Source organism: Microtus oregoni, unplaced genomic scaffold (genome assembly GCF_018167655.1).
Source record: "Microtus oregoni isolate MIOR12 unplaced genomic scaffold, Mior012 000031F_ref0000149, whole genome shotgun sequence".
Classification (NCBI taxonomy): Eukaryota; Metazoa; Chordata; class Mammalia; order Rodentia; family Cricetidae; genus Microtus; species Microtus oregoni.
Genome location: NW_024543090.1, coordinates 2,930,750 through 3,058,567, shown reverse-complemented (window position 1 = coordinate 3,058,567; position 127,818 = coordinate 2,930,750). Strand labels below are relative to the sequence as shown.

Here is a 127,818-nt window from a genome sequence, read left to right as displayed (position 1 = left end):
TTAGGAGCATTCTTCTCTCTCCCGTGTTAAATCACATTTCTAGAAACCGGAAGTACAAGAACGTAACCAGGTGTTTGTTTTCCTCAACGATTGCCATCTGGAATTTTATTCCTCATTTGAGAATATTGTTCCCGGTTAGATGTTCTAGTTTTGTTTGCTTGGTTCACAAAGGTCTCTCTCCCAAGCCTAGAGCAAGCCTCTGGATAAACACTGAGTGAATTGGGTTACAAACGTGAAGTGAGCCCTTAAAAATACAGCCATTGAGACTGTCTTCTTAAAATGCTGGGCCTCCACTGCACATCCGGGCAGAGCCCTGCCAGGGAAAGCTAGGGCCACTGCCAAGAAAAGCAGAGAGAGAAACCACAATTTGCCACCAAACCACTCCCAAATGTTCTCCTCTCTTCAACAGTGCAGAAAATATCAATTTCCTCAAGTCCAAGGGATCCAAAGACAGTGAATCCGCTGGGAGAGACGGGGCCGGCTGTGCCCTCTCACCTGTCGTGGCTGTCGGCTTTCCCCTTTAAATCATCTCTCGTGGGGCTGGAGAGATGGCTCAGTGGTTAAGAGCATCGCCTGCTCTTCCAAAGGTCCTGAGTTCAATTCCCAGCAACCACATGGTGGCTCACAACCATCTGTAATGAGGTCTGGTGCCCTCTTCTGGCCTGGAGACATACATGCAAACAGAATATTGTATACATAATAAATAAATATTTAAAAAAAAAAAAAAAAAAAAAATCATCTCTCGTGTACAAGAATTCTGTGTTAGAACAGTGCAGGGTCGTGTCAATGCTTAGTCTTAGGTTTTCATTCACACCCAGGCTTAAAAGCTAAAAAATCCCAAGTCACAGCCAAGGGATATGCCTGCTTTAAGGCCTCTTGACGAACTAGAGCATGTGATAGGAGACCGTGGGTGCAGTGTGGCCCAGGAGCGCACTCTGACCTGATCCTCCGAGCTTCCGGCACCGCCCCGCGTCATGTGACTTTGTTTCCAGCCTTATGCCTACCATTCTTCTTGCCGTTTTTTCTTCAGAAGGCTTGCTGGTTTTTTGCTCTACAAATATGCCAGGAGCCCACCTAGAGACTCTGCACATGTTTTCCCCTCCTGAGTGTTCTTCCTCGCCTCCCACCCTCATTCCAGCACTTTTATCAGCAACTCAGCTTCTGGAAGGTGAAACCATTTCCCCAGCCCTTCTAGATTAAATAAGGACCCAACCCCAAACTAGATATCCTTAAAGCATACTGCCTTTTCCTCCCCAGTTCTCTCTCTCTCTCTCTCTCTCTCTCTCTCTCTCTCTCTCATTTATTGGCTTAAATTTTTTCATCCAATACGTTTGGATCCTGTTCTTTCTCCTCTCCCAACTCCTAAGATCATTCTCACTTCCCTATCTAACCGACTTCATGTTTTTTCTCTTTCAAAATAAAAAATCAAAACAAACAAACAAAAAAGATAAACAAAACCATCAAATCAAAAGAAACAACCAAAAAGTAAAGAAAAATAGGGAGTCCATTTTCTGCTGGCCAAAAACATACAGGCGTTCGGCCTGCCCTGGAGGGTGGTTGAGATACCCAGTGTCACTACATTGGAAAAAACTGATTTCCCTTCTCCCAACAGGCATAAATTACAAATAGCTTCTTGATTAGGGCTTGGACTTTATGCCACCTTCCCTTCTCTGTGCTTGTGTTTCTGTCTGACTTGAACATGTGTAGGCCTTGTGAATATTGTCACAGTCTTTGTGAGTTCATATCTGACCATGCTTTCTATTTCTACATGTATGTCTCAGTTGATAGGCCTATTTTTCCACCATCAGTGTTGCCCTAGTCCAGGCCATATAGGAATCATGCATTAGATTTTGGTTGAGGAATGAATGAAAGATAGGTAGAAAATTGATTGACTCATAATCTTTGGTGGAATTCAAGATGGAAGAGATTTTATAGAGTAATATCCTGATATAGACAGTAAATGCAGACAGTCCATTTAATTTTTAGTAGGTGATTTGACAGTTCAAGACCCATTGTTATTTCTACAGAGGATGGTGGGTATTGAACTGTAAAGAAGAGGGTTGGTGACAGCAAACTCTGACTGGGCAGCTGTGCCTAGTCCCCTTCAATAAGCCCAGTGTGTACCACTAGCCTCACCTCCATCTGCACAGAGAGAAACCCACTTTAAAAGTCCCTTCCAGCCCCGGCTCCTTGTCTCAGAAATGTGTCTAGATGACTCTTACCTTCTCGGGTCTTTTGACCCTTGACCTCACAGGTTCCCACTCATCCTTTCTCATGGTTGACCCTGCTCCACTTACTTCCACATGCGCAGACCCCAGTCACATTCAACACTTCCTGGTCTCTGTGGCCCCCGCCACTCTTCTTCAATCCTCATAAATTGTGCCTTGAACTCTAGTCTTTCCCTCCTGGGGAACAGAAGCTCAACAGCCACTGCTCTAATAAGAAAGAATCCTTTCAGAATGCAATAAGCCAGGTACTGTTCACATCCCTAGCCTTTAGACACATCATCTCTCTGACTTACAACCATGTTGCTCACATTTATGGGGGAGATCCTACTGCACTAGCTAGCTACGACACCACGCTCAAGGTCACATCGTGCCAGTGACAGAGGCAGGACTGTCTCTGGCTGGGTGTTCTAACCTCCATCTACTAACGCCTTTGCAGAGCATTGCCTCTATCCGTTTGCTCTCCTGACAATAGGAAGCCACTGCACACTAGGAATATGAAGCACATTATTGGGGGAGATGGGTCAATGAGTATAGTGTCCGCCTTGGAAGTAGAGTGACCGAGTTCACTTCATCCCAGAGCCCACCTCAAAAGCCCAACAGCAGGTGGGGGCAGGAGAATGTCTGGAGCTTACTGGCCAGTCAGTCTTTCTTCACTGTGAGCTCCAGATGAAGTCAGAAACCTTGTATGCATCAAAACACAAGATAGAGAAGCTGGAAAGGGTGGCCCATGGCTTTAATCCCAGCACTCCAGAGACAGAGGTAGGTGGACCTCTATGAGTTTGAGACCAACCTATTCTGTCTCCCCAAGATATCCTCAGTTGAGAATTACTTTCTCAGTTTCAGATCTGTTGAAGAAGAAGAGAAGGAGAAAGGGGAAAAAGAAGGAGGAGAGGTGAGAAGAAGAAAAAGGAGAAGGAGGGGAAAAGAGGAAGAGGAGGAGGAGGAGGAGGAGGAGGAGGAGGAAGAAGAAGAAGAGCTGACATGATTGAAGACACCTAGTGTCAACATCTGCTCTTACATGAGATGTAGACTGTTATTGCTTGTATCCTGATGCACCACAGTCACAGAAAGATCGTCATATTAATGTCATTCTTCAACATGATTTGTCTTTAAAAGAATAACACCACAGCTTTGCCAGTAATGCCCAATCAACCCCTATAAGCAGAAGCTCCATCAATACTGAATATTAGGGGTTACAAATGTATATAAGGACCAAAACCAATACATGAAGGCACTTGCTGCTAAGCCTGACAACCTGAATTCACGTGCTGGACCCACATGATGGAGATAACTGACTCCTGAAAGTTGTCCTCTGACCTTCACATGCACGTCATGGCATGTGTGCATATGTGCAGCGTGTGTGCACACATGTACACACCCAATAATAAAAAAATAAAAGTTTTACAAGACAAGTTTTAAAAAACAGAAGCAACTACTGCAAAAGAAATGAGGACCAAACTATTGTAGATAAATGGAGGTCGTGTTGGCCCCTCCCCAAGCTATCCCCAGTTGAGAGGACGTCTCAGGATTTACACTGTGTCAACATCAGAAAAGTGGAACTCTGCTGCAGAGCTCCTTGCCTTGTATGGGGCTGGGTTAGAGTGGGCTTAAGTAAAACATGAGCTTTGGAAAGAAGAGAGTGAAAGCTAACTTCACACTCTGAAAGCTGATACAGTCCATGAGACACCGCAGTGGCAGTTCACACCTGTTGTCTCCTTAAGTTCACTTCACACTCTGAAAGCTGGTACAGTCCATGAGACACCACAGTGGCAGTTCACACCCACTGTCTCCTTAAGTTCACCTTGCAGCCAGCTGTCGGAAAGTACTCAGGCCCCAGGTCCTCTGGAACCTATTGTAAACCTTCTTCTGGCTTCTGTGACTTTTGGACCATGGGAGAAGACCTGAATTCTCCAGCAGGCCATTTACCTTAGAGGCTAGGTCTCCATAAAACCCAGTATGTCTCTATTCTGCCAGCTTCTTCCCAAGAGACATAGCTGGCACCTCAAAGAGGACAGGAGATAGTTTCTTCTTAAGTCAAATATAAGTAACTATGGCTGCATACATGGATTAAGGTCACCCCAAAGACATATTCCTTTGTGGAAATTATTATGAGATATTTCATTATTTATAGAACAAGAAAGTTATAAGGCACTTGCCAACTATGCAGATGGGTTCACCAAGAGGTGGGTCATAGAAAAGCAGGGAACCTCTGTTGTGAGTTTCATAATGACATACTTAGTGTTTGAATTGGTGGGACACAGTTGTTTGCTAAAAATACATTGTAAAGGTTACGCCAGTCACAGGGATGTCAGGTCAAACACAGAGGTGAGAGTAAATGGCTTTTGAAGGGACTAAAAATAGCCCAAGATCATTGGCTTTGGCCTGTAACAGTTCAAATCTATGATTGGGTTTTTCACTCATCTGGCCTTGTAGAATATTGAATTCATATTTTTCCTTTTCTTTCTGGAAACTTCAGTTTACAATGTGAATGAGGACTTAAGCCTCCAAGAGCAGTGCCAGGTAGAGAGGTCTGTGGGTGGGCACTGCAGGAGAAGCCGATGTTCGTGAAGCTAGGAATCAAGCACCTCAGTGGAGTTTTGTGACTTCCAGGAAGATATGAGCTGGTGTCCATTCCCCTCAGAAAGGGCACTGATAGCAAACAAAAGAAACTATTCCCCAAAGTGTAGCCTAGTCAAGCAGTGAGTTTCCTGAGCTACTTATCAGAGCACGGGTATGGGGTTGCTAACATGAACATAGGTGACTCGTGGAAAGCCACGTGAACAGACAGCTCACCCCAACACTGGTGGTGATTCCAGAACTCACAGAACAACTTTTAGGAGGCTCCGTGGGTCACAGACTTCCCCTTTCCAGCAATTGTTGCTGTTTTTCCAACCTGGGGTAGCATGAGAGAAGGATGCATTCCAGATCTTTTAAATTTCAGGAGCTTTCTGGGCCTTGTAAGCTTCACTTACCTCCTAAACCTTGCAAATGACACCATGGGTAATGGGGATAAAGAGAACATGCAGAAAACGTTGGTCTAGGTTGGTGGGGGTTGGGGTCAGGTCAGGAATCAAAACAGACAGGTAACAGACATTTTAGAATGGGTAGTGTGGAATGCCCACAGAGGCAGACGTGGAGACCTTGTGAAGCTGTGCCCACAAGAACTCCTCCAACACTGCCCAGTATAATGGGCACCAAATAATATGGCATCTCTTCAGTCAGCTTTCCTGAGCCGTGACAAAATTCCTGAGATGAACAACTTAAAGAAATTACTTATTTTAGCTCATGGTGCCAGAGGGTTCAATCCATGGTCATTTGGTCCTGTTGCTTTGAGCCTAGAATGGTACAGTGTATCATGGAAGGAGCACACACGGGGGATAAGTGGCTCCTCATGATAGAAGCTGGAGAGAGAAGAGGCAGAGAGAGAGAGAAAGAGGGAGTGTTCACATAGTTCGTTCAGGGTAAAGCCCCTAATAATCTAAGTTGTACTAGATTCTGAGCTATGGTTCTACAACCATTAGCACCAGAGGCTAGCTAACAAGTGTTTAACACTTAGTCCAGAGGGAGAACATTTAATAACCATGTGTGATTTCGTTGCTTTATCCCTCGCAATTGTCACAGATCATAAAGCTACCGCGTGATCTTCTTATGACCATTTAACACACGTCAAGCTGATATAGAAAAGTTAAATGACTTGCTCGGCACCAAAAATAAGGAAATGGAAAGACAAGACCTGAGTCCAGATCTCCCTGACCTAACTCACACCAAACCTTTTGTGGTCCTAGCTTTCTTAAAACACAGTTTTTGAATCACCTCATAACTATCTGAAGAATCAATCCTCCATGAGAATAAATGGGTCTTCTTTTAAATCACCACATGCTAGGTAGCCTGCAGTAATTAATCCATTGCCCCTTGATTAAGCCACGAGGACAAGGAGAAAGTTTATGTGACAGGAGGAAATGACTCATGGAAAGCCCCAGGAATGTCTGATAAAAGAGAAAGTTGATGCCATTCTCTTCTGACTCAAAGAAATGTGTAAAGGACCGAAGGTGAGAAAGCAAGCTGGTTTACAAGCACACCTTCACCTCCTGTCTCAGGATTAAAGTCACCAAGGTTAAAGGTCTCTGACTCAGGTAGCAGGAGAAGAAAGTTCCTGTTTGCATGCATAGGAAGCTAAGGTCTTCCAGGATGGTCTATAACAGGCATGGGTTCTCCTTTCTTGTAAGGGACAGAAAAGACTTAGGAGTCCCCACAAGCTTCCAAAGTAAGAAGAAGGTATGTAGCTGGGAAGTCTAGAGAAGCTGTCGCTGTGGACACTGGGTTGACTGATCCAGACCAGGGTCAAATAATAATCAACACCAGATGCCAGTCCCCACAAGAGCTGAGGAGAAGCCTGGTCAACAGGAAGGGCCACATGGAAACCAGACAGACGTTACACTAAAGATTAGGAAAACACCAAGGAATTGGAAAGACCCATCACACACACCCAACAAACAGCATGAACTCAGGAGTTCCCCACTATTGTCTCAGTGCTCATAAGGCACTATCTTGTGGGCAGCAAAATTCTCAATGAGAAAAGAGGGGAGATATTAGAAGTGTTTGTCAAACCCCAAGAGAGAAGGTACTGGAAAGATCATAGAATTTATCAGACTGAATTTGCTTTTTCTTCCATTCTAATGGGAAGTGAGAAGGGGCTTCCAAGGACACTCACACACACTGTAAGAAACCACCAAGCCTTGGGTTCTTGGCAGATCAAATTTGGTGTAAACAAACATGTGATTCTTTTTCAACTGCTTTGGAAACATAGACCTGTGGAGGAGCAGACTGGTTCCATGGCTCACCATGTAACCATATTTGCCACCGTGCCTGATGATTCGAGTTTGAATCCTGGGCCCACATGGTGGCAGGAGAGAACTAACCCTAAAATCTGTCCTCTGGCCTCCACACTTGCATGATGGCAAGCACTCAGCTCTCTCTGTCTCTCTGCCTCTCTCTGTCTCTCTGCCTCTCTCTGTCTCTCTGTCTCTCTCTCTCTCTCTCTCTCTCTCTCTCTCTCTCACACACACACACACACACACACACTAAATGCATAACTGTAATATTTTTTAAAAAGATTTGTGGGGGCTCATGGCAGTTTTATAACTGAGCCTAAAACATAAAATCAGGGAGACACTTAGAATCAGTACACTACATTAAACTTTCTTGCTGCTGTGACCCGAAAGGACTAGTTGAAGAAAATAAAAAGATTGCTTTGCTCATGGTCTCAGAGGGGTCACTTCATCATAATGGGAAGGGTATGAAAAAAGGAACTTTCATGATGGCAGTCAGCAGAGAGAAAATGCCTGCACTGGCTGGCTTCCTCCCTTTTCCCCTTTGTTACACCTGAGCCCCCAGCTAACAGGATGGAATGTGGGAAGCTTCCCACATTCAGGGTAAGTCATCTCTTCTTGACTAATCCTCCCTGGAAACAGCCTCACTGACACCCAGCCATACTTTACTAACCTAGGCAGTCCTCCATGAAAGAGATCAACCAGCAGCATTACTCATGCTGTCTTCTCTGTCTTGTCGGGCTTAGCCTCTGACAGACATATTGGGAAATTATATCCCTTGGCTCTATGTTAAAGAACCCTCACCAAACTATCAGCCCAAATCCATGTAACTCAAAAATGAAGTCAACCCTCATTTTATTGAAATGTGTACAGTAGACTGGGAGGGACGGGATCAGAAAATCTTGTGATAATGTGCACAGGAGCAAATGTCACATCCAAACTCCTTCGCCAAGGGCTGTCATGCAGGCTGTTCTTTGGAATGTTGTCTGAAGCCTGGTACAGCCCAGAGTCTCCCCACCCCACCCCAGGTCAACCCTTTCATCCAGAACTGACTATGCTGTTCACATCACTGTGAGGTGGACAAGGTCTGGGAGATTTTTTTTTCTATTTACGTGGTTTTCTTTGATGAAATTCAGTTCTTGCAAGCCCGGACATCTTTTAGATGGTTTCCAAGCAGTCAGGAAGACAGTTCCCTGCCAGAAAGCAAAACACTACTCACCCTCTACTGAGGTATATCCATGAAATCAGAGACCTTTCTGAAGCCAAGGTCATGGGCAAAATTATAGTTCAGGTCCTCACTGAGCCATATACTATCTATACAGGAAAAGCTTCTCAGTGGCCTTGCAGCTGGTTCATTTCATGTTCCTATCAATCCAGTCTTTGAATGGCAGCACCTTGGTGAAGGCTGTGGCTAGGCCATTGCTACACGTCTTGTCATAGCTCCAGCTGACCAGCCCCACCAGATGCCAGCGTGGCTCAGGGGATGCTCGGCCTGGGAAGGACAAAGCAGCGATGCCCCCTGTCTCTGCAGTGCAGATGTTGGAAGGAGTGCTGGGGTCTTGGCTGGCACAGAACATGTTGTCAGTGACACTAACTGGAATGTCATGCTCTTCATGTTGTTCTTCACAGAGCAGTGAATCGACCACCCTGACCATTCCAGAATGCAATGTATCATTCTTAAAGCCAGGGCTCCTCACATCTGCCAGGATGTTCCACCCAGCCACAGTGATGTGAGACTCCTGAAAGGAGGCACTGAGGTCCCGAGTGCTAGCCAAGCAGATAGGCTGGACACGGGTGCTGATGCGGGCCTTGTCCAGGAGCTTCAGAATGGCGATGTCAGCGTCCAGCAGGATAGGGTCATAGTTGGGATGTAGAATGATGGCAGAAATCTATGAAAACAAGGAAGAGAGAGCGGGGGTAAACAGCCTGCTCCAGTGTGGATAAGAAGAGGGCCAGTTAGGAGCCAAATTATTGAAACTGTCTGAGTGGCAGCTACAAGATTTGAAGACACATTGCTCAATGAATCATAAAAAATAACTGTTGTATTTTCAGAGTTGTCAACTCAAATGCCTACTGGAGCCTGGAATGTGGTATTAAATAAGTGGAGTCTACACGTAAGGCCATAGAAGTGGGTGTTCATGGCCCATCTAACGTGGACAGATGATGTTTTGTTACAGGTGATCACAGCTGTACAAAGATGTGTTAAGCGTTCTGATTTTTACCAGAGAATGGACTCCAAGTCTTTGTTTGAAACACCTCAGTCATCTAATGTTCAATGAGCTGATTAAGAGAACATATGTTAGAACTACCCATGTATAAGCCCTACATGTTAGCACCATTCATGTATAAACCCTACATGTTAGCACTACCCATGTATAAGCCCTACATGTTAGCTTTATCTATGTATAAATCTATATGTTAGCACTATCCTTGTATAAGCCCTACATGTTAGCATTATCTATGTATAAATCTATATGTTAGCACTATCCTTGTAGAAGCCCTACATGTTAATGCTTTGCAATCTCTAGCCTACTGTTAGCATTTCATGTACCTTCGAGCCAGTAAGATAGAGCTATGTTTCCTAACAGCAGTCCCTAAGACTTTTCCACAAGAATGTTCTCAGAATACACCATAAGATTTTCCACAGGATAGTTACTAAATATTTTATGCATTCCTAGTCAATCTTTGTGCAGGAGCTTCTAAAAACCCATATTCAATCTTTCAATTTTTAAATGTATAGTTCTATTACTTGATCCTATTTCCTTGGGGGCTTATCTTACAAAATACTGTTCATGACATACTGGTCTGTCCCTTTCCTCAAACTAGAGAAAATAGCCATTTTATTCTTCTCTCTATATTTTCCATGGATAACGTGTTGTAGGGGCTCAGTAATAGATAGATAGATGGATGAACTGAGGCAGAGACAGAAGGATGGGTAGAAGAAGGGATAGACAGGTGAAAAAAGTATAGGCTAGGATAGATGGACAGATGGATGAATGGAAGGAGGGAGGGTACAGGACAATTGAGAAGTATGGCAGTTAGGAGTATCCTGGATAAAACCTGTGTCCTCAAAGCCTGCTTGTGATAATTCCCAAACCCAAGTATGAGAGGCAATTAGATCTCTCTTTTTTTTTTTATTCAAGAAACACCCATGAATTTACCTTGATCTGGGTAGACAGGGCATAGTAATAAGTCACACCATCCCCAGAACAAATCATTTCCAACAGAGATATCCATGAAACAAATAGCTTCATCAATGTTTGATGAACTATAATTTGCAGTATGTGCTAATAAAGTCTATGTATATTCTACCGCAATGTGTATGACTTTCAAGGACTACAGTAGTAGGTAATACCTGACTCTCCCTTGTTTTCAAAACAAGCGAAGGTATGCAGGACAGCTGCACGGTTTGCTAACTTTCCTGTCCGGAGTCTGTCAGTCTGAAACTCTGAGCCCCTCCTGCATGCTAGGCTTTGGATCGGATACTGACATGCCGAAGTGACAGGGCAGATACAGGCCCTGCTCCCCTGTGCTCATAGCTGGTTAAGTCAAAGCTCCAGTTTCCCAGAAAGCCCTCTCTCACCCGTAAGTTCTGGATGGTCTTTTCATCCCGCTCATCGTCCCTGTAGAATTTTCCCAAGACAACCTTGAGGTCTGCTGTCTTGATGGTGGTGACCTTTCCCAGGTCAGTCACACAGTGGGCAGCCACAACCACCGTGCGCTCATTCACCAGGGCACCGCTGCAGACCAAGAACCATGCGCCTTTGTGTAGCCCACCATCGTGCACGCCGCTGGTCCTCCGGTAGATGGCTGCCTGCCACGGCCAGCGGCTCCCTTCGGTCTTTGGAGAAGCAGCACTCTCGATTTTTCCACAGACTGTAGGGAAAGCATTAGTTTAATCGGATCAATCCAGACCATTCCCATCTGACAGCAAACGGGTCACTCAACCATGACAGCTCAAATCTGAAAGAGAGGAACTGATGGAGATGAAAAGCACTGAGTGAACCGACCTGGTTATCTCTTCTTTTCATTTACCTTTATGCACTTATATGCTTGTACATATGTGCTTATGTGTGTATATGCATGTGTTAGCACACAGACACACATGTGCACATATGTGTGAAGATTAATAGTGACTGTCAGGTATTAAACCTTCTTCATTTCTCTCCACATTATTCTTTGAGACACGGTCTCTCCCTGAACCTGGACCTCAGCAATTTGGCCCAGCTGGCTAGCCAGCAAACCCCAGGGATCTTTCTGTCTCTGCCGCTCAGAACTGGGATCATAGGTGCATGCTACTGTCCCCAGACAAACTCATGTTCGTAAATGCTTGCACAGCAATTACTTGCCTGCCATGCTGTTGCTCTAGCCCCCTTCCCTTTGGTATTAACCACTGTCTGACATATAGTTGGCCTTAAAGGCTAGAGTTAAAAGTGGAGACTTTATGGTTCAATGAAACAATGGGACTTTGGACAAATTGTTAGACCCTTAGATCCTTGGTTTCTTTGCCTAAAGAAAATATACAGAGAACTAACTATGACTTTAGGGGCTCTGTGATAAGACCAAATGGGATGATATGACAGACAGATGATGTTACTGTCTCCATAAGTGTGACCACGACCAACTCAGCCATGCTACTCTTTCACAAAGAGGATGACAGTGGCGGGTAAGAATGTGCAAGGTCTACTCTGGAACTTCTGCATTTTATCTCACATTATCTACTATTACCTCATCATTTCATTAATGGCAATTCCTGAAAATCATTGGATAATAAGTACGAAGATGGAGTCTTAGGTGGTCCAGATGACCAAGGCAGAGGTCTACTCACAGCTATACCTGTCCCCATTGGTATTTAATTGTGACTCTTTCCTTTTTCTAGACATGATAATATCTAGATAATATTTTCTCTACAAGAAAATATTTCTCTAAGAGTCAATGTGTCAATTTATCCTGAATAGTAGTTTAAGGCAAAAGGAGGGTGCTCTTCTTGTGGAATTCCAGAGGTCACCAAACTTAGGAAAGCAATGCAAGACCATCCCTTGCTCAGTTCAACTTTCCATAAAAGTCTTTAGCAATATCAAGAATTTTTCACGAATGACTCAAACTCAAAGATGAGCCTTGACTCACTTGGGATACAGGATGGAGCACGCCCACTCCACTTGCCAGTTCTCAGGCATGTCCTCCTGCTGCTTCCCAGGCGGCGGTAGAAGGGCGAGATACACTCATACTGGAGCTGGGTATGCAGATGCTGATACCCAGGCGGCAGCTCTCCAAATGGAAGAACTGGCTTCTTGGTAGAGGCATCCTGCAGTTTCTGCTTGCTGAAGGCTGTGGAATAAAGCTGGTGTAATGGTGTCTCCCTGGATCAAGGCACACAGGATCAGAGAAAGAAGAAGAGCAAGACTTTAGTATCCAACTCCCTTGCTATTGGTTACAGAAGAAAACATCTCCCATTTCCCATTTTCTGTCTTTGTCCTTTTCTTTGTCTACCCACTTCCTCTTCTGCTTCTTCTTGCTCTCTTTCTCTCCCTCCCTCCTTTTCTCCCTCCTTCGGTCCCTTCTTCGCTCTCTCTCCTTTTGCTACTGAATACATCCTCTTCTGTCACTCAATATTGTATTTCTTTGTTCATGAAATTCTTCCAAGTACTTCGGGTTTCAATCAAACAGAATAAAGTCTGTCGTAATATTGCTATCCAAAAGTATACTCTGTGTGTGTGTGTGTGTGTGTGTGTGTGTGTGTGTGTGTGTGAGAGAGAGAGAGAGAGAGAGAGAGAGAGAGAGAGAGAGGAGGGAGGGAGGGAGGGAGAGGAGGGAGAGAACACACATTTAATTGCAAAATTAGATAGGAAAAAGAGTTAATTTCAATGAGAGAAAGGCAGGCACATTTTTTTTCTCTAACCATTATCATAATGGGACAATATTAGGAACTGACTTGAACTAAACTGTGTTGATACAGTAACTTGATTTGGCAATTAGCAAATGTAATTAGTTCACCTCAGAGACTTGAACTTTCTCTGAGGCAACACTGCTTGGGAGAAATACAAAAACTTGCATGTAAATGTGAAAAAGGGCATTAAATGAGCCCTGAAGTTGAGGCCCCTAGAGACACTCTCCGGGGAGAGATGCTCGTATCCTGCAGCTTATGATGGCTTTACATTGGGGTAAAATGGCTGTCAGTCTGCAAAGGGAACTGTTGTCTTCAGGAACTATTGTCTTCATTTCTGTGTTCTTCATTCTGCTGTCTTCAGAGCTACTGTGGGGGTGGGGTACTCGGTGAAAGTAGATGACACCCAAGATACCATTTAGCAGTCACCATTTCCTCCCTAGAGTCTCCACCATATCAATCTGATATTGTTTAAAATGAAATCTATTTCTTGTGTCTCTATCGTGCTGGGCTCAGGAAACATTCAGTCCACACTGCCTTCATTCAACAAATATCGTTCTATGTTTATAACCAGGTCTGGGAGCTTCTGAATGTACAGTCTTTCTCTTTTGGTCACCGAAGCTACTATTTGTTTCAGGAGGCTGCAGAAAGTAAGAATACCCGCTACTTCAGTAGCTCGCCTCCCAGAGACATTTAACTAAACTTTACACTTGCTTTCTCAATTGCAGGAGTCGCCTAGCATTTTCTCCCCAGTCTACCATTAAAATTGCTGTAACAGTGGGAAGCCCTGTTGTCTGTTGTGCTCAGGATCCCTATGCAGGCATCATCACCGAAGCAAGGTGTCTTCATGGGAGCCAAGGATTGCACTCAGCAGAGTGCCGCCCCCGGGGAACCAGGGAAAGAACAGAAATGAGGCCTTCTGCATTCTACAGTCTTTGTTCCCAAGGGAACGCCTTGCTTGGAGAAAGACAAACATGGATGAGAGCCTGACAGGGCGACCTTCACCCTGGAAAATGCCAAGTGGTTCTGTTTTAAAGGGACATCTTGTTTGCACCTTTGAGGAAGTTACTTAACATCTCTGAACCTCAGTTTCCACACATGCAAGGAAAAGTTAATAAGATAAGATGCAAGTAATAATAAAAAATGCCCAGCTTCACAGGTTACCAGGAGAACTACACAAATTAGCCTATGTAAAGTGACAGGAGCAACCGCTGGCACACAGCAAGCATGAGGTCAATGTCATCTGTCAGATCTGTCAGTATGTTTTCGGTTTTTTTTTTTTTTTTTTTTGGTTTTTCTGGAATTCTCTTTGTTGTTATTGTTGAAGTGGTGGTGACATAGTTCTTTTTTTTCTTTTTAAAAAAGATTTAAATTTCTTTTGCTTCCCAACCACAATTCCTCTCCCTCCTCTCCTCCCATTTCCTCCCACACCTCTTTTCTAACCCCTCCCCATCCACTCCTCAGAAAGGGAAAGGCCTCCCTTGGGAGTCAACAAAGCCTGGCATATCAAGTTGAGGCAGAACCAAGTTCCCTTAATGTATAGCACTGTTTCAGCTATCCTGGATTTTTTTTGTTTTTGTTTTTGTTTTCCCATATGGAGCTGAATATTGTTCTTTCAAGATCTGTGAAGAATTTTGCTGGGATTTTGATGAGAATTGCATTGACTCTGTAGATTGTTTTTGGTAAGACTGCCATTTTTACTACGTTAAATTGTACTTATCCAAGAACATGGGAAATATCTCAAAATTTTCTGGTATCTTCTTCAAATTCTTTCCTAAATTTCTTGTCATATAGGTCTTTCACTTGTTTTGTTAGAGCTACCCCAAAGTATTTTATATTATTTGTGGTTATTGTAAAGGGTGTTGTTTCTCTGATTTCTTTCTCAGCCCATTTATTTTTTTGTATATAGGAGGGCTAATGATTTTTTTTTTTTAGTTCATCTTGTATCCCACCATTTTACTAAAGATGACTATTAGCTATAGGAGTTCCATGGTAGAATTTCTAGGGTCACTTATGCATACTACCAAATCATTTGCAAATAGCAAAAGTTTGACATCTTCCTTTCCAATTCATATGCCCTTGATCTCCTTTTGTTGTCTTATTGCTTTAGCTGGAACATTGAGTACTATATTGAATAGGTATGGAGAGACTAGATAGCCTAGTTTTGCTCCTGATTTTGGTGGAATCACTTCGAGTTTCTCTCTATTTAATTTGCTGTTGACTGTTGGCTTGCTGTATATTGTCTTTATTGTGTTTAGGTATGTTCCTTATATCCCAGATCTCCCCAACACTTTTATCGTGAATGGGGGTTGAATTTTGTCAAAGGCTTTTTCAGCATCTAATGAAATGATCGTGTGGTTTTTTTTCTTTCAGATTGTTTAAATGGTGGATTACATTGACAGATTTTCATACATTGAATCATCCCCACATCTCTGGGATGAGATCATGGTGGATGATTTTTTTAAATATGCTCTTGAATTCGGTTTGCCATTGTGGTTTTTATCCTTACAACAATCTCCCAGGATTATTATTAATTACCTCTGGTTTTAAAAAGAGAAAAAGAAGGCCCAGTAACTTCAGGAAGTTGCTTAAACATAACTAGGATTAAAGAGAGGCAGAAGCATATTTTGAACCTGTGACTGTCAATCAAATTTATTCATTCAAGAACTATGAACTGAATGACTTCTATGTGGCAGAGGTGATATTAAACAAGAAAACTTCAGCATAAAAGAAGGAAACAGTATTCTTTTACTTGTAAGTTGTATATTTGAAATGAAAGGAGGGAAGGGGGAAGGGAGGGAGGGAAGGGGGAAGGGAGGGAGGGAAGGAGAGAGAGCGAGAGAAGAGACAGGGATTCTAAAATGAAATAAGAATCATGGTGAAGGACAGAGAACACAGGCGGCAATGGAAGCAGCCTGATGTGGCATCAGGGCATGTGTGTTGCTGCTAGTTTCACTGAGACGACAGCTTGGGGCTAGGGATGTGGTAGTAAAGTATTTACCTAGCATGTTTTAAGCTCTGGGTGCATCCCTCAAAACCATAAAATATTTTTAAAATAATCATAAAAGGACAGTTAGAGTTGATCTCTCTCCTCGGTGAAACAAGCAGAGAACTGAAAGATAGGGTGGGGGTGGGGGGCGTGCTAAGCTTCTATATACGCAGAAGGAGCAGTTTCCAGACTGAACAAGCAACAAGTTTAGTATTTCTGGTGCAGAATTATGCTTGGACTGGTAGAAGAAAACCAAAAATGTTTGTGCAACGTCAGCAAAGAGAATAAAGAAGAGGACAAAGCAAGAAATGGTCTTTTTAGCCACCTCCTCTGTCTTCTCGAGAGAAGCATCGGGTATACACAAAAGTTCATATCCCTCATTTAGACTGGTCATTTATCTTTAGCTCCTGGGCTCTACCAATTTGCCTCATCTGGTTGGTCACCATCAAGCTTGTGTCCCTAACCCCTAGCTGGCTGCAGTATTTAGCAGGATTTGCCAGCTCGTAGAAGCTGCCGTAATAAAGAAGCAGTGGTTTCAGGAAGACGAAAGTACTAAACTCCAACTCCTCAAAGATCATCAGGGAAGCTCGCTGCTTCCCATCAGCCATCTGCTTTCCCACGATCCAGTAAAACTTGTACCTCTTCCAGTAGTAGCTACCTCTTGGCCAAGAGCAGCTGGCTAACAAGCCTCCATCTAACAAGCCCCATTCTTTCATGACCCGTTAGTACTAAATGTCCCTAAGAAATGCCAGGCTGCCTTTGGCCGAACACAAATGGAGAAGGGAAGATAGTCATTAGCCTTGAAAGTGGAGTTCAGGGGCTTGGTCTCACCTTGACTGAACCTGCATCGGGAGGACTCTCCTTCTCACCAAGTCTGAGGTCTTCGGTTCCCGGCAGGCTAGAAACAGATAAGCTATGCTGGGTGATCCTTTATCATCTTCACTGTTCACCCCATAGCATCCAGAATAATACCTGACTCCCACCTTTCTAGACACCATGCATCCATTCCCCGGTCTCAGAGGCTGGATGCATTAGAAAATTGTCAACAGTGCACTTAGCACGATTTTAGCTGCTTTTCACAATAGTGGCAGCTGCCTCTGGAGAATCCAGGAGTCCCCTCTGGAAAAAAAAAAAAAAAAAAACTGTTCTGCCAAAGTGACTTGGGACAGTGGCACTTCATAGATTAGGGCCATCTGTTCATGGGAATGGTGTTAGCAAGCTAGATGATAATGGGATCAAACTCAAAGTGAAGGTGCCAAAATACAGCCCACAGGGGGAATTAAGAAGTCCTTGTTTAAAACCAGACCGCAGGGCCAATTATAAATAAGTCCTGAGTAACCAACCATTCCTTGTCCTGTCTCGGCAATGAAGGTCCCTCGCAGTCACCAGAGGACAACTCGGAGCCCAGTTTCAATTCACTGAAATCTTTCTCTTTTTTTTTCTTCCAGGGAAAAAGGAATCCTTCCCACCTCACTTTCCCAATCCAGCAGCCAACATTTGTCTAATTAGCAACTTAGAGTACTTTGGTTGTATTAATTTGTAAGAGAAAAGTTGACAAAAACCTCCAAGGACATATGCAACACCGTTCCCATACTTAATGAAACAAAACATCAGGCCCTGCGCCGGGAGGGGGAGAGTCACTCCTGGCGAAAGTCTAAAGTGATTTATCCCTTTCACATTTATCCCCTCTTCTCTTTCATCCCTTTCCCCATGATCCGGGTTGTTGACAAACACCCAGCAGAGAGAGTGGAGAATGGGGGGCAATGGTTTTGACAATCTAGGACATGAACCCAATTTTCTTCTCAGTTAAGGCAGCGTCAGCCCAGAACAACTAATGGGTAAAGTCGGGGAGAAACTGCATCTCGACTGTGATTGGGGGGGTGGGGGCTCCGACATCCCTACACAACGGTCCAGGGTTTTCTGTTCCCAGCCTATATTTTAAATGTTACTTCCTAGACCGGCTTGCTTTGAGCATGCCATAAGACAGACGCTTTCACTTCCATCTACGCCCACTTCTTCTTCCGTCTTTCATCCGGAGTGCTATCCCAGCTCCTCCTAGTGTCCTTAAATCCCTCTTGACTGCTACGGATCCTACCTCGCCATCTCTCAATTTCAGGACGACTGATCTCTCTCTCTCTCTCTCTCTCTCTCTCTCTCTCTCTCCTCTTCATTTGTTCTTCTAACTGCCCGCTAGATGTTTCAAGGTCTGCTGTCTTTGTTTTTAGCCATCTACATCTGCAGCCTCCCCAGCAACACGTGCTTGTTGACTCTTTTATTAGAGACACAACAAAAGCAGCCAGGCAAAGGTTTACAAATTCCATCTTTGGATTTACGTATCTACAACTCAGCCTGGCCATCTTTCCCAACCCACTCTTCTCCTTCATCTTAGAAAAGATGAGAGCGGGGTCTTCTTGGGTCCCAGAAAAAAAAAGAGGCAAAAATTTGAAAGGATACTCTCCAAGATGAGAGTTGCAAATGATTTGCAGGTAAGCCTGCAAGAAGATATTATTCCAGGGACTTAAAAGCGGGCATAGGAGCTGCCAAAGAATTACACCTACTCTATGCACATCTACAGAATCCAGAAACATCCCTGAGTTACCTTTTATGCAAATGGGCTGCTTCCCCGACCATTCTCCATCCTGCTGGCAGGTTCTTTTCTCGTTGCCACTGAGAACATAGGAGCCATTACAAAAGAATGACACGACCGTGCCGATTTTCACGTGGTGCGCATCGAGGAGCCCAGGCCCTCCTGTGATCTTCTCGTACCCATTGACTGGGCCTCTGAGGTCTGAGCAGTTTTTTTCTTCAAGGACTAGAAGTGAAGAAGAAGAAGAAGAAGAAGAAGAAGAAGAAGAAGAAGAAGAAGAAGAAGAAGAAGAAGAAGAAGAAGAAAGAACTGTTGAAAGTCTGAGTCATCCGGGTTTAGAATAGACTCCTCTCACATTTCATTGAATTAAAAAGACAGCAGCCGAGAGCCTGCTAACAACACTGCTCAGTAGGAGCTCGGAGAGGAACTTCAGCCTAGGGAAGCATGTGGAAAGCATGTTTTCAGCTTGCTTTATGGCTTATTCCTAAATCAAGAAATCACTTGTTCTAAATATAAATCAGTTAGACACTAAATCTTGGCCTTACATGATATTGTTCCCTTTGTTCTCAAGCTGTGGAAGCTAGGAAAGCCTGGACGATGTAAATATGTCACCTAGACTTTTCAATCAATATATCATGGTCATTGTTTTTGAATGAATTGCCTTATATCTTTCACTTTCTAACACCTAGGCAACTAAACTGGACTTCACCAGTTTCCTACTTATGCTGTGTAGTCAGAAAGTAGAACTGACCTGAAACAAGAGTGCTTATCTAAAATGGATGTAGGCTTCAGTTTTCATCTCCAGGAAGAAAATAGTATGCTGAAACTTTCTGTTTTGTTTTCTTTAACAAAACAAAACAAAACAGGGTTTTGGGGGAGTGCTAGAAAGATGGCTCAGCAATTGAGAGCACCAATTGCTCTTCCAAAAGACCAGGGTCGATTCCCAGCATCTACAGAGTAGCTCACAACTGTCTATAACTCCAGTTCCAGGAGGTCTGTCTTCTAGCCTTCAGGCATCCAGGAGTGTAAGTTGTTCACTGACACAGATGCAGGCAAAACATCCATACACACCAAATAATGCTATATAATATAATTGCGGATCCAGCAGACTTCCCTCATCTCCAAATGGAACTTTCCATCTGCACAGTGAGCATTCATTATGAAGAAATCTCTCTTCTTTCATTCCTGTCGGACAGAGACTTAAAGTCACAATGACATCAGCAGCTATTCTGGGCCTTTCCAGCCATAGCCTAGACATGCTCTATTGGGTATGGAGCAGAACTGACTGAAACAGACTAGGACATGGTAATGAATATGACCAGCCTAGGGAAAAACAGCGAGTCTCCTGAAGAATGCAACCTGTAACTATTGAATTTGGGACCAATGGCTATATCAGCTTCCCTTGTTTCTTTTTTCAATATTTATTGTATTTTATGTGTATGAGTGTTTGCATATATTTGTGAGCTACATTGTGCTGGGTGTCCGCAGAGGTCAGTAGAGGGGAATCCCATACCTTGACTGTTGTGACCCACCGGGTGGGTGCTGGGGATGTAACCCGGGTTCTCTGCAAGAGCAACACATGAGCCCTGTCTCCAGTGCCTATCTCTGACTTCTCTTCAGTCATTTTTTTTTTCCTAGGCGCAGACTCATTCCCCTGAAACAGTCCCCAAGTAATGAGATTGTACCTTCCTTAGGCCTTTCTCCCTATAACTCACTGCCCCAATTGCCTTCCCAGGAATTAATTTACTTGCCCCCAGGCAAGAAAAGAATTTCCATTCAGATAATACCTCTAAAATATTCAAAACTTAAAAAGAAATAAATATCTTTCCTATGTATCACTTGGGAAAATTGCTAGAACCAGCCAAATGAGTAGCTTGTCTCTACTCGGAGACTGTTGAGGCCATATGGCAATAGATCAATCATAATCTGTGTGCCTTGCGGTTATGTAATATAAGCAGCTCCTCTGGTGAGTGAATCCTAAGCTCCTATTTTAAGTGTAAGAAAAGGGGCCTCATGGAGCAAGCTGCTCAAAAATACTGAGATGGCATAGCAAGGCACATCACTTCAGATGGACTCAGAAAACCTCAGTGTTAACATTTTCAGGAATGCCTCTCATATGGGAGAAATGGACAGAGGAAACGCCCAGTGCTGCTCCCTTCACCCAGTACAGACACATTCAGTTCTGAGCACACAGCCAAAAGACAACTGCTGGAACCATGGTGTATCCTGCCTGCATGTTAAAAAAACTGTGCAACTACACAACACAGTAACTGGGAAGCTTAAATCAAGTTGCTGACCCTTCACGGGATTCAGGACTGAAATACCTGGATCCGTGCTCCCAAAAAAGTAACCATCAACTGAAGTTTGGAGTCAATAAGCAGCCCTTTGCTGAGGCAGAATTATTCACTTGGGCCACGACCCCCAACTAGATTGCCTAACTCGGGCTTTTACTTAAAGCTATGGCAAATTAGTCCATCTAAGAGCTGAAGTTTGTATAATACAAGCGTTGTTCTTCCTTTGCTCATGGCCAAGAGAGGCTGGGTGGCATTTAAGGCCAGTCCTAAAACAGTGAAAACCGAAGAACTGAACGGTAGCCATGGCAGCTTCAGAAGAAGATAAGAAATCCTTTCTGTTGATGTTTGGGACAGGGAAGCCTGAGAGCTGGCTTTCTCTTTCCTTGGAAGGTGTCACTTTCAGAATTTGATAGACTTGATGATTTAGCATGGGCTAGACCCTCAGGAATCGTACATATGCTACATTTACTGTGGGTTTGAACACTGAAAAGTTCTTGAACCTTCAAGTCATTCATTTCTTTCACTGGGAAGGCTTTAAAAATAAAAATGAAAGAGATGTTAATTTGGAATCTATCGCCATCTCTACCCAAGCTGTGAGGATATGACTTTGCACAATGCTTCAGTGTGTACAATTTACAACACAACATTTGTCAAATCAGGTCATATGTATACTTTTCATATAGTGCATCTTACTTCTGAGCTAAGAAAAGCCACAGCTAAATCAACAGAGAATTCTGAGAACACTTACTGGTTTAAGTTATTGCATATATATAATGTCACCAGGATAGATCCAAGCATACTTTTAAGTGAGGATCCAATGGACTATTCAGTGGAGTGAATACTCGTGTCTCCCTCAAAAGCCTTGTGTTGAAATCCTGACTACTCCCGATAGTGTGGCATTCACAGGGAAAGTGTTTAGGAGGTAATTAAGCCATGAAGATAGCGCCCTCATGAATGGTATCATTGTCTTTATAAAATGGAATCCAGACAGTTCTCTCTCCTGCCTTCCTTACACCTATGAACTGGGAAGCAGGTCTTCTAGTGTCTTCATGCTGGACTTCCTAGCCTCTGTAACTAAGAGAAATAAAATGTTAAACCACTTGATCGGTACCATTTGGTTGTAGTAACCAAAACTGACCAAGAAGGAAGACAAGACCACATTACTGAGTATCAAGAGAAAAAGACCATAGGAGTTTCATTAAAGACCCAGAAAATGAAGTTTTGTGGTAGCACTTTAAAAAGTAACTATGCTGAATATGCTCAAGGAAATCAAAGACAAGACTGGTAGCTTTATCAGGAAAATATAACCCTTGAAATACAACCACAGGAAAAATCTAAAATAGAAAAGTACAATGACAAAATAAAAAATTCAGTGGGTAATTTAAAAGGAAATCTAATGGGGCTGAAGAGTATTAGAAAGAACACTTTCAAGAAAAGAATCATAACTCAGCCTAAATGGCCAAGAGGTGAAAATGTATAGGAAAATAAATACGTATAGAAAATGAATAAATATGTATGTAAATTGATGTTCATGGATGTGAGGTGAGGGAGGAACAGAAGCAATGTGCTAAGAGAGAGTAGCTGAAAAACATCCACAGAGTCATAGTCTCAAATCCTCCAAAACATGAAGAAACTCACATATAGAATGGACATATATTTACAAAGCAGTGTGGGGGGGGGAATGAGGGAAATAATTTTTAAACTAGTCATTATCTATGGCTTATAACTCTGAGAATAGCTTTTGCTTCTTTATATTTTGTTTTCAAAATTTGCAGTGCTAAATATCAGCAGACAAGTTTCTTGTTTATTATTGTTAATGCTATTTCTATTGTTAGACTCTCGAGGATAAGGCAAGACAGACTGGCCCCTCTCTGTTAAGTATCTAAAGTCAACATTTGCTGTCCTGTGCCTCTTGTCAAATGTCCCATAGGCTCTCCATCTCAAGAAAAATCTCCTTAATATTTTGCATGATCATTGACAAAGTTTTTCTTTGAAATCTCTTCAGCCACTAGGCACTGGTAGAAAACAGTGCCTTCTAGCATAGGAGTTCAAATAATCACAATTAACCAAAGAGGTAGAATTGATTCATTCATCCTTCTACTGAATGAACAATGATTGGAAATTAATGTCTCAAAACGTTATTTTTCTTGTGCGTAAAGCAGGTCTATAACATGTGTGTGTTTAGAATGAAAACGTAAAAAAAAAAGTTTATTTTTCTATATTTGCAACTGTTTGCAAAGTAGTCAACTATTTTTAAAAGCCATCTTTTCAAATTGAAAACATAATACAGAACATCCCAAAGAGAAGCCTTGAGTGGCCATTAATGGAACTATTAGAACAGCGGTTCTCAACCTATGGGTCATAACTGCTTGGCAAACCTCAGTCTCCAAACTTATTTGCATTACTATTAATAACAGTAGCAAAATCACAGTTATTAAATAGGAAGAAAAGTAATTTTATGGTTGGGAGTCACCACAACATGAGGAACGGCATTAAAGGGTCACAGCATTAAGAAGGTTGAGAACCACTGCTCTAGAGCACAATGCAGTATTCCTCTCCATTTTCTGAACTTTAGTAGCTTACCAAGGGACAAGCTTCCAAATTCAAATTCAAGTCTGCCCACTCAGACGTCTGGGCACCAAGTGCGGTGTCTTACTTTCACATCTTAAATCCCACATTCTAAAACCCTAAAACCTTACTCCTATAGCAAACAGCCCCTGGACAGAACTGTCTCTTCTCTGCATTCTCTGGATCTTCCCGAGCTGCACACCCACTTACCATGCTTTTGAAGGGAAGTCTAAAACTTGGTCTACCCGCCGTTGTTCCTCCTCGTTAGATAGCTCCCTGGGGGTATACAGACCATCCACATCTCATCAGAGATCCTTCCCAAAGACTTCAAAGCAACCCCCAATCCTCCATGTGTTCTCTTTTTGGAAACCTTTGTATCTCAACATTGGACAGATTCATGATTCTTTTCTCTTTGATTTTTTTCAAGGTCTTTATGTCTCATTTCACCTCAGTGGAAAGGATATTTCAGACACAGCCAATAGAGAATTTAAAATATCTCTATGTCTGGCTTAAAGGAACTAGAGTCCCAACTTTGTTAAGTAGAACATCCCATGATGGATAATAAATAGCACATTGCCTTTTGATACTCAGCCTGGGTACACAAACACATCAAATTCAATATGCCCTTATATGCTAGTGTATGAACAAAATAGTCACCAGGGGGGCATTTTTGTAAAAGATTGCTTCAGATGAACAGTTAAAGGCCATCCATATCCTTAGTCCCTCCCCCACTGAAGGGCACTGTATGAGGTAGTTCATTATGACTCCATTTTACAGACACACATGGAAAAACTTTAAACTGTTCTTGTCTTGGATTCTCCAGGAGCCTCCACCAGGTTCCTGATATCCCTATACCAACCCAAGAGAGCTGCCTTCTACTTTTCAAACCGTGTCTCGTTGCTGAGAGTTGGCACCTGCATCCTACAGATGACTGTCTTTGGGTATGGAAACTAGCTTGTCCAACTTAAGAGAGTGGGAAATTGCCATGATTTTGTCTCACCCTTTATCCAACCAAGAGTTACCAATGGGATGGGCACGTTTTGTGAGCTTTACTTCACACTTTCAAGAAGCCTATGGAATCAGGCTGCATTTGGGAATTCAGTAGAAAACACTCTTGACTGATTTCCTCTCCTTTCTTGTCTCCTCCAGTTCTTGTACTGTCTGATCCTAGGAGTGCTTGCTTTAGCAAAAGCCTAGTGCCAAATGCTTGATCCAGGAGACAGTAGCCTGAGATAGCTCTGCTGTTCCTTACCAGAGGCACCAGAATCCTCACGCCTTCCCTTCTTGACTCTGTAGACAGTGATGGGAACCTAGTGAGGCAATTGTTCCAGAGCCCATGAACATGACTGGGTAATGAGTTCTTGAAGGAAGGTGAACAGGAATTTTGAAGATATCCTTAGAGAAGGACTTCCAGCTTCCATAAGCACGCTCATGCTCCAAGGCAGAGATTCACCCCAGCCAAGCTATTGTACCCGAACTCCTCAGGTAGTGTAGAAAACGGGATCTCTCAAGATGAAGAAAGAAGCCTTACTTGCCCAGGTGATTTAATGCTTTCTACATAGCATGATTCTATACAACCTGTGGCATGAAGAAGACCCCTACAATGACCAATACTGAATTCCCAATTATAGATCTTTGAGCTAGGTTTAAGTTGATTTAGAGCAAATAAAGTTATATTGCTTTTCTTCCTTCTGATTGGCACAGTAAGAACCACTACTGACAGCTGCGGTGACCAAGGCCAGAAAGCAGTGGACACGAAGATGACAGCATTAGACAATGCCAGGACATTGTGTCATTGTCTTCAGGAAGACTGGTTCATTGGTACACACCAATAACACCACTTCCTGCATTCAGATAAAGTCATGCTGCCTGTGATGGAAGGAAGTTCATACTGGAGCTACCTTGTCCATCCCCTCACCCATTCACCCAGCAGGCCCTGGGGCAGAGCCCAGTCATGGAAAACCAACCTGCTCCCTCTTCCCTTCTTTCATTATCCATATAATATTCCTGTCCACAGAAGAAGTATATTTTATGAATGAATCTGGAATTTTAATGTGCTGCAATAATCTTCTATAAATATTTATCATTTTTCTTTTGCTTAGATCTCCAGATTCAAAGTTCAGATTTGTAGACAAGAGTGGTTACAAAGCTTTCTGGGAACAAAAAACCAACTTACTCTGTCTTTCTAAAATCCATCATGTCACTTGTTGGAGGACTGGAGAAATAGTGATCAATCACTATGTATTTAGCAAGTCACCCTCACTCATGCCAAGAAGAAAAAGGCATTGACAGGTGCTTTTCTATATCTTTTTAAAACATTTTTATCATTTGAGAAATACATGCATGAATATAATGTGCTTTGATCAAGTCTGCTCCCTGTTCTGTCGTCTCCAATTCCATCCCTATACCCCACCACCACCTTTCCCTCCTAACTGAATTCTCTCTCTCTCTCTCTCTCTCTCTCTCTCTCTCTCTCTCTCTCTCTCTCTCTCAACCGTGCTTAGTGTTGCCTATATGTGCATGGATATGAGACCGTCTACAGGAGCATGGGGACTTTTAGAGACTGTGTCCCTGAGGAAAACTCTTTCAGTCATCAATTGCAGGAGCTTCTCAGCTAGGAGTGGGACTTCATGAGCCCTTCCCCCATCCATGCTGGAACTAGCTGGCTTAATTCTGTGCAAGTCTCGTGCAGTTGCGTGAGTTCATGTATGCAGACAGAGGGGTTCTTCCAAATCCAAACCAGAAACACAAGCAATGTTAGTTGTGGCTTATTCTACTAAACATGTGTGCCCAACCTCTCCTAGAAGGCACTTACATATGAAAAGGACTCATGATATCCCATCAAGCTGATTAATCTTTGGGTCTGATTTCTACCAAGCAAAATATTTCTCAATGAAGAAACCCCCTTGTCCAGGCGTGGTGGCACAGACCTGCTGTCCCAGGGATTCAGGAAACTGAGAAGGGGAATTCTGCAAGTTCAGTACCCGCCTGTGCTACAGCATGGGTTCAGTATCAGCCCAACTCAGCCGGGCCATCTCAAAATAAAACATAGCAAGAGGTCTGAGGATATGACCCGATAGCAGGGCACTTCCCAAACAAATGTCACCTCCAACATGTCAGCCTCCAGCCCTACAAAAATAAAGAAAAAAAAGAATCTTCATAGTTTGATTGAATTTTTAAGGGTTGTCATTATAAAAAACTCAGTTTAGTTTCTTTAGGCTGACTGACTCAACTCCTTCTGATAGAGAAAAAGAAGACACCACAAGTAAAAGTGTGGGAATAAATACACACACCTTTTCTGTTAGCGTCAGCTTGCCTGTGACTAATGCCTTTGTTCTAAGATCACGTCGAAAGGTAGCAGGCTAACTAAGGAAGAAGTAGCATGAGGCTGTCAGTGATTTGTGCAGGGTGTGAAGGACCTCAGTCAACACCAGATGACAACAGAAGTTGGCTCTAGTAGGGATGGCAGCACAGATCCCATGAGGCAAAACTGCTGGAACTGACCTAATACCACATAGCCAGCCATGCTATGAAAGAAAGCTTCCTAATTTACAGGTAGGATGCCAAATGAAATAGACCCAGATTCTAATTTAGATGTTCTGCCCAGGGTAACTACTGGGGACTTGGAGTTAGAGTTCCCAGTTTTATCACATTTGTGCCGTCTCTAAGCTACTAGATAGTGATTGCTACTTAACCAGGACACATGTTGTAGTCAGTGGAGGGCAGCCTGTATATCAGGCATGAGTCCACAAGCTATAGAGGAGGAGACATTGAGAACAGACTCAGCAATGCTTCCTCATGATAGGAGAAGCTGCGTGCCACACTGTCTGGAAAATGCTAGGTAGCAGTTTGAATAAATCTTTAAGAAGGTCCTAAATCCTTCAGAGAGAACATTGCTTCTTTCCACAAGTATTGTGGTGGCCTCTACTCATTCCCATGACCTTATTCAGGGACTGAAGAACATAAGAGTAGGCATGTCTGTCTGTCTGTCCTTCTATCCATCCATCTATCTGTGTTTACACATATGTACACAGGCACTCACACCAAACATAAAGTTTGACAGTTTATAAATCAGCAACATAGATGTTTCAGATTTCAAGTACCCTTCAAATAACAAAGTGCAAACAGATGGTGATCTAATTGCATAGCCATCACAAGCCATCCCTTGTCAACTTGATGCCCAAACACATGACTTTTAAAACATGCCATGCCCTCCTGCCCCTACAAGGTTCTTATCCATTTCACAAATCAAAATGAGTTCAGCCCATTCCTTAAGTCTCAGTAATCTTCATTTTCTTACTTCTGCTCAAAAACTCAAAGGATTTTTTGAGACTTAAGACAAACTCTGGGACATATGAGCCACTGTGAAATTTAAAAAAAAAATCCATACTTCTAATATTGGCACAGAGTAAACATTCCTATAGAAAAGAGAGATGAGACCAAAACAAGCCCAAAATGCGACACAGCCAAAATCAAACATGGTAGCTTCCTGACCAGCATCTGGGGAAAATGCTGTTCTTCATGGAGCTTGGGAAGCCCTGGTCCTCTAGCTTTCTGTTCACCCAGCTACATCATTGGCTCTCTGACCTTCAAACTTCACCACCAGATTTTCTGGGTCTCCACTTTACAGACAGCAGATGATGGAGTGTCTCAGTCTCATAGTTATATAGTCAGTGTGTATCTAGGTGTATGCATGTGTGGATTACACACACACACACACACACACACACACACGATATAGAAAAGAGTCTGGGTCAGAATAAAATAAATATTTTCAGCCCTAGATAAACTTGTGGTCATCTTTGTCTAATCTCCTCAACACCTTCTTCTATTTTTATTATTCTTATTCTGCTTCTTCTTATTTTTAATTAATCAATTGTTATTATTTATGTCATTCTTGATTTCACAAATGGTCTATAATGAACCACAAAATGATGAATGAAGAAGTCTATTTGCTTTTTGGCAAATTTTAGTCATGAAGTACTTGAGAAGGCCTAGTTAACCACTGAGCAAAAGTTGGGGTTGGTATTCTCTCCCTGTGAGAGTTTCAGAGCATCATAACAAAGGACACAGGCCTGAAGTCAATACAAATCGTCACCCTATGATCTAGCTGTGGTAGGAGCTGGAATGGAAGGTGTTTCAATCCTTAGCATACTCTTTATATCCACCCAACCTCACCAAAATTAAGGAAAGAGCCTGTAACAGTTTGGTCTTTGTTTGGACAAAGCATTAGCCTCCTCACCAAGGTTATTCTAAAACTTGACTCAGCACGAAGCCAGTGCTCAGAGACAAGCGGACAATGGCCTATTTCTCCTCCACACTTTTCTTGTTGTTGTGTTCATGTTTGAATTTGGTGCTTCTGGACTGAAACAAGTGTGTTTTACTCTCTTGAAGGTCCTCACTGAACAGAAATAATAACACTAGTTGATGATACAACCTTCACCAAAACCTCTTTTTATCCCTTTCCAGCCAGCAGAATTCTGCTTCCCTGATGCTTTCCAGCCTTGTGTGGGTGTGAATGAGGTGCTACCATGTGAAGCTGGCTTGGATGGCACACACTGCTATTTATTCATCCGGCAGCAATTTGGAGACTGGGCCTTAATTGGCTATTTGATCTTAATCAGTATTGTCTTAGGCCTCTGGTACACTGTGTCTTTCAAACCCTACTTTCCGGTGCTTGGATGGCCTATTTAAAACTGCCCGTGTCCAAGAGACGGTCAACACCGACAATTTTTCAGAAAGCCTTAGCTGTTTAATTTTTTTGTTATTGTTCAAATCAACCTGGCATATTACTGTGATAGAGTAAGTGGGTCGCTTTTGTGATAGGAGACGCTTGATGGATCTGCTTCTGGATCTGCTTGGATATAACAGTCTTCTTTGGTTTTCCCCCAAATTTCAGGAGCTTTTTGAGCCATAGTCAAGATGGATGTAGGACTGGAGAGACAGCAGAAGAGCTCAGGAAGGAAAATGTTTGACACAGAGGCATGAGAACCTGAGTTCGAGGCCCAGAACCCACATGGAAAAAGCATATGGAATGATATTGTAATTCCAGCACTGGAGAAGAAGAAACAGGAGGAACCCTGAGTCTTTCTAGCCAGTCAGGCTAGCTGAATGGGAAAACTCCAGGTCAGGAAGAGACACTGTTGAATAACCAGATAGATGGCCTCTGAGAAAAGTGCCTAGTTGACTCTGGCTTTTACATACACATCTGGAAATCTGTGTATATGCGCACACACACACACACACACACACACACACACACACGAGAGGAGCTGGGCACAGTAGTCATCGCTGGAATCTCAGGACTTGGAGATTAAGGCAGGAGGACTACAAATTTGAAGTCAGCTTGGATGACAGGAGTAAGATCCTGCCTCAAGAAAAACTTTTTTTAGCACATGGATGCCAACAAGAATGCCTTGGAATTTACAAAGAAGACGTTTTCACCTTTTGAAGTTGGTAGAAACCAGGTGAAGAATGTTCCCCAAGGCAGGTCTTTAAAAAAGATGGGAGTTTTGTGGCCTATGTTTGGGGCTGGAGTTCCTCTGGGGCTGGGCCTCAGGAATGCTTGTTTCCATTTCAAGTTATTTATTTTTTTAATTTGGTTTCTCTGTATAACAGTCCTGGCTGCACTGGAACTTGCTTTGTAGAACAGGCTGGCCTTGAACTCACTGAAATGAGCCTGCCTCTGCCTCCAGAGTGCTGGCATTAAAGTTGTGCATCACCACCACCCTCCACACCTGGCCCATTTCAGGTTAATTCTTTGGTTTCTCTGCTCTCTGTAGGCCCACAGCCCATCCCAACTCTAATGAATTATCTCTTAGCCCAGGACCTACATAAGATCTGCCTCCTGCATTAAGTCCTGCCTCAGTGACTTCATCTGCCAAAACAAAAGCCAAGAAGACGGGGACAAGGAACAGACAGATGGACCCAGAGCCTGAGAAACCCTAAAGCAGGTGGCCCTGACCACGTGGTCGGCTCCATCCCATGTTTGTGGGAGCAGTTCAGCTAGTGAGTAATCTCTATGTCTTTACCTATTTCTCCTATTTGTGGGGAACACTGTTTGCTGAGCTCTGACTAGGAAAACACCCCCTCCATTACACACCCTACATGAAACAAGAGACAGAGGGAGGAGGAAGAGGGCTGAAGGGCAGATGGCCATGATCAATGATGCTATATGTATGGATAGAAATATCACATAAAAGTCCATTAACTATACAGTTGGAGCAAGGAGTGGAGGGAGGAGAAAATACGGTTGGGATGTATCATAGGAGAGAAGAATCTATTTTCAATAAAAGTTTAAATTTTTTTAGCTATGTAGGAAAGAAGAAAATGTATTTAAAAATTAGTTTATGAATGAAATTAGACCATTATAAAATTAAAAAAAGAAAGGTAAAATATATGGTCTTTTTTTCTTTTATGTACCGTGTCTTAATGAGATTCTATCCTAATGTGTCATTTACATTACTGCCATTAGTCATTATTATAAACAACATGGAATATTTTAGTGATTTATTCACTGGAACTTTACAATAAATTTTAAAAGACATTTTATTTAAAAGAGGCATTTATAATAATAATTTTAAAATAATGGCTCCTAATACTCAACTCTGTCTTGCATAGATCACTAAACTTCATCCACAGAGACGCCATGGAAACGACCTGGTATTATGTTTCTGAAATTTCTGACTCAGAAAATGGAGGCTCATACACGTTAAACCATTCATTCAAGGCTGGCCGGCTGGGAAACGCTAACTCATAGTCAATCCAAAGTCAATTAGCCTTGAATTCCAAGGCCTCCATGCTGGCACGCACCACCTCCCTTTAGACAAAGATGTACCCATTTCCCACATGCACAGGGTGAGAGGCCTTTGGAACTGAGAAAAAGGGTGATGAGTCTAATTATTTTAGAGCCTCACCTGCCAGATCTCAGGACAGTTCACATCAACCCACCTTATTTGGTTTACCCATCTAAGATGAGACAAGGCTGCTGCCCACTAGGGGTCTCCTACAGTCTCTTCCCATCAGCATTGGTCTTTCCATGGACCCTCCCAAAGCTCACAGTGGCTCATTTGGATGAGAAATTCCGGCTGTTGCTTTGAAGCTCAAGAATAAAGTGCGCCTCTTATCCTGCTCTTTCTCCTTGGTCCTTGGGACAGACCAGTGGGAAACCTCCTGAGACTCGAAAAGCCCCAGCGAGTCCAGATCCACCGTTTTACTTTAATTGGTGAGGACTGGTTTGCTTTGTTCCGAGGAGCGTCAGAGCCTGCAGTGTGAACATTGTGACTGAAGATTTAGCCCATTTCATCGGCCTTCATTAGGATGCAGAGGGAAAGCCCAGCTCTGTCAACTGGGCCAGAGGAACAAAGGCAACATGGAAATTGGAGCAGGCGATGAATCTCTCACTCTCCACTCTTTCAAAACAAGCTTCAGACCATTTACTAGAAGACTTGCTTTCTCCTTGTGCTCCACACAATGAAACAGGAACCCTCAGAGGAAAGAAAGGCCCCGGTTTCTCACATGGTGGCCCGGGGGATCCTGGAGGTCGCTGAGGGTGTTGGCAGGAGATGAGCTGAGTCTGAGGGCTGAGGAGGGGCCATCCCCCTTAGTTAGGTCTCCGAGGTCACTCAAGAGAAGGGAAAAGGTTTCCACCTTGGGAAGGGTCTCAGGGAAGGTGAGGCTGAGAGCTGATGTCTATGGACTGTTCTGTCAGGGGCTTTGACATCCTCCTGGCCACAGGAATGAAGTCAAACCTCATACATCTAAACCAGAAACTTCCTCCTCAGACTGAGGGTTCCTTTGAGTAGAAACCCACTTCCAGTTTGTTGAGAATAGTCTCTAGTTTCTGAGATACAGGTCCCAGTTCTTATTTTGAAGAGCCACAGTTATATTAAGCAGCATCCTGTAGATTTGACACAACAGTGGTAAGTCCATTAAGGGAAAACTGGTTCCTTTTTGGTCAAGAGAAAAATCAGGCCCTCCCATTCCAAGCTACCCCAAGTATAAAGGAATTAGCCCAGACAGCCGCTCAATCACCTGGCTGAGGGACCATCCCTGGAAGGCAGGAGCACTGTGGAGGCAGGCTCACTTCAAGCCATGCTAAAGAGACCCCTTTAAAGAGTGTCAATACCTTCCCTTCCCAGAATTCCTGCCCAGCATACTCTGTTACAGAGCAAAGTCTATCTGCTTTCCTGAGTCACTCGGGAAAGCCTAACTTTTTCTTTCCTTCTATGCCATTCCCAGCTCTGTTTCCCCAACACTCAGGGCTTCGTCCTTCCTCTAAAGCCCACTCCCCCACCATCCATCTGCCGCCAATGGCCGCCCTCCATGCTGGATCAATTCAAATATGTCCTCCCCCTACCCTTCTCCGTTATAATCCTCTGGACAGCTGCTGAGATTTAGTGCTTCCCTGACCGGGATTTTTTTTTCTTTTAAACTCTAATAAACTTGTTCTTTCTGAATAAACATTGACTCTCCAGGTTTCCCTGCCTTTTTGATCCTTTAAACAGCAGAAAAAACGAACCCATTTCTGCAACCCTAGATGGTATCAGATTGCTTAAAACAAATCTTCCAGTGCCTCTTCAGTGGCTCTCAAAAACATAAGCATGTATTCCCTCTGGACAGAGAGCCCTCTTCATAATAACACAATATTTTACACAGTAACAAGTCCATTAAAGGATTAGACTGGTGCACATTTTCACATTCACCATAGAATAGTGAGCAATCATTTTCCTGAGAAAAAAGTCTATGCCACGGACACTGACAACACACTGAAAATTTGTAAGTGTGCTTTCGTCTACTTTTGTTTAATACAGAGTCTCCCAGCTTCTTCCTGCTGGCCCGGGGCTGAATTCCAGTCCCAGAGCCTGTCCTGTGTCTTGAAGGACGTTCAGCAGCACCCCTCAGCCCACAGGATGCATCCGCGCCCAATGTGCTTCCAAATCATCTTCCAATATTGCCAAATGCCATCTATATGTAGAGATGGAGGGCAAAGCCACTCCAGTTGAGAATCCCTGGTTTAAAATATGATTTCAATAACTAACTTAACTTTGTCTATCTTAGAAAAAAACCTGAGAAACATAGATCCTAGTGTTCCTCAAAGTGGTTCCTCTGAGAACAAAGATGGATCAGGAAAAATAATACTTCACTTTTATTTTATATACCTGATGCTGCCTGAGCTCTTAGAAATAATTGTGTGTGATGTGCGTGTGCGTGTGTGTGTGTGTGCATTTGTAAATGTGAATGTTGGCATGCACAGGTCATAGCACATATGTGGAAAACAGAGGACAACCTCCAGCATTGGTTGCTGCCTTCCACCTTTGAATCAGGGATTCTCCACCCCTGCCCACACACACTGCATACACTAGGACCACCGCTAGGAATTCTTCTGCCTCTACCTTCCATTTTCCCCTTAGGAGCACAGAGATCGCCGATGTGCACAGTAATGCATCTGTCTATATGTGAGCCCTGGAGGTTTGACCTTAGGTCCTCACACTGTGTAGCCAACATTTTACCCATGGAGAGACCTCTCAGACCCCTATTTGACTTTTTTTAAAGTATAAGCTTTTTCGGGAATGAAGTGGAAAAATCTATTCCTATTCTACTCCCATCCGCAGGCATGAGAAATGAGAGTGACTAATGTCAGGACCATGTCTGGAACGGAGGAGCAGATGCACCTCACCTGGTGGAAAGGACTCTGGTCAGAGGCCATCAGTCACCTGGACTCTCACCACACCAGGTAGGATCTGCATCTGAGCTATCACAAGCTGTATAAGAAATGTGTGATTCTGCCGGGCGGTGGTGGCGCACGCCTTTAATCCCAGCACTCGGGAGGCAGAGGCAGGCGGATCTCTGTGAGTTCGAGACCAGCCTGGTCTACAAGAGCTAGTTCAAGGACAGGCTCCAAAACCACAGAGAAACCCTGTCTCGAAAAACAAAAACAAAAAAAAAAAAAAAAAAAGAAATGTGTGATTCTGACTCCCGACTCTGAGTCTGCTGGGGACCAGGCTTAAAGGCGCATCTATAAAGGGCTGGACTCTCGTCCGTGCGGGCTTTGCTATTCTTGAAGCTGCTTTTCAAAGCAAGTGCCAGGTCCAATTTGGGTATTGGAGTTTGGAGAGTCTCCAAATGCTTGCTTGCATCTCTTGCTAATTTTGAAAGAATTCCCTTTGGAAATATTGCTCTAGCCCATTGATATCCTCAGAAGGGAAACAGGAGTACACACACATGCATGCGCGCGAGCACACACATACACACTCCACACACATACACACACACCACACACACATACACACACATACATATACCACACACACATACACACACACCACACACACATATACACACATATACACATACACACACCACATGCACATATATTCACACACGTACACACACACATATACACATACCACACAAACATACACACACATACACACCACACACATATACATACACACACACCATACAAACATACACACACCACACACATACACATACACACACTACACACACATATACATACACACACACCACACACACATATACACATACACACACACACACACACACACACAACTGCTCTGTTTTACTCTCCCCATGGACAGACTGCCATGAACAATGGCTAAGATCTATTCTGAAACAGCAAGGTCAACTGCCTGTCTGGATTTTGGGGATGCTTTGCCAACCGAGTGAGTTAGAGTTCAACCCGAGCTTCCTATGAGGAAAATCAGACCTGGACCTTACAGAAGATAATAAAACTTTAATTTCGCAGATGGCTGGTAGCAAGTGACAGGTGAGATGCCCACACCCAACTTCTCACCCAGCTGCAATGATAGTACTGGGGGTCACAGTTTCTGAAAACTGGCAATGGAGAATTAAATCCCTTGACCATCTCCCTAGGGGGTCGTGGTGGTTGTTTGTTTGCAGTTTTCATTTGTTTGTGACTTTTGGTTGTTTAGAGCACTGGGAATCCATGGCCAGGCCTTGCACGTGCTATGCATGCACTCCATCACAAAGCTACATCCCAACCTCCCTGGTATTTAAAGGAATTTGAGACCATTTATGAATCAAGCTACCATCCACATGCCTTCTGCTACATTCTTTTTTCATGATGCTTGTTTTTCTTTTGATAGACTAACTTTACAGGGGAAAAAAAAATCCATTTTTGACTCGCAAGCCACTCCTGCATAGCTTAGTCATAGCATCTGGAGCAATTTGCTTTTCTCTCCTGATTTGAAACAGTTCTTTTTTTTTTTTTTTGTGGTTTTTCGAGACAGGGTTTCTCTGTGGCTTTGGAGCCTGTCCTGGAACTAGCTCTTGTAGACCAGAGTTCTTAAACGTGTCTGGCTTATGTGGCCATGCTTGGCTTTTTTCAAGTGCTACCTCTGTCTATCAAAACTGTAACTAGTCATTCAGAAATCAAGCCTTCCTTCTCTTCATTTCCCCTTCTAAATCTCAGAGTGTGCTGCTGTTGAGAGTCTAGACCATGTTTACAAATCCTTGAAATAAGAAGGAAACAACACCACTCTCATCTGCCTTACACATTACACCGAAGCCTCAACTAAGAGAGTGTCCATGAATCTCAGCATCATCTTCTCAGCCTCTTACACAGTGACACTCAGGTCAGCTGTGCCAAACCAGAGATTTTAGCAGAACACAGTGACGTCCTCAGAGACCCATGGTTGAGACAGCACTGCTTGTAAGAAATGCTAGTAAACATTCCCCTGAAAAACACACCACCTTCCCGGGGGGCTCTCAGACAGCAGCGGAGCACAGAACATGTGTGCAGTGGTTAGGAATGACTGGAGACAACACGGCTGGTGCTCTGCCCTTGAAGCCCTTTCTCCTGCTCCTGGGTTCTCCTTTCCCTCCCCCACTGAATCGTGTGGCCTATATGATCCTCTCTGGGTTCCTGGAACCACACAGAGCATCTGCTCAGGAAGCCAGGCATATGTTCTAGTTTCCTTTCTGTTGCTGAGATAAAACACTCGGACCCAAAATAACTTAGGGAGGAAAGGGTTTATCGCTTTTACACTTCCAGGTCACGGTGCACCATTGAGAAAAGTCAAGACAAGACCTCAAGTCAGGAGCCTGAAAGCAGGGCCACTTGCATTACCTCCAAGCAGGAAACTCTCTCCTGCCCAAGGAAATGCAACAGAAACGAGGGAAGAATGCTGTTCTCTGTCTCATTTGTAGGGTCAGGCTTAGCAAGGTTTCTTCCAGAGCCCAGGAACACAAGCCCAGACAACGGTGCCCAGGCTGGGCCCTGCTATGACTGATTAACATAGAAGACAATGCCCACAGGCAGGCCTGTGCCTGTCTGATCTGGACAATCCCTCAGCTGAGGCACCCTTCTCAGGTGACTCTAGGTGGCGTCAAGTTGACAGTTAAGCTAACTAAGACAGCATGCCTGCGTCCACATTTCCCCTAGGACTGTCTTGGCTAGTGACCAACTGCTCTGCGGAAAGAAGAACCCAGTACTGTGCCTCCACTTCCCTGGCATTCCATATTTCACTACCACCAAGCAAGCAGTGGGCCTGGGGATTTTCTTGAAGTTGTTTTTGCTTGACTTTGTTTCATGTCCAGATCAGTTCTCCCAAGCCGTAAGAGCACCTCTGGGGAGCTTGTCCTTCTGGCCTTACTGGCACATGCCCCACCTCTCCATCTATTTTGAGGAGCGCTGCTCAGGACTTTATCTTCCTCCTCTTGTCCTCAAACCTTCATTCTTGCTCTGCACATCTCTTTGAAGAGTGATAGCTGTAGACAGTGGCACTAATTTTAGGTCTCAAATTTCTGTGAGGACACACATTATACATAGGATCTTGGCTACGAGATACCATAATAAATGATTTCTGGACATGATAATGAAGTTTCTCTTTGCCAACAGCATGGTCCTCAGTACCACATAGAGAGTTGGAAGTTGTGATGTCATGGTATACACAATCCTCAAGGCCAAGGCTATGCCCTGTGATATGTATAATTAAATCCAATGAGTTAGAGTTGCTCTCTGATAAAAGCTCAAAACTAGTATCAGAAGAGAATCACCTCCTGCCTTTTCAAGAACATAATTTTTAAAAAAAAATTTAAAAAAAACAACAAAAAAAAAGAACATAATTTTAAAAATCCTGCTGCTTTGGCGTGAGTCATTTGTTTGAGTCAATTCCATTTTTTTGAGGGCCCCAGGTTACTGAGGGCTGCTATCACTCTGCTTTTGACTGTCCATAAGAACCAAAGAGCTAGAGATCTATTGGGACAGTCAATCCATGACACGAGGAATAAAGCTGTAGTGTAGCAGAAAGATGTGTGTTCAGCATGAATGAAATCCTGGGTTTGATCCCTAGCACACAAACCAAGAAAAAGACATAGGAAAGAAAGAAGGAAGGAAGGAAGGGAGGGAGGGAGGGAGAAAGGGAAGGAAGGAAGGAAGGACGAAATAAAGAAAGAAAGAAAGAAGGGGAAGGAGAAAGGGAAGGACAGAGAGGGGAGGGAAAGTAGGAGGGAAGGAGAGAGGGAGGGAGGGAGGGAAGGAGGGAGGGAGGGAGGGAGGGAGGGAGGGAAGGAAGGAAGGAAGGAAGGAAGGAAGGAAGGTAGGGACACTGGGGAGATGGCTCAGTGCGTAAATTGCTCACTGTGAAGGCATGATGGCCTAAGGCTGGACTCCTAGGATGCATTTCCTTGAAAGTCATTATGACAGGACACATCCACAGTCTCGGTGCTGTGGGAAGCAAAGAGGAAGACAGCCTTGCTATCTGGACAGACTAGCCAACCAATGAGTTCCAAGTTCAGTGGAAGAAAATAAGGAGGAGAACAATAAAGGAAAATACCCAACATCAAACTCTGGCCTCCATAGGCACACACACATCGTGATGACAACAACAATGTCAACAACTATGACTCCGGTGCCTATAGGATGTGCCATTAGACACCCCACTGGAGATGACAAGAAACCAAAGTGCTGTAGCCCCCGAATCCCTTTGCATACCCCACTAACACCCAGAGTCACACTTACAGTTTTCACAGTGCTGTCCAGTGTAGCCAGCCAAGCAGGCACATTTGTAAGACCCAGTTGTGTCAAGGAGGCACGTGCCATCATGGAAACAAGGGGACGAGGAACAGGCTGAAAGAGAAAGGCATCAGCCAGTGTCACCTCTGATAGTGCGTCCACCTCCCCAAACCTGTAATCTGAACCAATGTGTTTTCACCAACTTCTTACAATGTTATTGTTCATCTTATTGAATTCATGAAGTTGTGATTTAGAATGCAGAAAACACACAGATATTAAGTGTCAAATGATCTGGATGCTGTTTAACATGTATGAAACACCTAAAAGTGTGCACAAAGTATCACATGTTGTTTAATATTATTTTAAGGTGTGTTACATTTGTTTATATTGTGGAAATTTGTTTAATGATGCAAACATGGGTTGTATTCTTTCACGTTGCATTTGTTTAACTCTGTGAAGCTGTGTTACTTTGCCTGTCTAAAACACTTGATTGGTCTAACAAAGAGCTGAACAGCCAATAGCAAGGCAGAAGAAAGGATAGGCAGGGCTGACAGGCAAATAGAATAAATAGAAGGAGAAAAAGAAAGAAGTGAGGTTGAGGAGCAAGAGAACAAGGAGAGGAGGATGGCAGGGGTCTAGCACCCAGCCATACAACCAGCCATGAAGTAATAGTGAAAGTAAAAAATACAGAGGTAAGAAAGGGGGAAAGACCAATGGCAAAAGGTAGATGGGATAATTTAAGTTAAGGAACACTGGCTAGAAATAAGCCAAGATAAGGCTGGGCATTTATAAGTAAGAATAAGTCTTCATATTTATTTATTTGGGAGCTGGGTGGTGGCCCCCGAAGAACCAAAGAGTAAAAACAACCAACACCACCCATACAGAGAATGCAAACCACAGAGTATACACAGTGAAACAGCTCTGTGCATGCATTCTCTCTCCCACAGGGACTGGGCAGTTTCCTCCTCCAGGTTTTACAACCAGAGAACAAATAAATGCTGGATAAAGGAGACTCTTCCCCGGTGTAGCTGTCTGCAACTGCAGAGGTAACTCCAGTGATGCAGCCTTCGGGGGCCATCACCAAGCTGGGCTATGCTTCCTGAGTGAGTGGCTTCCTGAGTGAGCAGCTTCCTGAGTGGCACAGTTCCTGTAAGGACCCCTCGCCATCTTCCTGCAAGAAACCCTAAAAAGCTCACTGTTTCACTAAACCAGAACTGAATGGTTTTGTGGTCTTGGGGTTTTTTGGAAGCTTTTTTTGTTTTGTTTTATTTTTTGTTATTTTTTTCGAAGACAGAATCTCTATGTATCTCTCGCTTCCTGGAACTCACTCTGTAGACCAAGCTGACCTCAAACTCACAGAGATCTGCCTGCCCTTGAATGGATTTTTTTAGACTCCCCCAGAAGTGTTACTCGAGGTCAGGGATCAAATCTCTTTACTGCAGAACTTCTTAGCTCAGTGGCCTAATGTGCTTGTGAAGTTTCAAGAATACATATAATACTGTCTTTTCAAATCTTACCGAAGCTCAGAACCTGTGGCTTACTGAGCATCTAAGGGACTTTCTTTTCCTGCAAAGGTCAATGGGAAACATTGATGTATGTGTTAGCCTTCATTTCTATCTTCATGTATGCTCATGTAGGAGAACTGTATCCCTTGGCTCAGTAGTAAGGGCCCTGGAGAGCTACAGAGACACAGAGGACTTCCTGTTTACTAGATCAAGGCCATGTGAAGGAGAGGGTACAATGACTAGAGTCTGAAACACAATGCAGTTGGTTTATAGTGGAGAAAAGAAGTGCTATAGGGTAGCCAACAAAAGAGCAAAGCCATAGTTCAATGGCAAAAGAGAAAGGGAGCAGAGCAGAGGGAATGTGGCACAGGGTCTGCCGGACAGATTTCAAAACACAGGTTTGGGGCAGGTGACCTTAGCCAGAGGGAGTAACTCAAGAGTAAGTCAACAGTTGGGGGTGCTTGAGGGACAAGAGGTGGTACTGCCTGCTGTCCGCCAGTGCTCCTCAGAGGGGGAAGATGCTTCTTCACTCACAGGGCCACGAGATAACGAGCTACTGCTATCACCCTGGCTACCTAGACAGCGCAGCTCTGGCTGCGTGGTCCAAACATCCACCGACGCCTCTCAAGGCATCTCCTCAGTCTGTTCTGCAGGGTGCCATTATAGAATGAGGGGACAGCCAGAGACAGACCACACGCCACTCCAGCAGCCAAGCAGCTCTCCCTGCATTGCACCATGGGATACAGCAGGAGAAGGAACCAGACACTTGGCCAATAAGGAACAACTGCGCAGAGCTACTGCGAGCACCATCTTCAAGGTGGGGAACACTGGGCAGTTGGGATGCTGGTCGTAGCCAGAGGGTACAGCTGAAGGGACCCTGATTCTGTGACCTCTTATCTCCTTCTTCCCAGAGACTCTTACATGAGACTGTCCTCTCACAGCCCTCTGAGAGCCAGGTGGCCACTGAACATTGACTCTTTTCTTCATTGCTCTTACTCAGTAGCTTGAAATTTTGGCCTTAAAGCAGAGTCTTCTTGTGTAAACCATGGGAAATCCAGACTCACAATAAGGAGAGCTGAAGTGATTCCTTAGAATTCAGTATTTTGTCCAGATGGTCAATTCTTCCTCTAGATATGGCCAGATATGACCAGGAAGGGCAGGATTGAAGTTGAACTTGGAAGTAGTCAAATAAATGGCATTTAAGTTTGAGATTTTAAAAAATATATTTTTGTGCCTAGAGACATGACTTGGAGGTTAAGAGTGTTGACTGCTCTTCCAGAGGACCCAGGTTCAAGTTCCAGCACCCACATGACAGTTCACAACTGTCTGTAACTCCAGTCCCAGGTGATCAGATGCCTTCTTCTGGTCCCTGTGGACACCATATATGCACATAATACACAGACTTACATGCAGACCAAGCACCCATACACATAAAATAAGTATTTTTAATTCTAATTTTTTAATGAATATTGTGCAGTTTGATAATTTTTCCAACCCCTCTCAGCCTTTCCTGCCCCCTCCTAAATCCCTTCTTGCTTTCCTATCTTTCTTGGCTTTGTATGTTTATTTTTGTGACCCATCGAGTTTAATTGGGGTTGCTGGTTTGAACACATGCAGGAGCTATTCCTGGAGCATGGGCTCCACCTAAGACCTGCCATGCCCATTTCCAGGCTCCTGGCTTAGGTGGTTCTGAGTGCTTGGACTGTGCAAGCTTCCTCTTCCGCGGTGTCTTTAAGGACCTTCCCACCTTTTCCTCCTTTTATTATTTCTTAGAAAACTGGGCAGAAAGGCAGAAGAAATTTTCCAAAGTCACACAGCTTGGTCACAAAGCCAGTACTCTTCACCATAAGTGGCCTCTTCACATGGTTGCTAGAGTCAAAAGCTTTGATACGAATCCCAGGCTCCACCCTCATACCTACATAACACAGCCCCTGTGGGCTCCAACCACCTCCTCTGGATGCAGGAGGCAGAAGTCCTTGTTTCAGTTTTGGGTGAGCTTTGCTGAAGGGGGGAAATGTCCTCATCCTTCCTCTTTTTTCTCATTATGTAGGCTGCTTCTGAGAGCTGGGCATCCTAACTTTGGAGCGAGATGAGCAAGGAGACCTAGAAAGGTGCTGTTAGGGAGCAAGGCATCCCCGCTACAGTTATCACTGGGCTTTTTACCTGTGATCTCCTCAAAGACAGCATGGAATCCATCGAAGTTCTTGGAGCCATCGGAGCGGAAAAGGACGTGGAGGGAAGAGCCTGTGCTCCTAATGGGAGCTGGCCGCTCGTTGCCACAGAAACGCTTGATGATGGGGCTGTCGCTGTTGTCCCCATCACGAACCTCAACATAGTCATACTGGCACATGTAGTCAAACTCCAGGCTCAGCATGCCAAACCTGCATGGGGAGAAAGTGACAGAAGGAGCAGGTGGGCCCAGGTCTGTCCTGAGATCCTGGGCGGGGGGGGGGGGGGAGGCGGGGGTGAACTCAAGGTCAGATGATGACGTCATGGAGACAAACTCTAATATAGAAAACAGATAATGAAGAATGAGACCTGGGACAGATGCAGAATAAATCAATAAGAATAGAAATTAACTCAGATGCAGAAAAAAAGGCTACTGTTAGGTAAGACCTCTCTGAAAGCCTAAATCCAAGCAAGATTTAAGCAATGCAATGGAATCAGACTTGTGAAGGTAAGAGTGACCGAGGGAGGAGAACCTGTAAATGCAGAAGCCCTAGAAGCCGTAATGAGTGTGGCATGTATGAGGACCTGAAAGAAAATCAAGGCTGCTCCAAAGCTGTGAGCAAAAGAGAAACAGAGCAAGGCTGTGAGTGGAGGGGGAACTGTGAGCTAAGGCCGAGAGGGAGAGCCAGAGTTTCTTCACCCCGCATTCCCAGGGGTTCAGATGTCATTATACGTTCAGTAGGCAGCAGGTGGCAGGTTTCAACAATGGGATGATGGTTGGATCACTCTGAGAGGAGGAAATGGTAGCATTGCTCACAGTGGAAGCAGGGAGACAAGGCAGGATCCAGGACCTGTCTCGGGGAAATTGGTGACCCCTGCAGCAAAACTGTGACAGTAGGTGAAAGGGGATGCGGATGACTTGGGGGTCATTTTCCAGGCAGGGAAAGAGATTTGCACAGAAGCATGGATGTGGTAGGTGCTGTAAATGGAGCACTGGGACTGACCACTGAGCTCTGGAGAAATATTCTACATATGCCTCCCAGCGTCCCCACCATTCCAGCTGTCCCTGGCCAGGAGGCCCATAGTTAAGTAACTAGAATGAATCCCATGTTTCTGCGCTTCTCCAGGACTCTCGAATAGCTGACATGTTTCTTCCATTTTATTTTAAGAGAGGTTTATTTTTGTGCCCTGAGTCCTAGAGACACTCTCAGAGGTTCTGAAATAACCATTTGTCTTGGTGCCTGAACTACTAAAATATTAACTTGTTATATTTAACACCTGATTTCTCATCCCCACAGGCCCAGCCCAGAGTCCATTAAGCAGGAGACTAAGGCCCCTCACTGGCTCCTTAGATCAGCTTTTGTCTAGAAAAAGCAACCATCGAGTTTTGTTCCCAAGTCTAGGTTCTCGGATTGTGGGAACACCACATATCAAGTCCGCTTTCGTTAAGGAGGATTTAGGAAGAGCTATAGATTGCTTCTCCTGGTCAGTTTTGATGCCATGTTGCTCCTTTTAAAGGGCAGAAAGTTATTTAAGAAGCATGTGGCAACATTGGCATGAATTGGTTCACTAAGAAAATACTTACTGAAGGCTCATAACTCAGAGAACCAGGGGTTTTAATCACCCATGCCTCATCACTAGTTAAAGAAGAACAATATTCTCAGAAATTATATAAGTGATGAGATCATTCCATCCCCTGATAGAAGAAGGAGAGTGCTTCCAGGAGGCAAAACTACTGGGGGAAGAATGGTGCCAATGTCTCATCCCTGGTCACCAAGACACAGGACCCTCCATCCCAGCCCAGTTTCCTCATAGGCTCTTACTCGTTTCTGGATCCGGTACCTTACCTCAGCTGGATGATAAACCCAGGTTGGGCATGAATGGTCCATTCACAGTGAGCATTTAAGGGGTAGCTCTCCAACAGAATTTGACCCTTAGAAGCTCGAAGAACCTGGCCACATCCTGAAAAGAGAAAAAAAGATCTAGACATGGACAACGAGGTCAACAGAAGAGATACGAGAGAAATTCTGACAGGAACTTAGTCCTGTTGTTCAAGCTCTCATTAGGTCTGTCAACCAAAAATGCAAACTATGGATAAAAGACAAGCAGAAGCAAGAGCCCGAAGCATTCCAATCCCTGCTTCCCTGATCCCATAAACTGTTTCTAAAGACAACCCTAAGACTTGGAAGTCCCTAAAGGGAAGTTCTTCAGATTGTGCATTTACTCACAGTAAGGTACACCCTATTTTTGTTAAAGGGTTTGTGGTAAACATTTTCAGGTGATTTTATAGAAAAACAATTCATTTGAGTAATGTAAATAAATGGTTTCCTTTACCTGGTCTTGGCAAATTATGACCCAAAGAGCCGAACGAAGCCTATTACTATTGCTATAAATGAAGTTTCACTGGTCTGGGTGTGGTTATGCATCCAACACCCAGGAAGGCTGAGGCAGGAGGATTGTAAGCTTAAGGATAGCCCAGGTTACAGAGCAAGACATTAAACAACAACAACAACCAATTTTCTTGCCCACAACTGTGCCCACCCTCTAGGACACTATTGGCTTTTCAGCACAGCACCAGCAGAGTTGAGAAGTCACGGAGACAGTCGGGTCTCAGCAAACGCAAATATCTACTATCTAGAGCATCATAGGGGAAACTGATCTACTCTGGTTCTACGCGGAAGTCAAGATATCACAAACTCTAGGGATGTGGTAGTTCCATCCCAGAGCCAGCCCTCAGGAGAGCTAATCCCAAAGCTAAAATAAAATAGTAAAATCAGTAGGTGCTCACCCAAGGCAATATGACAGTAGAGATGTGAATGTGATCTTAGGGAAAGAGCCTAAACCCTATTTTTGACAAGGGTGAGACCCAAGGCTTTTGTGACTAAGATGCCTAATTTGTCTCTTCACTGAGATGGGTGACTGCTGCCCTGCTCTGCCATGAGAAGTGTCACTCACTGCCTCCACTGTGGACCCCTGTGATGGCCCAGCCTCCTCCAAGCTGTCTTGCAAACATCATTAGCACTCAGCATTCTATTCTCCACACAGATCCCAGACCTGTTCTTATTTATCTTAAATGAATAAATAAATCCGATAGTATCACTCTCGATTTAAGTTCACCAAAAGTCACCCCCTGTGTGATCCCCTTCCCATGTGTTGTATAGCTATTTCTTCTGTATTAAAACATTCCTTCCAGAGGAAGAGCAAGTTGGTAAGACTAATGAAGTAAAGGAAGCTTGTAATGCAAGAAGTTAATGAAGCCTACAATGCTGAGGATGCTCCAGAAACTTACAGAGCTCACGAGGACCCTGCCCAGTGTGTTGAAAGTAGCAACAATTACTGGGGAGAGGAGACTCTCTGGTGGGTGAAGCAGCCTGTCATTTGTGCAGTGCGTGGTTGTCTATTCTAGGAAATGTATTTGTTTGCTTGATGATTGCAACTGTCTTTGAGCCATCCACGATCCTATAAATAACTCCGCACATGTACTCTTCGTGTGAGTAACCCAGGTAAACTCAGCGATTCACCAAGCTAGACGTCAGTGTCCTGTCTAGAGGGCACAGTCATTCATTCACCTCTCCCCAGAGGAAGCCACACAACACGGTGACATTCACAGCCTTGCCTTGTGGACCATGTCACATTGACTCTCAATCCCCTTCTGCCTCTGCACTCTGCTGCAACCAAACCAGCCTTCATAACACCAGGCCTTGAACTTGCTCCTCCTTCATCCTAGGAAGCTCATGGTCTTTCCTCCTCTGGTGACTAACCTCTGCTGCCCCTTACTCAAAGACCCTTCCTTGAGCATCCTTGGACCTGCCTGCCCCCATTCTAGTTGAATTTTATCTTATTTTGTATTCTTTATAACACACACACAGCTCAAATCATTTGACTTTTCTTCCTCCATATTTCGATAGAGCTGGACCTTAGCTAGCTTGTAGTTAGAACAGTACCTGGAATGTTTCTCAAATGAAGGAAGGAAAAAAGCACTAAGTCAGGCTCAGGCTTGAAGCTGTACCAGGCTTTTTTTCATGGAACTCTCGTAACAAACCCGGGGGAAATAATGTTCATTTTCCCACTGCCTGGATGCCGAACACTGGGAATAAGAATGTGATGCTCCCAAGCTCAGATGGCCAACAGAAGACCCTGCCCGTCTCTGAGCCTCGTTACGTTAGGACAGAGACGTGGATCTCTGTGAGTTCGAGACCAGCCTGGTCTACAGAGCTAGTTCCAGTACAGGCTCCAAAGCCACAGAGAAACCCTGTCTCGAAAAAAACAAACAAACAAAAAACGTTATGACAGAGACTTCAAAGTCTGTCCTCTGAGGCTCGGTTTCAGGCTTGTAGCTGTGCAACTTTGGATAAGTTACTTCACCTCTCTAAACCTCAAACCTCAAGCAACCCCGTCAGACGTGAATGAAGCAGCCCCTAGGTCATTGTGGTTTGTGATGCTGCAAACAGATTGGGTATGGAAGTGGTAACAAAAATCAATGATCACCAGCTGTTGCTACTAGGTGGCCAAGCGGAGATTTGCGTGTGTCTAGTTTGAATACTGGGGTCTTGGATAATACACTGTACTGCCTTAAGGACTTTCTGATCTAACCCTCTCACTGTGCACTAGGAAGCCGCAAGAATTTTTCTCCTCTTTCAGCACACTACCCGCGCACCCCAGCCCCCACCGGAAGCACACATACTTTCTTCCTGCACACCTCACTCTTCTCGCCCACATCTGCCCATCTGCCGCAAGGCTAAGGAAGTGCTACGTGCTGCACTGGGTGTGAGAGACAGAAAAAGCAGCCTCCCCGCACAGCCTCAGCCCTCCAGAGCCTGGCAGCTTCCCAGCCTGTAAGGTGTTAGATCCCCGCACCCCCTACAAATCTCCTGCTGGGAGCCCCAAGTTAGAAGCAGCTTGAAGGCTGCCAGCCTACTTCCGGTTTCTTCCCTTCTCTCCCTGTGGAAACAGGAATCAGACAGTCTGTGTCTGTGGTGAAGCTAGGACAGCTCCAGGCTTTCGTGCAGTCTCTGGAGGGCTTAGAGCCCCCAGCCAGGGGAGGCTGGATGGTTTATTCCTGCCTCAGAACTGTCCCCAGAGGAAGTCAGGCTTCCAAAGCAGATGCAGAGGCTGGGCCCTTCATCATGTTGTTCCTTCTCCCTCTGAAGGGGAGGGAATATTTGGCTCCAGGAGGAGGAACAACTTCCAGCCAACCAAAGACAAATAGGCTACTTTTTGGAAGTGTGCTTGGAGAGTGGACAATGGGCAGAAGGGAAGAGAAGGAACCCCGCTCCCTCCCGCATTAGGGGCTTCCTCAGCTCCCTTCCCACTTCTGCCTCTCCTCTGGAATTGGCTGATCTGGGTGCAGAGACAAGCTAATACACCTCTCTGTCCAGAACAGAACAGTGAACATAGCCAGAGTCCCTGCCAAGGAAGTGCCCTTGGCCAACCAGGCAGGTGGTCCTGCGGTAAAGGACCAGAGCAGGCTCAGGGCCCAGAAGACACGCTCAGGTTCCCTAATTATGTCTTACTGTGCACAAGCATGCTCGTGTGTGTGTGTGTGTGTGTGTGTGTGTGTGTGTGTGTGTGTATCCAGACCATCTCCAAGACTTCCAAACCCTGGACTCACCCCAGTTCTTGCCCACTGCTACAGCTCAACATGGATGGGATAGGCGGACATACCTGCTTCTAGTTCACACAAATGAAAAGAAGTCTTCCTTAATTTCCAAACTAGTAAGAGAGCTGGAAGGTTTCCCATAGCACACCTCAGCATTTACCAAAGCTCACTATCTCTAGCACTGTGTGTGGGCAGTGAGTGGCAAGAGAGACACAGCACACCTCTGAGAAGTGATTTCATTTTGTTTTTAGTTAATCTTCCATCTAAGGGGGGAAATGACTTGGAGAAACTGCCCAGACAGTGAGACACTGGTGTGTCTTTTCTCTTTCAAAGATAACTCAAGAAGTAGGCCTCAGTCCATGAAATCAGCTTGGGTTTGAAACCTAGGCGAGTTCAGTATTGTCTGAGCTAGTGTGTCTCATTTGCAGGTAAGACAATAGTAAACCTATCATCGTGGCTTTTCTTATTTTCTTGTTTGAGTAAATCTGATCCTTCTTTCCTTCTTCCTTCCTTCCTTCTTTCCTTCCTTCCTTCCTTTCTCTTTTTTGAGATAGGATCTTGTGTAATCCATGCTGGTGTTGAATTTGCTAGCTGCGGTTGAGGCTGACCTTGAACTTCTGATTCTTCTCTCTCCACCTGTCACAGGAGAGTGTTCTCCAGGTCCATCTCAATGCCTAGTTTATGTTCTGCTTGGGATCAAACTAGGTCCACTTGGGCCGGTGCTCCACCAACTGAGCTCCAACTCCAGCCTGGTTTTCAACACAGTAACTGGTTCCTAAAACTGCTCTGTAAATGGCAAGTGCACTGGCCAGGTCAGAAAGAAGCCTGGACCTTGGGTGTGACTCCAGGCTTGCTACCATCACCTTTTAGGTCCTCAGACAGACTCTCGGATCCACGACTTCTGCTGCCCCTGTTCTACAGGGAAATTTCAGGGAGGAGATGGAGGACAGGCTTTGGTACCAAGTTTCTGAATTCCTATCTTGGCCCAGACACTTACAGCTATGTGATAACACCCTCTCTACTCCATCCCGTCCCTGACTTGGGAGCATTAGCGATTTTATCTATAAAATAGCTCTGATGAGGGTTGCAGTGAAGGCTAAATGAGTCTGTGCATGAAGGTGTCTAGAACAAAGCCTCGTTCACAGGAAGTGCCGGGCAAAGGCTTTGCTGTGATGGGGACTCTTGTCTTCATCAGAATCACTAGGGGTCCCTGAGCGTCTTTCCAAGCTGTGATTTGACCTAAAACCCCACTCAGCCTGGCCTTTGTAAAGACTGCTGATTGAATTATATTTTTTGTACTTAATAGTACAATTGGGCGAGAGCAGGGACGATGTTGTTTTCACCTCTTTATAAGTATCAAGCTGGTGCCCAGTGAATTGTTAATCAAATGGGTGACCATACCAAATAATTCAACAGCTCCCTTCCTAATCAAAGCATTTCAGAGTCCCTTCTTCCTAGACCACATGTGGCATGCCTTCCATTAAAATGACTGTTGAACATCAAAAATACGTCCCACTCTGAGGCAGGAGACATTTCCTCCCCAAGCTGCCTGAACCCTTTCACATGAAGTCGCCTTTCCAATTCAACCAAAGAGATAGGAACTGGAGGAAGGTAGAAAAGGAAACCGGACTGATTGGATCCAGCCCCCATCACTCTCCTCTGCACCCTGCCCAATTCCTCCCCCAATCCACTTCTTTTTGCATGTGTTAAAATATCACAATGAAGTCCAGGGTTTTATACAACTAATAGACACTAATAAAAAACAACATTGAGCACTCTGTGTGTCTTGCCTTGGCATCAGTTTGACTGACTTTTGTTGGTCTGTCTTTAATTCTCTATCTTCCTCCTCCTTGGTTCCCTTCAACTAATATTTTTGTTGTTGTTCATTCAAATAATGTATTTATAATTCTTGGATGTTCACTTTGTTCTTTTATTTTTCTAGCTCTCACCTGACATTTCTCATGTTAGTCCCTAAAAGACCTAGTTTCCTATAGATCATTTAATATAATTTATTTAAAAGTTACTCAAAGTTCTGGTCTGAAAGTTCTACTATTTGATCATCTAGAAACTATTTTTTGGGGGGGCTAATTGTTTTCTTTACTACAGTTCTTTCTTTTTTTTCTTTCCAAAAGAAAGCAGCTCATCGCTTCTTCTGACTAGAAATGTACTCTCCTCTCTTTGGCCAGTGAGATAAAAACTGGTCAGTTTGGTTCAGTCAGATCAGGGGTAGTAACTGGCACATTCTAGCTAGAACTGGGACGTTCTAAGGTTCTTAGAACCCTACCACAAATGACTTGAAACCCAAGCACCAGGAGCCCTCTACAATCTCTCCTCGACTTTTTGAGTCCTCCTCCTTCTGACTTCCGCTACTTTCAAGTCTCCAAGACTAAGACACTGCACTGGGCTGAGCTCCCAAGTCCAGTCGAAGAGTGGGAGGAGTGTGAATATGAGCAAAGAGGTCAAGACCATGATGGGGACACCCACTGAAACAGTCTACCTGAGCTAATGGGAGCTCACCAACTCCAGTCAGACAGGGAAGGAACCAGCATAGGTCCAAACTAGTTCCTCTGAATGTGGGTGACAGTTGTATAGCTGGGGCAGACTGAGGGGACACTGACAGTAGCAGCAGGATTTATCCCTACTGCATGTACTGGCTTTTTGGGACTCTATTCTCTTTGAATGGATACGTTGCTCAGCCTGGATATAGTAGGGAGGGCCTTGACCTTCCCAAAAACAATGTATGTGCCTTATCCTCTCTGAGGAGTGGATGGGGGATAGGGGTGGGGTATGTGGAGGGAATGGGAACTAGGATTGTTATGTAAAATTAAAAAAAAGATAGCTTGTTATCTTTTTTAAAAAAAGGGGGGGGGATAAAATGTAAAAAAAATACTAAAACACAGTAGTTTTCTAAGGCTGTGAGGCCCGAGACCGCAGGTTTATGAGTCTATAATGATGCCCCCTGTAGAGATCTGCTGTCTAAACCTTACCCTGATCAATTAACAAAACTCCATTTCAGAAAATACTAGGTGGAGATTGTCTTCGCTTTAGGGTTCTGCACAACAAGCTGGCTCATTGGATCTCCAAAAGCCTCTCTTCTGCTTTTCCTCTGACAGACACAGTCTCCATGGGTACCCCGACTTCTACCTGCTTCAGCAGCCAGCCCCAGGAACTGAGCATCCTTGAACCTTGTTCATCTGGGAGAGAAACTGAAGCCCTGCTTCTGGAGACTGAAGTCTTTTAGGTTCTATATTCACAGATATCTAGTGGTCTTAAAGAAAATTCTGATTGCATTCTTGCTAACCTAGTTATTCGTTACTGTTGGAGAAGGGGTCTTTCGTGCCTTCTCCTTCTCCTTAGACACTGAGCTTCAGCTAACCAGTCATGGGCAGCTGTCTGCAGCCGTCCAAACATTAACTACCTGGTGTCAAAAAACTTCTCAGACAGGAAACATGAAGTGCTATTCACCACAGAACACTTACCCTGGCAGGACTACATCCTCCTTTTTTTTTTCTCTCAGAATTTTTTTGCAATATACTTCTTTTATATTCATTTCTGCCCAAACACACATACATACACACTAGCATACATGTGTGTGCTCACAAACAAACAAGAAAAAATAAATAAATAAACCTAAGTTCATGGCTTTGGGTTAATAATAAGAATAGGATTGTTCTGGTATTATTTCTATTACTATGATAAATTACCCTGTTGAAAAGCAACTCACGGGAGAACAGGTTGTACCCATCACATCCGGAAAGTCACAGTGGCAGACATTTGGAGGAGCTATTCGCTTTCATAGATAAGAGCAGAGAAAAGGGATGCTTGCATGCATGTTTGCTTACTCCATAGCTCTCTCCTCTCTTATACTGGTCAAGATCCACTGCCTAGGGGATGGTGCTGTCCACAGTGGGCTGGGTTTCCTGCTCCACTTGCCAGTTCCCTTTCGGCCAACCTTGTCTAGATAATTTCTTGTTAAGACTTGGTCCCTAAGTGATTCTAGGTTGTGTGAAGTTGACAGTAGAAACGCACCAGCACACACATTAATTATTTATTGAGTAGTTACTCTTTCTCAGAATAAGGAACTTATAGGCAGCACTTGATTTAATTCTCATGAGAATTAATAAATACATACATACATACGTGCACACATACATACATACACATATATACATACATACAAACAATTGCTAAAGACCAAGGACCACTGCTGTCTCTATTCATGAATAAGAAACTGTGATTAGCAAATTTGTCGTCCAGGTTCTGACTGCTGACCACTACGTGGCATCACGGCACCGTCCTCATAGTAGACCCAGTTGTTCATTGCTCTTTCCCTAGAGAAGTCAGGACTTTCCACAGAAAACTGTGACAAGATGATCCTTTTTTCAATGAGTGACCTCCATTTTTCCATCTCTGTCCCCAGTTCCCACACCACTCTTCCATCTTCCTCTCAAATTTTCTCTTAGCCATTTCTGGATATAACCTTGCACAAATCATCTTACATTTCCTAGCCCTCAAACATTTGGGGGCATGACTCACATATAGTTCCCCTGCTCCTCTGCCTCTGTCCAAAACATAAGAAGATAAACGAATTAGTGGGCCATAATCTCTCCCCATAAATCCTCTCCTCTTGGTTGGTTTCCTAACCTTCTTAGATCCCCAATATCCTTCAGAGGTTGAATTGTTGGGATCACTGTAATATTGGCCTCAAGGGTGACATCCTCGAGGTTCCAGGCCCTCTTGCTGTCCATATGTACGGGTGAACAAGAAGCAGCCTGAGGGTCAAGTTAAATAAATACCATTCTAAGATGAAACTAGATACCTATCTCTCATCCTGTATAAAAGTCAACTCCAAATGGATCTAAGATCTCAATATAAGACCTGAAACTCTGAACCTATTAAGAAAATTAGGGAAATGATTCAAGATAAGTAACCGTCAAAGACTTCCTGAATAACAGTTAAGTCACTCAGGAAATAATGACAACATTTGACAAAGAGGAATTTGTGAAATTAAAAACATTCCTGCACAGAAAAAGAAATTGTTAATCAACTAGGAATAAAGTCTGCAAAAATGGCAGGAATTCTTCACTAGCTATATGTTTAAGAGGGGATTAATATCAAGACTATACAAAGAACTAAAACAACTAAACAATAAGAAATCAAACAACCCAATCAATAAGTGGACCAATGTAATAGACAATTTTCAGAAGATAATCACAAATAGTCAATAAACACATGAAAATGTTCAAGTTTATTGACTACAAGAGAAACATAATTTGAAACTACATTAGGATTCCATAGCACCCCAGTTACAATGGTGATCACTAAGAAAATGAATAACAAGTACTGGCAAGGACGTGGACAAAAGAGAAGCCTTATGCACTGCTGGAAGGAAAATGTCCAGTTACTATGACATTTTCTCAAAAAGACTAAAGCTAGAACCCCATGATGCAGCTATCACTCCCGGGCATTCATCCGAAGGGCTCCAAGCCAACACAGCGGAACAGAGACACATGGACATCAACACTTATTGCAGCATTGTTCAGTGTCTAAAACATGGAACCAATGTAGGTATCCAACAGCGTGGCAAAGGATAAAGAAATGTGCCCTATATACACGTGGAAATTTTCAGCCTTAGAGAAGAACAAAGTTGTCATTTGAAAAAAAATGATTCAAATGGAGATGATCATATTAAGCAAATGAATCCAGTCTTACAAAGACAAATATCATGAGCTGGCCTAAAATGTGGTCCCTAACTTTTATATAAATATATGAAAATCATGTATGTGTACGTGATATGAAAGTTGAAGAGAACGGGGACTAATAGGAGGTGAGGGATTAGGAAAGGGGGTGGGGCTATGAAGAGAACATGTGCAGTGTACAATTCATATTGTGGAAACTGTCCTTAGGTAACATAATACTATGTACAATTAATATATGCAATGAAAATTTAAAGAAAGAACAAAACATCCCATCTCCACACACACACACAAATAAATAAAAATTCCCAGCCCAGAAGCCAGTCCTGGAGGTCAGCAGGTGGTTCTACCCAAGAAGCTAACTTTCCTGTCTAAGAAGCTTTGAAGACAGCCTTCCTCTTAGCTTTAGATACGAGCACTTCAACCAGCCAGCACTTAGTGACAACCCTGAGTACCGCTCCCCTTGACAGGAACACAGAGGCACAGGAAAATGACCATTTCAGGACCTGGAAGAGAAGTGCAAGAGAACTGAAATACTTATGAGGACTGAAAAGGGGAGGGAGGGTGCTCAGAAGCCAGTGAGCAGAGATGGTGGAAAGGCTCTTTGATGGCCAGATTTGAGGATCAGAAAGAAACGTTAGTTAGGCATCATGAAGTACAGCTGTCACTCCAGCACGCAGGAGGACGATGTGGGAAGACAGAGACTTCCAGGCCATCCTGAGCTACATCCTGAGACCCTGTCCAAAAAGAAAGTGAAGGAGGGAAAGGTTGTGCTAGCGTTATAAGACACAAAACGCTCAAGTTTATAGTACAGAAAAAGAGAAGTCATGTCACACACTGAGAAATAATCATAGCTGAGTCTAGACAGACAATAGAAACACAGAGAGTTCTTTCAACTCCATAGACTTGAAATTATTCTAATTTAAAAGTTGAGAGAAAGAACAAAGAAACATCTTTTCTTTAGCAATATAGCACCCTGGCTCTTAGCATGGATAGTTTGAGAACACCAAACAGTCTTTCTTGAGCAGGAAGGTGAAAATGAGTAAACTCTCTGGGCCCTGGACTCAAGCATTCTCCTAGAAGCTAGAATCTGACTGTAGCAATGGATGAAACAGTCACAGACCGAGTTTTAACAAGGAGGTAGGTTAATATTATCATCCATATGGACTGTTAACAAATTAAGCTACTATTCTGTCTCTCCAATGCCAAACGCTCTAATGCTTTAATAGAACCCGGAGTCTTTCAGTGTTGACTGGCCTTTCCCCTTTCTTGCTAAGGGGGTACATGGTACTCAGAGAAATTGCCGGAGCCCTCCAAATGGTACCCTGCAGGAAAGAAGCCGGGCTTCAAGACAGATCAAAAGGATTGTTTGGGCGCCATCTACTGGCCAAATTCAGGTACTGTCTTGTAGCTCCTGCACTGTGCCTCAGCCAGGACAGGGCCACTCAAGTCTCCAGTCGATGCCTCGTCACAGATGGCAGCTCAATGTCCAGCTGCAGACAGGCATTGAGCAGACAGACATAGGAATCACTCTTCCCTTGGGTTTGTTTAGAATGTATGCAGTGACAGAATGTAGTGTAGGTGATAAGAATCTACTAACATAAAGGCGGTGTCTTCTTGGGGTCGACCTTTTCCTACAGATGGAATTTACCCTCCTTAGGGGCTCACTGTATTCTGCGATGGCCAGCCCAGGCTATAATAAACACTGCATGTGTGCTTGCAGCTGTGATGACATACATTGTGTGTGGCACGAAGCTTTCAAAACAGGCAGAACGCAATCACGCCGTCCCATGTGACGCAATCACGCCGTCCCATGTGTCCAAGACAGAATCAGATGCAGAGAGGAATCTGGCCCTTCGTCTGCTTGTTTACTTCACAGAATAAACTGTTTTCCTTGTTTGTTTTCCCTCTTTATTGTTTTTACCTCCCTTTGCTGATCTGCAGCTCTACAACAGAAGAAATCATATCTGTTTGCTTGTCGTCCTGTGCCAGCAGTCGGGGTGCATTCTTTTGAATGAATCTGCAAACTGATGAATAACACGAAAAGCTTCCTACTTGACCTAGTGAGATCTCTGCCTACCCTGAGCCAGCTCTGTTGTCCTTCAGAGTGCCTGGCTCCTGAAGTGTTACCATCAGCAACCTAACCAATCGGACTCTGCAGCCAGCTCTGTTGTCCTTCAGAGTGCCTGATCCTGGAGAGTTACCATCAGCAACCTAACCAATCGGACTCTGCAGCCAGCTCTGTTGTCCTTCAGAGTGCCTGATCCTGGAGAGTTACCATCAGCAACCTAACCAATCGGACTCTGCAGCCCGCTCTGTTGTCCTTCAGAGTGCCTGATCCTGGAGAGTTACCATCAGCAACCTAAACAATCGGACTCTGCAGCCAGCTCTCACATCTGCAACCCAACCAACCACTCATGCTGAGGCTCAACCCAAGACCCAACTAACAGAGACTTTCGGAAAGGCCGTGTGTGAGCTATCTCTGGGTACCCACCCTCCTGTAACTATGCCTTATCGATCTCCTGAATGCAAATATTCTTTCCCTCTGCTCTACCCCATACATGAGCAATCGCATGGGTAAGTGGAATGCATGTCCCCTTGGTATCAAGAGCACGTGCCTACTGACTGATTTGTAACTTAGCTCTGTGGCTTAGTTTTTGCTCGCGGGATGTTAGTGAATCTCTGTGAGCAGGAGCCTTAAGTGTTTCTCTGTGCCCAAATGGAGTTCCGAATGACTTCTGCCTTCTGCTTGAGGCTGCAACCCAGAGCTCTATCCAGGCCTGCACTGAGGGTTTCATTGTCACCACCTCAAGAACTTTCACTTAGAAATCCAGTTCTCGGCCTGACACCTCTGCCGTCTATAATACTCCACGGCTTTACTGCCATAGACCAGATTTTCTAGTCCAGCAGTTCTCAACCTGTGGGCCGTGACCCCTTTGGGGGCCGAATGATTCTTTCATGGGGGTACCTAAGACCATCGAAAAACACAGATACTTACAATATGATTCATATAATAGCAAGATTACAGTTATGAAGTAGTAACCAAGAGGGTCATCACAACATGAAGAACTGTATCAAAGGCTCATGGCATTAAAAAAGCTGAGAACCACTGTTGTAGCTCATGACTGTCCCCAGTCCCCCTTCTGCCTCCACTGGTCTCTTTCTACTTCATGTTATTTCCAATCCGAGGCCATTTCTGCTCCCGTGCGGCAGGATAGGATCTCGCAGCCACCCTAACTGAGCATGTCACCTTTGTAGCAGCTTCATCTGCCGTTGCATCTCAGGATATTTGTGCAGGCCTTGCCGCATCACTCGTGGTCCCTTTCCTGCTTCTGACAAGGCAGTTTTAAACATTTGAGACTCTCAAGCCCCAGCCTGACTCCACTCTACTCTCAGCAGAGGGCGCACTCCCTACTTGCCCTAAAACAACAGACCTATTAGACAGGAATTCTCTGCTAGAAGGTAGGAGACCAGTGCGTGCTCTCTCTCTCCCTCCCTCCCTCCCTCTCTCCCTCCCTCCTTCCTTCTCTCTCTCTCTCTCTCTCTCTCTCTCTCTCTGTGGGGGGGAGGGAGGGAGGGAGAGAGAGAGAGAGAGAGAGAGAGAGAGAGAGAGAGGCTGAAGCAACAGAATCTGTTGTTAGAGCCCAGCCTGAGCAATATAATACAGCAGGTCCCTATTGAAAGGTAGAGACCAGTTGTGCCTCAGTGCATGAGTGCAGGTAAATGCTAACACCTGTATGGAATGGCTCACACATCTGGAGTACTTTGAGTTCCAGAAACCTATTACCCATATAGTCTCTTACTGATGCGCAAGCTTCCACTGACCTCAAGCGGAGCGCCAGCTCACCAATACCCCCTGCTGCAGCTGCTCAGAGTGGGGATCAAACTTGAGGCTCCTCGCCAATCTTCTAATGTGCCAGTGAGTGACACATTCAAGCCCTTCCTTCTCACGACTTGCTCTTTCCTCCCCACCAGAGTCACTAAATTAGAATTCCTAACTACAACCGATGCCCACGGTGCTAACTCTGCTCCAATGGGCCCTCGATATGCTGCTGGAATTACCTCTCTCAGATGTCACTTTTCTGGCTATGTGGGTTAGTTTTTATCAATCAGCTTGACACAATCAGAAGTCACTTGGGAAGAGGGAATGTCGGTTGAGGAACTGGCCTGTGGGCCTATTCGTGGGGAAAATTCTTGATTTCTTACTGATGAGGGAAAGCTCAGCCCATTGTGGGTGGTAGGTGAGCCTGGGATGTAGAGGAAGGCAGCTGAGTACCTAGGGACAGCAAACCAGTAAGCGGCATTCTTCCACGGTCCCGCTTTAGTTCCTGCCTTGGCTTCCCTCAAGATGAGTCCAAGCCCTTCCCCACTTTCACAAAGTAGATTTGGGTTATGGTGTTTCTCATAGCAACAGAAAGGAGATTAATATACCTATCAGACTATCAATACACACCAAGAATCCTCCTCCAAACCATCAAAATCCGAGCTCTGGCACACGCAGATCTCTAGAGCCTGGTCTCACCTACCTTTTCAGTCGCTCCCCAGGACCATCACACTAACCCAGCCACATCTGACATCCCCTGCCTGAAGACACACTGCAGTTTATACCCCGACCCTCCCATTCCCTCTGCCCTTTGCAGCCCCCGAGTAAAGACAGCACTCAACCATCGCCTGTCAGAAAAGCTCCCTACCTTTGCAGCAGACAGATGTCACTACACAGAGACATACCCAATCAGGATGCAGAAGTGTCGGGCTCATTTCCAACAGATAAATCTACAGAGTGCTCCTACTCCTAAAGCTCAGGAACACTATGGAAGAGGGGGAAAATGGCATCTCAGTGCACTCTGCAGGGCCACACAAGATTGTAAAAGCCAAAGAAAGGATCAAGAGTTTGATCCAAAACTGTGTCTCCCAGTAATGCCAGATGATACATCCACCAAGTCTCACCAACATGACTGCTCAACCCCGAGCTAAACAAGGACAACACCAAGGAACACAAAAAAAATGATAGAGAAAAGCCCACGAAGCCCCAAGCATACACAAAGAGCTATAGACAACAGAAGAAAGCTGGGCACTGGAGAGGCAGGTTCCCTGGGGAAGGGTACACCAACTGATCGTCTAACACCAAATGGTCAGCCCTGAAAACATACAAACAATAACATTATGCAGACTGAACAGAAAGAATATAGACACAGATACATATCTGTATGCAATAATAATTAGGTTTTTTTAAAAAAAAAAAAAGAGGCCACAGATTGAAGAAGAGCAGGGAGGGGTGTGTGAGAAGGTTTGGAGAGAAAAAGGGGAAAAGAAAAATATTATAATTAGATCATAATTTCAAAAAGATTCCTATATGACTTTTTATATCTGTAATAATTGTTCACCTAACTGTGTTCTCAGAAGACTTAGTTTAACCCGAGTTCATATCTCATTGTATTCCTATCTCATCCTTGGCGAGATAGCACCATGCCTGGCTTTTTATACAGGTGCCCGAGTCCTAATGCTTACACAACAAGCACTTTGCTGACTGAGCTGCCTTTCCAGGATTTTTCCTAATTTGTTACTGAAAGTAGTTTAGTATTAGGTCTTCTTGATATCTTATTAAATAGAGGTATGTGGAAAACATTCAGAATATCATATTTGTATATGGCACTGGGCTTTCACTATCTCTAAGCAAAGCACTGAATTAATCAGCTCTATAAGGTAAGCAGCATTCTTCCCTATTTTAAAGAAAAGACAGCAACTGTCATCGAGGCTAAATGACTTGCCCAGAGTCATATGGAGTTACAGGCAGTCGTGGCTTTAGCCAGGTCTGTGTCATTGTAGAGTTTGTACCCTGTCATTGTCCTCCCACACTGTCTCATAGAACAGCTGCAAAGGTGAAGAGTGGGCTATATCCTACAGCTGACCTACCTGGAAAAAAATGTACATGTCCCAAAATTCAATTTCCTAGCACACAATTAAAGTGGCATGGAAGCTTCAGTAGACACCAGCACCTTAAAATGCACCCACCTCCTAGAGCTGTTACGTTCACGCTGGACTACAAACAAACCCGGCTCCTCCCCTGGTTATGCTGGAGTCTACAACTTTTTCGCCTCACATTGGGACCAATGGTCGGGTCAACATCACTCCAAGACATCTTTGTAAACTGGGAATGCTGTTCATAGAACTGAAGCTGATCGTCCTAACTGCTTCTGATTCCGCTAAAGAACAAACAAAGTCGAGCTGCTGAAATCACGCAGCGTAGGCATTGCTGTGGCTGCAGGCTCTCAGAGGACCTCAAGGCCAGCCATCCTGGGGCCAGCCAGGAGACCTTTCCTGTTCTGAGAGGGGTGCTAGCTTTCTCTTCTACTTCCAAAGATCTTTCAAGCTCAGAGAAGAATTACAAAGACTAATCCTCCCAGATCAAGTACTTTCCAGAAATTCCCTTCCTGGATAGAGTGGCGTGCTGGCAGTTTGCTGTGGTTTCAAGAATTTAACCCGGGAGTTAAGAAATTTATCAAAGAAATTCCGATTTTAAATGCACTACAGACAACAAAAGTGGAGCCTACTTTGCTGACTCCTGACCAAAGCCACCTCTCAAGTTCTCCTGGCATGGACACCGGGAGTGTAGTGCATGGAACAATTTAGCTTCACTTGAGCAAAAGGTGAACTTGAAGATGAGATAAGGAAGCTTCTGGAAACAACAATCCCAAGTGCATGTCCACTATCAATCCTTCATAGATGAAAACACATCTTTGATTTGACAGTCCTACCTACAAAGCCCTCTGGCTACAAGCTTTCCAAACTCAGAGTCCACCAAGATAAACTTAGATTGTGTTGCAAGCTGGACCAGGCAAAGCCAGAGTCGCTGAATGTGTGCAGGGTGTGCAAGGTGTCTACTTACGCATGCAGTCTCCTCCGTACCAGCCTGCTCTGCACTCCGCACAGTAGAACCCCTTCACGTAGAAGTCGTCCAGAGTTCCGCCCCACGAGCCATTCCGGCAACTCTTGCAGTTTTCAAAGATGGTACAACCTGAAACATCCCATAATATTAGTCTATAGTCTACACATTTGCAGATTCTGAGGCTTCTCGGGAAGCAAACTCTCTCTCTCTCTCTCTCTCTCTCTCAATATATATATATATATCCCCTCCCCCATCCCCATAGCTCCATCTCTGTCTGGGGCATCTGAACCTGGAAAGATGCCGAAGATCTTAGGTGAACCTGCTCCTCCTAAGGAACAGGCGAATTCCTGGGGTTCAGGCAAGGAGTGTGGAAGGAAGGGGATTTGAGCATCTTCCTGATTAGCAGTTGTTGTTTTATAGAAAGAAATACAAAACAGCTTGTAGTGCAGGATGGAATCAGCTAGTGTGGTACTAGCTTTTGCTTCTTGCAAATTTATTTTATGTTTATCATATAATAGAAGATTCAGATGAACAAAAGAATTTATTTAAAGAAAAGAAAACAAGAACACCCAAAATGGTATCATCTGGAAAATTCTGTTAACACTCTTAACCTGGTGGCTGGGAATATAATCCAGGCCTAAATTCAATCCCAAAACCTAGCTTAAAAAAAAATCTGGGTATTATGGTGTGAAGTTGTAACCCAGTTTCGTGGAGATGGAGGCGTAGACAAGCAGATACCTGGGGCTCACTGGCCAGCGCACCTAAACTATTTTGTAGTGATATTTTGTTTGTTCTCTAACAAATAAAGCTTGCCTGGACATCAGAGCTCGCCACTAGCTAACCACGGAGGCCAGGCACTGGTGGAACACACCTATAATCCCAGCACTAGGGATGAAGAAACAGGAAGTGTTATAACTGGGCAGAAAGAGGACTATAAGGCAGGAGGAGACAGGAGCTCGCTCCCCTTTCATGTTGACAAGTTGGTGAGGTCAGAAGCAGCTGTGGTTTTCTCCTTTGTCTCTCTGATCTTTCAGCATTTACCCCTCTATCTGACTCCGGGTTTTTACTGTTAAGACCAATTTGAATTCATGCTACAGTATTCGGCAAGTTCCAGACCACTGAGAGACAATGTCTCAAGAACCAAGATGGGTCGTATCTGAGGAATGACAGCCAGTGTTGTCCTCTGGCCTTTGAACACATAAACATATATGTGTATATGGGCATACATATACCTGAATACTTATGCACACACAAAATTAGACTTCTTCCATATATTATGCATTTTTGTTTTAATAATTCATTTTTATTTACAAATAGTAAATACCTTTCTATTAAATATTCATCTATGTCATGCACTTTTATAACAAAATTACAGAATGAAATCTGTCCCGATAACTAGCTACAGTCTTGCCCTAGAAAGGTCAGGCAGGCAGCCCCAACAGGCAAAGCACATTAGAAAGAGCTCAGTGTTGTTCAGATGTGGTTTGCCTCAAAAGCAAGGTCTCTTGAAGGGTTGAGGGGGCGTGAGAAAAGGTAGAAATAATTCCTTCTATTTATCAAAACACAGAGCTAAGCCTTGCCTTAATGCCCTCACCCGTCAAAATGTGATTAAATGGTATCTACCTCTCAGAATTGTTTAAAAATACATTAGCATGTGTAAAGTGTTTGACACATAATAGTAAGTACTTTCAGATTGTGAACTCTTATTATTCTGCTTTCCCATAATTTCATCTGACTTATCCTTATTATTGTACGCTCCATACCTAATGTTACCTGCTTATTGCTATTCTCCTATTGCAGACTCAAGCAAAGGGATATATTTTGATCTGCATTAAATTCCCAGAACCCATTTTAGTGCTGAACAAAATTATGTTTGAATTAATGAGTGAATGACTAGTGAACGGTTGGAGATGGCCAAATTTGGCTTGGGTTGACAACATGGTACTTCACTTAGTGTGCATGCGTGTGTGCGTGCGTGTGTGTGTGTGTGTGTGTGTGTGTGTGTGTGTATGTATGTGTATGTTTATGTGTGTATATATGTGTGTGGGTGTGTATGTAGGTGGGGTGGGTGCTCTATATCAGTGGGACTCAGAGTCCTCTTACCATTTCCTCCTGGGTTTTTTTTTTCTCTTTTACCAGAGAAGCCAAGTTGCGGATCTGATTAATGTGGTTGACCCATCCTCTCCCTCAAAACTGAGACCCAGGAGGCTCCCTTAACCTTCCACAGACCAAGCTCACTGGTATGTCACTGAGGAGGCAAATGCACTCAGAACCTGCACTCAACGGCCCCACTAACACTGTTCCCTTAGTTACACCTTAGGTCCTTAGGATCCAGCCGCAAAACCCAGCCTGGAGATGAAGGTGAGCCAGGCTCTGCAAGAAACACACTAGGCTGCTCACGGGCTGACAAAGGAGCTATTGCAGAGCTGCACAGCCCAGTGTCAACAAGCTATAGTAATTCACAAAGTGCAGTCATATGCAACTGAAGAAATGAACAGGATGGATCTTTCTGATGTGAGATATCTCCAGCACATATTGTTATAAATAAAATACTACAAGATAGTTTGCAATGTTTATGCTATGTTGTCTTTTCTGTGGAATCAGGGAAGAGAAATAAAAGTATGTGCCTATTCCCTTGTGTTTTCAGATACATAAAACAAATAACCTATCTAGATATCATATAGGTGGCATAATACCAAAAAAGAAGCCACATCTATTGATTTTACGGTACAGTATTTTGATTATACACATCTACCGGCGTGCACTCTAAAGTCAAGAGTGCTGTAAAGAATCATAACTGTATGAAGTGCGATTATGGGTGGTACAGATAATACTATTGTTATTTTTCACATTTATAGTATGCTATAAGATGAGGCAAATAAGGAATTACGTTAAAATTTATAGGAAATGACTTTTCATCATGAGAAAAAAAAATCAAGGAAGTAAATAGCCTTGTACGGTTATGTATGGACTTGAACATTTGCAGGCTGTCTATTAGTTCTTTAAAAAGAATAGGTATAAGATAGATAATAGAGGGATTAGAGATAGAGAATAGAGAGATTGAAAGATGATAGATAGATAGATAGATAGATAGATAGATAGATAGATAGATAGATAGATATAGATAGATTTATAGATAGATGGTAGATAGACAGACTGAACACACCTTTAAATTCAGCACTGAAGAGCTGAATTTTGTTTAAGAGCCTGAGCTACATTAAGTGATGCTCTTTTAAAGCATTGGGGTCTGGACAGGTAACACAATGGTAACATGCCAGGCACTCTGGGCATGATTCCCATCACTGCAAGTGTGTGTGTGTGTGTGTGTGTGTGTGTGTGTGTGTGTGTGTGCGCGCGCGCGCGCTCTAACAAATATACACAAAGAAAGAAACTAAAAAATGATGTTGTGGGAGCTGTGGGCCTCTTCCCACAACATGGCTCCTGGCCGCCTGGCTAGCATATACCCCGAAATAACAACACACAAACTGTATTCTTTTAAACACTGCCTGGCCCATTTCTATTAATGTGTGTAGCACCGAGGTGCGCTTACCGGGAAGATTCTAGCCTACGTCCATCCTGGGTTGGAGCTTCATCGCATCTGCTCCAGAGAGGAGAGGAAATGGCATCTTAGCTCACTTCCTCTTCCTCCCAGCATTCTGTTCTGTTTACTCTACCCACCTATCATGGCCAAGCAGTATTTTTATTAATTAACCAATGACCTTCCTCCATCAAACTGATTACCTCTTGTCTTAGTTAGAGTTTCTATTGCTGTGAAGAGACACCATTACCACATCAACTCTTATAGAGGAAAACATTTCATTGGGGCTGGCTTACAGTTTCAAAGGTTTAGTTCATTATCATCATGGCAGGGAGTATTGTGGTGGGCAGAGTATTGACTGGATACTGGATACTGGAGAAGGACCTGCTACATCTTTATTCACAGGCCAACAAAAAGTTAACTGAAATACTGGGCATGACTTAAGCATATATAAGACCTCAAAACCTGCCTCCTCAGTGACACACTTCTTCCAACAAGGTCACACCTCCCAGAAGTGCCATTCCCTGTGAGTTTATGGGGCCCAATTACATTAAAACTATCAGCGATGACAACCCAAAATTCAGAAGTACCCACAGAACCAAGACTGTGCTCTTAGGACAAGAGTTTCTTGGAGAAACGACTGAATACAGATCTGGGCTGGAATATATATAAAATCTGAAAGACTTGTTTATGGTAGAAACCCAAGAAGCTTCTAACGCCAGGGCCCATGTCTGAAAGACAAGGAGTAAAGACTAAATGAACTCTCAGTACTCTAAAAACAGGGTCATATGGATGCTAAAGAAGGTAATGACAGAAGCTGATAGACTACAGATATAAACAAGCTGCAGTTCCCAATGGCACACGCTGAGGCTTCTTGGACCCCAATGGTGGCTTCTCAGGGCTCGGAAAAGGAGTTTCAAAGCAGCCTTCTTCCTTTGCCTTGCCTGCCCTTCAGGGTAGCAGAGTGATTCCTGTGGGACAATCCTCCACTCTCCAGAGCCAGTGGCCACTCCCAGGACCTCCGAAGGAGGGACTGCAGATCTTGCATGTAGGTTGCACCTTTCTTGCCTATCACATGACTGACTGACTGACACCCACATCACCTTATAATAGCTGAGGTTACCCTGTGGTTACACAGTAAACATAGGTCTCCCTCAAACTACTCAAAATTGGGCAGACCATGGCTAGTGTCCCACAATAGAGGAATCTTGAGGCATCGTTCAGTCATTTCTCTACAGACCCCTCTTGCCAGCCAGGAAGTTGGGGTGGTTAAGTTGCTTTTCTGAAATCAAAAGTTCAGTGCTACTGAAGCTAGTCCTGCTTTGTTTTTAAAACTACCCTCTCGCTGGAGAGATGGCTCATGGTTTAAGAGCACTGGCTGCTCTTCCAAAGGTCCTGAGTTCAATTCCCAGCAACCACATGGTGGCTCACAACCATCTGTAATGAGATCTGGTGCCTTCTCCTGGCCTGCAGGGATACATGCAGACAGAATACTGTATACATAATAAATGATTAAATCTTTAAAAAAAAAAACTACCCTCTCTTTTTAAAAGAAGGGGGGAAACAAAAATGAAAGAAATTCCACCAGCACAGTTTTGATCTTTCATTCCTTCAACTTCAGAAAGATCACCGGACAGTCTCTGTGTCCCCTTCCTTATGGCCTGTCCTGGAGGTTCAAGGTAAGCCTCCTGGGTGGGGGGTGGAGTGGGAGTCAGAATGTAAGGCAGTAATGGTCCCTCGTTTTCCTGCTGGTAAATGCCCAGAGCCAGCCACAGTGGAAATACAGTGAGAGGCTGCCTCCATCGTCCTTGCTTTCTGCTCTTCCCGCCCAATTCCACTCCCCGATGACTCTCAGCCCTTTACCTAACTCTGTCCGGCAGCCTTCTGACCTTCATTGCAGTGCCCATTAATTCCCTCCTGCCCTTCGTTCTGCCCTCCTTCAGATCTTTTCCCCATCTATAGCTAAAGAGAAATTGCTTTTAACCTTTCGCCAAAAGATCTCCAGCAGCCTGGATCTCACGGCAGGGTTTTGGAAAAGGCTCTTTTTTATTCTGCTCCTGCTCCTCCTTTCAAATTGCTCTCCCTTAATATCCTCTTGCCTGTCCCCCTTTCCACACGTCTCCCAGCACAAACTTGCTTTCCTGGACAGAGTGAGCTCCTTGGAATTCTCAAAACCTCATGCTTCCTCCTGATGCATATTCTGTCAACAGCTGAACCCTCCAGTCCCCTAGATCCTCTTGAGACTGCTGCTTGCATCTTCAGTATACACATCACATCACCTTGCTTAATAAGTCTTCATTGATCTTTCCTCTGCCTCATCCCATTCTCATCCCTGTTACCATGGTACCCTGTGCATCTCTACCACAGTCCTTACATAGCAACAATCATAGCTCCCTGTTCCCCACATTCCCTATCAGGCTATAAGCTCTGGCAATGTTGGGAATGTGTCTTTAAACAAAATGGCTAAAGAGATGGCTTAGTGTTTAAGAATGTATACTGCTTTTGTTGAGTTCAGTTTTGGTACCCATGTCAACGCTGCCTGTAACTCTGGCTCCAGTGGATATGGATATTACATCATCTTCTGACTTCTATGGGAATACACACACACACACACACAAACACACACACACAAATAGATAAATAAAAATTTAAAATATAAAAAACAAAACAACAACAAAATCAACTCAAATTGTCATCTCCATAACTGCCTAAGAGCTACTCGGTCTGCTTGCTAAGTGAACAGAAGAGTGGACAAACTCTCAGATGTACAACTAGATCACGGAAAAGAATACCAATTACAGAGATAACAGATAGATAGATTCTCTTCCCTGCAGTCAGACTTAGCTGAGCTGTGTCACTCTTAATAACCATTACAGCACAGCCCTGGGTGGATGGCTGCCTGCCAGAATCCAGACATCCACTCTGTGCCTGTCCATGACCTCAGATAATGTGACGATAACTTGTGGTGTCCTGTTGCACACTCACCTGGGTGAATCAAGCAGGAGTCGCATTCATTGTCCTCATTCCTGCAGCACGGGATGGTGTAACCCACCACTTCCTTCTTGCCTGGGCAGACGCACTCAATCTGGTCATATTCACAACACTCCCTACACATGATGTTCCACTCAGCTCCAGGGCAGGCTTCGTTAATCACTGTGTACTCTGCAAGAGAAAGCAAGCAGGTGAGGCTAGGGGCTAGCAGGCATGGGAAGACCCACAAACATTCCACACCATTAGGAGCAAACTTGCCCTACCAGAGTGTCATCTTGTCTGAATGAGAGGCACTGGTGTAACCTCTTACCAGGTCAGTGTGTCCAAAGGAAGGTGACCTACCCTAGGGGTATTCAAAGCCATTCTTTGGTATACATAAAACATTGGTTCTGTTTTTTATCGTATTTTTAATCTTTATAGAATCAAGCTTCAGGGGATGTGGATGTAACCCACTTAGTAGAGTACCTGCCTATCTAGTATACATAAAGCCATGGTCTTGATCCCCGGCACCACAAAAATGGGTGTGGTGGCTCATATCTGTAATCTCCAGTGTTTGGGATGTGGAGGCAGGAGGGTTATGAATTTTGGGCCATCTTTGATTTACACAGTGAGTTCTAGGCCAGCTTAAACTACAGGAGAACTTCTCTCAAATAAAATTTAAAAGTGTGCTTCAGCAAATACAGGTAGACAAGCAGTAAAATGTCTTTATAATCAATATACCAATACAGATTCCTTGTCTTTATAATCAATACACCAATGCAGATTCCTTAGGTTTTGAATTTGTTTTAGCTGTGTTAAAGACTGAAACCAAAGCACTCATTGCCAAACTGCGGTCCCTCTTGAGTCTTCATTTCTATTTTTCTTGAGATATATCTGGCTACTGCTTATAGATGCATGTGTTGCTCACTGCACAACACCAAGAGAGACCATTCTACTGCACGGTTGCATAGGACAACTCGGCAATGGAAACCCCATCAGAAAAGGCCAGAGACCACTATCTAGATGGGGCCATTCAAATACAAGACTAGTGGCCAAGCAGAAACTATGTCATTGCTTCCAAATTTGATTCTTCCGTGATGCAGCATACCATAGCCATAGTATCTTCAAATATAAAACCAACAGAGAAGACAACAAGTATCTTCATTAGAATGTTTTGGAGAATGTCAAGGCTGAATTCTTTAGCCCAACTTAGTACAACCAAGCATTCTTTCCCCGGACAAAAAGTATTTGTTTGTGGGTGGGATATTTTTCCTTTCATTTTTTTTCATTTCTTTTTATATATATCTTAAGTAAAAAAAAAGAAAACCATCTGGCAAAATCTATAAGAGGGATTGGTTGGAAGCTGTACAGAGTAACCCAGGCTAAAAAACAGACCTGCTAGCTCATATTTAGTCTTCTTATTTTTCTTCTTCCCCACTTTACATTTCCAAAACTGTTGCATAAGATGATTAAAGCAGAAGTGGGTCAGGTATTTGAGGAAGAAAGTGTATCTGTCTGGGCAAGTTCCCATGGAGCTTTCCCTAGAAGCCGTCTGCAGGTTTCCCCAGCATGCATTCTGCCTAGCAGTCGCTATGGCTTCAAGACCTTTGAATCTCAGAGTTTAGCTCTCTGTTCTTTTCCTCCACATTTGAAAATTGCCCAGGTTATGTCTGGCTTAAACTTGTGCAGGTCTTGAACACTATGTCACAGTCTCTGTAAACTCGAGTGCACTTGTTCTGTGGTGTCTGGAAAATCCTATTTTATTAAAACCACCCACTACCTTTGGTTCTTCCAGTCTTTCCCACCCCTCTGGCATGGATCCCTATGTATTGAGTAAGGGTCATGAGAAAGACATCTCATTCAGGTCTGAGCACTCCAAAGTCTCCCATTCTCTGCATTTTGTCCAGTTATGGGTCTCCGTGTTAATCATCTACTGCAAGAAAAAGCTTCTCTGATGAGAGTTGGAGGATGTACTGATCTATGTGTATAGAAATACATCATTAGGAGGGTTTTTTGGTGTAAAATAATTATTATTTACATAATTTGTATATACAGAATATAACTGCTTTTTTAGAACAAGAAAATTTACAGATGAAAGATATTGCTATTTTTTGTTAAAAACTTCTTCAAGTAAGAAGTTGGTCACTTTCATTTAGAATAATATGGTGGTAAACAGGGGATATTAATATTTATATCTGTGCCTTCATTGTTTATCAGCGATTAGACTTTTGAACCATGATGGACTACTTGCTAAGATCTGGATGGAAAAAAATCAAGAAAAAGAGAGACCTTTAATCACATCTTGAAGATTTATAAAACAAATTCCTTACAACATATTTATGTCATAGATCTTTCCACCTTCTAAGCTAAACACCCTGATTATGTTACTTTATCCCAATATTTGTTTTGAAGCTATAATAATAGGACAATTTCTTGACTAATTTGATTCTCTGTAAAATGAATGTCCTGTATTCTTTATACAATAAATTATGTCTTCCCATAAAATTAGTTTATTGCAGAATAATAAGAGACAGGGGTTAAAAACATAAATATTATACAGGGATAAATAATAGTTTACTCAGTCACAGTAATCTAACCCAAGTAAAGTTAAGAATAAAAGTCTTTCCAGAACATAAAATTTTTTTAAATTTACAAAAATAGCATTGAAATTGCAGTATGCATTATTCCCATGGTTTTGAGGCATTACTCACATGAAATAGATGCAAACTTTTGAGAATTTTCTCCTAATTTATAGATCTTCTTTCATAACAAAGACATTAAGCCATGAATTTGACTCTAAGCCACAGAATGGAAAATGCACTCACAGGAAGTCTCCGCGAATTAGCATCACTCTGAGACTCACTGAGTCCTATCCTCTTTTGCTTAGGAACATGAAAACTGGCCACCATTTTATCAATGTACAAAGATAAAAAATTACCTAAATATAAAAATATTTTCCAACTTAAATACATTCAAAATGGTGTTAAGACAAAAGTTCGTAGCACTAAGTGCTTACATCCAAGAGAAAGAGCTCACTAGCATCTTTTTTGTCATTTTTAATTGTTTTTATTGAGCTATATTTTTCTCCGCTCCCCTCCCTTCCCTTTCTCTCCCCTTCTCCCCTCTCTCATGGTTCCCATGCTCCCAGTATACTCAGGGGATCTTGCTTTTTTCTATTTACCATGTACATTAGATCCATGTATATTTTCCTTAGGATCATCTTTGTTGTCTAGGTTCTCTGGGATTGTGAATTGTAGGTTAGTTTTCTTTGCTTTATGTATAAAAACCACTAATGGGTGAGCACATATTATATTTGTCGTTCTGGATCTGGGTTACCTCACTCAATATGATGTTTTCTAGATCCATCCATTTGCCTGCAAATTTTAAGATGTTATTTTTCTGCTGTGTAGTACTCCATTGTGTAAATGTACCACATTTTCCTTATGCATTCTTTGGTTGTGAGGAATTTAGGTTGTTTCCAGGTTCTGACTATGACAAACAATGCTGATATGAACAGAGTTGAGCACATGACCTTGTGGTACAATTGAGCATCCTTTGGGTAAATACACAAAAGTAGTATTGCTGGGTCTTGAAGTAGGTTGTTCCCTAATTTTCTGAGAAATCACCACACTGATATCCAAAGCGGCTGTACCAGTTTAGACTCCCATCAGCAATGGCGGAGTGTTCCCTTTACCCCACAGCCTCTCCAGCATAAGTTGTCATCAGTGTTTTTGATCTTGGTCATTCTTACAGGTGGAAGATGCAATCTCAGAATTGCTTTGTTTTGCATTTCTCTGATGACTAAGGATGTTGAGCATTTCCTTAAGTATCTTTCAGCCATTTTAGATTCCTGTGTTGAGAGTTCTCTGTTTAGGTCTGTACCCAATTTTTTAATGTATTATGTGTTATTTTGATGACCAGTTTCTTGAGTTCTTTGTATATTTTGGAGATCAGACCTCTGTCCAATGTGGGGTTGGTGAAGATCTTTTTCCATTCTGTAGGCTGCTATTTTGTCTTGTTGATCGTGTCCTTTGTTTTACAGAAGCTTCTCAGTTGAAGGAGGAACCATTTATTAGTTTCTCTCAATGTCTGTGCTACTGGGGTTATATTTAGGAAGTGGTCTCCTGAGCCAATGCATTCAAGGCTCACTAGCATCTTAATAGCACACAAGAAATCTCTAGAAGAAAAAGAAGTAAGCACACCCAAGAGGAGTAGACTGTAATAAATAACCAAACTGGTAACTGAAATCAATAAATAGAAACAAAGAGAATAATACAAAGAACTAGTGAAACAAAGAGTTAGTTCTTTGAGAAAACCAACAAGATAGACAAACCCTTATCCAAACTAACTGGAAGGCACAGAGAGAATATTCAAATGAAGAAAATCAGAAATAAAATGGGGAAAATAACAACAGGCACTGAGGAAATCCAGAGAATCATAAAGATGTACTTTAAAAGACCTGTACTTCACAAAATTGGAAAATCTAAAGATAGACAATTTTCTTCATAGTTACCACTTACCAAAGTTAAATCAAAATCAGGTAAGCAATTTAAAATAGACCTATAACTCCTAGTGAAGGAGAAGCAGTCATAAAAAATCTCCCAACCAGAGGGCAGTGGTGGTGTATGCTTATAATCCCAGAACTCAGAGGCAGGCAGATCTTTGTGAGTTCAAGGCCAGCCTGGTCCATAGCATGAGTTACAGGATAAACCAGAACTTCTTTACAGAGAAACAACTCTCAAAACTAGCCCTAACAAAGAAAACTAGGGACAGACAGTTTTAGCATAGAATTATACCAAACTTTCAAAGAAGAGTTACCAGCAATACTCTTCAAATTATTCCATACAATAGAAACAGAAAAAAATATTGTCAAATTCATTTTATGAGGCCACAGTTACCGTGATATCCAAACCACATAAAAACCCAACAAAAAAAGAGAATTACAGATCAATTTTCCTTATGAGCATAGATACAAAAATACTCCATAAAATACTTGCAAATTGAATCCTAGAACACCATGACAAGTAGTCTTCAACCCAGAGATGCAGGGATTGTTCAATATATGAAAACAAACTAATGTAACCCACCACATAAACAACACACAGAAAAAACCCACATGATCATCTTATTAAATGCAGAAAGGGCCTTTGACAAAACTCAACATCCCTTCATGATAAAAGTCCTGGAGAGTTTAAGGATACAAGAGACACACCTAAACATAAAGCAAGCCTATAACCAACATCAAATTAAGTGAAAAGAAACTCAAAGCAATTCCACTAGAATCAGGAACAAGACAAAGTTGGCCATTCTCTCCATACCTACTCTATAGCTAGAGCATCAAGTAAACTGAAGGAGAACTAGTGTATACAAATTGGAAAGGAAGAGGTAAAGGTATCTTTATTTTTATATAGTATACATAAATCACCTAAAAATTTTTACCAGGAAACTGCTACAGCTAACAAACTCTTTCAACAAAGTGGCTGGTTATAAGATTGACTTTAAAAAATCAGTAGCCCTCTTAAACGTAAATACAACTGACAAATGGACTGAGAAAGAAATCAGGGAAACAGTATCTTTCTTAATAGCCTCAAATACTATAAAATATCTTGGGGTAACTCTAACCAAGTGAAAGATTTGAATGATAAAAACTTCAAGTCTTTGAAGAAAGAAATTGAAGAAGATGCCAGAAGATGGAGAGATTGCCCATGTTCATGGATCAGTAGGATTAATGTAGTAAAAAAAAAAATGGCCATCCTACTAAAAGCAATCTACAGATTCAATGCAATCCCCACCAAAATTCAAACACCGCTTTTTACAAACTTTAGAAGGACAATTTTCAACTTCATATGGAAAAACAAAACTCCAGGATAGCTAAAACAATCCTGAACAATAGAAGAACTGTTGGAGGCATCAGCATCCCTGATTTCAGGTTGTACTGTAGAGCTATGATAATAAAAACCACATGGTACTTACATAAAAACAGACATATTGAACAATGAAATCAAACTGAAGACCCAGACATCTAAACACATATGGACACATGATTTTTGATAAAGAAGTGAGAAATACATCCTGAAAAACAGACAGTATCTTCAACAAATGGTCCTGGTCAAACTGGATATCTGCATGTCAAAGAATGCAAAAAGATCCATATTTATCACCTTGCTCAAAACTCAAGTCCAAGTGGACCAAAGACCTCAAAATAAAACCAGATACACCGAGTTTAATAAGCGAAAAAGTAGGGAATATCCTTAAAATCACTGGCATAAGAGACCACTTCTTGAGCAGAACACTGATAGCACAGGCACTGAGATCAACAACTAATAAATGGGACCTCGTGAAATGAAGAGTTTCTGTACATCAAAGGACACCATCATTCAGACAAAGCAATAGCCTACAAACTGGGAAGAGATTTTTTACCAACTCCAAATCAAATAGAGGACTACAATCCAAAATATATAAGGACTCAAGAAACTAGATATTAAAAAAATCAAATAATCAAATTAAAAACGGGATACAGATCTAAATAGAGAATTTTCAATAGAGGAATCTCAAATATTTGAGAAATACATAAAGAAATGTTCAACATTCTTAGCCATTGGGGAAATTCAAATTAAAACTACTTTGAAATTTTATCTTACACCTGTTAGAATGGCTAAGATCGGTAACACAAGTGACAGCCCATGCTGGCAAGGATGTGGAATAAGATAAATAACTCATCTATAGCCAGTGGGAGTGCAAACTTGTACAACCACTATGGAAATCAATATGACAGTTTCTCAGAAAGTTGGGAATTGATATACCCCAAGACCCAGCTGTACCACTCTTGGGCACATACCCAAAGGACGTTTCATCCTACCACCAGGAAACTTGTTCAGTCATTGCTCTCCCTTGCTGCTGTATTCACAACAGTGGAAACAAACTAAATGTTCCTCAACAAAAGAATGGACGAAGAAATGTATATTTACACAATGCAGTTATCACTCAGATGCTTAGAAAATGACATCGTGAAATTTTCAGGCAAATGGATAGAACTAGGGAAAAAACAATCCTGAGAAAGGTAACCCAGGCCCAGAAATATCATATCATTCACTTGTATGTGGACATTAACCTTTAAATAAATAAAAGCCAACCTACACAGACCATAGACCCAGAGACATTAGGTATAGAAGAAGGGACAGGGGAGAGGGCCCTTGGATCTCCTTTGAAGAGTGAAATAAAATAGATATTGGGGGTAAAGTGGGGAAAGGTGGGGATGAGAACAGGAAGAAAAGGTGAGGGTGGGGAGGGGAGTTAGGGTTGAGGGAAGGAATTTGGGGAGAGCCATTTGAGGGATGATACAGAAACCCAGGGCAGTGGAAACTGCCTAATATATCTGAAGGCAATCCTAATGAGGTCTCCTAATAATGAGGGCTATGGAGTCCCAGATGGCTGTCTCTTATTGCCAAATGAGGCTTCTAGTATCATGACTGGGTTACAGTTAGTTGAGTTGTCAGCCAAGGGGATCCTATGGAGATCCCCAAATAATTGAGGCTGTTGCTCAAACAATGGTTTGCTCTCTGAAAACTGACAACAGGGCCCCATTGCTGAGGACAAACACAATTCATTGGACATGGAGAAGTAGAACAGGTGCCTAAATGGAGCCTTCATCCCTACATTCTAACGTCTTTGGTGAGGGAAGGTGCTCTGCAGGCTCCCAAAAGAGAAACATAAACACTGATCCAGCCATGAAACCTTTGACCTACAATCTATTCTGCCTGCAAAATAGGCTAGGACAATGGTGGCACAGAACCTGCGGGAGTAGTCCAACCAGCGTCTGATTAGACTCTAGGCCCCTCCGCAAGATTGAACCCATACCTAACACTGCTTGGGTGACCAAGAATGGAAGACGAGATAGCCCAGAGACCTAATGTAAAGTCAAATACTACTAATCTTTTTAAAAAATTAATAAGTTGACTCTTGATGATAGTCTGCTGTACTCATAGATCAGAGCCTTATCCAGTCATCCTCAGAGTGGCTTCCTCCTACAGCAGATGGGAACGGATGCAGAGACCCACAGCCATGTATTACACAGAGAGAGTGGGTCCTTGAGGCACACAGCTCTAAATAGGGCATCTCCATCAGATCACTCTCCTCAGCGCTCAGGGAACCCGAGGAGGCAGGAAGAGTGCAAGAGCAGAGGGGATGGAGGACGCCAGGAGAACAAGGCCTCTGTATTAACTGTGAGAGGCTCCTAGTAACTCACAGAGACTGAAGCAGCAAGCACAGAGCTCACATGGGTCTGCACCAGGAACTGTGCATATATATCGCAGCTCTCAGCTCGGTATCTTTATGGGACTTCTGAGTGTGAGAACAACTGGGTCTCTGACTCTTTTGCCTGCTCTTGGGATTCTTTTCCTCCTGTTGGGTTTCCTTTTCCAGCTGTAATATGATGGTTTTGTTTTATCTTATTACCTTTTATTTTATCCTGTCTGGTTGTTATCTCTTGGGCCTATTCTTTTTAAATGAGAAACGGAAAGGGAGTGGAACTAGACGGGAGGGAAAGTGAGAGGAACTGGAAGGAGTAGGAGGAGGGGAAACTGTAGTCAGGATATATTGTATGAAAAAATAATGTATTTCAATCATATGGTTAAAAAAAAGAGAAAAAAGAAAGGAAAGAAGGAAGGAAGGAAAAGAGAGAAAGAAAGGAAAAAAAACAGGAAACACAAATAATGGTCAAGAAGGCAACACAAAAAGCTCTGCTGTGCCCACAGAGCTGTGGAAGAGCCTGGTTCCTCACCCCTCCCCCACCTCACCCTGCTGTCTGTCGGCGACAAATGGTTCTCATCTTTTCTCAGTTGCTCTGAATGCTCCTCCCCAAGCTCTTGCCCACTGCAGAACCTTCCTCTGTGCTTTTCCCGTGGCCTCTGTCCCAGCTCTGTATCACCCCTGTCAGGGAGGGCCTCTCTGGCCTTCTCAGAAACACATCCCACGTACATCCCACGAAGGTGTCTCCATCACACACTGCATCCCATTGGTTGTCTTGCAGCACACAGCGCTGCTTTTATTCTTTCTGTTTCTATTACAGCCAGCCCTCCTCACCTATGGGTATGGCACCCCCCCAGCCAGCCCTCTTCATCTATGGGCTTGGCATCCCCAGATTCAAACAGCTTCTAGTCAAACTTTGTAAGAACAAATTTCCCTATATTAAACATGTATAGAGACTTTTTGAAAACAAGTTTTGCTGTGCTCCATTGCCGGTGCCATTTTAACTTTTTTAAAATTTCTTTTTGATAAATGAACTTGAACTCCGTAACTCAGATCTGGAATGTTAGGGTTGATGCAGCAAGCAGCAGACAGGCTGCCTGGCAGGGTTAGTCTTTTCAAGTAATTTTCCTATTAAAAACAAAGGGGGAAAATATCATACAAAGAATAAAATCATTAACCCTGATTGCCCTTCGAGCAGATGAGGGAGGGGGACTTGATCGGGGGAGGGGGAGGGAAATGGGAAGCGGTTGTGGGGACGAGGCAGAAATCCTTAATAAATAAATAAATTAAAAAAAAGAATATATCAGCTATTTCTATCATGGCACTGTGTAATTCTGATAAGCTAGGAATGCTTCTAAGCATACAGGAGAATGTGCCAGGTATTACACAAAGACTGATTTTACCTGAGACACTTGAGCATACATGGACTTTGCATAACCACAGGGGAGCTGGAATCAACCTCCTTGGATACCGTTGTCGAGTGACTGTCCTTGTTTATCTCCTGTCCTTTTTGCATGACCCAAATGCAACTAACTCAGTCACAGCTGCCAGGAAGGCTGTGCCAGAAAGTGCAGAGAAAGCAAGCATTGATCAGAGCTCATCAAACTCTAGAGCTAGCGTCCCCTTTCCACTTAAATACATAGCATCCATATTGGACTTCTGAGCCAGGAGTCAGCTTTGCCCATTGGATGATATCAAAGCTGGGACTTGTTCTTCCCCTGGAGGGAGTGTCTAGAACAGATGGCCCAGGTTTCCTCCACTATGTATTTCTCCAATCCAGGCCCTGTCCACATGTTTTCTGCCCATTCTGAACAGCAAATAGCAAGGTGTGGGCTTATGTCTTAACCCTCTCCATCCCTCCACCCTGGAGCATCATCGCCTCCCAGGTTCCCTAAAATTCCTAGATCCTGGTATCTTCTTGAGGCAGCTCACCTCACAGTTGAAACTCTTTGGAAATATTAGGAATTATCTCTAAGACGTCACATATTCTGATATGAAAGGCCAAATGAGGTTTGTTCTACTTGGCCACATCCTGTTCGCCACACAGCAGATTGGTTCAGTTCCAGCCTGGGTGCCTCCATTTTATCCAAGAATTAATTCCCTTAAGTAATTTCACTAGCATGCCTCTACTTGAGTGAGCAAGCCCAGCTCTGCCCTGCTAGCCTATTCTATTAATAGAGTCATTTCAGCCCCCAGATAATGACCTCAGGGGAACCTGGTAGAAAGGATTTGGCAGATGCAACTTATTAAGGTATCCTGGGATGAGAGAAGGGTGCAGGCTAATCCAGATGTGACCAGTGAAACCACAGGAGGATGTAAGAAGGAAGTAGGAGGATGAGAGTCAGAAAAGGAGGCAGGCACATACCAGTAGAGTAAGAAAGAGCAAGGGACTTTGACAACAGAGGAGGGGGTCGGGTGGGAAGTGAGAAGAAGGAGTTCTGGAAAAAAAAAAAAAGGAGCGAGAGAAGCTTTGAATAGCCCGGTTTTGCCTGGAAGATTCATTTCAGATTTAGCTGACTTCCAAAGAAGAAGGTGATCAATGTGGGCTGTTCAAAGTCATTAAGTCTGTAGTTATAGACTGGAAAATCAATAGGGGATTAACACACTGGGTCCACTCAGACAGGCTAAGCCACAGCAAGTCACATGGCCACTCTATGCCTCATTTCCCTACGAGGCTGAGCACCAAGACCATGGGTGAACTGATGGATTAGCTCTCTCATTCCACAAGAAATTATTAAATATCAGGTATGTCTTAGGAAGGAGACTGACTACTGAATAAACAGAGAGCAAACATACCATTTCTGACCTCAAGGAAATCACAGTTTAGTAGAGGGATAGAGGGTCAGATGACCCCATGGGATCATAAACTGAGATAGGAGAAACTTATGAAAGTAAGTAATCATGAAAGGATCTTTAAATAAAATGGGCTGGGGTCATTTAAATTAAGTCATAAAAAGAAACTGATCTATTTGTAAAGATGAGACCTTTTCCAGGAAGACAGGACATGACAGATAGAGGTCATTGTTTCAAAGGGTCATACAAAGCTCTTTTTCTCATGGTCTAAGTCCATGGTCCTTCTTACTCTGTCATCTTGAAAGATTCAGCAATGTGGCCTCTGAAATGGACTTGTAGTAAGTAAGCAGATAGGTGTTGATGGGGTTTTCTGTCCTGCCTGGTTTCTGTCCTCCCACCAGGTCCCACAGCTGTTTAGCCCCAAAGAAAATCACACAGAGGTCTACATAAGTTATAAACTGATTGGCCCATTAGCTCAGCTTTTTATTAACTCTTACAACTTATAGTAGCCCATTATTCTAGTATATGTAAGCCACACGGCTCAGTACATTTTTGGCAGGGCAGGTCACATCTTCCTTCTTCCGTGTCTGGATAGGACAGCAGAGAGAGCTTCCCTCCTCCCAGAATTCTCCTGTCCTTCTTGACCTGCCTCTACTTCCTTCCTGTCTGGTTGTCCTGCCTATACTTCCTGCCTGGCCACTGGCCAATCAGCATTTATTTAAAACATAATTGACAGAATATTGACCATTGTCAATATCTGTCATCTCCAGATAGAGACTGGAGATGTAATCCATCAGTTAAGATCACCTGCTGCTCTTGCATAGAACATAAGTTAAATTCCCATCACCAACAATGAGGGACTCACAATTTCCTGTAACTCTAGCTTCAGGAGATGCAATACTTCTCCCAGGTTCTACACATGTGCACATGTCCCCATGCAGATGCACACACTCACACTTGAAAACAAAATACATTTAAAAAATAGACACCTGAAATATCCCAGGATAGCTTGAGCTAACCTGCTAAGGAGACTTGAGGTGTACATAATAAGCAGTCAAGAGCAGTGCCTTGGAAGTCTTCTCCATTTATTGGAGTTACATTTGTGGAAAAAGTACACTGAGGACTTGACTTCAGCTATACAAATTCAAGGAGTTTCAGGATGGAACTGAGGTCCAGTTTCAGGACCTAAGGCTGACAGAAACAACAGCAGCAGTAGACATTTCGTCTGTTTTCTCTATGTATGCTGAGTGTCTTAGGGTTCCCATTCCTGTGAAGAGACACTATGACCAAGGCAACTCTTATAAATAAAGCATTTAATTGGGATGGCTCGATTACAGTTTAAGAGATTCACTCTATTTTCATTGTGGCAGGAAGCATGGTGGTGTGCAGGTAGACATGGTGCTGGAGAAGTAGCTGAGAGTCCCACATCTTGCAGGCATCAGGAAGTCGAACTGAGAAACTGGGCAGTTTCATGAAACCTAGAAAACCTCAAACCCCACCCCCACAGTGACATACTTCCTCCAACAAGGTCACACCTCCTAATAGTGCCACTCCCTATGGACTTATGGGGATAGATTACATTCAAACTACCACACTGAGGCGCATTAGCATTTCCCTCGCTTTGAAGGCAATTCTATATTCTTCATGTAGTCTTATTCAAAGTGAGCCAAGGAGGTTCATAGTGTACTTTCTTAAGTCAGAATCATTTGCTCTAGCCTTCATTTTACTAGGGAGGAAAGGCTATGGGGTGGGGGGAGAACCCTAGTTACCTTATTAATGGAAGCACAGAGAAACCTGTTGTGGTTTGAATAAGTAGGCAGCAGCCCTCCATGGCCTCTGTATCAGCTCCTGCCTCCAAGTTCCTGTCCTGCTTGAGGTCCTGTCTTGACTTCCTTTGATAACGAACAACCATGTGGAAGTGTAAGTTGAATAAACCTTTTCCTCCCCAACTTGCTTTTTGGTCATGGTGTTTCTTTGCAGCAATAGAAACCCTAACTAAAAGAAATTGGTACCAGGGAGTGGGGAATTGTGATAGACCATGTCTTTGCCTGGACTTTTGGACACTTTAAGTGATGTTTAATGGGCCATACTAGTAGGAACATGGAAGACAGTGGTACTGAGGGTGACTTGAATCATGGGAGCCTGACTCAAGTGATTTCAGAGGTATAGAGATCATTCTTGTGATATTTTGGCAAAGAATGTAGCTGGTTTTTGCCCTTGTCTGAAGTGTCTGTCTGAGGCTAAATTGAACAGTTTGGGATTAATTGCTTTGGCAGAGGAAATCTCAAAACAACGTAATAATGACTCTGTCATGTGGTTATTACTGTTCACTTTTATGCAGATATATAATGAAAAGGAGCAAACTGAACAAGGAAAACTATGCAACTTGAGGAGACAGGGGCTACCAGGAAGTGGAACTGAGCTAAGTCCTATGTTCAAAGAGATAAACAGATTTTTAAAAGACTTTATGTTAAATGGAATAAAGGCATTGATGACTTCAAGGCAAGATCCCATGCAACTAAACTTGCAACTTTTAAAAAAAGAAATTAAAGAAAAGCTTAGGGCCAGGTGTAGTGGTACATGCATGCCTTTAATCCCAGCACTCAGATGGCAGAGGTGGGCAGATTTGGGAGTTCAAGGTCAGCCTGGTCTACAAAGCAAGTTCCAGGACAGTCAAGCTTAAGGCAGTGGAGGAAACCATGAAAAATAGAAAGCTGGTGAAAATGTATTTGAACGAGAGGGTCATGTTCCATTCTCAAGAAGAATCAGACTTGGCAGCTTCAGCCACGTGTCCTTTAGAGTCAAGGACAGAAGAAAGGGGTTATGGATCCTCCCTCTGCAGGTAAGAGAAGTGATGGAGACCAGGTATATGTCAGGGATGTCCCTGCATGGAGGCCTACATGGGCCATTGAGTGAAGCTGTGAAGGTGAAGCCTGGATTGGGTTGGAAACCCCAAGATGCTGGAAATGCCAGAGTCTTGGATACCTGCCGAGGAAAGCTACAGATAGGGAATGGAACCAGACCAAGACAAAGAAGTGCACTGTGGCGAATAACACTGAAAGGAGTTGGAGAAGGGATGAGCATTTTGATACCAGATATGGAGATGCAGGGTCTGGACTTTGCCAAGCTAGTTTTGGTCTTGCTTTGGCCCAGTGTTTCCTCGTTATGTTCCCTTGCCTCTCTTTTGGAACAGTAATGTATCTCCTGTGCCGCCATGATGTTGAAAGGGTATTATCTGCTTTTCATTTTGACTTTACAGGGATTATAGTTAAGAGATTGGCCATGACTCTCAGAAGAGACTTTGGATTTTTAAATAAGTTTGAAACTGTTATAGACTATGGGACTTTTGAAATTGAACCAAATGCATTTTACATTCTGATGTGGTTATAAGCCTACGGGGGCCAGAGAAGAGGATGTGATGGTTTGAATTGAAAAGGCCCCCATAGAAAGTGGCACTATTAGGAGGTGTGGCATTGTTGGAGTAGGAGTGGCCTTGTTGGAGAAAGTTTGTCACTAGAGGGCTGGCTTTGAGGTCTCAAAAGCTTAAGCTAGTCTTGTCTGTCTCTTCATGCTGTCTGCAGATCAAGATGTAGAACTCTCAGCTCCTTCTCCAGTACCATGTCTGACTGCACACACCACACTCTAGCCATGATGATAACCGACTAAACTTTTGAAATTGTAATCCAGTCCCAACTAAATGTTTTCATTTATAAGAGTTATAGAGAGAGAAAGAGAGAGAGAGAGAGAGAGAAAGAGAGAGAGAGAAAGAGAGAGAGAGAGAAAGAGAGAGAGAGAGAGAAAGGGAGAGAGAGAAAGAGAGAGAGAGAAAGAGAGAGAGAGAGAGAGAAAGAGAGAGAGAGAGAGAGAGAGAGAGAGAGAAAGGATTGCCATGGTCATGGTGTATTTTCACAGCAATAGAAGCCCTAACTAAGACACACCCAAGCATCTTTTCTAAGAAATTAATTTTAAAAAGAAAGGAAATTCCATGGTTGGAAGAAGATGAACAAGTTTGCTACTTAGGAGAAATAAACTCCTAGGGTGGGACCAACTTTACTTTCTCTGTGTTTCATGACTAAAACTAATCTTCTCAGGTGTATTTATGTAGAGAAAGGTATGCATGTGTGGTGCCTACACATAAATGTGTGGGTCTGACGATCCATGGCCCCTCCTAGGGAAGTCAGAGGAAAAAGACAAGTATCTTGATCTATCTTTGACTACCGTATTGCCTCGAGAAAGGGGCTGCCAGGAAACCAGAAGTTCAGCGTTTTGTATGGATTAACTGGCCAGAAAACTCTGGAGGGGACCCTTGTCTCTGCCCTCCTCAATGTTGGGGTTACAGGCATGCATAGCCTTGCCTGACTCTCACATGTGTGCCGAGGACTCAAACTCAGGTCCTCACACTTGCCAAGCAAGTACTCCACAGTGAATCATCTCCCCAGCTCCTGGGCTTTTTGTATGTACATTTCTTGCTTTTTCTTCGGATAGAATAATTTCTCATTCCAAATTCCTTTTTAAGATGCCATTTTAGGTTCATAATAAGATTCAGGGGTAGTTATAAAGATTGGCCATCCATGCCTGCATGGTGTCTCCCACTGACAGCATCCTTCTTCAGAGTGAAAATTTGTTACAATCCACTAATTATCATCCAGCCCATTTTTAATATCCAGTTCACTTCTTGTTACGTACATCACTTCCTCATTCACCCACAAAATAATACATGTTTCAGTACAAAATAAAGAGGGGGATTTCCTTATGAAAGCTTGAGAAGTTAAGAAAATCATCAATAAAACATAATAAATATTTAGAAATAGCCTCAACATTTTGGTGACTATCTTTCACATCATGCTTTTAGTACATATGAATTCCACATGTAGGTGTAACCGTACAGTATTCTGACCTCTCGAAATTGATGACATACTTTTTAATTCAGAGAGTTTCTTTTTTACTTCTACCATGAACTTTTTCTTTTGACATGGAAACCTCAATGGTTATTTGAAATTGCTGCATAACTAATTATTCTATGTGTGTAAGACCTTCTCTATGCCTCCTTTATTTAAAAAAAAATAAAAACAGGGTTAGCCAATATCAAGGAGTTGCTTAACGTCTTAGTTCTGCCTTACAGAGAGAATACCAAGGCGATCTACACATGGCTGTTCAGTCAGCACAGCTGCCATGCATTTGGCGAAACAAATAAGACAAGAAAGACAGCAGGCTGCTGTCATCATTGTCACCATCATTATTTTGCACTCACTTTTACTGTTCGGGAATGTGCTGGCAGTTTGCTTTAGGGTTATCTGGCCCTGGTCTCCTTCTACTGCCGATGAACTGGAGAAACAATTCCTTCAGCAGCGTGCACTTATGGAGGCAGAGGGAGAGAAGGAATCCCTTTCTCTTAGCGGAACCTTAAGGTGCAAAGTTTTCACCATTATTAAAGATATATGTGGGCATGATGGCCCCTAGGGTCGATCTGAAGACTGGGGACTCTCTACAGAAACAGGAATCCATCTATTTCATATCCTATTGAACTATTGAACAACCACATCATTTGTTACAACAGAGGTCCTAGCTTCTCAAATTCAGTGATTCAGGCTTCCTTTCTCTGGGTCCCCTTTTGTTAGTAAGATAATGAAAACTACAAAGTCAAGTTCTTTATTACCACACTTTGCAAGTCGTAGTGTTGAATGAATTCTTTAGCAATCTGATCTTTGAATTCCTGTATGTATGGGAAGGAAGGAGAGTAAGAATTAAAGTCATCACTGGCTCTTCCTCTTCACTTTATTAGCACGTGGCTCCACGGGGCTGCTCAGTCCCCGCTTACATCCTGTCATACACTGGGGCTGGCTCTCAGTCTTTGAAACTCATCAGTCCACCCAGTTCCCTAGACCCAGGCATTCTACAAACCACTTCCCTGTTCCTAATCATACACTTCAAAGTCTCTGAATGAGGATGCAGGGTTACCATGGGTATCTTGGTCTTCCCCAGACTATAATCAGGTATGTCCAATCCACTGTCTACACAGAGATAGCTATGAATGCAATCCAACACAAAACCACAGGAGTACTTAAACCATTATGTTTGGCTATGTTTTTAGTGACTCAATAGAGTCATTCTTAGGTGAGTTCTGTATTTCAATGTCAAATGGTTGGACATGCCTAGACCCACTGCATCATTGCCGAGCGCTCCTAAAGTTAGTGTTGCTGTTTTCATAATTATGTTCACCAGTGCCAATGCAAGCCAGCTTCTCCTTCTATAAAGACAGCTGACTAATAATAGATATTAAGTGCAGATAGTTTACAATTGTAATGCTGAGTCCCATCAGGTTGACCTCTGATGTTCATGGCAACTCGGGTAGTCTAGCCCTTGCTAGAGTAACCTCCTCCAGCTCTGTAAGCTAGAAGAAGATGAAGGGAACTTCTCACTGAGATGTCTGGCTAGGCCACAGTGGATAGCCACTGGTAACATCTCATCTTCGTACTATTAAGGGAACCTCAGTGTTTGTGCTGCAACATAACTGCGCCAGAATCACTGCTTCTATTAAACACTGTCTCCTAAATCCCTGTAAATCCCTGCCGTGGGCCCCTTTTCAAATAAACAGACTCTAAGGCACAGAATATGAAAGCATGTCCCCTAAGGCTGGAGAAAGCATTGATGGCAAAAGCAAAGGAAGAGAGTATGTTTCCTAAGACAAATACATGTTGAGTGTTTGGGGATTTTCTTTTCTGACAGGAGCACAGATGAACAGAATGGAACTAATCATGGATAAAGCGAGCCTCAAGAAGACCATGCAAGTCCCTTTCTACTGTAGATGAAGAAGCCTGCTATTGCTGCTTCTCCATTCTCCATTGTGAAATTTCTGCCACTGAGACAAGCAAGACTGGACAGATGGAAGGGCCATGAAACTCCGTTCTCTAGGCTCAGCACAGTCATGGCTGTCATTAACTCACACAACTGTGGCTGCTGACACTGGGTCCCCAGGAAACCAGCCCAGCCAACAATCTATTAAGGAAGAGGAGGGCTCCCAGGACTATAGGTTGTTAGAAGAATCGGGAGAGGGAAAATCACTGTCTTTTGTGTACCCTCTGCTGAATCGAGCAGGCTCCGACGTTCAAACCTGCGGTCACACAGATGGCTTTGGCTAACCTTAATGGATCACAAAACAAAATGAATCGACATGAGCATGAGGGGAAGATCTGTAGGGAGGTGGATGAGGTGTCGGGGAGGAGGGCAGTGAGAATGGTCAGTATGCTTGGCAGACGTGAATGTTTCTAAAAGAAAGGAATGGGTAGAAGGCTTTACTCTCCTGAATATTCCCTGTCTTCCAGGCAATGTGTTAACTACATTAAATTGTCCCATTTAAAACTTTCAATAAACCTGAACAGTAGCCATCATTATCCTTGGTCTATAGATTGGAAGGTGATATGATCACCCAAGAGAGATGAAGTATGTAAAGAGGAATATAGGGGTAAATGACATATCTGGGATTTGATCCCAGCTTGTGTTTTAAATCATAACACACTAGATCCCATGTATACATTATTATCACATCTATACATGAATATATAAGCATTCAGATCTAGGCTTTTATTCTTCTGTGTACATGCACAAATAAATGTGAATATACTCATACCAAGACATTCACATCAAAGATGAGCCTCATATACATGGTGAGTGGGAGCTGAATCTCTGAGATCTTGTGTTCCCAAGGCCACTTAGACAAGATGCCTTTTATAGGAACAGCTGTTTTTGTTCCTCACCCACGGCCACTGTTATTGCATCTGAAACAAGTTTGGGCAGAGAGGAGGCAGGCAGTATGAGGGCCAACACAGAAAATATGTTGCATGACAACAAGAACAATATTTTGTAAAGAAATAGCAAACCAAGGCTCAATGAACAACCGAAATGCATGTGCTGTCTCCACGGAATAAGTCCCAACCGCAAACAGCCGCATTACTTCCGAGCTGTACAAATCCGGTATTGTGTGTGAACTATTCCAGAAATAATGGGGAAATAACACGAGACTAGACTGGGAACCAGGGGGATATGAGTGGATCTTGTCGGGGGGGGGGGGGGGAGGAAGGTAGGTGTAGGCCTTGGAGCCAGTGCTCCTAAGAATTCAAAGGATGCTCAATTATCCCTGCCGCTCTTGAAGGAGAGATGCATCTAGCCGGGAAGTCAAGTCACAAGTCCTCTCACTCCTCAGAACCATCACATCACTGTGAGTGGCTCATCAATCAGATTCACAGCCCAGAATGCCCAATGATCCCAAGCCAATCACACTGCAACCTGACTGCAGGAAATGAATTTTCTCAGTGAGTCACGCAGCTGAACGCTAGCCAGAATTTTCTTCCAGTACCGTGGATGCATCACCCTCTGTAGGATCTCTTCAGTATCTTGGCAAGTACTAGTAGCAACAACGTTGGAGTCTGCTCACAATTAAAAAAAAAAAAAAAGTCTGAAAAAAAAAGAGAAGCCCATACTTATTTTGGACTTTAAGTCCCCCCCCCCCTTTTTTTTTTACCCTTTCCTCTGTAGTGGTAAAATTATTCTTCAATGATTTACTTGTTGTGAGTGAGAGACTAGATTTTACAACTGTACCCCATGAGGCACTAGTTCTACCGAGCAGTATAAGATGTGTGCCAAGAAAGGCTCTAGGGCCAAACAACTTTGTGATATACTAGTGACAGCTTTCCTTGCTGTGGGAGCCTTCAGATCTATAATGGACTTTGTTTATTATCAATCCCCAGGCTTATATTATCATAGCCTCCTGGATCCTCTCTTTTGTTATTAAACATCAACCTGGACTTGCAATTTGGGAAATTCACATTGGGAGGGAATTGCAAGGATGAAGCCAAATTCCCTCAACAGGCTGCAAGTGTTGTTAAGAAAAGGACTTTGTCTTATTTGTCATGATATCCCAGCACCTAGAAACATTCTTGGTGCCTGATAGGTGCTCGTTAAACATTGCTGAATAGATACATGACTTTGGACAAAAGAGGCAGGCGTAATCTCTGAAGTGAAGGCTATTTGTGACAGAGACAAATGCTAGACTCTTCTACAGCTCCGATACTTCCATCTTTATTGTGGCGTCTGGAGATCCATCATATCTCTCGAGCCAGGCATTTTTGTCTATTAATGCTTGTGTCACATCTCTATACGGCTTCAGACACTTAGTCTTCTGTTGACGCATGAGCCAAGGAAGCCAAGCTTACCCAGAGGAGATGTTGGGCACCATTTGGAAGAGAGGAGGACACCCCCTAGAGGCACAAAGCATCAGAGACAAAGATACTCTGCTCCCAATCTTATCTTTCCTTGTGCTTAAATTCAGACAAGACAGAGGAGGTACGTTGGAAATATGAGAGATTTCCCAGTCATAATTCGAACTCAGGTGCCATGTCCTAGGATACATAAGACATTCTCATCTTTATTGGTAACTCTGGAAGAGGGATCATATGATCAAGGAAGTTCACTGACTGTCTTTAGTAAAATCTTCTGAAGTAATGGGAAGGGAAAGTGGATTTGAAAATACTAGTATTTATTCCTCATAGTCTCAAACAATTTAATCAATTGAAATAGATTGGACTGAGATCTCCCCTCCACTCAAGGGTTTCTTTTTTTATTAAAAAGGCTGTTTAAAAAAAAACAAAAACAAAAAAAAAACAAATTAAGGTATGAAGAAAATCATTGAATTTCTTTGTAAGCTACAGTTGGCTAAATATGTTCCTTGCTCCATTTTGGCAACAACAGTAGCCATGGTTTTCCAATCACAAAACCAACTGACCAGACATCTACTTATGTAGACACGCTGCCAGACCACTAACTCAGCCCTCTGAGACAGCCAGAGGCTCTGTGAGGGCTGCGATGAAGACGCCAAGCCTGAAGGAGGAAAATGTTTATCCAACTGTGGAGGCTGCGGGGTGACAGAAATAGGGGTCTTTGCTCTCTGTGGCACAAACCCCAGGATGATGGTGTGTGTCAGGCACTGCATTCTCTAGACTGAAATGACTTGGTTAAAAGGCATCCTGCTATTTATAGTGAAGGACCAAGTCTCCATCTTCTGCAATATCCATCAACTATGTTATGCCAAAAGAGCAAGGAAAAGAAGCTTACAGGCCAGCTCCCCCTATCCCATGGCTTACAAGCATTCAACTGATGAACCTGACAGAACAAATCCATAAGAAAACAGGAAGTCATAGAGTCAGGGACAAACTTGAAATTTGTCTCATGTTTGGTCCCCATCCTGCAAACACAGACGTGATTCAGATTACAAAACCTGACCATGGGGCAATTCCCATGCCCGCTTCCCGTGTCTAATCAGAGTGGGATGCACGACACTGTGAACGCCATCCCTGAACCTGGTTGGGTTTTGAGTCTGCTTAGCAGCTGTTTCCTCTGTGGAATGGCTCCTCTCAGAATCCATATGGTTCCGTTGAAGCTGATTTTTCTGCTGTTCTCCACAGAGGTGAACACGTGCCCTCATTTGGGTCAGGCTGAGCACTTGCAACAGCCGCAGAATAGTCGGACATTTAGTCCTGTTGGACCTAGAGCTCACTGCGGTACTGTTTGCAATGATACAGTCCCTACTTCATGTAGACAGACTGTCTGCACTCAGGACAGGCGCTCAACCTTCAACCCTGGTGGAAACGTTGTCTGAGTTCTTCCACATGGGAACTGAGGCTCACAATCTCCTTTTCCGTATGCTTATTGCAAGGATTAAATATATATCCATGTATTCATCAGAAACAGTCAGTTGTTTAAGTAACCAAACTTGGAATTAAATCCCTCGGGTAAGATATAATATGATAGAAGCCTCTTCAAAGTTGCCTTCACCTTTGATAGTTCATCAACAGTAAAGAATTTGATGTGGAACCCTTTTCACTCAATTCTCAACCCATAAGAGCTGAGTCTACTCACAGGTCATTGCAACCCAGAAAAATGACAGGAGTGTGGTAAACAGAGATGGTAAAGGTTTCAGAGCCTGAAACTTTCCAGCCAACTTTAATTTTCTACCTTCCTTGAAGGCTGCTGTTTATACAAAATGAGACTTAGCTTGTCGTACTTAAAAAACAATACTTCTTCTCTGTTATAAACCCATAACTTTGCTCGGATCTTACGATGACTGACCAATTTCAGCGGGAATCAGCATGGAATCTGGTGGACTTCCTCTGCTGATCCGGAAGCTTTGGGTGCTCTGGCTGGCCTCTGGGGGCTTTATTCCGGAATTTGGGGACTGAAACACACGTGTAAGCACTGCATTTCGCTTCCATTGTAAAGGTAAGAAGAGGAGAGGAGGCCGAGCTTGTAACTCTAAAACCGCCATGGAGCACGCACGGCTGCCAGTTCCTTCCCCACACGGAGGACGAGATCACACCCTTCCCCATTTATCACGGAAAGGGCACCTTCTCCAACAAGCACACAGCTCACCTCAGTTGCAGTGTCTAGGGCTGACCTTGAGGGAGGCCAGTGGAGAAGTTTTCTTTTACATCAGGACTTCCTGGTCCCTAACTGGGCAGATGGAAATAATTTTCTAACTTGAGGCTAGTCATAGGTCCCTCAGACACCATGGCTCTGCCAGTCCTGTCTCTCCGTTGTAACCCAGATGTAGGCAAGATTGAATCAAACTCACATTCCATGCCAGTGACATTAAAAGGCTCTGAGTGTTCGCAAGGGCCTTGAGTGCTCTGTGACTTCCGCTTCTGAGATTCTAGTTCCGAAGTATTTCACCCACAGTTTATGACCAGGCATAGACCCAGCCTCATCCTCGGTTTCCACCAAAAGCTCTCACTTAAGGGTATTCCTGGGAGCTAATACTGTGCCAAGGGGCAAAAAGTTCACAGAAAGAAGCGAGACCAGGCCCTATGAGACTTGTGGGTTAAAACATAGCTAAGGGTTATACAGATATAGAACAGGAACTTGTAAAAGTCCTGTTAGCCAGCCAGGTGGTGGTTGGTGCACGCCTTTAATCCCAGCACTCAGGGAGACTGAGGCAGGAAGATCTCTGTGAGTTCGAGGCCAGCCTGGAAGTGAGTTCCAGGACAGTCAGAGATAGACAGAGAAACCCTGTCTCAAAAAAAAAAAAAAAAAAAGAAAAAGAAAAAAGTTCTGTTAGCCAATCATCAGTCTGTAGCAGTTTTATACACTTGTCCAGCCTTCTGTGTCTTTCTCAGAAACTCAAGTGCTGGTAGCCAGTATCAAATATGAGAAGATGGGATGTACCAGCCGCGGACAGGAGCCAGCCTCCCTCAACACAGTCAAGTTAAAATGTTTCTAACCCTTGTGCCCCACTAGATACTTCAGATCATGTGGCCTCTTGGTGACCAGTATGCAGTCCTTTACTCTGTGGCCTCTCTCAGCACCCCAGTACCCAAGGCCAAGCACTAGTGCCCTGTGAACAAGGATGGCAAGGGCTCCCTCCTCTGTCTTGTGCGCCTTAAGCTTTTCCAAGATTAGATGAGCTAGTTAAAAGGTTACAAGGTAATGTGATTTTGAAAATTATGCGGACAAAGTTTACCTAAGGCTCCACTAATTTGTGTCTTCGGATATTTTTATCTATTTGTTTATTTTTGAGAAGGGGAATCTCATGATGTAGCCTAGGCTAGCCTCAAACTTACAGTTCTCCTGCCAAGTTCTAGGATTAAAGGCATGAACTACTTGCCTTATCCTGAATGTGATTTTTATTGTACAAATATATATAACATCTTTATAATGTGCTAACTGCACCTACACACACACACACACACACACACACACACACACAATAGTTCATTGGCATCAATATCCACTTTGTTGATGTCATACAGTGACCAACATTTATTGCCAAACCTTTTCATCATATCACGGCACATCTCAGTATTCATTAAACACTAACTTCCAATTACTTCCTGCAGGCCCTGGCAACTGACATCTTAACTTTCACTGTGCCTCATTGTGGTGGTTTGAACGACAATGGCTCCCTGAGGCTTATACGTTGGAATATTTGGTCTCCAGTTGGTAGAAGTATTGTTGGAGGAAGTTTGTCACTGGGAGAGGGCTTTGAGGTTAGAAAAGACTAGCACCATTCCCATTCTTTCCTCTCTGCCTGCTGCTTGTGGTCCGTGATGCAAGCGCTCAGTTGCTGCTCCAGCTCCCTGCTTGATGCTCTTCCTCTGCCATCATGAACGCTAACCCTCTGGAACTGTAAGTCCAATTAAACTGTTTCTCCTATTAGTTGCCTGGCTCATGGTACTTTATCACAGCAATAGAAAAGTAACTATGACACTCAAATGCAATCACACAGTGTTTTCCCTCTTGTTGAACAGGTCTTAAGTATAGTTAGAGAGCTGTTGGTTACCACCGAGGTATCTGTGCCACTACCGCACCTTTAGGATTACTGCATTGCGCTGGTTGTTGTGACTCACAGGCATCACAGTTGGGTGGGACTGCAGGTTGTTTCCCTCCGTTGGAAGCTTGCATGGTGCCTTATGGTACCACGAAAGCTAGCCCTCAGGGAGGAAGCTTTCGGGTCAGATTCAGCTCAGGGGCCTCAGGGGCCTGTGGCGGAAGTACATACCCCATGAAATTATTGCCCTGTTGGGATGCCAGACATTCTCAGAGTAGGTGTTAGGGGAACACCCTCTTCATGCTGCCCCCACACAACTCCACCCCTGCCAAGGAGGCCGATTTCCATAGTTCTCCTTGGAATGTGCTAACGTATCCGCTGTAAAGAACCTCTAAATTTTTTTCTGACGGCTCCTCCCTTGCTTACTCTCAACATTGCCTTTCTCAGCTGGCTGCTCCTGCTCACTGAATATCTGTGCTTCCAATTATCTCCCCACTCGCATTTGTGTCCACTCCCTACAAGCTAACGTCTGTTGGAAGCCACAGTTGTGAAGTGATCCGTATTAAGATTCCATTTCCCGAGAGCCCCATATTTTCAATGAGGTTTTCCTCTTAGGCAGAGTCCCGCTGGCAGCGCCCCTGCTGCTGTCTGGTGGAGTCAGCGGGGTTAGGTTTCCCCTCACACGCTGTTTATATTAGGTTTATCACTTGGCCCCGTGTTTAGATTCTCCTCCAACGTGAATCACATGTCCGTGAACAACAACTTCCCGGACCAACCCACGGGTTGTTTACATACCAGATACTCTTTTTAGAAAAGCAATTAAAGGAAATGTCCTTCCAAGCTTCCCTTGACGGGCCCAGGGAGTAGACTCCTTCCCTGCAGGAAGAAGTGCTTTCCTTCCCTTCTCTGCCTTCTGCCTTGAGCCGGACCACGGGTAATCCTGCTAAACACACAAACTCGCTGTTTGGTTCAGCCAGCGGCTTGGCTAACAGCGCACCTCACACCCTCCTCGGAACTTTTCCATAGCAAAAGGTAGGAGAGAGTCTTAGGTCAACAAAAAATGAGTTTTGCAGCCCCTGGGCAAGTTGAGCTGTGTTTCCTAACTTGTAAAGAATGGTGCTGTCTCACTTGCCACAGCACAGAAGCTAAGCAGAGGAATGTTGGTGGCACCCTGGGAGTCTGGGGCACTGGGCTCTGGAACTTAGAGGAAGCAGGACCCCCTGGAGTGAGTCTGGGCCACCCAACACACCCTAGAGATTTGTATTCAAAAGGCAGCAATGAAGTGGGGATGAGTCTTTATTGTGAGTCCTCAAGCCATTTGCTTTCTGAGCCCTCCTCACAGGGCTCCTTCCTTCCTACAGAACTGTATCTCAGCTGCACGAGACGTCAGTGAGGTGAAATCTGGAGGAGACAAGCAAGCTACCTTCAGGCGAGCTCCATGTCGCTGAGATATATACCCAGCCAAACAGCTCCCACCCCTTGGGCAATAAATCATTAAGGAAGATTTGGCTGAACACAGGCAGGCTCCTGTACATGGAAGTTATTAACCAAACATGGCAAGGGAAGTCTCATGTTTCTGGACTCTGTGTTGACACCAAGGGAAGCTTCTGAAGGCTGTGTTCTCTTTCTCTGCAGCAAGCCACTGCATTCAGCACCATCCACTTCTGTGTCTCTCTCAGGACCTTGCTGTCACCTCCTGGAGCAGAGCATTGTCCCTTTGTGGGGAGCACAGGGTAGAGCCAGCCAGACTACCAGAAGGGCTCACAGGTGCCCCCCCCCCCCCCCCCGCAGCAAAGTTTCCCCTCCTAGACAAATCCCAGCTGTGCTGCTCATCTGGTGGGCTCTTAACGTCTCTCCTGACCCCTCACTACTCCAGCTCCACACTTCATCCCTCCAAGCAACCCTTTAGCCTCACTTCCTTGTGCCTCCGCCTTTCTGCCTGGCATCTTAGCTCTCCTCACACCTCAGCCTTCAGGCTTCCTTCACCCCTCTGACCTCACCTCCTCACACCTCAGCCTTCCAGCCTCCCGAGACAGAAGCAGACAGAGTCCCTGCTTCCCTCTTCTGAGACCTGCCATTCTCTGACTTCTGTTCCATGATCTGTCAAGGGGCTGCCATAAACTCTGTCGTGCCCCACCCCCTTATGCCCCTAGGAGCCATCTCCTGGGAACTGTGGTAACAAATAAGACATATGAGTAACAAAGGAGCCAGGACTCTTTCAAACCAAGTGCTTCACCCCAAGAAGCAGCTTGCCCATTTTCTCCAAGCTTCTGCTTCATACTTCCCAGGATGTAGGGTGTTTTCTGAGTGAGCACAGCTCCTATACTGGGCATCTGCTAAGTAGAGTTCCCACCTTGAGACTTTACCAAGCAAGGTTCGTTAACGATATACCCACCCAATCCCTGCTCTCCCAGGAAACTGATTTTGCAGATCAGAACTACAAACTCACAAATAATGGACTTCCCGGGGCAATGTGGTACTTTAAGGAAATAGGCAGACAGAAAGACAGACAGACAAATAGATTGCAAAGGAGCTCTCTTCTTTCCGGACAGTTCCTCAATTAGGGATAAAACATTAGCCAGTTCTTAGGGAGTACAGCAAGGGCATCAGAGCCACCAGCTAACACCCCAAATTATCACTGCAAAAACACCCAACCTAGTACAGCTCCCCATGAGCCCCCAGGAGGGCTCCCGGTCACTAACAGTACCTCTTGGCAAGGATGAGATGAGAAGGAGCTGCAGGAAAGCGAGCCCCAGCTGCGCCCAGCGGTCCAGCTCCATCACTCCTGCTGCTGCCGGTGGTGCCTGAGTAACTGGAGTGACGCTTGCGTGAGAGCAGGGCAGCAGGCTCAGCTCTTGCCGGGACCTCCCCAAGTCCCAGCTGAGCTGGAGCTCGGGTTTCAGCCCGCAGGGCTCTCCCACCCTCCGCAAGAGGGGAACCACCTTCAACCAGAGCGACGTCAGCCCAAAGCTCTCCTCTTAACCCTTGACAAGCCCGGGGAAACGTGGCCGCGCCTAGAGGCTGGTACACTGCGACCCACGGTGAAGTTGCGGGACACCAGGGCCAGCTCGGTCCTGCAGGACTTCCGTGGTCAGCCTCTGGTGAGGATGAGGGTAGAGGAGTGCGGTAAGCAGCACCTGGCTGGAAACAGAAGTTAGGAATGTTTCGGGACCTCTCTGTTTTATGAGGTTAGAACGACTCGCTCAAACATCCCACACCACTGCAGACCCTGAGCTAGAAAGCTAAACTGCGAAGCTAAGATTGAAGGCTGGAATCGGAGGCTGGGATGGAGCTGGGATAGGAGGCTAGGATGGGGCTGGGATGGGAGGCTGAGAGGACAAGATGGAAGGCTGATGGAAGAGGCTGAGAAAAAGGGCTTCGAAGGCTGGGATGGGAGGCTGGGACAGGTGTTGGTTGTATTTTCCCTGAATCGGTCAGGCAGGAGGTCAGATTAGAAGAGTAGCCTGGGGCCAGCGAGATAGAAGAACTGTTTACTGTTCAAGTGCTAGGACCTGAATTTAACCAAGCCGCGAAAGGAGAGCCTCTCTTCCGACCCCAATAGGTGATGGGCAGATGTAGGAAAAGCTCCTGTACTCACCCCTCAACACTCCAATTCTACCTCCAAGCTCTCTTTCCCCTTTTCTGCTCCGTGTAATTGCAGTTTAGAAACCAGGCCCTTTGCTTATTATGCAGAGTACTGGGCAAATACGAATCTTCCCACAAAAACCCCTGACAGTGTGTTCACCAACACAAAGCACTTCCCAGTGCATACAGGAAGGACCCTGGTGCCGCTTTCCCACAAACAGGGAAATGAGCCCTTGAAAGTTAACTTATCTAAGGTCACACGAGTAAGGGGCACAAGCTGGGATTTGAGCCTGTGGCTCTCAGACCTACAGGCTGTAGCCCTGATATATGCTATATAGCTTCAAAGGTAAAACTCACATGAAAGTAAGTTTAACCATTATAGTCAAGACATACAATCAGTAGCATTTTCTAAAGATTCTGGAAACAGATAGATTCAGATTTTGAGCGACTTGCATAAGATCACTGGACTATGATATATACTCAAGTCTAATGTTGACTGGGAGCTCTGGGCTATGCCAATATTGTGATTAAAACACAAAGTTAAGAGAAATGGGTGATTCTTCCAGGTCAAAACTAGAGAAAAGTGAGATCTCCATCCATGGAAGAGAGCAGTAAGAATTTTCTAGAAAAAAAAGCTAAACCTGGCCAGTGCCATTGGGAACAATGTGTGTTTATAAGTTGATCTCAAACCTTGACAGCAAAGAGGACCCTAAGAGAGACACACATGGGAAGCAAAAAAAAGACAAAATCTCCTGAGTAAATTGGGAGTGTGGGGATCGTGGGAGAGGGTAGAAGGTGGGGGGGGGGCGGGAGAAGGAAGGGGAGAGGAGAAAAATATATAGGCCAATAAAAACAATTTTAAAAAATAAAATAAATGAGAAAAAAGTTAATCTCAAAGCATGCATATAGCTACTGTAGTGGGTTGAATGGAAATGGCTCCCATAGGCCCATTGTGGGTGTCTCTATTAAGAGGTGTGGCCTTGTTGAAGTAGCAACATGACTTTGTCGGTGTAAATGTATCACTGAGGGTGGGTTTTGAGATCTCAGATGCTCAAGCCAGGCCAAGTGTCTCTGTCTCTCTCTCTCTCTCTTTCTCTGTCTGTCTCTCGCTCTCTTCCTGCTGTCTGCCAGCCTGGATATAGAACCTTCTCCAGCACCATGTCTGCCTATGTGCCACCATGCTTCCTGATATGATAATAAGTCTAAACCTATGAACTATATGCCAGCTCCAGTTAAATGTTTTTATTCATAAGAGTTGGCATGGTCATAGTGTCTCTTCACAGCAATAAAATATGGCTTCAAAGGTAAAACTCACATAAAAGTAAGTTTAACCATTATAGTCAAGACATAACAAAGACATTCATTTCCTCCAAAGTATCTATAGCAAAGTTAACCAATAAAATGCACTTTAAATGGCTTAGATAGATGACAAAGCGATGGATAGATGGATAAATAGGTAGACCGACAGATAAGTGACAGATGATAGATACATAATAAGCTGGTAGATAGATAGATAGATAGATAGATAGATAGATAGATAGATGCATACATATATAGAATGATGATAGAGAATTGATGGACAGATGGTGGCTAGATACAGAGAGAGGGAGGTTAAATAACAAGCCCATTGACGAGGATGAGTATGGGGTTTGGATATGGCAATGAGCAAGAACAAAGTGTGAGGGCAGCAAGGTGTCTAAATTTTATCCTCCAGTTGTTGGGGCCTTGATGATTTAGTACTGGTCACAAAGCAAAGAAGACAATCATGCTGGACTAACCATAAGGGCCTGAAACAAGGAGTAAAGCATAGAATTGGAAGGGAAAATGTGACAGAGACAACTTAAGGGATGGTGAACACCAGAAATCAGGACAGTTTAGAAAGACAGAAGCCATGCCACAGGGCTCCACTTTCTCCACTAGGGAGACATGGTGACCACCCAGACCTAGTGAGAAGAGCAGGCTCTCCATCCGTGCATGGAAGTGGGCAAAAGCAGTGAAGAGTCTGAGAGAACTCAGCATTCAATGACCCGTGTCCAAATCCTAGCTTCACGATTTGATTTTATTTTATTTTGAGACAGGGTTTCTTTGGGTAGCTCTGGGTGTCCTTGAACCAGCTCTCTGTAGACAGGCTGACTTCAAACTCACAGAGATCTGCTTGTCTCCGCCTCCTGAGTGCTGGGATTGAAGGTGTGCGCCGCCTGCCTTGCTTCACTTTCTGACTACATGACGTGGAGTGAGCTAGCCCAACTCTCTCAACTTGTCTTCAGTATACAGTGAGTCATGACGTGGAGTGAGCTAGCCCAACTCTCTCAACTTGTCTTCAGTATACAGTGAGTCATGACGTGGAGTGAGCTAGCCCAACTCTCTCAACTTGTCTTCAGTATACAGTGAGTGTGATGGTCAAACCTGTCTTGGAGACTCTTCAAAATGGAATGAGGTTATACACGCAAGGGCACTGCATGAACTAACACACACTGACTGTCACAAATAAATGTTAGGCCTCGTCATTGTCTATCGTGAGACTGACCTTGAAAAAACACATGGCGTGTTTTCTTCCTCATTGTCAGCGTCTTTGTCCAGGAGACATTTGTATAAATGAGCATCAAGAGTGGCATTAAAGAGAAGAAAAATGACAAAAAGCAAGATGGATATCTGAAACAGTGCAAGGCAGAGATTAGAGAAAAGTCTGCACTGTTGTAGGCCAACCATTCCTGGTCCTTCGGTAATGGCAATGGAACAGAGGTAGCGCCGCTTCTAACAACCTGTGGCTATTAAGACCACTCAAGTCTGCTAACAATTGACTGGACCATTTCTTTCCTTCCTCTGTTCCATCACCCAAGCCTCTTTCCCACAAATAGGGAAATGAGTCCTTGAGAGTTAACTCATCTAAGGTCACACAAGTAAGGGGCACAGGGGAGGTTTGAGCCTCTTGCTCTTAGATCTACAGGCTGTAGCCCTACCCACTATGCTATATGGCTTCAAAAATAAAACTGCACCAAGCCCCAGCAGCCTCCTCCCTATGACAGCTGTACCCCAGACAGGTTGGGTTCTGGGTGATGAACCTGAAGAACACCGAAGCATGCCACCCAAATATGCCACTCCTGCAAAAGACTGAGCTGAAGCTAACTGAGAAGGTGCTAATGTGAGTAAAAGTTAGTGCTCCTTCCATTTGGAAAACCTTACTTATGAAGGAGTCCCCATTTCCTGTCTATATAGGAAAAGCACAAGCTAGTCTTTATAACCCTTATAGGTCCGGAGGAGCTGATATACAAACCCAATATCTCCCAATAGGTTCCTTATATATTTATGGTGTCTCACCATTGTAGCACTGGAAACCCATCATCCTTGTCCTTGAAACCTCATAAATGCATTGCTCTGCTAAGATGCTCTATAAACAGTAGGTGTAGTGGTACATTCCTGTAATACAACCCCAGGAAGACATCCCTGGTCTGTTGGCCAATCAGTCTAGCCTAATGGGTGAGCTCCTAGCCAATGTCTCAAAGGAGATGGACAACATTTCTGAGGATAGCCCGAGCTTGTCCTATTTGTACATGCATATATGCATACTGTACACACATGTGCCATGAGTGCGTTAAAACATGCATACACATGTATACTCCCAGGTATATGGATTGTGCATATATTTAGTTTTCCTTTTATTAATCTGTCTCCTACTGTCTAATTGACAGGACCCCCATCAATGATCACAAAATGGTTAGAAGGAAAAAAGGATATTCTCCCTCCTCTCTAAGCCTTATTGATGCATCCTAAGAAAGTCCCGGGGTTGCAGTTCTTGGCTTCTCTGGAGTGAAGAACTGAAAACACTTCCTCTTCTGTTTCTGGAATCCCCACAGGAGTCTGCACTCTAGTTTGAGCCATTAATTTGGGTTTGCAGGTTTCCTTGGGCAAGAGAACTTGGAAATCATTCTGGAAAAAACCCTCTGCCATACAAAGGAGTGTGAACATTTGTGTGGATAATTGCAAGCAGCAACCATCAGATAATGCTCTGCTAAACTTCACAGGAGCTGCTGGGCTGCTGTGATGCTGACGTAGGAAAGTCAGTGTGTCTGAGGCTGCACAGCGTTACTGAAATCTGTTTTCCAATACGAGTGTAGATTCCTGTGCTCCCATTAATATCAGCACCATTTTTAACAGAGAGTGGAGTGTTGTTCTAAATCAGATCTTTTAAACAGACCTTTAATCTCACACCTTTAATCCCAGGACACTGGGATGAGATTTAAAAAAACAAAACTTGACTAAATATTATTTTTTAGATTTAGGAAAAATAGTTTTGTATAGCTAAGTAATTGTTGAGTCCAGGCCATAAACAAGATGTTTGCAAGGTCTGTACCCCACCTTTAAAAGAGTATTTCTAGAGATATAGAGATGGGTCGGAGTTAAGAGTACTTGCTGATGTTGCAAAGGATCTGAGTTCCGACTCCAGCACAAATGTAAGCGGTCTCACAACTACCTGTAACCCCAGATCCAGGAGAATCCAACCCACTCTCCTCTATGGGCACCTACACACAGCATGTTCACAGACATACTCAGATAAAAATAAAATCTTCAAGAAAATAGTATTCTTGACTTAGCACCTACCCTGGATCATGTTCCCTAGTGTTGACTGACCCCTGACGATCTATGGGCTTATGATGTTCTTATTTCCTCCATTTGTTAAGTGGGAAAAATAATGGTATCAGCTCCCATAGGCTTGGAGCAAATAATGGTACCACCCCCCAGAGGACTGGAGCAAAGCGCTCAGAGCAGTACCTAAAATTCAACACTTACTTGGTGTATGATAGTGGCATCCATGATTCTTTTTTAATCCTTTTGCAGGTATTCATCTATTTATTTGTGTGTGTGTGTGTAAGTCAGAGGACAACTTCTAGGAGTTGGCTCTCTTCCACCGTGTCGCTTCTGACCCTCGAACTCAAGTCCATTCCATGTTTTCCTTTAGAAGAGTTACTGTGGTCTTGGTATCTCTTCCTAGCAATAGAAATCCTAAAGCCTTGGCAGCAAGTGCCTTTACCCACCGAACCATCTTGCCCACTAGACATCAATGCTTATCCAATACTCCAGGGAGTAATAAATCCCAAGTAAGGGGTTAAGTACGAAAAAGGCAGAATCATACTTCAGGAAGTAGAAATGACAGGCAGGAAGAAGAATTATCTCCTGCCTAGATGTGGTGACATATACTTTTAATCCCAGCACTCAGCAGGCAGATGTAGGAGGATCTCTGTAAATTCAAGACCAGCTTGGTACTCAGAATTCAACAATGAGCTGTAGTAAACAGAGTCAAACCACTCTTACTAGCCACTAACTTTTACATGAGAGGATGAGATGCTTCAATAAAACCTGTCCCACCCCACCCCTGTTGGCACCTCCAGCCCACACATACACTATACACAGGCAGCACCAACATATAAAGACAGTTGGCTGTCTTTACGAGTGCCAGCAGGTCCCCCATTCTTTAGCCTGTAAGTCTCTGCAGACCATCTCCACACAGGAGATTCCAGAGGGAAAAAAAGACAGGGGAGAGTGGTCTGTGAAGGAGTAGGGTAATTAAGGTTGGTTTCCATCAGCATCACAAAAACCCGGGTTCAAGTCAACCAGGACAGGAGAAGGAAAGGGGAGCTCTGTGGAAAGGAAAAGGACCTTCTGCTGGAGCCTGTTATGACTGGCCTCACCATGTAAGTGTCCAGACTTAATAAATCCCTGCTGTTCTCCTGAACAACAAACAGCCGTGTTTCTGCCTCTGGCGCCGGCTCTGCTCCTCTCCCTTCCTGCTGGGAGTCAGGCTAGGAGAAGGTGCCTCTGTGGTTCTTCTCTGGCTACATTCTTCTGGCCCTATGTCATGCATGCGAATTGCTGAAAGCCAGCAAGCCTCTCTGCTTCAGCGTCCACGTGCTCCAGATGCGGCAGCTGGAGAGCCACGGTCTTGACTCCCGCGTGTGTATTTATGAACTTCAACTGAAAACAAGAGCTGCCTGCTACACACAGCTTTACAAAACCACTGACGAACATCTGGCCATGATCCAAGTGGCTAGCTGAGGAGTTTCGGGGAGTGGAACCATGTGAGGTGCGAACACAAAATAAAGTCATTTCATGAGAAGGCAGCAGAGGGTAGAGGTAGGTATGACCTCAGTACACAAAGAGGGCATTGTATGCAGCAGACCCCATACACACCAAGGATCTACTGCTGACTTTTCTGCATTGACCCTCTGAATCTCAGTTTCTACATCTTTAAAGCAAAACAGGACTGGTTGAGACAGTGCAGCGGATAGAGACACTTGCAGCCAAGACTGATAACCTGAGTCTGATCCCTGAGACCCTCATGGTAGAAGGAAAATTGACCTTCACATGTTGTCCTCTGACCTTCATGGCATTTGTGTGTGCCCGTGCACATGTGTGCATAAACACACAAGTGATAAATAAACAAATAATTGATAGAATTTAAATGGAAATGGTAACAACCTTATAAATTTGCTTAGAATTTTCAAATGAGTCTGGTAATATACAAAAGAACCAATATTTACCATTACTGTGCCCCTCTATAAAATCCCACTGCAGCTCTTTCAAAAACAATAATCCACTCAAATGGTTAGCTGAAATTAAAAAGTGGGTACTATTTTCCTCAGATCTGTTATTTAAGCTACATTATATTGCTATTGGTTCAAGACAACGGCACATTTTAAAAGTGTATTTTTTATATACAATTATGTTTTTAGCTGGAGGTCTAGGGACAGAATATGCATTCAGTGGAAGACAGAAGAGGCTTATTCTAGTCGGATCCTGCCCAGGTCCCAGAAACACCCCTGCACTGCCAGAAGCCTAGCTTTGAATATCTGGTTCAATCTCACCATTGTTTACTAGGTAGAGAAGGGTTTGTATATAAATCAAGCTGCTTCTGTCCGTGGAAGGAAATAAATGATAGAAAGCAAATACTAGATAAGCAGTTCCTACTCAGTCATTCAACACATCATTGTATGTTACGTTCATCATTGTAGATCCTAGCAGCATGGCTGTGAGGGAAACCTGTGTGAGTTTCCCCATTCAAGATATACAGAACACACAGGGTAAACCCTGAGCAATGGGCTAAGTACAACAAGCAAAGACAGAAAATCCCTGATATCGATAACAAGGAGCTCAATCTTCCCTTTGGGTCAGAAACCCTTTCAGAGGAAGAGACATTGAACTTCAAGACCTAGGAAAAAAAAAGAGCCAAGGCTAGAGAATCAGAATGGACTATTTAATAAGGTGACAAGACCTTGAAAACAATGAACTTTATTCCAAGGACAATGAGAAACAATTGAAAACCAGACAGTTACCGGGTCATATCGAGCCTCAGAACAGCTCTTTGTGCCGTGCATTCGATTGGGTGGAGAGAATTGACTCGATGGAAGAGGCAGTAAGGAGGTCAGAAAGATGGGACCTGTGATTGATGGCGCGTGGAGGATTGAGAGAGGAGCCACGGGCGCTTCCCTGTTTGAGGGCTGTGGATATTACCTTGCACATGGTAGAGCGCTGAAGGAACCCCTCTATTCAAAGAGAGAGGAGGAGGAGAAAGGGAGAGGAAAAGGAGGAGGAGGAGGAGAGGGAAGAGGCAGCCACTACCAGTTGCCCTGTTGTGTGGGTCAACCTCCTAAGCACAGGCAGTAAGAATGGGTGGTGGGTGTTGCTGCCGTATCCAGGAGTGGCCCTGAAAGACAGAAAGCCGTCTCTATGGCAAGAGCTCACGTGCCACGATTAGTCCTCTGCAATGTGGGAGGAAAAATAGTCTGATGCCAGCATACATACACATACAGGCTTAGGATCCTGCGGGCTGATGGGGAGCCTGAATGACTGGGGAGGTCCGGAGTGAGGCATGCAGACAGGTGTATGAGTGGGACTGTTAAGTATGGCAATAGTGAATAAAAATTCAGTCACCGAGAACAAGCATTGGCCGGTCAAGTGTAGACAGTCCCTGAGTCACAATGGATCAACTTAAGGTTGTCTTACTTTATGATGATGTTAAAGTGATGCGAGTGGGATATTTCTTCTAGGCTAGTGATGAATTATATGATATTAGAAGAGATGCTGGCAGAATCGGTGAGCTATAGCTCCTACGAGGCCACAGGGTCATAAGGGGTGACAATGGACACTGCACCCTATGCTGTGTTGCTAAACTACGGTGTGCAGGAGGTTGCCTATGCAAACACATTTTCCATTATCAGCTTTTGATGGGGTTATCAAATGCCCTCCCATAGTAAGTCAGAGAAGATCTGCAGACACAAACTACAGAACCAGTTAACTAACAATAGCCAGAGATGGGCATCAGCCACCGACACCTGACAAGCATGCATGAACACATGGCCCTGGTGGCTGAGATGGAGGCTAACCAAGGTACAACACCCTGGGCTATAGCTCACAGAAGCCAATCTGACTATTAGAGCTTCTGCGCATGCCAGAGGGCCCAGAGCTGAGTTCCCACGAGGCACCTTCAGATCCAGCAAGGCTGAGACAGAGACCAGAGATGTCGCATTACTAACAAGGTCCTAAATGATTCCAATGTGACATAGGTCCTTGAAGTGCCACTTGCATAGTGGGGACTGAGATGGACAGATGTCGCCTTCTCTAAGGTCACAGAGGAAAGTTCTTTTCATAGGCTCTAAAGGAGTCATGAGCAGGTTAGCAGGGAATGCACTCTCCTCTGGGAAAAGCGGGAAAGCAGCAGCCAGAGAGCCTGACCCTTGGGAGGTGGCACCACACACTGAGTCTAGATGGATTAGGATGGTTTCCAGGCATGCTTTTGGGAATGAAGCCAGGTGGCTTACCAAGGAACAATCATGAACTGTGTTTCCTCTTAAAAGATTTAGGATTGGCATTCTCTCTTTTTCTCTCCCTCTCCCTCCCCTGCCTCTGTCTCTGGTGTGTGTGTCCGTGTGTGTCCGTGTCCATGTGTGTCCGTGTGTGTGTGTGTGTGTGTGTGTGTGTGTAGGTGCATGTATGTGGATGGAGGCTAGAAGACATCACTTAACAGCTTCTCCATTTCGGTTTTTGATGGGCTCTCTTACTCACCTGGAATTCCCCCAAACGAGCTAAGCTGCCTGACCAGCAAGCCCCAGGGATCCTCCTGACACCCTGCCTCTCAAGTGGGATTCCAACATTTCAACACCATGCCTGGTTTACCCGGCTCTCTTTAACATGCGTTTTGGGAATTGAACTTAGGTCTCAGCCTTCTCCACAACCCAGGATTCATGCAGTCTCTTTTCCTTCACCCCGCTGGCCTGGCCATGGACATTAAACCTTCAGTCTGTGACCTGGAGCAGAATTCCCATGCGGGGAAGGATGCTGCCCTCCAGAAGCCTTTGAGGTCAGATGGCATCTGGCAGGGGCCCTGGTAAATCCCAGTCTGTCCATACCTTCCTTGTTTTCTGCAAATCTTCTCTCCCTTCCCCCTTCTGCTTCACAGTGAGCCTCCCACAGCCTCAAGAAAACCATTCGTCCAGCTGGACCACAGCCATGTCACCAGGCTCTGCTGGAATGTCCCTCTGCTAGGTTAGGTCCATTTACCTGTGATTTGGCTCTGGACATTTCTCTTTATCATGTTTCATTGGAAAATCTGATCTCATTTGAGGTTACTCTCCAGCTCTGTTTCTGGACCAGTAACCAGTGGAAGGCAGCCAGAGAAATGTAAACAGGTAATGAAATGTAACAGGGCCCACACTTTCATGGCTCTTCCATGCCTCCAGCAAGGCTAGTTTCCTCTGCTGTACGGCCTGTGTCTGTTCTCCCTCACCATGGCAAGTGCTTCAGAGAAACAGAGGTATCTGCAGTCATTAGAAAGTCAAGTGCACCTGCTGGACCATGTTCCGGAAGGAGGGCACGTCAGGGTCAGCCTAGAGGTGGTAGATGGGGTGAAAGTCTGGCCAGAAACCCAGAGGGGCCCATAAATCCCACAGGTTTCCAGAGGCAAGGCACACTCCTGGGAGTCAGGTGAGACCCCACCTGCAGCCGGACGACAGGATGCTATTAAACAGTGGCCCCATGGGGCTTCTACAAGTGCGCTGGGTTCCTTACACCCTGGAAACAATTTACTGCCCTTGTCTGTTCTTTCTCATTACGGTTCTCTGCAAACCTCTCCCTTTTCCACACATGCTCTTGTTTCTCATTTTCTTGGGCCCACGTCTTTCTGCCCTTCCTCCATCCTCTCTACTTCCCTTTTGCTTTTCTTCTTTTCTTTTCATTCCCATTCACTTCTCTCTCCTCCTTCCTACAGGAAGGCAAGGCCAAGAGCCTAAATATGAGGCCATTCTGAAACATTCTTGACTGGGAGGGGTTTTGTAAACAGAATTGATACTCTACAGAGTGTTTAGAACCAGTGAGTTCTGCCCGAAGGAGGCATAGATAGTGTCATTGTCCTCCGCTTCTATTATTTCCCTCACTTTAGCTTCTGCTCACTTATCCTGACACCAGCCCCAGCGACCAGCCCTACAGGTCTCACCCAGTCCTGCTACAGCTCCGATCTGAAGGCATCTCTGCCTGTGCTGTAGCCATTAACTCGCACCTCACAGGCTCTCACAGACTCACACGAGGAATCCAGATTCTCCAGGGTTGTCTGTCATTACTGGGAAAACTGTCCCATTGAAATCATCGTTGCTGGAGCTGGGGAGATGGCTCGGTGGGTAGCACACGTGCTAGGTAAGCATGAGACTGGAGTTTGGATCCCGAGCACCCACATGAATTCTCAGCAGTCATAACCATCTATCTCTGTAATCCTAGCACTGCAGAGGACAGCAGACCCCCATGCCAATCTGGCTAGCTAGAATTAATGAGCTCTGGGTTCAAGTGAGAGACCTGATATATAGGGTGGAAAGTCATCAAGGAAGATACCAGGTCTCTATATGCGTACACACACACACACACACACACACACACACACACACACTACCTCTTTGTTAAGAACACAGTTTTAGAGAAAAAGAAAGTACTATTGGAGCATGCCTTTGATTAAGGGTAACATCTGGGAGGCACCTAGGATTGGCTGGCTTTCTTCCATTGTAATCACACTGTTGGGAGCCACCTGGTACCCCGCTTGTATCTTAACATAGTCCACTCTCCAGATCTCAGTAGTCTGAAGGAAACATCAGCATGCCTAGAGTTCAGATCTCTGTCCTATCCCTCTGTACTGGGGAAAGTAGCCTCTCTCTGTAGGATTCAGCATCCTCCCAGTACGGTGAGGGATCGGGCGACTCACCTGCAAAGTCCTGCGAGCCTCTCCCATCAGTGAACTTGCTCTGTATACGAACCTGTGCTTCACAGTTCTCTGTGACCTGTGGGTGGAAACCTGGCACATCTCAAAGCCATTCCACATATTCCTGGCTCTTTCATAGGGGCCTACAGAATACCAGTACCTTGTAACTTCTCAGTCTCTGTCTCCTGGCACTCCAGGAGGGGTCTCCCAGGTGCCCGTCATCTAGTCTCAGTCACCACAGACACAAAACAATCACTTGGTTCCTATCTTCTCCTACTCCACTTTTGCCGCCCACATCTAAAGTCCCCAAGTACTCTCAATGTGTATGCCTCGTCGCAGGGAAGGGGCTGTCCACTCATCCACACAACTACTGGGTCTCCAGACGCCAATGAGCTAATCTGTTCAGAAGGGAAGAGATTGTCTCTCTCCACATAGGATCATCCAGACCTGCAAACAGCCCTGCTGTATGTGCAAGTGTTACAGGGGTGGAAGGAGGGGGTCTATTGTCTAATACATACACTTTCTCAATTCTAATCCTTATGCACCTCCTCTCTAAGCGCTCAAAATGCAAGGTATGGACTGCAAAAACGGGCTCCTCTCCATCCCTCATTCCTTCCAGCTTTGGGTGGGAGAGCCTGCCTACAAATCACCTCCTGAGGCCCACCTCCACTTTTGCAGATGTGAATTCCATTGTAAGCTCAAGTTAAGACTTAACAAACACACACCTGCACTTTACATCATTGCAGCAAATAATGAGTTGAGTGAAGTGTGTGTGTGTGTGTGAGAGAGAGAGAGAGACAGAGAGACAGAGAGAGAGAGAGAGTTCAGAGGAAGAAAAAAGGACTAAGGAGCTCAGGGATATAGCATAGTTGATATCTGGGCTCATCATCTGGGGACACTGACATGGTCACTGTACATTCCATCCCTGGTACTGCATAAAATTGGTGCCTATGACCCATAATCCTGACATTTCAATGGTAGAGGCAGGAAGATAAGAAATTCAAGGTCGTCTACATAGAAAGTTGGAGGACAGCCTGAAATACATGAGACGCTGTCTCAAAAATCGAAGGAGAGAGCATGGTGTGGGGGTGGGAGTGGGGATGGCGGGGAAGGAAACAAATACAGGGAGGCTGCTGTGAAAACAGCACTCTGAGCAGCTCACTCATTTATGCCAAACCATAAATGCAATAAAACCAAGAATTCTTTCTTCCAGCTCTTTCTCCCCATGTATTCTGGCAGCAGGTCTTAACTCCAAAGCAAACCTGCGACATGTACACTTGTTGGTGATGTTTAATACCCTGTATTCACTGACCAAAAAAAAAGCCAAATTGGTAAGGAACTACAATGATATACTGTAAAGAAAGCTTTCTTTCTGATGTTCAATGTAAGAAACTTGAAAGCAAAACTACAGGCTGGATGCTCGGTTTGGAAAATACGCATGATTCTATTTTCAGGACTAATGAAAAGAGCCTTATATAAGAACAAGGCACAATAACATCTCTTTTTCTCCCTCTAGGAATGAGGAGTGAAAAGTGGTTACCAGTTTGCACCCAGAATTCACCTGGAGTCTGAGGCTATGCTGTCTGCTCTGTGCTGGGGAACTGGAACAATAAGCCAGACTGTAGAGGCCTCGAAGGGAAATGTGCATATGATAATTGACTGTGGTACTCATATTAATGCCACACCTGGAACTAGAAAAGAAGAAGTAACTGGCCGGAATCGGGAAGGCTTCCCTGAGGACCTGCTGGCAGCGCCAGCTTTATAGGAAGAAGAATTGACAAGACCATGGAGTGACATGGAAATGTCCTAGGCCAGGAGTGAGGAAAAAGGTAGGCCTGGAAGGCAGCTGGAGAAGAACCTGGTGTATGCAAAACACTGGAAACAGAGCAGTGTGGCCTGGAGCATGAGATCTTTGGGGGGTCACAGGTGAGGGCAGCCTGAGGAGGTAAGTGGGGGTCACAGGTGAGGGCAGCCTGAGGAGGTAAGTGGGGGTCACAGGTGAGGGCAGCCTGGGGAGGTAAGTGGGGGTCACAGGTGAGGGCAGCCTGGGGAGGTAGGCAGGTCTTTGGACATGCTAAGAGTGTGCCTTTCCATAAGGAGGTGCATCCACTGACCTCCTAGGTGGGATCCCATGATATCTACATCCTGTCACTCATGAAGTTGCATGGCTCCCCCTCACCATGTAGGAGAGTGCGTCTGTGTGACTCTACTTGTCATCTTCCTTGTCGCTATGACAAAAATGCCTGCCATGAAGGACGCCAAAGGAGGAAAATCTACTTTGCTCGTGGTTTCAGGAGTCTCCGTCCATAATGATGAAGAAGGGATGGAGGAGCAGTGCCTATTGTGGTGGACAGGAAGCAGTACAGCCACAACAGGAAGGGACTGGGGCAAGAAATCATCCCCAACAACATGACCCCAGTGACATCCTTCCTCCTATCCCACCTTCCTCAAACCCACCACATCCCAACACTCCATTGGTTCAACCCTTCATGAGATCAGAATGCTCAGGAGCTAAACAGCTCTGAACCATCCCCACCCTGAGGTGTGCTTTCCTAATCCCCTAGATCTTCCAATCTGGTCAAGATGACAGGATTAACAACCTGGGAGACGGAAAACAGGTGAGAGAAGTAAAACGATGATGCTTCTCAGATCCGGCTGTGAAATACATCATGGCTTCCATTCCTCACTTCTCAGACCGCTCTCTAAGGGACATCACGTCACAAAACCTCTTGGAGACACTCATGCGGAGAGGAGCCGCTTCCTGACAACAGCTAAGAGAGTAACCCAGAGGGGAAAACAATGGTTCTCCAGGGTTCGGTTAATTTGCTGGTGCCCTACAGAGTTCAATAGAGATAGGAACAAAAGAAAACCCAGAGGAGGCTGGTGTGTGCATGCAGAAAATGTCAATAGACCCAGTTGCGAGGCACCCACAGAGGTGATAGGATGTCGACTTGTAGAGCATCTTAACAGAAGCCCAGTGTATTGTAGAGAATCAGTGAGACCGAGGACAGGGCCTTTTAGCTTCCAGGACCTGCAAATTGGGAAGGCCAGTGGGAGATAAGGGTCAGTTAGTGAGATTTGCGGAGTCAATTCCTCTGGGGCTGTCTCTAGGGAGTAGATTCTCTGTCCTGGCAGGGAGAAGGGTGGTGTCTTTGTGGGTTTACATCCTGCTTTAGGGAAGCAGGCGCAGGGGAAAGACTGTTTCATGCTTCTGCTTCTTCTCAGCCAGTCCTTTGCTGTCAACAACCTCCATGCCGGACTGGCAAGTTCTGCATCCTTCCGAGTCACTCAGGTCCTCAGAAACCACAGCCTTGGGCAGCCTTGACTGAACATTCAAGAAAGACTTTGAAAAAGAATTTTATGTGTAAACCATTGCCCCCCCTCCTCGCATCCCTGACCCTCACAGCCCTTGAAAGAAAAGATTGTTATTTTAACATCCTCTGCTTTCCAGGGTGGTTTCACACAGCAATAGATAGCTAACATATAAAATCAACAAAGAATTAAACTGAACTGTGTGAATTTAAACAAGCCACTCAACCTCCCTCCCCTCCCCCTCTTTTTTCCTCAACCCCTCTCTCTCTCTCTCTCTCTCTCTCTCTCTCTCTCTCTCTCTCTCAGGGCTTCTCTGTGAAAACAGTCCTGGCTGTCCTGGAACTCACTCTGTAGATCAGACTAGCCTCTGGAATTCAAGGTGTGTGCCACCACCACCTGGCGCCACCCAACCTCTCTGACCATCAATTTTCTAAAACAGGAGGAATGGGCCTAGGCAATAGAGCATGGACCCAGGGAGGAATTTAATGGGGGCCTTAGTGGGTCACAAATCCCTGAAGGAAGAATGCATTCTGGGTGATACAGACCCAGGATGGAAGTAGCTGGGAGCAAGGCTAAGAAAGCAAGAAGCTGTCATTTTTGATCAGTTCGTTGTAGCCAACACCATGTACACACTAGCAGGTGGGATTCTCCCATTTACACTGACTTAGACACTAGACTGTCCCTATTTCACAGAAGTGAATAAGAGGGCCAGAGACTTCCGGTCCAGGACAGGTCTGCCCCAGTATGCTTATGAAAGATTGTTTAGGTCCTGAGATGACTTCTACAAAGGGTGAGATCAAAATCCTTTACTTGTCATTTTCCTCCTCACGCTGCCCCCACTCGCCATCACCTAAAACCCACAAATGACTCCAGGCACCAACTGGGTGCACATCCTGAGTCTGTAATCCCACTACACCTAGGAGTTTGGAAGTAGAGACCAGAAATACCAATAGGATTTGGTAATGTGGCAGAGGCCAAACAGCAGTGTGCAAAGTGCCTTCCAAGCACGCACTTCCGGACAAAACCCTAGCCATGTAACCACCAAATGCTCCTCCGGTCTCACGGGAAGGCGGGATCTCCTTTCTTGTGTCTGGAAGCTCCCTGACTCCTTATTCTAGGACATGGTCTATGACAACACCTGTAGCCTTCGTCCTTTATTTATTTATTCATTCATTTATTTATTTTTGGCACAAGCACAGCTAACTAACTACTTCTTCATTTTTCAGTTCCTAAGCCTCAATTTTCAGAGATGCTAAATCAACTGTAAAAGTATGCTATGAAAACCAACTTGGCAAGCCAGGTCTCCAGGAAAGGAGCACGGGTGGCTTTATTTTCCATTATCTCAGGGTAAAACAAACAGCTGTAGCCTCGGAGGATGTGCTTATAAGGTCACCAGGAGCACAGTCATTTAACGCACGGCCTTGGGCTGGCTCAAGTGCCGAGCGTGACCTAATCAAGCCTCAAAGTCTCAAAGAAGAAATGAAGAAAGAAGAAAGAGCAGGGAAACTGGCCTGGATCTGAGGATTTCAAAGTTATCTCGGTGCAGGGAAGTTTGCCTTTTCTCCCAAAGCCTCCTGGGGATCTTCTGAGGGCTGCTGATCCTGAGCATCCTCTAAAGCTTCTTTTGTTCTATGCAATAGGCAAGCCCTCTTCTTTTCTTCATCCTTCTCCTGACAAGCTCAGACCTTTCCATGCCAGATGATGGAGGTGCCCTGAGCGGTAACTGCTCCATGCCCCCAGACAAAACAGGGGCATCTGCTGTCCAGCGTGCAGGAGGACACAGGAGGCCATCACAGCCCATTGACGGTGAGCATAGGCTGTGGAGAAGACAATGTGGCCAGAACTGAGCTCTGCACTCCAGTACTGAGCCAAAGGCCTCTGCTTAAAAAGCCTTGTTATGAAAAAAAATTTAAAAAGTGTTCTGTTGTTCTTGAGAAAGTTAAAAAAGCTAAGTGATGTGAAGTGACTTGTGCATTGCCAGGTACATCCTACTGAGCCATTCCAGAGAAAGGCAGTTGAGTGATCAAGAATATAGGTGTCACTATTGGAAATGGCATGTTTAAATCTTGCCTCCATCACTTACTTGCTACAGGCAAGTTATCCAATAACTCACAGCCATGGTATTTTTCATCTTCAAAGTAGATGCCAATGATTTGTGTCTTGTACCTTACAGAGCTGTTAGGAGAATGTCAGCAGCTCATGCTTAGACTGTGCTCCAGACATAAAAGCCTTGTAGTACATAAAAGACGGTAGTGCTTTGAAAGTGACAATAACAATCATAGCTGTTTTTTACCGCCACGTGCCAAGTATTGTTGAAAGTCCTTAGGTTACTAAGCAGCGCAAACAACCTTTGTTTCACTTTAGAGAAAGAGAAAGAAAAGGACACGTTGACTGTGTCGGAGATTGATAGCAGAATCAGAGGGTGAGCTGAATGGCTACACCGCTCCCAATAGCAGGAAAGCCAAGACATATCAGTGATGGAAAGGAAGGATGTTATCATCAACATGTTGCTATCAGGACAAATTACCTACACCTGGGCACCAACTTAGAGTCTCTCTTCAGAGGAAGGTGTATGCTTTGACATAGAAACAAGGTCAGATCCAAGGGGAAGAGTAGTTATCTGAAGGAAAATGTAGCTGTTAGCAAAGGCAGGGGACTTTGCAAGCAAAAGCAACTGATGTCAACAATGACCACCACTAAAGCGTCTAGTATAATAATTATAGGGCTGGTGAGGAGTCTTAGTGAGGAAAGTACCTAACCTGACACACATTCATAAAGACCCAAGTTCAAGTGCCAGATCCATGTATGGGGCCAGCAATTTGAGTATTTTTTCTTTAAGTTGAATATTTTATTTTTTAATTCATATTTTATTTATTTTTATTTTTTTCCACTCTCCCCTCCTCCCACTCCCTCCATCTTCCTTCCATCCCCACCCCACATCCACTCCTCATGGGAGTCATCAAAATCACTTCAAAGCACATTGCTTTGGGGCAGGACCAAGGTCCTCCTCACTATATCCAGGTTGAGCAAGGTATCCCTCCAAAGAGAATGGGCTCCAAAAAACCAGAACAAGCAGTAGGGATAAATCCTGGTCTCACTGTCAGTGGCCCTGCAGGCTGCCCCAGACACACAACCGTGACCCACATTCAGAGGGCCTAGTTTGGTCCTATACTGGTTTCCCTGTTGTCAGGCTGGAATCGGTGAGCTCCCATTAGCTCAGGTAAGCTATTTCAGTGGGTGGCCCCAATGGTCTTGTCCCCTTTGCTCATATTATTGCTCCTCCCTCTCTTCAACTGGACTTTGGGAGCTCAGCCCAGTGCTCCACTGTGAATCTCTGCGTTTGCTTCCATCGATTGTTGGATGAAGGTTTTATGATGACATTTAAGAGAGTCATCAATCTGACTACAGTTTGGGCCAGTTTGGGCACCATCTCCACAATGTCTTAGGGTCTTAGCTGGGGTCATCCTTATAAATTCCTGGGAATTTCTCTAGTGCCAGGTTTCTTGCTAGCCCTATAATAGCTCCCTCAATCAAGTTATCACTTTCCTTGCTCTTGCTCTCTGTTCTCCCCCTCCCTCCCCATCTTGACCATCCCATTCCCTCAAGTTCTTCTCCCCCTCCCCTTCTCTCCTCTTTCCCTGCTGCCCTTCCTTCTTGCCCCTCCTCCACGCTCCCAATTTTCTCAGATCTCATCTATTTCCCCTTCCCAGGGGGATTCATGTATATTTGTTTCTTAGGGTTCTCCTTGTTACCTAGTTTCTCTGGAGTCGTGGACTATAGGCTGGTTCTCCTTTGTTTTACATCTAATATCCACTGATGATTGAGTACAAATTGTGCTCATCTTCTGGGTCTGGGTTACCTCACTCAGGATGGTTTTTTTTTCTAGTTTGCTTACAAATTTGATGGTGGCATTGTTTTTTTTACCACTGAGTAGTACTCCATTGTATAAATGTGTTGAAGGAGCTGCAGGTTGCATTCCTGCCGCCCCAGCTCCTGGTCACCTGGCTAGCTTATGCCCCGAAATAACAACACACAAACTGTATTCTTTTAAACACTGGTTGGCCCATTATATCTAGCCTCTTCTCCGCTAACTCTCGCACCTGGACTAGCCCACTTCTGATAATGTGTGTAGCACCCCAAGGTGCGCTTACCAAGAAGATTCTAGCCTACTGCCCCAGAGAGCAGAGCTAAGGCGTATGAGCTCACTTCCTCTTCCTCCCAGCATTCTGTTCTGTTTACTCCACCCACCTAAAGGCTGGCCTATCAAATGGGCCGAGGCAGTTTCTTTATTAGCCAATGACCTTCCTCCATCATAAATGTACCACATTTTCTTTATTCATTCTTCAATTGAGGGGCATCTAGGTTGCTTCCATGTTCTGGATATTATGAATAATATTGCTATGAACATAGCTGAGCAAATGTCCTTATAGTATGATTGACCATCCTTTAGGTGTATGCCCAAGAGAGGTATTGCTAGGTCTTGAGGTAGGTTGAGTCCCAATTTTCTGAGAAACCACCATACTGATTTCTAAAGATGGGGCCACCAATATGTAATCCCAGCACTGGAAAGGCAGGGACACGGAGATAGTAGGGCTTGCTGGTCAGCCAGTCAACTGGATTTGTGGGCTCTGAGTCAACCTATGAGAGACTCTGTCTCAAAATCCAGGGTGGACAACAACTAAGGAATGACACCTGAGGTTGACCTCTGGCCTCAACAAGCATGTACGCACGTGTACATGTTCACCCATAGGAACACACCCACATACACAATTCACACACACACACACACACACACACACACACACACACACAAAGGAAAAGTCATAGCTTCTAATAGTAATGATATTGTTCATTCAAAGAAGGACAAAACTAACCAAAAGTAATGGTGTCTGCAGATCCGGCGACACTCACCTGTAATCATGGCAGTAGAGAGACTGGGACAGGAAGAAAGGATAGCAGCATGGGATACATAGAAACCTCAAGGCCAGTCTGGGCTGCATATTGAGGCCAAACAAAAACTCAGTGTTTTTGTATCAAAATGTGAACTTTATGGTTATTGGCATAACCAAAAGGATGGTCAGTGGGCTAGCACCATCCTTAACCTCTCCTTGGAAAATTTTCTGGGTTTTTTTTTTCTCCCAATAGCTTTGCCTTTGGGGAGAATTAAGATTTCACCATTATAAAATAAAGACCATTGTGTCTTCGCTGCTCTCTCAGTGGGTTTTTTTTTTTTTGACACTGAGTTAAGCACTTGACATCTTTTGTTTCAGCCATTGTATTACTGCCAGGTTGGGTCAGAAGAAATGATTAGCCACCATTAAATAAAGTTTAATGGAAACAATAAAATTAATGTTGAAGTCATAATATTTTTATAATTGTTAATAATTAATACCAAGCTCTTACAGTTTTTTTCATTTGGCAGTAAAGCTTCTTTATATAGCGAATTGCTCATTCAGTTCACCAGAACGCATGGCTAAACCCATGCAGTTATTTTCCCCAGCTGATTCATGCGACATAAAGTTGCCTGTATGTGAAGCATTCAGTCTCCAATCAAGGCCTACAGTTTTGAGTGTCTGCCCTGCAACATACTAGTGGTTAGAAGGATAAATAGACGCTGATTAGGACCACTGATGTTTGATGAACTGGGAGACTCAATGCATAGAATTTCCAGGTGCTCGCAGAGTATGTTAAAGCCTGCGGATAATTGTACTGTGTCTTAGAACGGCATTCGTGTTGAGAAATGGAGTTGCTGTCAGGCTCTTTGCCTTTCAACATTCATTGCTCATCTTTGACATGGTTGCTTGTGTTTCATCTCAGTGGAAAGTGGATCTCTAGGAAAAGGTGATGTGGGAGCCTTAGGGATGGAACAGCATCATCACTGAGGTGAGAGCTCAGGCCTCTCCCGTCACGACTGGGTTCTTGGGGCCCCTCTGTGGACTGTGTTCCAGCCTGTTCCTTTAACTCCTTTGAGAGAGATGCATCATTCTCTTCATTATGAAGAGTGTTTGGTGAGCTGTTTTTCCTCGAGTGGGAATGTTTGTGCCAGCTTTTTATCCTCTGATGGTGTATCCTCTATGACCTGTATAATGGCTTTGCAATATTAGGAATGGGGGACAGAGAGCTAATGGTGACCGGGAGGACATGTCCTGGTCATAGATGTCATCAGCTCATTTACTCACGTTCACAAGAGGTGCGGAGAGCTCTGGTGATGAGAAGGTTTTGCAGACAAAGACCACCCAAGGCCTCCAGGACTATTGTGCCACCAGAAAACAACGCACACAGAGGGAGCGCTATGGAAAATCTTACTGCATAATGATATTGAAGACAGTTATGAGAGGAAAATTCTCTGGAATAATTCTTCCCCCATCTTCCTAGACCACCTGCTTGGTCCTACAGCACTCTGGCTGGCCTCAAATTCTACCTGTAAAAACAGAAGTTTGGGGAAAGAAAAATCTAAGTGTGGGCCCTGGACACCCGATTCTATTTAATCATCTTGTTAAAATTTTAGCTGAGTACCTTTCTCCTGATTCCATGTCTCTTTAGATTCTCTAACTCACACTAAAGTAAGTTGCATTTCAAAGGGAGAGGGAGAGGGCAGTACCATCTTAAAGGCATAAGAGGAAACCTAACATTTGATGTTCGTGGCTGGACATGTTTAGTTAATAAGCTTTCTGTTACTGTCATAGACGCTCACCATAATCAGCTTATAAAGGAGCAAGGTCTGCTTTGGTCCATGACTTCAGAGGCTTCAGCCTGTGTGTTTTAGCTTCCTGTCTGTTGCTAGGATAAGAGTGTGATGAGAAGAACTTAAAGCTGTGTTCCAACTCACAGTTTAAGGTAACAGTCCACTATGGGCAAGAAGCCAGGGTACAGGAGCCTGAAGGAGCTAGTCACATCCCATCATCAAGACAGCAGAGGGCGAGGAACACATGGGTATTACAGCCCAGGTCCCTTTATTAAGGATTATCCAGGATTGCAGTCACGAAATGGTTAGCTGCATCTCCCACCTCACCTACTGTTAATTAAGATAATCCCTCACAGACTTGATTTGAGGCTTTTCTAGACTGTATGGAGTTGACAGTTATCACTAGCTATTACACCAAGGTCACTTGGCCCCATTGCACCTCTGCAAGTGGTGGGAGGAACTCATCCATCTCTTATCTAGGAACAAAGGAGAGGGAATGGGGCTGTGGGAGGTTCCACTACACCCTCTAAAAGCATGCCCTCATGACCTTAAACCTCTCATCCATCCTCTAATTAGGATGGGGGAACCGACTTTTTAACACATAGGCCTATGAGGGATGTTAGCAAGCATCATGCACCTGGCCCATCAGCCATCTCCAGCAGTGGTACTGCAAACTTCCTGGCTTTACCGAGGAAAAAATAAATGAAGCTCCAATGAGCTCTGACTTGTCCAAAGGAATCCTGAGAAAACCTGCCAGAGCCGAAGCTCTTTGCCAGCTTCTCCGAGGCCTGAAGCTAACAGAGCTGAAGTAGAAACTGTGGCGGTATATCCAACCACTAGGGCAACTCTTAAAATCATGGAGGCCTAGATTTTCCCTGCGGCAATTAAATAAAAAATTTTGGTGAAAGGAATAAGCATTAAAATCCTCATCCTCATCATGATCATCTTCATCACGATCCTCCTCCTCCTCCTCATCACACTACCAACAGCTGACAAGATGGCTCAGTGGTTAAAGACACCTGCCCCCCCACGCACAAATGCATATGCATGCTTTTTCAAAATAATAAAACATAATCAAAGTCCAAGGCAACTCTAAGTGCGGCCAAGGTCAAGGGAGAACTAAGGAGACAGGGAAAACTCCAGCAGAAGGGGTACAATTTGCCTCTCTTTCTTGTCTTAGGTTATATGTCTTTTCATAGCCAGAGCACCTCAACCCTGTTCCAGGCCACGGGGAAGCTGCTACCTCTGCCCTGCTGGGCTCAGGGTTTGTGTCAGTGTTGGGCTACAGCCAGACAGAAGTCTTGGCTCACCAGCTGAGAAGTCACAGAGCTATCTCTGCAGCTCCCAGGAGGAAGAGGCCAAGAGCAGGTCAGAGGTGAGTCATGGTGAAACTCAAGGGCACAGACTGAAACTTGTGGTGGTGAGTCTGGAAGAGTCTGGAAGCCACAAGGCTATGGCGGGAAAAGAGACTGAAGGTGGAGGGACCACACAGTGGGTGCTCAGTACTCATGGGTCCACACACTCTTCTTCAAACCAACTCAAATTGAATACATCTGGATGGGAGAATCTGCCAAACATGTATAGATTTTGATCATTGCAGCCTAAGCAATGCTATAACAATGATTTGTGTAGCATTTGCGCCTTACAAATACTCCAGGAATGAGTTGAAATATAGGGGAGGTTATGCATAGGTTACAGTCAAGTGTAGCTGGAGCACGGGGCAAGTTAGATCTTGGGGAGGGATCCAGGAGTCAACATCCTGTGGAATATGAGGAGCAAGAATGCTCAAAAAGGCAGGGAAGCTCTGAGCAGAGCCTTGATCTGAGAATCGGCGTGACTGGACTGTCTCCTACAGAGGTTTCGGATAGTGCAGAAGCAGACAAGCTTGACCCAGCTGCTCAAAAAGCTTTGCTTCTGATGGTTTGTGTCATTAACCCCCATCTGGACTATTCCAGCTGGTTTCCCTGCCCGCCATCTCTGTCCACCCCCACTCCCTTCTTCCTAGGCCCTCTAGCTTTTATCTCTTTCTTGGCAACAGTTTGTCAAAATCCGTCTTTCCAACATGCCTACTGTCCCTGGAGCATGTCCTAATATATTAACATGGCCAAACCACTCAATGGGACTTCCTCTAGCCTTTCCATTCTGCACATAGACTGGATTTGACTTGCTCTGGGCCCCTACACAGACTGCTCCTTCTTTCTGAAACTGTTCCTCCACTCCACTCTCATCATGACCCAAAATAGCAAGCTTCCTCCATCTGAGAATAATTTCTCTGGTGGGTTGACATCTGAATTATCAATTTCTATAGGCTGTAATTGCAACATGGCCCACAATAACTCATGATAAACGCCCCTGACACTCTCTCAAAGCAGAATCATGAAGATAACACTTGCTCTGGGAATCCTGCTCTGAACCCACCCTCCAAGGGGATGAATTCCAAGCTGAACTCTGTTTTTTTTTTCCCAAGACAGAGTTTCTTTGTAGCTTTGGAACCTGTCCTGGAACTAGCTCTTCTAGACTAGGCTGACCTTGAACTTGTAGAGATCCACCTTCCTCTGCCTCTTGAGTGTTGGAAATAAAGGCATGCACCACCACCGCCTAACTGAACTCTTATTATATTGGGTTGTAAGTATTGTTTTCAGCCTACTTCTGTTTCAACAAGGCAATAGTACTAAGCTATTTGCAGCAACTAACACTGTCCTCTGAGGAGTAAATGTCCCTACAGGATAGAAGAGATATCCACAGATAGTAAATTGTGAATAGCCCACCCAGCGTGCATTCCCTTCAGAGACAGGAGGAATGCTTTAAACAGCTTTCCAAAGCCAGAAGTCTTGATGTGACTTTGGGACTTTGAGGGGAGATCTTAAACTCAGTCTTCAAATGGTCTAGAAAAATCACAGAAAAGCATGGGAGGAGAGGAGGTGATTACAGCTGTCGGGAGAATGCTAACTTACCATGCTCAAAGCCCTGGGTTTGATTCCCAACACTGTGCAAATGGGGTTTGTTCACACATCTCTTATCCCAACACTTAAGAGGTGAAAGCAAGAATGATCAGAAGTTCAGAATCATTTTTGGCCAGCCTGGTGTATTAGTTACTTGTTTTGCTGCAAGACAAAATACATACGCAAGTTAGGATGGAAGGCTTGTGTTGGCTTACCATCTGTGGTGGCGAAGAAGACATGGCAGCAGGAGCAGGAGGCTTCTGGTCACATGGCACCCAAGGTCAAAAATGGATCCAGGAATGCTGGTGCTCACCCTGAGCCTCACATCCTCTCTGTTCACTCCAGGACCCAGGCCTGATGCTGCCCACATTTAGAATGGCTCTTTCAAACTCAACTAACCTAGTCTTTATAATCCCTCATAGACTCACCCGAATATTTGCTTCTGTGGTAACTCAAATGTCAATTTAACCACCAGGATTACCCATTGTATATGGGCTATAAAAGACACCATCTCAAAAGACTGAAAGAAAGTAAGATAAAATGGTAGAAACCAAGACTTTGAGTAGCTTTTATGGGGTCAGAAATATGGACTCAGGGTTGGTGAGATGCCTTGTTGGGTAAAGGAGCTTCCTACCCATGCCTGACCACTTGAGTTTCGTTTCTGGATTCATATTCACATAGAGATGAGAAGGGAGAACCAACTCCACATGGATGTCTTCTGGCTGCTACACTATGGCATGCTTGTACCTATACTCATATAGCACACACACACAAAATGATAGCAATAATATAACCAAGTAAAAAGAAAACCAGGCCCAACATTCTTCTCAATGCGTCTAGACCACTTCTAACCCTAGAAAACCCCAAACAGTATAACATAGATTTTGCAGTGATGATCACATCTTTCCCAATTTATCCTATGGCCTCTGTAAAACCAAGCAAGGCAGTGACTCCATCCTGAATTTTATTGCTTCCCAGAATCCTCATCACAGCCCCCAACAATGTGCCGATCATCTCTGCTCAACTTCCAGCAAGATCTCCTGGCTCTCTGTAGATCAAGTGCTCCCACCCCATCCCCTCATACATTCAGGTCCCCTACAAGAGCCAGCACAGCTTACTTACCAAACTCGACCCCTGCCTATTCCAGGAGCTTCACACATTAAACACACACTTTAGTCTCAAGGCACTGGTATTTTCTCAACATCTGCCTAGAATTTCCCCTCCTGCAAACAGCCAAAAAGAACTAAACATGCCTCACCAAAGAAACAGCTGCATCAAAACAAGAGGTTCCTATGGGCTCAGAGGACCCTTAGCTGTCAAATTTGGCAGACTCTTGCCAGTGATTCTTGAATTCTGAGCCAGATTCTTCTAGGGTGACCATACCCATATCAAGCCACTTTATTTTAAAAACATGTTTGAGTCAGAGAACTCCAATGTGGAAAGACTGAACCATGTGTTACCAGACCTACAAAACTCTGGACACACCACAACACCGAACCTCCGTCTCATGCTCTGTGAGGTGGAATTGAACTTCCCCATCGGATTGCTGTGAAGAGATACAGTTTATGATACAGAAGCTCCTGCGGTGCTAAATATACCTAGGCAGTTTGTATGCTGTATTCGGGTACCTAGATTAGGTGACAAGTGGAGGCTAGAAGCCAGCGTGGATTCTACTGACCTATCTGTATCTCCACAGATATATTTATCTAGAAGCAGCTTTAAAAATGTACCCTAAGATACACAAATGTATTCTAAAAATAGTCTTGTCAGGGCTTAATACATGTTAGGCCTTAGCAGTCATTAGTAAGTAATCATTATCCATCCAAAGAGAAAATCATAACTGTTGTTGTTGAGATAGCAAAATTTGAATACATTTCCCCAAGCTGACAATATTTCAGGATAGTTTAAAATAAAAGCTTTGACTTTAGGCTGAAGTTTGAGCCCCAATTCTGCCACTAAATATGCTGAACAATCATAAGCAAGCTATGTAATCTCTCTGAGTTTCAGTTTCGCCATCTGTGAAAGGGGAATAGTTTGGAAGGATTAATGGTGACTTGGTAATTACCGTCTTCTGCATACCTCATGTTTCAAGTGTTCCGGGACCTAGTTTTATAGAGAAGTAGAGCCCAGATCAACAGAGGTAATCAAACACTCATTACTATAATTGGTATTTATTAAAGTCCTAATGTGTTCTAGGCTCCGGAGAGCTTATTCCATCTATTGAGAATTTCCTGTTTGCCGGATAATGCGCTAAGCACTTCATATACATGATCTCATTTATACTCGCAAATACCTCACAAGGTAGCCTCTTAGTATCTGCTGGAAGGAAACTTAGAAACTATTTCAGAAAGCAAAGAACAAATGCTTGAGTACACTTAAGAAAGCACTAAACAGGTGAGGACAAATTGCATTTTGGGATAAGAGAACCGGAAGGATGGACTGAGTGATGTGCTAGCTAGAAATTGAAGCTCGGTGTTGGAGGCAACCTAATTGCCTCTCTCTAGAGGTATTGAAATATCATGTAACAGTCACATGTGATAATATACATCTAGGAATTGCAATGGGCCTCAAAATCTATTGAATGACAAAAATTGAGCAGCAAGGTAGAATTATAACATCAAAAAATTAGAATGGAATATGTCAAGTTGTGGGTGGACATTGTGGGTCTTCGTTCTCTAGGAAGGCATCTTAGTACTATGCGCAGACATCCTGAGTATCGTGGGGAAACCTCAGAACCGTACATCTATATCTGGTCACCTATCTGTGCACAAAATGATGGTAAGAAAACAACCCTTCCCCCAAGTTGTCAGAACCAGGGTGTGTCACCTGGCTAAAATCGTTCTGCTGGGAAACCCTCTTTGCCTCATGTGAGTTCCACACCCACACCTTTTTCTTAGGGTTTTAGATTATTTTATCTTACCTATATGTGCCCTTATAAAGGGGAAAAGGACAAGATCTGGCCAAAGTGGGAATGATTCTCAACGTAGGATATGCCAGCTAATTAAACAAATAGCACTGTCTTTTCTAACCACTGTCCTGCCCTGCTTGGTGGATTAAATGGAGGAATGTACAGGGTGAGCTACAACAGGCTGAACAACAAGCATCTGGACCACCTCTAGCCCAATATAATCCCCAAATAGTGAAGCCTGGGCTTTTGGGAATGACAGGCATATCTTGAGCTAGCAATTGGAGACCAAAGCCTCTTCAGACATCTGTTTGGTTCTGAAGACCTGTGACCACTGCCAGCGCTTGCTTGATTCTCACACTCCTCACCTCTTAGCTTACTTGGGACAAATGCATTCTCCAAAGGCAGCGTGGGACCTGTTACGAGTGCAGTCTACCACCACCAAATATTCAGCCAATTAGAAAAGGCCACTGTTTCCATCATCTGTCTCAGAACTAATTGTCAGCCCCTCTGAACCAAAGGTCACTTAATGACCTTTTGTTACTCTTCAGGGTTTGTATTACAGGAAAACAAAGACAAGTACTTATAGCAAGTACACTTCCTCATGCCATCTCTGCAGGGATATCTAGGGCTCTAAGAACAGATATGACTGGGTTTGGAATGTGAAGAATGCTAAGTGAAGCCCCCAGAACAAAGCAGGGGGCAGAATTTGCCCTTGGACATCCTGACTTTCCAGTGGGAATGAGGAGGAGGTTGTTACGGTCTCTGAGCAGCCACAGGAAGTATAAAGACTACTGGGTTATACATGAACCCAGAAATAAGGACTACCCTGAATATATCATGGCAGAGCTCACCACCTCCCACAAAGTCATGTTTCACACACCATCTGTACATTTCTAGAAAATCAAAGATAAAAGGACAATCATCCTACCAATTGTACCCCAGTTTGTCAGATGATAATGCAATCCCGGGGTGGGGGTGGGGGGCAATGACTTGCTCAGGATCCTGTCAAGAGAACCCGAAGCTCTGAGAGATGTTGCCAGCTCCCTCTGCCCTGTTCTTGCTCTGAGTAAAGAAAGCAGGGCACTTGCTGACCTCAGGTTCCTATCACACGCATTGTGTGTATTGGTGAGACTTCCAAAGGCAATCCCATCCATGTTCAGGTTTAACAAACAGGCAGACAGAGACTATACAGTTCACCATTGCTCTGCTCATGAATGTCCATTGACCAATCCTCCAGCTAACCAAATACTTTTGGAAGCTCCGTGGTCACTGTCAATCTCAGTAAACCAGATGATATTGCACTGCCTCCCAATGACACAGAGACTTGAGTTCACAGTCCCACTTCCAAAGGTGTAGAAGAGCCACCAAGGCTACTGAAGTTAGCTAGATCAAATTTTTTGGTGTGTGAAAACCCATATTCCACTTTTGGGGGTAACTGTGGGTGCTATTTCTATCACCAACCTAAGCCATTAGCTTCACTCTCTAGTTGCACAGAGGTCAGAAGCCCTAGCTATAGTCTGTTCTGGTTTCTCCTCCTTCTTTCCTAATGTAGAAATCATTCTTAAGAAGAATTACATTTCAAAGGCTCACCTCCAGTGACTCCCTACAGTGACTCCCAACCCTGACAGGTACTAATTGATTTCAGCTCTACCCTGGCTCTAGCTTAACCTGTGTACTCTCGGCCATCCATGTCCCTGTCTTACTGTCCCTAGCCACAAGTCTTACAGAGGCTGTTTGATACCGACCCTTCTGTGTAATCACCGTTTTTCAGAGGTTTCTAAACACCTCTAAGAAAGAAGCAGGAAGACTATATTTAAAACTGAAATATTAGCTCTTACCCCTGTAACGTAACTACAGAAGAAGCCTGGTCTTTTTGAGGAAGACCTTAAATAGTTTTTGTTATTTCTTCATAGGCAGGCATGAGGGAATCGTGATTCTGAGCATTCAAATGGACCTCTATGTTCTGAAGGCTCTTTCTCGAGGATTGTCCTGTGTTCTTCTGAAGTACCACTTAGCATGCTCCAAAAACACAGCGCAACTATGAAAAATTAAGTATGGCTGCTCAGTTGTCAGCCTGTTCTCTTAAGTGGTATGGCTGGCTGTGTTCACCTGCTCCTGCAGGGCCACAGGTAGACTTCATAGCTAGTCTCTCTTGCCATGTAATTGTGTTTTATCCAGAAAAATATAGGGAAGTAATGGGTCCTTCTTCTAAGCCTGGCCAGGAAAACATCAAGAGAAAGTCTTTGTCCTTTCTCGCACCCCCATCTCCAGTTGAATGAAGACTTAGAGGAAAGTCGGGTCACAGAATAAAAGGGTTCAAACCCAAGAGTCATTCTAGGAAACGGCTTACTGTGAACACCCCATTGACTGTATTGTAGTAGAGAGAGAGAGAAAGAGAGAGAGAGAGAGAGAGAAGGAAAGAAAGAATAAAGAAAACCTTTATTGATTGAAAGAATAGATGTACGGATAATTTTTGAAACAGTCAGTCTATTTTGACTAACACAGTAATATTTTTCAAAGACAGCAACCAGAAGTCATCCTGGGGCTGAAGAGCCAACTCAGGCATAAGTGCCTGCTTCTCAGGCAAGAGGACTCGAGTTCGATCCCCAGAACCCACATACAAATTCCAGGCATGAAAGCACTCTTTGTCATTGCAGAACCAGGAAACAGAGACAGGTGGATCATGGGGACTTTGTGGCCAGCCAGACCAGAGTAATTACCAAGCTCAAACTATGGGACTGTAAGAGCACCTATCTCAATAAAACAAAGGGAAGGAGGAGATAACATCTTATGTTGGTCTAAACACATGTGCACTCACATACAGCCATGCACAGAGCCAAAAACATGTTTGCTTCCACTTGTAACTCAAGAAGAAGTTGAGGCAGAAAAATCATTACAAGTTCAAGGACAGGTTGAGTTGCATAATGAGTTCCAGTCAACCTTGGATGTATAACAAGATGTTGTCAAAAGAAATTAAAAATAAAAAATAATCTCTTGGCTTCAGTCGTCTGTTTATCGTGAAAGCATCTTGAGAGCCACAGATGGCAGGGAAATATTTGCCATCTATCTTGCAGTTGAGCCGTGATGACTGAAGAACACAAGTTCTAAACATAAAACAAGAAAAATTATCAGAGGAAATAAACAATTCGCAAGTTGCAAATGACTAGTAAAGCCCTGAAATAATGTTCAACTTCATTAGCAATCTCAGAAATGCAAATTAAAACAGGAGTGGGATCATTTTTCATCAATTAGATTGGAATAGACCCAATTAGCTTAGCTTGACAGTATGCAGGGCAGGCAAGTATTTGAGGAGATTTAGAACTGGTGTAAATTGCCACAATTTTTAATAGCAATTTGGTTCTATCTATCAATACACAAAGTATTTTTCCTATCAAAATACAAAATATACGTGCCTTGTGCTCACCAGTGACATTTCTTGGGTTATTTGTATGATGACCAGAGGCTATGTGTTAAAGGGTTAACCACTGCAATACTGATTATATTAAAAATTTGCCTTAGTCATCAGTATCAAAGGACAGTGGTTTACCAAATTAAAGTCCATCCACATGCACTACAGAAAGATTATACAGCTGTTGGAGAGGAAAGAAGCCACCAAGAAAGAAGGAAGCTTAACAGTCTAGATGAGTGTATGACTGGAAAGAACTTTCCCTGTTGTCTTTGAAATCTATTGATGTCTAAAGCTGAAAACAGTGAGTGAGTGACAAACACCTACTGATTCTCAAGTCGAGTCCTGACCTTACCTACCAAGGTCTTTCCTGATTAATCTCCCTCCCATTCTACACACACACACACACACACACACACACACACGCACGCACTTCCATGGGTTAAATTTACCTTGCTTTAAATCCCCCACAGAAGATTCTCCGGAAAGCAGTTCACACGAATAGAAATACAGTCATGTTTCTTTTCCCCAGTTGCCCAAGAGGTGTGGATACGGAGCTAGAGGTGCATACCTGCAGCTTAGAGAGGAATAAAAGGGCAGAGGCTGCCACATGTGGTGCTGGGAGAGGAAGGGAGGAAAGTGTCTGCCTTCTTGCAAGGCTGGGCTGGACAAGGAGGCACAAACTTTCCTGCAGTGCACATGGGCACCCGTACATCAAGAACACACATGGAGCCCCATGGATCTCTTATCTAAACATTTTGTAAAGTGTAAGTCAACTTAAATGTACCATTTTCTATTTTCCTATATTGACCTGAAAAATTGTCTTAAAGCAACAAACTCTTAGAATCAATGGAGCTCACTTCCGAATGCAGAAGCAAAATGACAACTGGCCTTGACCAAGTTCCTGATCCAGTCACACATACAGCAGCTCCAGCTACATCCCCAGCAATGTCTCATGAACAAGGGATGTACATGCCTGAAATAAAGCTTTTGTGAACCTAGGGAAGAAATGGCCTTGAAGCTTATTTGAGGCCATTCAATGATCTTAAGATTTATTTGAGGCCATTCAAAGAATTCTGAAGTCCAGTTATCATCCAAACAAGTCTAGAAGAGCTGGCAAGAGCCAGGTAGAAGCAGTCTTATGAATGGCCAAGTTCAAAAGAGAGAGCCACAGGTCAATGAAGATGGATCAGAGTAAGGACCCTGTGTGTCGAGATTCAAGGATGGTGCCCTTCTTGCTCAAAGCAAAGATGGACCAAATGAGCTCTGTGAAAAGTGGATGGAGCCAGGAGGCAAGTAGACCCTAAGGTATGCCTTCAAGTCTTGGGCTTAGGTTTGGGGAACGGGAAATTTATCAGATGATGTTGAAAGAATTTGCCCAAACAGCCAGCATGTGGGCCCCTGCTTCAGGTAACAACACAGCAGTAAGGGAAGACTTTAGTCCCTTCTAATTTCTTCTTTTTCACCCAGAGTGAACCAATAACCACAATGATGCCAGGTGCAAGAAATTTGAAAGGACAGATCACATCATTTTGGGTCAAAACTGAGCTGGACTCAGAGGAGTTGGTGGAGTGGTGGAATTCAGAAAGAAACCGAATTCAATGAGAGATTAAAGACTGGATTCTGCTGGGTGGACTCTTAAACACATGACAGTAATCAGAAAGCTGAGTTCCTCTGAGATGCCTTCGAGAATTTATAAAAGAGAATCCTTACAGTACATGTAAGCGAGAATGGGGAGAGTTACTAGTCAGTTATTAGATCCGCTCAAAGCAAGGAAACAGAAAAGCAGTTGAATATGTGTGCATGCGTGTGTAAGAGTGCATGTGTGTGCATGTGTATGAATTTTATGATGGTTGCTGTAGCGGCAATTATTCTAGAAGAGTGAGTATTAGAAGAGAGGGGGTAACTTTGACTTCTCAATTCATATATTCTGAATCACCCTTGTTTAAAAGTGTCTAGGAAGAGAACCTAGGTATTTGATGATGTGTAATTGTCTCTATTTTGCCCAGAGAGGCACTTAGCAAATTTCTTTAACACAAGAGAAAAAAAAAAAAGAATCCAAGCCAAACACAAGATTTAACTGGTGTATTATACATTTCCCTTCCAAGTGTTGCCACAAGCCAAACTCCATGATTTTGCTGGGGGACAGAGGCTGTTATTATTCCAGCTGTTGTCATAGCAGCCAGGGTTTCATGCTATCACCCTTGTCTCCCCAGACATTACTCGGCTAATACAAGTTCCAGACCTACAGCCCCAGGCATCTGGGCCAAAAGGAAATATCTATGTCCTGCTGCAAAACCCACCCAGACGGCCAGCCCTGTGCTCTGAGCTGACTCCCACATTCTCAGTGCCCGCAGAAGCCAGGAGGAGAAAGCAGAGTCCTGTCTCGACCCAACAGAAAAGGATCCTGAAGGATTCTTTACACTTCCAGAAATATCCACCCTCTGCCACCTTGGGGACACAGTTGGTCCCAGCAATCAGAATTGAGATGGATTCCATAAGAATGAGAGAAAAAGATGAAGAGCTAGGCTTGATAGCTTGCATCTAAAGTCACAACACTTGAAATACTGAGGCAGGAGGATTGCTACAAGTCTCAAGTCAGCCTGGGCTACCTAGTGAGTTCTAGGCTAGCCTAGGTTATAGCATACA

The 127,818-nt window shown here is 44.1% G+C and overlaps 1 protein-coding gene across 2 annotated transcripts; it reads right to left on the bottom strand.

The window, feature by feature from the left end:
• Positions 1–7,901: 7,901 nt before the first annotated feature.
• On the bottom strand, positions 7,902–93,947 carry Pamr1 (peptidase domain containing associated with muscle regeneration 1). Of its 2 annotated transcripts, XM_041679004.1 has the most exons (11): positions 93,806–93,947; positions 66,759–66,935; positions 60,236–60,364; positions 43,902–44,016; positions 42,049–42,266; positions 38,387–38,494; positions 18,530–18,742; positions 16,762–16,828; positions 12,185–12,417; positions 10,641–10,933; positions 7,902–8,946 (listed from the first exon to the last, which is right to left on the bottom strand). In XM_041679004.1, exons 1-11 carry the CDS (start codon positions 93,876–93,878, stop codon positions 8,410–8,412), a joined length of 2,163 nt encoding a protein of 720 aa, XP_041534938.1. In that variant the 5' UTR covers positions 93,879–93,947; the 3' UTR covers positions 7,902–8,409. The 2 variants fall into 2 exon arrangements, with proteins under 2 accessions (XP_041534938.1, XP_041534939.1); XM_041679005.1 differs by lacking the exon at positions 38,387–38,494.
• Positions 93,948–127,818: the final 33,871 nt, after the last annotated feature.

What these genes read in the sequence shown, in the direction of transcription:
- Pamr1 (XM_041679004.1), bottom strand. Translation starts at nt 93,878, where the DNA reads ATGGAGCTGGACCGCTGGGCGCAGCTGGGGCTCGCTTTCCTGCAGCTC. An exon ending in TGTCTTTGAGGAGATCACAG is followed by an intron (nt 38,495 to 42,048) that starts GTAAAAAGCCCA and finishes TTTCTCTTTCAG; the next exon opens with CCTGTTCCTCGTCCCCTTGT. An exon ending in TGGACAGCACTGTGAAAACT is followed by an intron (nt 18,743 to 38,386) that starts GTAAGTGTGACT and finishes CTTCACTTCTAG; the next exon opens with TCCTTGAAGAAAAAAACTGC.